Source organism: Triturus cristatus, chromosome 2_2 (genome assembly GCF_964204655.1).
Source record: "Triturus cristatus chromosome 2_2, aTriCri1.1, whole genome shotgun sequence".
NCBI classification, from domain to species: Eukaryota; Metazoa; Chordata; class Amphibia; order Caudata; family Salamandridae; genus Triturus; species Triturus cristatus.
In genome coordinates, this window is record NC_140582.1 from 695887280 (window position 1) to 696031458 (window position 144179).

Sequence of the window (144179 nt, forward strand, 5' to 3'; positions counted from 1 at the left end):
TACATACCGGCAAGTGGTTGGAGACACACCAGTGGCAGCAGGTGAGCAGTGTGGTCTGGGTGCACAGGGGTGGCACTCTCTCTCTCTCTCCCTCTCTTCTTTTCTCTCTCTCTCTCTCTCTCTCTCTCTCTCTCTCTCTCTCTCTCTCCCTCTCTTCTTCTCTCTCTCTCTCTCCCCCTCTCTCTCCCCCTCTCTTATCTCTCTCTCTCTCTCCCCCTCTCTTCTTTTCTCTCTCTCTCTCTCCCCCTCTGTTCTTTTCTCTCTCTCTCCCTCTCTTCCTCTCTCTCTCCTTCGCTCTCTCTCTCTGACCTTTGATGTGCGCAGGACACACCTTCTCATCATGGTTATTGTCTTGCAGGCTGTGACCTACGGATTGTCCCGAGGGGAGCCGCCAAGTGTCTTCATTTCATTTCAGTGTTCATGTTAATAAAGTTTCATTTGTTGCTTCGAAAGTGAATGTGCGATGCTCAGTTTTGAGACGACACATGCATGTCACCATTTGTGATTGTGCGACATCAAGCGGATTATTTTGGATGTGAGTAGGTGTAGCTGATGTGCCATGTCTTTTGTCGGGGAGTGCTGGGGAGGGGGGTCCTGGAGGTGGTGGTGGCGGGTGATGTTGCCCTGTCGGCCCTCCGGGCTGCATGTTCAGTTGCCCGGGTGCATCTGTTTCCCTTCCGATGTGGCTGTGGGCTGTGCTCCCTTTTGTGGTGCAGGCTGTGGCCCGACTTTGCACCAGGCCTGAGCAGGTGTTATTTTCCTGCTGCTAACGCTCCTTATCACCTGTTTTGTGTTCTTATCGCATTTCTGGCTGGTTGTTGTGAATGTTGTGGAGTGGTGTTATCGTGGCTTTTGGCACGATAATGCCAACTCTGCATCTCATTAGCAATAGTTGCCGTGGTCATCGGTGGCGATGTTTTTTGCGGCTGCTATCGCGGGTTAACTGGTGATGTGGGCTGTTTAAACCAGCTTGTGAATGGGGGCGATAAGTTTATCGCTACTTTGGCTGCGAAAAAGTGCTGTTAACACGGCGATAGATCCTTGTGAATATCCCCCTCAATATTTAAAGATGTAAGTCTCCTAAGACAAAATGCTGCAGTTGTTGATTAAATGTGTGTTGTTTTTTGTTGTTGGTGTCAAATGTCCTACTGTTGTGTTCAGTCCTTACTGAAAACGCTGTGCCTGTTAAATACACCTCTTCTCGCCTTTCCATAGGCTTCCACATGTGCATCTGTCAGGTGTGGCCAGGGGTAGCAGCTGCTATCCCGGGCTTGCTTTTTATTCTTTTGACCATTTCCGTAACTCCATAGGTGCCTGGGGTCACCAAGGAAACTGGGGAAACAGAAAAGCAGCAGAGCTCTGCTCCTTACCCTCATCATAGCTTCTCAGTAATAAATAGATGTCTATTAAGAGGCAAGGAGTTAGACAAAGTAATATCATAGCTGTGATTTTTTTGTGGGGGGGGGGGTAGCAATTTCAGTGATGTCCCTTCCGTTGGTATTGAAATTGTGGTGAATCAACATTCTGCTTGTGTGGAACTCGTCGATATATCAGTACAGCAATATTACGTTTTGAAAGCCCATACGATATATCAGGGAAAATGCATATGGAGAGAAGTGAGAACCACGGTGCATTAATACAAACACAACATTGATGCATGCTAACATATATGGGCAGGTTTTGAGCGCTCTTATGTAAACCTCTGGATCGCTTCTTACAGGCATCTCACCGGGGTACAGGGTTCAGGACACGCAAACCCATACACCCCCTTTGCCCCGCCCAGCTGGTGCATTGCTTTACGCCCGTCAGCACTTGATGCCGAGGACCGAGGGTGTCCTCAGAAAACAAGCACTGTTCAGGCACAGACAGCTTGCAGCAGCCAGCCACACCTTGCGTGGGCATAATGGATGCCCGTGGTGTCTTCGCACTACATAAATTAGGCTTCTACGGCTAGTCTGCGCAGGACTCCTCCCACACACGCAGTATAGCGTGTTGTCAGAAATTCATTGCAAAAGTCTGTCAATACAGACTCCCAGAAACAACGAAAGAAAGAATATCTAGAAACAATATTTGAAGAGATAAATCTGTGGAACCATCATAAATTACATTTCAACAATAATTGTTTTAATCCACATGGTTATTGCATTAAGGATCGATCATGTTATGAATATTATTATTTTAAATTTACAAACATAAATGCTATAACATAATAATAGATGTTAACTGTGTATTTGATGCCGATTACACTATGTAGAAGAAGTTCCATAAAATGTATTATTTCTGTTGAGAAAGAAGGTTAAATGAAAGAAATTATTTTCGCGAAAAGGTCCAAAAAAACCTCGTCATTCAATCCCAGTTTTTTGCTGCTAAACATCTTTTTTGTATTATTAAAATTATTTCTGTTATTTTCTTTGTTTTCCAAATGTAATTAAGTCAAATCATGCTATTTATAATATATGAAAAACTTAAAAGTAATTAGTGAAAGATAAACTGTTTAAAGGTATATGTGAGCATGCTTGCTACGTCAGATTTATCAATCGAAAGATGGAGACAGAGGCCCAGATTGACAAACACTTTGCATCAAGTTTGCACACACCTGTGGTGGGATTTACAATCGGATTGTAACCCAAAGTAAATCAAAACTGCGCAATGTTCTGCCTAACGTTACTTTGCTTCAAGGTGGCATCCACAAGTAGTGCATGGGCTTCACCACGAGGCAGCCATGTTTTGAGACAAATCCCTATCTACAGAGAATTGAAGACAGGGATTTACACAAAAATCCTGCACCTCCTTAAGGAAACATTTTAGGGGCATATTATCAAGAAACGGTGTAAAAATTATCGCCGCTTTAGAGGCAGAAAACTGCTGCTAAAGCGGCGATAATGGGCTTGATAATATGCCCTTGAGAATTCCCATAGAAGCCCATGTTCTGGTGTCAACATGGGCTTCTATTGGAATTCTCTGCGGCATATTATCAAGCCCATTATCGCCGCTTTAGCAGCAGTTTTCTGCCGCTAAAGCGGCGATCATTTTAAGGCCCTGCTTGACAATATGCCCCTTAATTTCTCCTTGTGTCTCTCTCTCTTTGTTTGTGTGCTGCATTCAACAGCACACTTATAAACAGCAAAACGCCTTGAAGCATAGTTTTTGTACTGGAAGAGACTCCTTCCAGTGCACAAACTATGAGTCACACAGCACAGACACCTTTGCACTACATAAGGAAATCTGCATTGGCGCATGGAAGACAAAAATGTACTAGCACAGGGAGAGGGCAGAACAGTGCCATATCTTGACAGCTATTGCCCTGTTCAGCTCTCCTCTGTTTGCACAATGCAGTGCGGCAACGCTACTAGCTGCACTGCATGAATTGTATTTAAATCTGGGCCAGAATATCTGATATTAGCCACCACGCTTAGATGCATATTGGCAAGCATTACCTTTCACACCTATTGGAAGTCTATCCTGCACCCCCCTTAAAAGGTGAGAGCACCTCTTCACTTCACATTGATGATGGGACTCTGTTCTGAGACATGTGAACATATAGCCATTACTAAACGTCAGAGGTTATTTAAGAGGTATTAGAGGAGAAATATGCACATTCAGGCCCGATCAGGACTAAATATACAATTATTCCTTCACAGAACATAGATGTTTTGCTATGTCATGTCATGCTATGTATATTTGTAGAGCGTTCTAATCACCCATGAGGGCATCCAGGCACTTGAGCAGGAGAGTGGCTGTGTGGTCCCTGCAGAGTTATTCTAAGTCTTCAGCCTCTTGCGGAACTCAAGAAGTGAGGAAGAGGCCCTGATGTGCGGTTGAATGTATAGTTGGGAGGAAATCTTAGATTGCAAGGGAGGAGTTAGAAGATAGCTGGAAGTTGAACAGACTGATCATAAAAGAGAGTATTTAGCAATCCCTATAATCCTGGAAGGAGGGACATAGTCTCAAACTGAAAGCGAGGCTGTTCTAGAGTCTGGTTTGAGCCTTCTTGCTCTTTAATTTTGAGTTTTCTGGCTCTCATGTCTGGCCTAATGATTCTCCATATGTTTGAGAGTCAGGCCATGGTGGAGCCTTTTTTATGATGATGGTCATAACATGACATTGACAATGTGTGGATGTAGAATGTGAAGCCAAAATCCCAAAATGACAGTTTTGAGTGGATGATACTGAGCACAGAGGATAAACAAGCGGTAGAAAGCCTAAATCATGGCCTTTATAGAGTCGGTTTTGGGTCTAAAAGTGAAGTGAGTCGCCAATGATGTGCACACGCTCTATTTTAGCGTGGTTGAGACTCAGATAATCATTAGATAGCTGTGTCTCAGTGAATTTGAGATGGTCTGTCATACGTTCATTGTCATTATGCTGTCAAATGTGTGCATTTGTACATGAAAATGTTTGATTAGTGTTCAGGAACCCACAGGCTACCTATAGAATTTAAAGAACATTGGCAATTCTATTGAAGATTATAGGGTGCACCAAATTACTGGGACAGAGGGTAGACCAGGGATTATAGATGCACTTTTGTCAGTCAGATAGGAGTACTAAGCAGGAGAATGGTATGGAGAACAACAGCAGTTTCAAACACTGGACTCAAATCTAGATGACAGAAGAGAGTGGTCTCACTCTTCTGGACTTCTAATGCATAATTGCTCACCTGGATTGATTCCGATTACTACAACGGGAGTAGAATCAAGACTGGTATATATGGAGAACTTGGTAAAAATCAATATGGAGTAACAGTTGGATAGACACAGTTCTATCTGGGATTGTGCTAAAAATGGGAAGGAGTTGATTTTGCTCTCAAAACAGTTCTTGAATTCAGTTGAATTGTGTATGCAGTGTGTGATGGGAGACTGGGCTGAAGCAGTGATTTACTAGCTTGAGGAGTTATCATAGTTGGCCTGGGCTTTAAGGTAGTATTGAGGTTTGGTTTGTAGATTTTGTATTTTCATCATGTGGGGCTCTTCCCAGTGTTGTATGCTCTTGGGGAAATGTGCTCTTGAGTGTAACAAGGTGGCGATGTTTTTGATTTGGGATTTTTAGAGGACAAACGAAAATCAACAATAAGTGAAGTGTTATGCTCAGTGGATTTAGAAGGCTATCATTGTCAACTGTGTGAATGTCTGGGTGTGTAATGAGTGCCGAATGTCTAGTGTCAATGGGCAAGTACATAAATACTCTGGTGGTTGTTTGTGGTGGAATAGTTTGACACTTTTACTTGTGCAGATGGTGTAGCATGCTTTTTAATATGACTGCATGTTGTTTAATCCACTCTCTCGTGAGAGGAGAGCCCTAGATAATTGAGTGAGGGTGTGCTGGAAATACTAAGAACTATTGTGTTGTTTTTGGGAGTGCAAGGATGCAGGACTGGTGTTTTGTATAGATGGTGACTTCTGCAAATGCTTCCTTCGTGGTTTTAGTGGATGACACACATTGAAGTTTTAAAACACCATTATAGGTTCTGAGAGTGTTAGGGTGGCAGTAAAAGGGTCAGAATATTTGATTGTGCAGTGGAATATTATGACACAGCGGTATGGTTTGTAGAGTAGGTTTGGTTGATGTTTGATAAAAAGTCACAAATAATATGTAAATAAAACAAATTGTTCTTGATGAATTGGAGAAGAGAGTGATGTGGCCAGAGAAAATATTTAATGAAGAACTTGGTCGTGAGATAAAGGATTTGAGTCCATTTAATTTAATAAATAATGTGGAGTAGAATAACATTTTAGTAGCACAAGTTTGGTGACGGATTGTAAAGCCATCTGGTATGGAATCATGGAAAATCATAGAAGAGATGACTCTGAGTTAGAATTCTCTAAATGGTGCACCTGTCGTGTTTGAGATTATGAGGTCTGCGGTTTCTTATCAGCAAGTGGTCTGGTCATCGATGTGCCTGAGTAGTACAGAAGGGGTTGGAGTGACATGTTGTGGTGTGGTGATAATGGTGTATTCAGTGGTCATATAAATAAGGCTGTGTATGATGGAAAGTTGTGTGTTGCGGAGGAGCTTCTGTTTGTGTATGTGAAGAAGTATGGGAAAGGCAGGGACTTGTGAGCAAAGTGGTGGCCTACCTAGGAGGTGAAGAATAGGGGCATTAGCCCTGGACCTTTGGGTTGTTGCTGGTTGCTTTGTTTGACATGTGACTGAAGGCACTCTGAGTGATCATCCTTAGCTAATAAATATCACCCTCACTGATTAATTCCAAGAATTCCAGAAACAAAAGACCAGAGGGAAGATAGCCAAATGTAGATCATTTTGCAAAATGGGAAGTTGTTCGTTTACACAGGTACACAGTAGGTGTTTTGCTGTGTGAAAGACTTGCTGACTTGAAGAAACTTTGAATGGAATTAATTATCAGCCTAAGGGTAAGTTGGCAATCTTTCAGGTCTTTCTAATTGGCAGACTCAATAATGTTTTCTTCATGTTCAAGTGCTTGGTTCAGCAAATCACTGAGCAGAAGGGCCAACAAGAGTATGGATCTTGCTGTAGATAGTTCCACCAGATAAAAAGTTGTTAATAAGCACATGGCTTCAGTTGACTGCCTCCATTGCTATGGTGTTTCATGATTTTGGTAATGTGAAGTTGTGTCTTCCTCAGCCTCAGTTAATATCACACATTAGGAAATGTAAGTCTTTATAACAATGGAATGTAGTATGAAGTTTGGGGATATTTAATATCATTGCCTTGTTTTTTAAACTAATTTTATTGAGATGTTATTGGTATTACAACTCGGCCTGAAAGACCCGCATATACAAACATATCAAACATAGCACTGGTCTGAGCAATAACAATGTTACAGAGCCTTTAGAAACCCAGGCACAGACCGGATACTTCACCCCGAACCCCACAGAATGTCAGTCCACAGAATGGGAATAATGAAAGCTACAGGCTGTTGTTACATCCATGACATATCATTGCCTTTTTAGAGCTGTAAAGCATTCTTCCCCCTGCCTATTCATAGTTAGTTGATAAAAAAAAGCTGCATGACCATAATCACAATTATAATCCATTGGGTTCCCATGGAAACTGTTTCAAACAGCCTGCTTCAGCTGTAAAGTCGGTCCCCATAATTTCTTTTGTTTCACTCAACAAAGCTCACTGTGTCCTTGGGCATCTCCATTCTGTAAAGCAAAGACCTATTTCCAATAGACATTCTTAAGTTTGGGAAGTGACACTTGTCTCTGCCCGAAAACTTGGATATTCCTTTCAGTTAAACTTTGCAATCTCTTATTAGTTGATTTGCACGTGCTACGCTTGAGCCAATGTGATGCTCTGCAGATTGCTTTCTTCTGTATGATGGCACAGTCAATCTGTAGAATCCATAAAGGTATGCTTTTCCTAGACAGTGTAGTGAGGGGAGGGAAGAAGAAGCAGTCAGTCGCTAAAGGCTGATTAACTGGATCGGGGGAATCTGATTGATCAGAAGCAAGAGCCCTCACACACCCAAATAGGTGACATTCTTTAACATCAGGCAGTTCCTTGGGCCGGTGCTGCAATGCCCAATGGGCTCCTTGAGGGGGCTCTTTACTGGAGAGCTTTCAAATAGGATGCTGTGATGAAGTATGTGAGTGGAGATGCTGTGGGTGTGGATTGATGAATGGGTGTGGGTGAGGGCAGTTTTTTACAAAGTAATGTGCTTTGCTACACCTTTATTGTAGACTGACACTTGATAAAAGTTGCGACTATAGGAACCTTACTTCTTTTTTGTGTGTTGATACTTAATTTGAGGTGGTTGAAGTAAGGTGCTATCCTCCCCCTTCCGTTAGTGTAGAATCTAGCTAAGGTATGCACCCTAGCCAAGCAGAACCCACCACTCTAGTCAGGGTAAGTCGGATACACACCAATATATCTTGTGCTTCTGGTAGCTTGGTGTAGAGCAGGCAGAGAGCACATGCACCTTAGCACTAATTAACAGTGGTTAAGTTACCAGAGTCCTAAAGCCAACAAAAATAATTTCAGAAAAGTAGGTGGAGGAATGAAAAATGTTTGGGGATAGCCCTGCAGAAAGGGCCAGGTCCAACACAAGCCTAATGCCAGGGTAGACAAATCAATACCTTGATGGGCATTCCTGCTCAAGGGTATAGAACATGGACCATGGCCCACAACTGCAGTGGCACATGCCAATTCTATGCCTCTCTGAAGCCATTTGGCTCCCTCTGTCTATACTCTCAGGCCCCAGTAAGCTGACCCACTGGTAATCCTTCTCAATTGTGGACCCCATCTGTGAAGTGTCTAACTTTGAGTTGTTCACAGAGGCAAAAGACCAAAAGTACCTCCATGGCCAACAAAGTGATGTGGCCCATTCCACCCCTTGGGTCTGACATCTGTCCCCAACCCAAGGAAAACTCTGTCCACAAAGACAGCAATCAACAGAGGCCAAAGACAGATGTCGGTATCCAGAGTCAGGCCCCAGACCAGCCAGGGATTTCTGTCCTCTTTGATTTCTCAGAGTGGGAGGATATATCCCCAGGTGCTTCACATCCTTCCTCCACTCCGCCTCCTACCAGTTCAGGGGTGGTAATCTTAAAACTGGTCCTCCAGCCCAGGGTCTGTGCCCGTGGGCTGGACAGGAGTCAGGGGTAAGTCCTTCCTCTCCCTGCCACTCCTTCTGGGGTACCGTACTCTCCAGTTGGGTGTGGTACACCCAGAATCCAGAGCTGTCAGGGCACTTGTAGCAGCAGTCCTACTCAGTTGTCCCACCAGTTCAGAGGGGCGATCCTGCCACTGGTCTTCCAATCCAGGTCTGTACCCTTAGGCTGAACAGGTGTTAGGGGCGAGTCCTTCCTCCCCCAAACCCTCCTTCGCTGCTTTTACACCCTTCTCTGTGGAGTGGTATTGCCAGACATCCAAACTGGTTGGATGCTGGTATCAGTCGCTCCCCCAATTTCTCCTGACACTATGGGGTCCCCCTCAGTGGATGGTCTCCCGGTACAGATTAGATTCCCTTCCTGCTGCCCCCTCAGGGTACTATCCAGGCTCTGGGACTGGACATAGGGCACCCTGGGACTTTGACCACCCCACCATCCTCCTACTCTGTGGAGGGACATGGGGCTCTTTACTCACCCCACCACACTGGGACCTGTCTGGTCTACTGTGAACCTCCCCCGCCCTCCCAAATGTCTTTCCAGACACTGTGGTACTCACCCAGTGGTCTGCCTCCTTTGCAAGTTCCCTGGGGTCAGAGAACTTACACTCCAACAGGTGTTGGCGTAGCCCTGAAAAACAACAACAGAACATGTGCTCTCTGGTAATCAGATTGTACAGCCCTTCAAAATTTCTTACCATGCTACCCTTCAACCAACCATCCAGGGCTCTGCAAAACTCCTCCACAAAACCCTCCCAAGACTGGTTAGACAGTTTCCGGCTGCCCCTGAACCTCAACCTCTACTCTTCAGGGGGGAATCAATACTTCTCTACCAGGGCTTCCTTCATAGGATAAACCTCTGCCTGTTACTCCCTTCTGGGGCCAGTAGAGCATCCCTCCCATTACCAGGAATATAACTCCATATGACAGTTCGCCTATCCTTATTAGGGATCCTGTTCACCTCAAGAGCTGACTCATACTCCTGAAACCACTGATGTATGTCATCCCCCTCCTTGAAGATAAGCACCAAGTCTCTGGGCATGTTAATGGTATATTTAACACTGAACTCACTAACTTTGCTGCCACACTGGACTCTACTTGCTGTGCGTATAAGTCCTGAATCCTCAAACTGTGCTCATGGGCCAATTTCCACTCCTCAAAAGCAAGTTTTCCCTAGTGAAGGCCCTTTCCGCCACCACCAACCTCTCCTCAGCCAGGCTCTGTCAGCCTCAGCCCTTCTCTCTTCTACGGCCAGCAGCAGCTTCAGGTCTCTCTCAGACTGTCTATCCTTATGCTCCTCAGGGGACAGGGTGTGGGAGGCTAATACTTGGCGCCAACAAAGCTGTGATGAAAAGGCCTCAAAGGGCTCAGAAGGCGGCTGCCCGCACGTGTTTTGCACTACCTAAACATTGCCATGCCTCTGACCTCCTTTGACGACTTCACTGGTTACCTATAGAACAGAGAGTTTACTTCCAGACCTTATGCACCACACATAAGATCCTACATGGCCTGGGTCCGCAAATTCTGAGCGAGTTGTGCTCGGTATATACTCTGGCTCGAGCCTTGCGCTCTGCAGACCTGCACCTGGCCTGTGTCCAGCGGGTGCACAGGACCAGAGCAGGAGGGCGCTCTTTCAGGGCATTGGTACCTGCCCTCTGGAATACCATCCCTCTTGACGCCCGCGAATGCAAGACCATTGGGCTTTTAGGAAAATTATCAAGACGTGGCTTTTCTCCAAAATTTAGCCAACCGCCTCTCTGTCTGCCTCTATCTGATTTAGTGCTAGGACGGCCCGTTGCTGGGGCAGCAATGCACTCTATAAGTGCTGATAACATAACATATCAATGCCCCCCTCTCTCCACTGGTGTCTCTGCCCAGTCATTTTCTTCCTCCTCCTCAAACTTCTCAGGGCCACTGCCCTCTTGGGGTGCTAATTTGGATCCTTCCAGGAGGTTGCTTCTAAAGGGATACTCTCATTGATCGCTGGGACCTCACCAGAACCACTACCCTCCTGGTCCTCTCCTAAGGTTGTTTTCCATACTCAAAAGTATAGAGGACTTTCTGAAGGTCCAGTTTTCTGGATTCCCTATCCATAGGTAGTCCCCTCTCCCTGCAGAACCCCTTCAACTCCTCCATACTGTAAAACAACAATTTATTGAGATCAAAGGTTGACTCCATTTTGGCAAGGTACCAAACTACTGGTGCAAACAACAAGAGTTCCGGGCGTAAGAATATAAAGTAGGAGTAAATAAAAAATATGACAAATGTAAGAGAACAGTACAAAAAAAACACGTAATGGTCTTAGTGCAGAGGTGTGTGAAACAATGAGTTACAATGGTATCGCACAAGAGCAAGTCCTATCCTCACTGCTGATCACCAATGTTAGAAATTGGGTTTTTCGTTGCCCCCAGCCAGGCAGAACCCACCACTCCAGTCAGGGTAAGTCTAATACACAAGATATTCTGTGTTCACCCTCTGGTAGCTTGTCACAGAGCAGGCAGGCTTATCTAAAGAGGCAATGTGCAAAGCATTTGTGCAACACGCTCACGCAGCAACACAATGAAAACACCACAAAAAGAGACTCCACAGAGGGTGAATAAAAATAGGTTTGTATTTTATAAACACTTTAGGACCAAACGATAAATATACAAGGTGCGCTGGTTAAGTTATGTACATTTGCAGACAGTCCTCCATCTTCTGAAGAAACCGGTCCTAGGATGCTTGTTTCCAGTCCAGGGAGGACCTGTCTTGACAGTTCTGGCTGGACTGTTTCCATGAGGCACAGGGTCTAGACTGATTTGCATATGGCTGGGTTCAAACTGGAATGGCATGGTGAGCAAAAAAAAGATGGATTTAGGCCCAGATCTCTGTACTGGATTGAATGTATGACATTGTTCTGCATTCTGTCCATCAACTGTTGTCTTTGCCATCTTCTGAAGAAAGCAGGATCAAAATGACATCAAATATATATATACTTTTCAAATGTACTAGACCAAAACGACAGCAAATATATGTATAATTTTACAATTTTGTCATTGTCAAGTATTACAGTGAATGCAAAAAGGTAAGCAAAGTGCTCAGAAATATAGCAGCTGCTTTCAGTTTTGTTGCTGTAGGTTTAAAAGCAGACAGATATAATGTTCCCATGGGGGAGCATCAATGCATCACTCCCAATAGGATCCATTGTTACCACAGCCCTCCGGATCTGTCAGATCCTGGGTCCTAACACAACATTTGATCAACAGGTCCTACGAGACTTCAGGGACCTGCAAAAAGAGGGATTGTCAGTCACCAGCGAGTGCTTAGGTTGGCTGATTGGGTCACACGGGTCAATGGTTCTAAATCTCTTGGCAGTAAATGCCCCTGAATCTGGGGAGTATAGAGTCCTTGGGAGCCACGCAGACTCTGTACTTTTAGCAACGAGGGCAGCCTGCAAAAGAGTGCGAGATGGCTTATCTGTCATGGGCGTGCCTCTCATACAACAGTGCCTTCCTCTAGGCGAGAGGGCCCCGCTTAGCGCTGGGGAGAGCTTCTGACACTGTCTTCAAGAGCAGTGTCCTCTCCTTGGCACTATGTCTCTCGAGCTGGAGGGGCCTCGCTCTGAGGTTTCGCTTGGGGCAGCGGCAATGTTGCATGCAAGGAGAGGATGCCTCAGAATGGCAACTAACTCAAAAATGTTGCACGTCGCAGTCACCTTGCTGGAGGGGCCGCTCTGGAGGGTTTCCCTTGGCGTGGCCGGGATGCGGATCTAGTCGTCATGGGGTTTGGGCAGGGCCATGACCTTAAGGTTTCCCTCAACGCTGCAGCCAGCACGGGCACGGAACAACACTCAACACTCTGTAAAATAGGAAGCTCTCGACAGGCGCTGTCTTGGGATGGAGCGCTCTCCACGCCCTGGTTTGGAGAACTTGGCACAAGTGCCTGCACTTCAGGTTCACCAGAATGAAGCACTCAACATGCAGTGGTTTGTAAAGCATGAAGCAATCAATCCTGGCTACTGGTTAGAACAAACTACTGTCAAACCCACAAGGAACAGAGACCCACGGCAGAGGTACTCAGGTGCAAAACTGGGGGAAAGCTAACAAACTCTTGAAGAACACTTTAACAAGCCCTTGGAGAATACTTTGGGTACAGGCAGATAGTAGGCCAACTCATTCGGATAGTTACAAAGTGACAGTCCCTCCTTCAGCCCAGCAGGCAGCAGGCAGCAGGCCAACACAGGAAAGCAGTAAACTGGAATGACACTTTCTCCTGGCCAATATCAAAACTGGGTTTAGGCTCAAAACAGTAAGGCTAAGCCTTCATTAAAGCAATTAACAACAACAATACCAATACTGCTATTTCTCTTTATACTCGCATTTAATTGCAAGGGAACATATTGAAATTAAACAACATGAACCATAGACCTCTTTTTCGTCGAGTTAATTAATAAATTATTTTATTCATTTTTTACACCTTCAATTTAGTGATTCGTTGAAACTTCAGAAATACAACACAAAATTATGATTACAAATTTTTTTAAAATTCAACCTACATTTTCTGCACACTCCATTCATTCATTTCATACACTTCAATCTCACCTTTTTCAACACCCACGTTCAACTTCCACACTCAAAACATACATCCTCTCATCTCTCAATACCAACATTTGGCAAATTCTAAAACTTCTTCCATACAAGCAATAGAATAATCCTAGACAAAGTTGTGACTATATTCCACAGTTTCTAATTAATTTGTGATTCTTATGGCCAGAATAAAAGTCTACGCGTTTCAAGCCCCCTCCAATCACGGGGCTCTCATCAGGACCTGTAAACTAAAAACAAAAGAACTCTTTCAGTACTGTTCGGTGCCCGATTCCTCTTAATGCATATCAAGCCCTTATTTGCAAGTTGGTTTACCTCAATCAACCGGTAGATAGATCAGCCGATCTATAACATGGGGGAAATCTAAATTTGAAAGACAAAACGACAACAGAGGAGGACCAGAGTCAGGTGGTGATTTCAAGTCAACATATGCCCTCACATTCACTCCAATATAATCATTATTGGCTTACATTGTAAGTTTCTTTTCTATCTCTATATGGGAATGTGTCTTTTATTATTTCAATGCCTGAAACAAAAAGAGAAAGGAATCTTCTGCTTTTTTGTTTTAGCCAAAAGCTTATAAGAAAGGGCTAGATTCAACAGTTTTCCAAAAGGGCCTTGGTTTTAGTGACACACTCAGAGAGGATCAGTTCCGCCTTGTTTGTGAACTTCACAATTTCTTTAGTAAAATTGGACTTTGGGCCTTTTTACCAGAACAAAACCACTCCTGATCCTTGTGACACAGGGTTAATAAATTCCTCCAGGTTCACCCTCTCTCCAGGGATAAACCCCAAGATATACTCACATCTGAGTAGACAGCCCTCAAGGAGGTAGAATAAACTAATTCAAGATCCCCTTTCTATGACATGTCCAATCAGAAATTGGCGGCAATCAAATCTTTGATCAATGACTCCTTGATTAAAATAAAGACAGCGAATGAAGGTGGGGCCATTGTGATCATGTCTACCCTAGACTATAGACTATAACAAAGACTGTCTCCGCCAGTTGGTGGACAATAGATACTACCGCCCAGTCAGCAGTAGTGGCCCGTGGAGGGAGTTCGGTGGGGCAGTGAGGCGGGGGGGGGGGCAGGGTGAGGAAATGTAAACACCGGAATATGGATGAACGGAGGTAAGTACACATTTAAATAAATAAAACGAATTTCATTCAAAGGAATTCTTTGATTTATTTAAATGTGTACTTACCTCCGTTCATCCATATTCCGGTGTTTACATTTCCACACCCCGCCTCGCCTCACTGCCCCACCGAACTCGCTCCACGGGCCGCTACTGCCAGTCAGTAAAGACCCTACTGAGAGATTAACTACCAGCATTCGGTCCTTGGTGATGTCAGCTGATACTCAAGGGTGTATTACCAGGAATGAGGCAGAATTCCTGTTCAATACACTCCTCAAAACAGAATATTTTTTACATCCTTCCCAATATACACAAGGAGGTGAACCCACCCTGCATTGGTTACCTCCTTGAACCGCATTCCAAGTTCTGTGACCATTTCCTCCATCCGACGGTGACCAAAACACCATATTTTCTTAGAGACACTAGGGATGTCTTGAACCTCATAGATGAGGCTAACCATATTAACAACATAGATCTCTTGGTAACACTCGATGTGGAAGCACTATATATGAACATCCCTCAGGATGCAACCCTTGAAGTTGTGGAAAACACTCTCCTTTCTGGAACTTAACCCTCTCCCAAACTGGTTAGCTTCATTACTGAGTGGGCTACCATTGCACTCAAGGAAAACTTTTTCCAATTTGGAGACCAGCTCTACAACCAGACACAAGGTACTTACCTTCACGCCAAGTTTGGCGTGTCTATATATGGCCAATTAAGAGAAAGAACATTTCTTCGGCAGTGGTAACCTCTACACAAACTACATATTGCTGTGGCTTTGTTACATCAACATTATTATCCTGTGGCAGGGAGATACTGAGACATGCCTTAAGTTTGACAAATGGATCAATTCTATCAAACCATACCTACGGTTTACCCAAACCATCTCGAACAAGAAACTTAATTAACAGTGGCAAACTCTCCAACAGAACCTGCAAAAAGACTCCTGATTTCATAGTCTACAACTATATAAAATTTACCACCCAAAATCCTTGTGGGATAACCTTCCATACCGACAGTTTTTGTGACTTTGTCGCAATTGTAGCAAAGTCAATCCGCTAAACTGTCTACCAATCTAAGAGTCCGTAACTATCCCTCACGCATAATTAACCTGCCATGAAAGAGGGCTAGAAATAACCATAGAACCGCAGTCCTAGAACTCAGAACGAGGATACAGGATGACACCATCACCTGTGTTACTACCTTCACACCCAACTCTAACCAAATACAAAAGATTATACTCAAACACTGGTCTATCCTACAGACAGGCTCATTGGATATTACAACTCCCCAGTTTGCAGTCAAGCAGACTCGGAAACTTAGGGACATGCTGGTACATACCAGACCCAGGAGGGCACCAAGGATTGAACAACGTCTCCTCTGCAACCTGCCCTCGGTCACTGGGCACCACCATTCTGGGGTGTGCCAGATAACAGAGGTTACGAAAGAAATTGAGTCAGATTCCACTCACACATGTACACTAATAGCTATACCAACTGCAATACCAACAATTTAGTATATATGATCACATGCCTGTGTGCCTTATGATACATTGGTATGACGACCAGACCAGTGAAAGTGAGGATCACAGAACACCAAAGTAATATTCATTGTAAAAAGACTACTACTAAGATGAGCACTCATTTTTTGATGAACAGCCATACTCCAGATGATGTTATGTGGACTGTCCTAGAAACACGCAGTGACTGGACCAAACCAGCCCATTTCTGGAGGAAACAATACTGGGTTTTTCATCTAGCCCCAGATATAACTGGCCCCAATGGCGACATTTCATGGAGCCAACTAGACAATTGATCCTAATAACTTACACTTTCCATCTATGCCCCCATTATGAAGTCTGACTGACTTCGGACCCTGTAGCCAGTCACACAGGTTTGTCCATCTGTGCTGTCATTTCACCATCCTGGGAATGAGAACCAATATTTGATGGGCAGGACTGGTCCTTCACTTTAACTAAAATAAGACACCATAATATCCCCTGTATGGATTCCTTTATATGTACAATACTGAGGGGCAGATTTACAATAACTGGCGCATCCCTGCATCTTAGCAGAGATGCGCCCGTTATTTTGCGTGGCTCAAAAAAACCCTTGCGCCACCATGGATCCGCCGCATTTACAATGTGGCACATTGTGGTGCAAGGATAGACAGATGTGTGACGCATCTGTCGGCGTATGGGTGACAGAATGCTGGAGTCATGTCGCAAGCGTGACGCAACTCCAGCACTGCTCGGAAGTGCCCTATACCTAACATGCTGTGTCACTCCTTACGCCTGCAGGCGTAAGGATTTGACGCAGCAGGGATCTAAAAGTGACTCCGTGAAATCTTGTATAATGTAGAGCAGGGCTTTACAACGTGACGCATCTCACTAGATGTGTCACATTGTAAATATGGCGCATAGTGGCATATTGTTTATGCCGCCGCTGCATCACAAAAGTGACGCAACGCGGCGTAAAAGTGTTGCAAGGGGATTGTAAATCTGTCCCTGAGTGTTCAACAGTTCAGGCCTCACTCGAGCCATTAACATGTCTTTAAGTACTACATTGCAAGATGACGGCCCTTTCTCTTTTTGTGTTCTCACGATCGGACCTACTTCGAGATTTGGTAGAACATGTACATGTCTCCCGACTCTCTTCACATCTCCCAGCATACGTGCATGCACTCTGCACAACGCGAAGACCAAAAACTTCTCTCCATGTCTCCGATGGACATGCAGACTGCCCGCCTTGCCTCGTCTGACACCTGTGCATCCATATCCAACGCAATATGGTGAATATGTAGGACGCCTTTATGTACAAGTCTAGTCTATATGAGTCAGCTCAACCTGCACTCTGAATGCATGCTCCCCCACACCAGCTCACAATCAGATGTGTCACTACAAGGTATTTAAACTCCCACACCAGTAGTCTCTTTATCTCTATTCCAGGAGTATACAGAAGGAATCCTATTCTCATCCTATGTATATCTTTGACTACCTCCTTTACTACTTGCTAATGCATGTGTTTTCCATAAGATTTTGCCCCGCAGGTAAGCGTGGCCCTCTGCCTACACCTAAGTGGCAAAAGTTGCACTCTAATATGGTGCCCTTATTTGAGAATCTATATATTTACTGTGTTACATGTAGTTTTTTTTAGTTTGTGTTGTGTATTGTCACAAGTTTTTCACCTGCCTGTGTGTTTGTCTTTTCTATGTATGCACTTTTCACTGATAGGTGTTGTGAGAAGCTGGCCTGGTATATGATATCCACTTATGTAAGTGGGCACCCTGCACCAGTCCAGACAACCCTTATGGTGATTTAAGTGGTCTTAGATAAACTTTGAAAGCCCTCTAAGTGGAAGCTGTGGAGAGCAGCCGTCAGGCTTAGTCTACGAAGAGTGCAAAGCAGCTTGTTTTACCAGAATGCAATCTTATAGTATAGATGAAGTGAAAAATAACCACACAAGGTATTTATACCAATATGTATTTATTATATAATACTCTCTAACACATACAAATAAGCACAATGTACACAATACTTAGCAAAGAAACACAGTAAATAGCACAGAATACACAGTGGAACCCATGGGAGACCGAACCATATGCTAAGAAAGTGGTATAAGAACCATGACTCGGGTCAAGACAATTTCGAGAGGATGTAGAAGTGCTGGGGACCCAAGGAACCATCCATGGTGAGAGACTAGGAACCCCAAGGAGAGTGTGGTAACACAACCGCGGGCTCCATGTGTAAGACGCGGCTGGATTTTTCAAGATTAAAGACCTTTCCCCGTGGACCCTGAAGAAACCACGTGGAAGACAAAAGGTTGGAGAGCCACCCCACCCGTGGATACCCTAATACCCATGCTACCTACACAAGGGAAGCTGGGTGCATAGGTGTGAAGTGGTGTTGGAAACCGCTGTCGAACCCAATGGAGAACTTCAGGAAGGTGCTGCTGCTGAAGAAGGAGAAAGTGCCCAATGGAACATGAAGGGTGAATCTAGTTGAGAGGTACCTGCAAGCAGAGGGGACAATGTCTATGTCACTCAGGAGTGACCAGGAGACTTGGAAGACGAATGCCCTCCGATGTCGGGTGTTGTGAGAGAGATAATGATGACCTTGACTCTGCAGCTGTGAGGACTAGGCGACGATGAGGAAGACCAGGAGCCATGCATGAGCTGTCCCACGTCGGATGTCAAGTGCTGAGGAGACCGTGTCCGCGGGAGCACCAACAAGCCTTGGAAAAGGCAACAAATGCAGATGTCAAAGAAGGAAAAATGTCGGGACCAGCAAGGTCCAGGGGACTCACCACAAGCAGGGTAGTCAGGGCGGGCCCTGAGCAATCAGGGGAGCCCTAAAGAAACAAAATAGACCCTCAAAAGGACCCACAGGCTGGGGGCACTGGAGTCGCAAGAGGACCTCGAGCAGCTCACCAAAAGATGCAGGCCACGGTGCACATGATGCGATGTGGACAAAGACTTTGGCCACTGGAGGTGCTTAAGGTTGGGGCTACTGGGATCCAAAAGATCTTGGTGGTAGGAAGCCAACAAGCCTTTGCAACGGCAAGTTGATGCGTTGCAGAGGGGTTCAGTTATTGTAACCCCTACGAGGAAGACTGGCCTCAAACTTGGTGAGAGGGCAGGGCAGGCCTTGGGAGCTGTGGAAAACCACCTTGCAGATCCTTTCAGAGTCCGGAGGAGTTCAGGATCAACAGACCGATCGACTTAGTTATGGTGCCTGCGAATGCAGGGAAGTGACTCCTTCACTTCAAGGGAGATTCCTTCAGGTTTCTTTGATGCTCACAGACCTTGGAAGGTTCCTGTATGATGCATAGGCACAGACAATGCAGCAGACTGGAAGGGAGGCAAAGTCGAGCCCAAACAAAGTCCAGCGAAGTCCAGAGTGCCCAGAGGGTAGAAGAAGAAATTGTGTCTGATCTGAATCTTGTCCCACAACGAATCCAGGGACCCATCCACTGGTAAGCCCTTAAGTACCCTAAGGAAAGGGTGGTGACAATTCAGAGGAGGGTCTGAACAGGGGGGATGTTACTCCCATGTCCTTTGTCCAGTTTCACGCCAGAGCGGGAGCCAACATCTCCCAGGACAGGTTTCAACTGGACTACGCACGGGGACACCAAATGTGCCCCTCATGCAGACTTGGTGGCACTGGCAAGCGCACCCACCCGGTCCCAATACACTAAAACCTGTCTGGGAGGTGGTCATACCTCCCTGTGACAGGGTGCCTATTGTTCTACCTTCCCCTGCTCTAGCTTGGCTCAGCAGCAGGAGGGCAGAATCGTGTCTCTGGTCGGCAGCAACCATTTTGTGCTGTCCGGGTCTAGAAGGCTGGCACCGGGAACACTGAGCGCCTAACGAAGGGCTCTTCCAGTGCTTGGAATCATACCTCTCACACCATTTATGGTGTGGGGGGTATTATTCCAACATGTTTGATACCAAACATGTTTGATACCGAACATGATAGGATTTGTTTCCGCCAATTTTGAGATGGTCATCGCGTAATGACGCGGTGCCCCTCTATATAGTCATTGGCTGCTTCACTTACAACCCGGGAGAATGGACTCCGTAGGCTGTAGGGGTGTCCTGTTCATGCAGGGGCCCCCTCACACTTAGAACCATGCACCCTGCCTTCAGGATTACCAAAGCCTGCTATAGGGGTGACTTATAGGTTTTAAATGCGGACACCTTATATATAGGAAAGCTATATCTTTAGTAAGTGGTGCTCGCACCAGCTTACACAGGCTGCAATGGCAGGCCTTTAGTTCCATTTTGAATGGTCTCCCATGGGTGGCAAAATGCATGCTTCAGCCCATGGGGGACCTCTCGGGTACCTATGCCCTGTGTACCTTAGTACCATATACTAGGGACATATAAGGGTACCCCGGTATCCAGTGTGGGATGTACCTAAGGACTTACCACAAGAATTATTTAAAGGAGAAAGCAGAGAGACTAGGGTCCTGATTAGCAGGATCACAGTCAGACTAGTCCAAAAACAACTTAGCACCAGGCAAAAGGTGGGGGTAACCATGCAGAAGGATCTTACTTTTCTACAGGCAGGATCTCGCCTGCAGCATGATTTCATCAGTATTGTCTAATGCATATACTTACCAATGAGGGGAAATATCACATTATAATAATAATAATACGGAATTTTGTAAAGCGCGAACAGCTACCTCACACGGAGGTGTCCCGGCGCTACAAGAACAAGATAATTTTGACTAAGAGGGCTAAAGGTGTTATCATCTAGCGTGGTTGAGCGAAGAGCCAGGTTTTCAGCATGCACTTGAAGCATGCCTCGGAGGGGGCCTGTTGAAGAGCATGGGGCAGGGTGTTCCAGATTGTTGCCACATTGGCCGAAAAAGTGCGACCTCCCAGCCGTGCTCTTTTTGCTCTAGGGACTGCAATCTGAACACGGCTGTTGGATCGGAGGGAGCGAGCTTGGGTGTATCTAGGCAATCGGGCTTTCAGATAGTTTGGGCAGGTGCCATACAGTGATCTGAAGGCCAATGTAAGTGCCTTGAATTTTATTCTGTTTGCTACTGGTAGCCAATGAAGGGAGAGAAGATGCGGACAGACTGAGTGCTTAAAAGGGATCCGCATTAGTAGTCTCGCAGCCGCATTTTGGACCAGTTGTAGTCGCTGTATAAGGTATTTTGGTAAGCCCAGATACAGGCCGTTGGCGTAGTCCAGCCTCGATGTCACTGTGGCATGGATAACTGTTTTTCGGCAGCTTACAGGTAAGAGTCGCAGAATCTTACGGAGATTCCTCAGCTTACACAGGCAGCAACCAACTATTTGCTGGATGTGTGATGCAAAGGACAGCCTGTCATCCCACCGCACTCCCAGATTTTTTGCCAAGTGGCTGGGCGAGGGGGCTTGTCCCATCTCTGCCGGCCACCAAAGATCAGGTGGAGGAGGGGGACCGTTGCCGAAAAAGATCACTTCCGTCTTGTTGGCGTTAAGTTTTAGTTTATTTGTATTCATCCAGCAAGCCACATCTTGGAGACAACCCTTGAAACTTGAAAAGGACGCCTCCGACACTTCTGAATACGGGAACACCAGTTGGGTGTCATCGGCATATGAAATTGCCTTGACCCCCCAGTTGGCAATCAGCGTGAAGAGATGAGCCAGGTAAATATTGAATAAAAGTGGGCTAAGAGCCGATCCCTGGGGAACACCGCAGCTAAGCGCCTTAGGTGTTGAAGAGACAGTTCCTAGCGCCACCTTCTGTGTTCTCTGGGTCAGGTACGACTGTATCCACCCCAGTGCCTGGTCCTGGATGCCTATCTCCGCTAGTCGTGACAGCAGTTTAGCATGGTCGACCGTATCAAAAGCGGCCGACAGATCCAGGAGCACCAGCATCGCTGAGTCTCCTGAATCCATCGACCACCTCACTGACTCCGCCACCTCAATTAGAGCTGTCTCAGTGCTGAAGCCGGGTCTAAAGTCTGATTGCGTCTCGTGTAGTATATTATTATTTTCAATAAATGTATTCAATTGGCGCTGGATTAGTTTCTCAAGCATTTTGCCTGGGGCTGCCAGCAAAGAGATCGGGCGAAGATTGCTAAGGTCCTTGGGGTCCCCATTTGGTTTTTTCTTTAGCGGGAGGAGAGTGGCGTGCTTCCAGATGTTCGGGAATACCCCGGAGGAGATGGACCTATTCCATATTTGTTGAAAGGTGGGAGCCACAAAATCAGCTATGGTATTCCACAGTTTGGGAGGGCAAGGGTCGTCAGGAGATCCTGACTTACATCGGCTTAGTTCTTGCGTAACCGCGTTTAGAGCTATTGGTTCAAATTGTGTCAAGGTAGCGCATTTCAACATTTTATCAGCCAAGTCCATTTTTACCGTTTTCTTCTCTGGTCCAAAGGACTCATAGACTTGTTTAATTTTTGAGTCGAAGAAGTCAGAGATGTTGTTGCACAGCGTGGTTGTTGGGGGAACCTCCCTCTCAATACACCCAGGTTTAAAGAAAGACTGTACTATTTTAAAGGTTTCTCTGCTCGAATGTTCAGCTTGTTGAATAGAATCAGCGTAGAACTGTTTTTTTGCCTTCCTAATGGCTTTATGTAATTTTTTGGATGCTTCCTTGTATCGGGCTTTGTCTAGGGGTTCATAATTTAGCCTCCAAAGCCGCTCCAGCCTTTTGCAATCAGATTTTTGTATTCTGAGGTCCTGCGAAAACCAGGGAGCGGATGGAGAATCTCACTTGGATATAGCGTGTGATGCTGGTGCAATGGATGACACCATATTTCCGACCCAGTCATTAAGTAGCTGTGCGTCAATGTCGACATTTGAGGTGAGGGTAGGTGTGCTCTGGTCAAGAACTGGTCCCATCGCAGCGGGGACTAGCTTCTTCCATTGTCTCTTCATGAAAGAGCACTTGCTTGTTGCAGGTTTGTCAGCCGCTAACTTTAGTTGAAATGGAATCAGAGAGTGGTCTGACCATACCAGCGGCAGCGGTGTTTCTGCCGTCACGTTGTTAAAATATTAAGTCAAGCGTGTGGCCCGCTCTGTGCGTGGGTCCCTTGTTGATGAGTCTTAAATTGGCTGTATATAATGTGGACCTCAGAACTTCTGCAGGGACACATTCCTCCCTATCCATATGAATATTGAAATCACCAACGACGAGAAATTGAGGGTGAAGGAGGGAACTCTGAATGATAGTATCCATCAAAGTGTTCAGGAGGGGCTCTTCTCCCCCAGGAGGGCGGTAAATAACTAGTCCCGCTAGGGATAGTTGAGGTCCCACCTGAAAACAGAAGTGTAGTCCCTCTAGTCCCTGAATAAGAGTAGGGGTTGAAGATGTAAGTGTGAGCTGTTCTTTAAATATGACAGCCACACCCCCACCCCTTATTTCACCTATCCGGTTGGAGAGGCATATTTTATACCCGGAGGGTACAGCCAGTGCAATGGCGGTCATGTTGTCCTCATTGAGCCACGTTTCTGTTAAAAACAGCACATCCCACTGATGCCCATCCAGTAGCAGCCAGATGTCATCTGCATGTTTAACAAGGGATCTGCAATTCAGAAGGCCCGCTCTGAGGTCTCTGTTGGCTGGTGGCTTGGGTTTAATCAACCCCTCCACCTTCCAACCATCCGGCATTCCTAGTCGTATCCCACACGCCCCACAAGCTCGAGGGAGGGTGGTAGTCCAGAGGTCGGTCCTGTGAGCGCAGGCATCTGCCGTGGTGTTTAATGACCATAGGTTTTCCCGCGACCGCACGATTCTGCCCTTATGTTCAGACTCACCGCCAGCATGTCCGGCCCCAGCCGCGGTTTGGTCGCGGACGGGCGCAGACGGGCTTTCCTTAGGCGCGCCTTCGGCGCGCCATCGTCGCGCCCGCTGCGCTCGTCCGCTGCGCGTCCGGAAGACGCACATGTTAAGTAGGAAGTGAGTGAATAGGAGGGGGCGTGGCCTGGTGTTTGTGGGCGTGGCCTCGGGAATGGCGGCAACACAATCAGGTATCCCGCGGCAGCGTTCTCAACTGCAGCGCGGTAGTGCCCAAGGGAGAGTGAGGGTAGGACTTGTGTTTAAAATCACAAAAATACAATAAATTTTTTAAAAGCAGCAATGCGTCTCTCCCGGCTTCCGCCTCAGGAGGTCAGGTGTTCTAGCCACTTCTGTGAATCCTCTAACCTGATGTCTTCTGTTTTTTTGTTACAGGTTGGATTATATGTTTTAACCATATAAGGATTATCCTATACTATAGAGGTGATGTTGTGATTTCGTACTTACAGTAATATTACATCTACATTCCAATCAGCTGTAGATTAGGTTTAATATTTGGTCCTGATGAATTGCCAGGAATCTTCTTGGACCACTTAAGGAAAGAAACATGTTGACCCCTGTTTACATCAATATTTTAGCTGTCAAGGATCATTGTTTCCAGGACTGGTGCCTCTTGTTTTTATTCATGTCAAGAGGACTGATATATTACATTTCAAAAGGTACCTCTTAGCTATTTTAGTCAGATATTCACCTATCTACACACACAGCACCTTAACTCACATACTTCATCTTGTCATCTTAGTTTAAACATCTCCGTCAAAGAGCCCTCTCGAGAGGCCGTTGGGCACTGCAGCACCGGCCCTGCAAGGATCTGCCCGATGATGAAGCTTGACACCCATCGGGGTGTGCGAGAGCTCTTGCTTCTGATCAACCAGATCCCTCAATCTAGTTGATCATCCTTTACCAACTGACAGCTTCTTCTTTCCTCCCCTCACTTCACTGTCTGGGGACAGCGTTCCTTTGTGGATTCTGATGCACTGATGGAGTATGTGTGCTGGACCTTATAACAGACTCCCTGTCCCGCCTTGTAGTCTTTGACAGTCAATCTGTACACAGGTTTTGCTGATACACCAACAGCAGAATGGCGACACCTTTATGATAGTACACGCTTGCGGCTGAACAGTTAACCATCTTATCTTATCCAAATGTAGGTGGAAGCAAATATGCTTAGAGGCCGCGCCATCTTTGGTCTAAATGGAAAAAATCATATAGTTTCACAATGGGTCCTCATAAGCAAGAGATAACATTTTTCAGAAATGCATCTCCATTTACAAAAAAAAATTAAAACTAACATCATGGTTGGTATGAAAATGTATGATCTGTTCTGTAGCAGACAATTTGGAACATTGTATGTAATAACAGGACGCACCACACATCAATTTCCGTTCAAAGAAGCCTGTGGAAATCATACAAAAAGTAAGTCGCTCAGCAGGCAAGTGCCACCTATTATCTACTGTACAGATGTAATTAGCCTCTGCAATGATTGTGCGAAAGTGAGGATGAATGGACCCAGAGGGTGGGAGCATTGTCATCTCACATAGTTTTAAAATAGGGAAATGTTTCCCGATTAATGCAGCGAAGACAGTTTTCACAGTCACTTTTTAATTCAATGCGGGTGCGAGTGAACCTTTTAGGAGATTGCTACATTTTTCATTAATAAAGGTTCCTCTTAGTTTTATTAACTTCATGTGCTTTACAGTATTACTTCAGGCTTACATTTTCATGTTAAATACGTAAATCGACAACTTTTACTACTAGGACAGAAGGATGTTCCTTACAATAAAGTCATTCCTACTCAACGTTGCAGATCGAATGCCCCCTTTATGGCTGGTATTAAACACATTGTGTAAGTTGGACTATTTGACCCACAATATCAAGGAGCAGGGATCTAACATGAATGTAGCTGAGTTCGCAGACAAATGCAGTTCAGCGATCGGCATGCCAAATGGCATCTGGTGTTCTGGAGCCTCCGGATTTCTCAGAACGGCCAAGAACGCGCTTGTTCAGCATTAATAGGCAGTTGGTAGCAATATTCCATCGCTGTGAAGCTCTTTATCAATCCAGTACATGCAGAAGCCGTTTTGCCTCCTTCCAAATAAATGCAGATAAATAGCAGGTGTCATCATGTTTGGAACAGAGTGAAACCTGTTAAAAGAAAAAAAAGTTATTTACCTGTTGTTCAAATTCTGGCTAGGGCTTGCCTCAATGTGCACCATAGCAAAATGAAATCCACACGTCATTCAAATTAACAAATTAAGAAACATGTGAGAGCAAATAAAAATTGATTATCTATATTTAAAAATTTGAGCCTCTCCAGTTTTACTTTTTTCAACACGTAGATACCCATTTTTGCTGCAGCATCTCTACTAAAATAATTACTGATTTACTCCATTATTGCTAGTTTCAGTTTTCGTTGTCATGGCCATTACTGAGGTGGGCCCAACCTGCCAGACAGGGTCTCCTGTATAAAGGTATGAATGGAAGCTGCACCCAGCCCGACTGCCATAGTGGGGCAGATATTCCCAGCATCCTCTTGAACTTATTAAGACCTCCCCTGATTATTTATTATGACTGTGACGAGAAAGAGTAGGGCTAAAAATAATAATTGTTGCAATAAAACATCTGCCCATTATTGCTGCATCCCTCTTGTTTGTAATAGTAATTTAAGATGAGGTAACAAAGCCGTTCACGGCCTATACCATGGAGCCGGAGAACCAGCAATCAGGAATGGGGCAAGAGACCTCCCCACAAACACATGCATCCATGACCAACACCAGAAATGGTGCTTGAGAGTAACAGTGTATGAAGAGATCCAAGACCTGTAAAGTCCTGCGTCACAGTCCAATGAATACCCCATCCTAGAACTACAACAGCACAGCAGCTCAAGAACATGAATAGGCAAAGAAGGATTGCACTGAATGACCAGCCAATACCCTTGAAGCACTCTGCTGCTCCACACAAGATGCCCAGATTCATTTACAGCATGGCCATGACTGAAGAGCACAAAGACCCAATCTGACATTCATTGTATGCTTATACTTTGCTCCTGTGGTCAAAACGAGCAAAGATATCATGCACTAGTTCCTTACAAAGAAGAAAAAATTGTAAAACAGTTAAAGATTCGAGCAAAGCGTCACCATGACGAGGAGGAGGCCACTGCCACAGAGAGGCATGTGATGTCAAGAAAATAGTCTGCCCAGGGGAGAGGCTGGCAGGGCCCTGAGGACCAGAGGTAGATCATAGGACTCAAAACGGTTGAAACAGAGGGATGGCCAGAAAAGAGAGCAGAACATGAAGACAGCATTCCTTCTAGAGCATCTTAAAAAATGTAGGAACTGCTTGGAAATTAGGGGAAAAGGAGAGTTATTCCCGGATCTACATCACACCCATAATCTGCACAGAATGAAGAAGAAATATCTTGATGAAGGCTGGCCAAGTTGAGAAATATGGGCAACATTCCCTGCAATAGCACCATTCACGCAACTTACATACAAAGCCAGTCACCAGGAAGTCTAAAGGCTTGTGACTGAAGAAGGGAGGTAGAAAAAGCAACTTCCCCACTGGCTGGATAAATGGTGCTTTCAGATAGGACCAGCGACTGTGCAGCAATAAGAGGACCGCCATAAGGAAAAATATAGTTTTCTGACATTAATTGCATTCAAGCCATGAGCCTTTGAAGCAATCATGGCCTTTACATCAGAGCACTGAAGGCTCCTTGAACCAGAGTCAATCTGCTACTAACAAAGCTAATTTCCATCCATGAACAGTTGCCCTCATGCCATTGGTGTCATAGATTGTGCCCAGGCCACATTTGTTACACCTCCTGATATGATACACATATACAAGAACAGGTCAAGCAGAAAACCCAATAATGTGCAGGCAATATTTGATGCAAGTATTATTTCACAAATATTGTTGCCAGGTTTCCAGGAGGTATACATGAATCTTCATTTTCGGACATGTAGTTATAAGTGTAAAGCACAAACCCAGCTATCAAGCATCGGGCTTATGAAAAGAGTGGTTTGAATCCAAATCACTTATATCTAGGTAGGTAATGGGTCAATTCCCATTATGCTTATTGGTAGTGTTCCTCAATGGGAGAAGCCATCAAATTCTTCTTAAACTGGAATCGGGTGCTGTTCCTATTTCTATGGGTGTCTTGTTCTAAATCATCGGCACCTAGTTCGATAAATCCTGCCTTCTGGTCTTTTCCTTCTTGCAATTCTTTGTATTCAGTCTTGCAGTGTCTTGGCTCCTCTTGTGGTGCTGTCCAGCATTGGTCGGTAATTTCTTGATCCAGCATGCAGCCATGTTGCTTTGGACGCCCTTCTAGGTGATGCAGGTAGGCTTGAAAATGTTACCAACCTGGAAGGAGTCCAATGTGGTTCCGCTTTCACAAATCAACAGTTTGAGAGTGAAATCTATGAACAGAGTCCACTGTTAGGCATATATGACATATATGGGCACCTGAACCCACTGAAAGCAAACATATGCACAATAACTCATTGAATGCAGATGTCTGATGACATGCAGCACTTGTAGCACATTTTTGCTCCATGACATAGATTACCAAAGGTATGCAGTAGGACCGTGGCTGATGACCCATATACAACCCTCCTATTACAAAACCGAATGCAATGCATGCAATTGATCTCTTTGAGGGACTCACAGTGTAATGGTGTGATGAATTGTCATTTAAATACCTACTTCTTTCTGCCAATAAGCTGTTATAAAGGTCAAAAATAGTTTTAGATATGATTGTTGCAGGGAAATGGCCAAGCCAGCAGCCAATATGGCCACGCAGAATTGAAGCTCCGGCGGACTGTGCCTGTTAGCTAACTGGGATGGGCCCCTAATGCCAATCTGCACCCATCCTGTGCACAGGTCCATGATCCGCCTTACTGAGGGGCATACCTGTTGAGGAATGTGGGCAACTGAACCTTGGTTTCGGTGCTGGGGCAAAGACGGCGTACACCTCAGAGGCCCCACTGCAAAAGGGGCCCTGGGCAAGCCTGAGGTACAGAGACCATCTGGTCTCACTGGACCGTCTGCTCTGTCCCGATATATGAGGTGTATCAGGGCTACACTGGTGTGCAGTGCCAGTCCGCTGCACCCCTGAGAACATCTGTGACCACCGGAAATCCTCTGGCCTGCTGTGGGCCTGGATTGGTCTGGGTGCACCTCATGCCTTAGGCACGTCACGATGAGCGTCGACTTAAACTGGCAACTGCCCCAGGGCCTGATCTCTGGCTGGAGCTTCCCGTCTATGCTGTGGCTGCATGAGAAGAGCACTGGTCTGACTGTGTTGCCCATGGTTGGATCTCGCCCTTGCTTGCCCCTGCAGCCCTGGAGGGATCACCAACATCATTGTGCGTGCTAAGGTGCCCGTGGGGCTCTACTAATGTGGGCTGCTGTGCCGTACATCCAACGTGGTTCTGCCCGGGCTGCTGCTATGTTATTCACACGAATGGGCTTACATCCTGAGCAGGAAGTGACTGGCCTCTACAGAGCTAATCCACAGAGAAGTGGGTCTAGATTACATCAAAGATCTTGTAGCTCTTCGGCCATTGGCCTTATGGCGATCCATCTGGTCTAAAACTGAAACCATATTCACCCAAAAAGTAATCAGAGACTGTCTAAGGTTGGACCACTGTTTGCATATACCCTGGCTCAGACACATTCATCACTGGTACAAGCTTCTTTTTAATTTGGATCCTTTTTTAATACCGGAGGAAGCTGCCAGTATATCCAAATCAGACCTTAAGGTGTCTTTTTTATGCAACTCAAGACAATTTAGAGAACTTGTCTGTGCCAAACAATGTACCTCTGATTTTATTGTGAAAATAACACGAGTGAAGGTTTCCAGCTATACTTAACGGAAGTCTCAAGAAGATCTCACCGTTTCGTTCTTACTCGTCTAAGGCTTGGTATAGTACACCACCTTGTGTCCTTCCCCATCATTAGGCAGCACAGTAATACTCTATGCCCCTGTGACGACTTATCCAAACAGAGTTGTTGTCATTTTATGCTGTTTTGTAAATGTTATACTTTTTTAAGAAGACACTTTTTAAAACCTATCTTTTTGAAATATAATGTTTGGTCTACCAGGAATGCGATGCAGCTAATGTTTACTCTGGAAAGCGCAGATATATGTTTTCATGTAGCTACTTATATCCTAAAATGTATGACCGCCAGAAAATCTATTGTTATTTAATCTTTCAGGATTTTAGCAAGTTGCACTCGTCACTTTGTTGAGTATTGCAGAGGTTTCCCCCGCGATATTTGTACATGTCCCGACATGGGAACTGCAGTTTATATTGTGTATTTTGCACATTACTCAGCACTTTAGCAACCAGCACATGTAAATTTATTGAGTCCATTAGAGCCTTCTTCTTCTGTATTTATACCGAATATTCTATTATGTATTGGCATTATTTGTGGAGATTGTATCCCAGTTAGTATGTCTTGTACATACCCAATGTAATTGGTCTATATATTTTGCCCTTTTTATAGTTTTATTGTATGATTGCTGTATGTTTTATATTTTATGTCTGCTATATGGTTGTGTATACAAACCGAATAAAGCATTTTGAACTGAACTGACTGGCCTCCTCCCTCCACCGTTCCTTGCTACAACGAGATCCATACTTCTGGTGGGCTGCGCAGTTGGAATAGATTACTACTGGATTCCCAAGCGTGCTGATCTGAATGGCCTCTCTGGCCTTGAACTCCTCAGCATAACCCCCCTGGCCTGTACCTGCTCCTCCACTGGCCTGTCTATGTGCCTCCTGCTATGCCTGTGGGTGACAGGTTTTTTGGCACTTTCTTGGGTGACTGCAGTGCCCCCACTCTGACACGTGCCTCACCTGGTATGTTAATAAGCCTGGAGCTCCCTGCCTATTTCTGCACATCCCCATAACACTGATTGGCCAAAACTGGTCACCAGCGATATTCTTTGCGATGGCTTCACTTGTCACACACATTTCTATCATACTCTGCCCTTCGCACGGGGGGTGGGGAGGCGCTGGTGAACGCACCTACCCGATGCCCTACTGCCGGCCATGGTACGAGGTGACCGTAAGCAGCGGAAGCTCATGTTTGATAAAACAAAACATACTGAAGCCGAGGAGACAGCACCCACGCAAGAACCTAGAGCCGTTGGAGGTAGGGAGCCTTAATGACTGACAGGCACTGATGCCATTATGTTGGAAATTAGGGGGGGGTTCTGTGCTATGGACACCCTGATTGGACGCCTTGATGCTATGGGCTTGAGGCTAGACAAATATGAGATCCAATTGAGTAATGCAATAGAACGGATTTTGACCCACGAAGATGGCGCTGAACAAACTGCAAAATGTCTGGAGTTTCTTGAATCCCTGAGGAGGCAATCAAAAGCGAAGATTTTGAGGCCAGAGTACTTCGCAATAACCTACGCATTTTGGGGATCGTCTAATCCACCAACACAAGGCGCCTAGACCGCTTAGTCAAACGTGTACTGACCGAGTTGCTGGGCAGGTCAAGCTACACCAATACCTTTGTGTTGGAACACTCCCATCACACCTTGGGCCAAGAGCCATACATGGCAGACCACCGTGACCCATAATTGCTACACTACTCAATTTTAGAGACCATGACACTGTTCTCCGATGGAATAGGGCCCTCTACAATGGCAAGGCTCACCCATTTCTTTGTTCCACCACTTCACCATGGCAGTCCAAGAGGCCCACCACAAATTCACAAACATCAAGTCCAGGCTCCACAAATTTGGGTTCCATTACTACATGCTCTATCCTGCCTGTCTCCGGGTGAACCCTAAAGGTAAAACTTTTTTGATAACCCGCTGAAGCTCACGAGTTCTCCAAACATCACAAACGGAGTCACACACCATTACAGCGATCCACCCTGGAGTGTTGTCCTTTGGACTTGCAGTCCAACGCCAGTGCAAATTTATTCCCCACAGGATGTACTCCCGGTCTCCTGTGAGTTCCTGCCATGAGCTCTGCACATTAGCTTGCCTCTCCCGGCTGCGCCATTCGGCAACATCCTCCGATGTCTCTAATGCTTATGAACAGCGACCCATCCCTACCATCCATTTCCTGAATTCGTCCATCGATCAGCCAAACTGCCAAAGTGTTGCCCACCCTCAGTGGTATACACACCACGTTGATTGTATCTTTTTTTGTGTGTCTTTTTGGGTTGCGTGGGAATGTTTTTTGGGATTCGCTGGCCTACAGTTAGCCTGGTGTGTGTGGGGGGATCGAGGCGTCTCGAATCACAACATTTCTTGTATTGATATTTGCTCCTTCTCTACTGAACGCACATGCTAATCCTATTACATAGACTTCCAGCTACATAGCTAACCACCAACGACCTTATGGTGCCAAGAAACAACCCTAGGTCATAATTGGTAGATGCCACACTCCTGTCCTGGAATATTAGGGGACAGAATAACTGACAGTAGGGCAAAAAGGTGTTGCAATATCTATCCTGTCATGATGCGCGGATCCCCTTCTTACAGAAGATGCACCTTCCACCTGGGAATTCCCATACGTTTGCATCCACATGGGGCCCTCATCACTAATATTCCTGCTACAGCACGTGCTCCCAAGGTGTGTTCATTCTGCACATTAATCAGTCCTGTTCCACAAAACAGACTCTATCTTGAATGATAGGGGCAGATACACCCTGGTCACTGGAACATTCCCGGGACATAAGTTACTGCTTGACAATTTGTATGCCCCCAATATTGACTCTCCTGAATTCTTTCATACATTATATGCTCGTATCGGGAGCATGAACTTCGCTCACATCATCATGGAAGGTGATTTCAACCACTTGTTAGATCCCACTCAGCCCTCAACATCGGAATCTCCGACTGGTAAACAGAAATCACTCCACATCTTGTGCGATCTATGCAATACATATGCGCTTCATGATGCTTGCCATGTGCGCAGCACCCTCCCATGGCTTACACACACTATTCAGCTGCCCATAACACCTGGACTCGCATCAATTATTGGTTCTTATCCCAGACCCTGACCCCCTGGTTGAATGCTGTTCAACACTTGGCCTTAACTCTCTTGCTCTATTCCTCGGTAGTGCCAGATTGCACATTCCACACAGCTCTGCCCTGGAGAGGCAATGGAGCTTTCCCAACAGGGCACTCCAGGATGCACTTTTCCACTCCGAACTACACTTGGCAGTCGTGAGGTACTTCCACCTCAATGCCGGCTCAGTAACTACACAGGTCACCTTGTGGGAAGCCGTTAATGCATGTATTAAAAGGCTATGTATTTCCAAACATTCTGGCGCATTGCACGTTATGCACTGTGATCTGACGAGATTAGAACAGAATTTAGCTGATCTGGAAACTGCAGATATTGTCCATCAGGGAACCCCGCAATCATTTAAATGAGCCTCGTTACTAGCAGAATCCTGAAATCTAGCATAACGTGAAACATTGTTTCTCGGAAAATATGACAGGGTGCACAAGTATGGCGAAGGGGAACGTCCGGGACGCACTCTGGCCATACTCATTAGACCACACCCTAAAAATTCCTCCTACCTTTTCGAGCTGCACCTACTGGATGATACAAAGGAGACCACCAATGAAGGGGTCCTAATGTACTCATTTCAATATTGAAAAACTCTTTACACTTTCCGACTCTCCGGAGACAACGGCACACAGACGGCGTGCTTGGAGGAGATGACCATGGTACGGCTCACCACCACTGCTCAACAGCAGTTCCTCAGCTAACCCTTTTACTTGATGGATTTACAGAGAGTTTTATCAGCGCTTTCAGCACTTACTCGAGCGAATTCGGGTCTTATAGGCCCCTCTCCCTCTTGAACTTTGACAACAAGATCCTTCAAGAGGTAGAGGGGCCTATGTGAGCCGAATTGGAGGGGGTCCTTACTGGGTTTGAGAAGCAGAGGTATTACCATTTCGTGCAGGGTTGGGGGGAGAGTGCCACCCTCGAGGGCTTCTTGCCATCATCTTCTTCTTTTGATGAAACAGATCATATTGCCTGCGCACTCTGGGTTTGTGCCCCATCGGTCCACATCTCTGAATCTACGCACCATGTTCTTGGTATTAAACGTCCCTCCCATGTTTGCACTCCTGGATGCTGAAAAGCCATTCGAAGTGGCCTGCCTTCACATGAATCTCCACAATATGGGCTTCCCACATGGCTTCAACTCTCTGAATAAGCTATTGTACACTAACCCCACTGTGCATATCTGAGCCAACGGATCACTCACCCCCCCCCTTTTTCCATCACGAAAGGAAAGTGGCAAGACTGCCCTCTTTCCATGCTACTCCTTATAATTGCTAAGGAGTCTTTGATCTGCCACCTTCAGGAAAATCATAAACATCAGGGACTTCAATTTCTACCGGTCCCTTATTACTTTAATTGTATGCAATGATATTTTGATGTTTGTACGTGACCTAGGGGATAATCTGACAACACTTCTTGCGAGGTGATTTGCTATGGGGTCCTCTCAGGACTTCAGATCCACTAGTCTATATCAGAAATATTCCCCCTTACAGATATTACTAAATCCCGTCACTGTGAATTTCCCATGTCCTGGTATGATGGCCCGGTCGAGTATCTTGGCGTTTTCCTTCACTGGGATAGGGAACATGTAATTGGACTGAACTATGGCCCACCTGTGGATAGAATAGGTACCCAGGTAGATCGGTGGATTTGTCTTCCTCTGTCAATGACCGGCCTCATCGCATTAATCAAAATGGTGGTCCTCCCCCATTTCCTCTATCTTTTCCTGAATATCCCTACCCCCCTCACTAATGCCTTTTTCCACACTGCAGCGCATACTGTTAAAACTTATCTGGGCTGGTGGACACCCAAAAATTGGCTGGGACACACTGATACTTCCTTATGAACGAGGCGGCTTTTGAGTACCTCATCTGCATTTATATTTTCTAGCTGGCCAATGCCAGAATGCCCACCACTGGTTCCCTAGAGATGCACGTCTGCCTTATTCCAAACCTGAAATAGCACAGGCCTTACCCACTCTATTGGCCTCACTCCTGCCCTTGGGTATGCCCCTTGGACCCCAAAAGCATACAGACTTTATCCACCACCTGCTGGGGTTGGAGGAGACTTCTGAACTTCATTGGATGGACCACACTCTACTCACCCCTGTTGGTTCTATCAGATAACCCTTTTCTTCCCTTTACGCATGAAACCATGGTGAAGTGCACAGTGGTCCGCCACAATCTGCATACCTTTGGGGATCTTTTCCCCGACAAGCATGTCCTGAATCACACCACAGATACCCGTTTTGCTACTGCCATCTATATGGACAATTTTGTGATGCATTGCATTCATAGTGTACTTCTATCCACTATCCCCTCTTATCCACTGGTACCGGACGAATTTATCCCACTGACACTAGTGATCGACAGTGACAACGAGGACCGCTTTGTCTCTAAACTGTACCACAAATGCATAGACCTACTGCCCACAAACAACCAGAAACTCAGAGGATATTGGAAAGCAGACCTTGGTCGCCAGATTACAGACAAGGTGTGTTCGACCTTTTGTGCAAAAATGTGCCTGGTCTCACCTAACCAGAGACACAAACTGCTTCACTTTACATTTTTGGGTAAGACCAGATCAGTCCTAGTGACCAACAAAGATTTGACCACACCTGATCCTCGGCCTCCTCCAAGTGCCATCTGGAGGGAGCTGATTTCACCTATATGGCCTGCTCATGTGTGCATATCACTCCTTATTGGCAACAGATATTTTCCCGACTGAATCAGATGATTGATGGGGGTCTGTCCTGGACCCACTACTGGTGCTCCTGGGCTATGTGCAGGATCTACCAAAGAGATCAGACCACTTCACCGCAATGGCCCAGATGCTCGCCAAGCGCAAGTTTGCATTACATTGGGACGCTAAGCACCCACCTACCACTCAGGCCTAGTTTCGTAGCTTAGTATATTTTAACACCATCAGTGAACTCAACGCCATGCCACAGCCCCCCATCTGTAGGCAAAAAGATATATGGCAGCTGCTGCGCGACTACCTTCTTTCAGAAGAGGCTCCCTGCCAGAAAATACACATAATGGGTGATTTTTTACCTTGATACCACACACATTAACGCAGCTACCCTGTTCTTGTCCTGGCTCCCCTCCATAGGGGTCTACCTACTCCTCCACCGTTCCCTCTCCTCCCTTGCCCATTGCATAATTATATGGAAAATGCCCATAACATGATTTCTCTTCCACCCCATAGTTCTACCGATGTGACCGCTATATAGGCATTGCTATTTACTGCCTGGGGATCACTCTAAACATACGACCATCTGTTCATTATGTAGAAAAACTGCTAAGCAATAGGTTTGTAGTATTGTTATGTTATTGGTTTAAACTTTTTATGATTGCCACGGAGGCCGGTCCCCAGCCAGGAAGAAGTCCACTCAGTCAACATTTCGTTTTGTTCATGGAATGTCCATGGCTTCAAAGATATGGGGCAGGACCACGAAACATTAACTTTTCTTACTCATCAAGACATCATCCTGCTTCAGGAAACCTGGAACATGTCACCAATTTCTCTCCCAGGATTCATAGAATTCCACATTCTGGCTGAAAGACTCTCAAGTTTTGGGCACCCAAAAGGGGGCCTCTCAACCTTCATGAACCAAAAATTGGATAGGTCATCGGAAGAACTGGATACGGGGACTGCATGGGTCCAAGTGACCAAATTAAGCAGCAGACATTCGCCCGAAGAATACAAGTGGCAATTATTAGCAATTAATATCTATATCCATCCCGAAAGGAAAGAGCTGAATGAAAAATATACTACACTAACGACTCTAATAAAAGCACTGCAGAAAGGTCATCAGTACTGCCAAATGATCATCTCAGGTGATTTCAATTGTAATTTAATAACTAGTACTTTGCATGAAAGTAAAAGGCAGAACAAACAGGGAACTAGAATGCTAATAAAACAGCTTGAATCTCTTGGCCTGATTATCCTGAATGGAAAAATTCTGGGTGATATTCCAGCGGCAGTCACATTTCTAGGTGGAAATATTGCTTCAACGATTGATTTTGTCACCTTAAGTAATAACCTTCTCTCGCAAGTCGATACCCTTAAAGTTATATCTCGAGTCGAGAGTGATCATCTTCCTCTTATCATAAAAATGAACACCAAAGCTAAGTTCGCCCAAAAAATTAAGTCCATAGTGCATTACCCAGAAAAATTTAATCTTCGAAAACTCAAATGGCTGGGAGCATGCCCACAAATCATTCAAGAGACAGCTAGGGAATTTTTGGGCAATCAGGTTACGCATACAGAAGTCGGCTATGTTAAACCTGGGAACAGCTGGTTGAGTTATTAGTTCAAAGATTCCCAGCTACAAGGGGTCGCAACTCAAGGATAGTCATCAAAAGAGAACCCTGGTTCAATTATGAGCTAAGAGAACAAAAAAGAGGGCTCGCACGAGAGGTGCGATCACAAATACGTGCAGTAAAAGCAGGCAGGAAAATAGAAAAACGGAAGCTGTGCCAACTGAGGAGCAATTACAGGAAGAATCTGAAGAGCGCAAAATTAGCGCATAAGAGGGGCATTTGGATACATCTACTGACCGCTAGTAAAAAGTCCAACAGAAGTGACTTCTGGGGCATTATAAACAAATTGTCATCGGGCCCAAAACTACAGCAAGAAGCGGGAATTGGTCAAGAAACGTGGGTTCACCACATGAAATCCCTGTACAGTAACACAGCAACAGGTGCCATAGAAGAGCAAAGTGGGCACTTCTCTGAACAGGAGGCAAAACAATCAGCTCCTGACCTGGAAAATTTGGAAGATAATGCAGCAAGCCCAGAAGTATTTAGCCACGAGCTAACTAATGCAAAGGAGCTCAGAGCTTTTATATCAAAACTCAAGTCCAAGGGAGCGGCAGGTCCCAACGGACTTCCAAATGCTATTTTCAAGAGCGATCCAGCCTTTTGGTCTGTCCATCTTACCCCTGTCTTCAATGAGATCTATACACGATCTAACGTTCCGGCCTCCTGGAAAGGGAATATTATTCAACCTATATTTAAAAAGGGTGACCACCGCAATCCAGGTAATTATAGATTGATCTCATTGATAGACGTGGAGGCCAAGCTCTATGCTTCTTGCCTGCCGGTCCAGCTTCAAAATTGGATGGAAGAGAAGAATAAAATCCCAAAGTTCCAGACGGGCTTTAGGCAAGGGATGGGCACCCTAACTAACTTGTCTATTTTAGCACTTTTAATTGAAAAAATGCAAAAAAAGAAATCGCGATTATTCGCATGCTTTGTGGATATTAAATCCGCTTTCGATCGAGTCAATAGGGGTCATCTTTGGAAGAAACTTAAGGCTTGGGGATTGCCGAGCATAATGCTTAATGCCATAACCACCTTATATTCGGATACTTGGGCCAGAGTTAAGTTGGGCGACGGATACAGTACAACTTCTAGTATCCACACGCAGCAAGGCTTGAAACAAGGATGCGTTTTTAGCTCCTTGCCTTTTTAATTTGTTTCTTTCAGACATTGCTCCGCACCTTGAAAAAGCCAATTGCCATCCTCCCAAAATTGCCAACGAGTCAGTCGCCATTCTACAATACGCAGACGATATTGTATTGCTGAGCCATACCCCAATTGGTTTACAGAGATCTATAAACAACTTAGCAACTTACCTGGAGCAGGAGCAACTCGAACTAAACAAAGAAAAAACAAAAATTATTTGTTTTGTGGATCATAAAAAAGCTAAATTTAAATGGTCGGCTAACGGGGCAACAGTGGAAGAACAGCATTCCTATAGATATCTCGGCGTAATAATAGGGCAAAACGCCTCCTATAAAGATCATAAATTGGCTCTCAAAGCAAAAGCCCAATCACTAATTTACGGGTATAGGCTTCTACGCAAAAAAATCGATTGCCCGAACTACACTCATTTGCTAAAAATAATGGCTGCACAAATCCAGCCCAGTTTATCGTATGGTTCAGCCACCTGGTGTGGTAAGGAAGCTAACATCCTAAACGAGCTCCTGTTAAAGATTTACAAGGCCGTCTTTGCATTGCCAAAATCTGCATCTCCCGCTCAGGTCCGTCTGGAATTTGGCCGTCAGCACCAAAAATTCAGAGGAATGAGCGGTTTTGTCAAACTGTGTCATAAATTTCGCTCCTCTGCCCCTGACTCTATGAACAGATTATGTTGGGACGAAATTAGGGTCCAGATGAAATTCGAAATACCGATGTCATGGGGCAGCTTCCTGAAAACATCGATGTGCTGGAATTACAAACTGCATGGGAAAATGGGGATGACAATGTAAGTTTCAGCAAAGCTGCAAATGCTTCAGCAAAAAGGAAATCTCTACTGGCAGACAAAAGAGAACTCAGTAAGCGCCGGCATGGGTGGACAGTCATCAACTCGTACAAAACCTTAAGGCCTCAAGTTTATTTATCTGCTCACTTCAGTCAGCAGTTAAAAAAGGTTTTCACAAATTTCAGAATGGGTGTGCACGATTTAAAAGATCTGTATCCAATCTGGAAAAAGCCCTTCTTTTCCGAGAACTGCCGACTATGCGGTTACAAATCAGAATCTTTAATTCACTTATTATGTGCCTGCCCAGCTGTTTTGCCCCAAAGGAGACGGTGCTTAAAACTTATTTTTAATGCCCTGCACATTCGCTCGAGCAGGCAAGCGGTAATAAGATGGCTGGAGGGCACGTCCATCAGCTTGGCCTGCCGGGGCGTCAAATATATGACAATGGTCAGAAAACTTTTATATCAGGCTGATGCCGAGTAATTTGGATTGTAGTCATCTCCTTACAGTCAATCCACTATAATAATCAAGCGGACAGTAAGCCATGCCCCTTTACCAGCTGCAAATAGACAGCTAAGTCCATTAAAGCCTTTAATATTAGGGCAGTATCAAATTATTTCTCTTTTGCAAGAGGTCCTTATATTTTATTTATGCTGTTTAATCCCAATTTGCATCCCCCACCAGAGTGTAATATAGTCGCTACATAGGCACCGATGAGAATATTTTTGTGAGTAGGAATTTCTGTAAATGTATTCAACGTAACGCAATTGCACTTTTTAAATATGTAATGTAATTTTTATCATGTTTTTATGCAAATAGGGATGGGGAATTGTAATGATTTTAACAAATCAAACAATAAATCGAAATTGAATTGCAATTGATTGCCACTCAGCGTTCACCCTTCTGGCAATAAGTGTACTAACATTGCATGGCATTATGGCAAGGTAATTGTCTTTGCAGGAACTCCTATATTGCTACTTACCACTTAATACCGCAGGAACTTAATCTCCGGCTACTTGCCTGATGTACTTCCTTATGACTCTGCTGTATTATCTTTTGGTGCACAATAACAATATTGTTGTCTATGTATACATGTGTTTCAAAATGCTCAATAAATACATTAAAAAATATATACAATTGTTTTGTGTTGCATTTCACACAATTTAGTGATACAAGTTGCAATGCCTCCTTGATGAGTACACAGGTACTGCAAAAAAGCACTTGAATAAGCACAGAACATCAAATACAATAGTGATAGAGGTTCACAGGATGAAGTATGAGGAGACATGATCACACACTTCTTGTGAATTCAAGGACATATTTGTAGAGAATTGTAAAATGGTCAGTTTCTATCTATCCCATTTTCAGTGGTTTAATGGAGAAAGGTGTGATCCCTAACAAAAGATTTGTTAAGCTGTGCAGATGTTGAACATAAATAGTCTAAGTATTTTTCCTGAAGTTTGTAGGTTAATACTAGTGGCCAAACAACACAAGCGCCAAATCAACACTTTTTGTATTTATAGTATTTGCTTTGTAAAGTTCTGACTTGGGACATATTTCTACTGTGTATTATTGACAAACAATAAAAACAGCAGTTTATGTAGATTCCCTATGTCATTTTATCTGCAACAGCAATCATACTGCTGAGGAGCTGTATTGCCAGATACTTCATGTTTGATGCTCGAGGAGGCAAAGCAAACTTCAAAAACACAGGTCCTATCCCTCCAGTGAAGGGGTAAGGGTATGCCTGATGGGTGGGAAGACATCTTTGAAAGGCTTGTTTTCCGATTTTTTTTAATGTTGCCAGACTAAATTGATTCCTCAGGTTTGTACACATTGGGCCTTATTACAATGCCGTCCAACCAACATCGTTTAAGAATTGAAACAACCCGACTGGTTGTCGGCGGGTCCATCTGACAAATTAGGATGCCACTGCCCATCAGGCAGTCGGAAAACTTCAATTTTTCTATTGCGGCTAGTGTTGCGGCCGGAAAACGGCTGCAGCACATGCTGCATTGGAAAAATGGATGTTTTCAAACATCCATAGACCATGTACGAGGTACCATGTGTTGTCTGGCACTCGGGTATGGATGTTTGAGGGGGCACCACAGGTGCCCCCCTGGCCTCATAGCAGAGGCCACGGGGACATGGGCCATGTAATCCCTATGGCGGTGCCTGAGTAGGCACTGTCCCTATTGTAGGATATTATGCTCCGACCGATTCCTCAACGGGCTCTTTGAGCCCATTAGAGGCCTTGGTCAGTCCCTTGGCCCGCAGCCTCTCGCCGCCCGTATCATAATGCACTGGCTGTACCGCAGCACTAGATGTCAGTTGGTTGCGATCCAACAAACATCATATGAGGTCCGCTGTTTTCCAGAGCTGGGTTCCTCCAGTATGATTGACTTCTCACCATCGGATTGTCAACAAAATTTGGCCTGAACAAGTAGTTTGGACTGCTGGATCTCACTATTGATTGGGAGTGTAGCATGGGAACAGCAAATTAAAATTATTCGGTCCAACTCACCTTCATGCTTTGAAGATGGTATAGAGAATTATTAACGTTATCCTTTGTGTTACCAGTTGCTAGTGCAGTTCAATGAGGGCCAGCGTAGATTGAAACAGGGTTTGGTTTTTATGATTTTGCAGTCTCTGGAGTTTAAGTATCTCTTTCTTCAGAGCTTCAGCATAAACAATATTAAGGTGGCATAGACTTAATAATATTATGGCTCTAGTAAGGACAGTGCAATGAGGCAAATGTAGCAGTGGGAGGATCTTTCTCATCATTGCAAGGTTGCAATTGATGCTTTTTAGATTCTGCTTTACTATGTTGCCCAAAGAAAGGCCTGACTTGAATCACAACAAAAGGTTATTCACTTTTTTTTTTAGGGTTGGTGAGGGACCTGGCTAATCTGGATAAGTGAAAAAAAGACTGACACAAGAGGTGCTAAGGAATTTGCTGCCACATGCATCAAGCTAAGCAATTCCTTAATAGTGATTATTAAAGAATCGCTATTAAGGAATCGTAATTGCCTATGCATGTAGGTTTCGCTAAAAAAATTGCGATTCCAACACATTTCCTAATAGTGAATCGTAAATTGCGATTCTCTATTAGGGAATGCTTTACCATTCATTTCTATGGGCCTAGAGGCCCATAGGAATGAATGGGAAACCATTTGCAATTTGCGATTACCAAATAGGTAATTGCAAATTACGAATGCAATTTCAAGGGTGTCAGGAGGCCAAAAAGTCACCCTGATGCACCCCCAAAATTGACATGTGTACACATGTGGCACACACACGTGCCCTTAGGGCACGTGTGTGCACCACATGGCACTTAGAAAAATGCAATATTGTGCATTTTTCTAAGGAATTGCAAATTACCATCAACTTGTAGTTGATGGTAATTTGTGATTCCTTAATGCAAAGTCCCATTCTGAGAATGCTACTTTCATTGCATTTAGGGCTTCGCAAATTGCGATTCTCTAACTGTATTCACAAAATTACCTATTTTGCGAATGGCTTTGGGCTTGATGCATCCCAAAAGGCTAATTACGGGTTGCAAAGGTTTTCATGGTAGATCACAATCTTATTGTTGTTAGCATTTATTTGGAACTATCGATAGTATTGTGAGATTATCACAATCTTATTGAACATTTTGATGAGACTACTTACAAGTTTGCAAATAGATGCTGTAAGCATTTATTTGGAACTATCAATTGTATTGTGAGATTAACTGTGCTAGCCGTCTCATACTGAATGAAAAGGGAGGCCAGGAGTTCCCTATCCACCCTAGTATGAGAATAATTGTACAATCTTCTGTGAAAAAAGAACTCTAATTTTGTGACCACAGTCAGCTAAAAAAGAGCTTTTCCAGAGACTCCTGTCCATGTATTCAAGTGATCCAATAATCTTTTTTGAAACACGGTGTCATTAGATGCAGACAGTTCAAGAAGGATTAAGATTTTTGGGTGGCCATTATTCAAGGATACTAGGAGGTAATTCTTGATGTCAGCAATGGCATTTTCAATGCCTCACCATGCTCTATTAAACAGGCTTTCTCTCATTCAGTATTGAACTAAATTGTATAAATGTATGCTGTTGTTGTGTGGCCTTCCCCTTACAGGATTTTGCTAATAAATTGTAATGAGATAGGTCTATAATTCACTAGTTCTAATTGGTAAGTCAACGCTTTAATCAGTAGTGCAATAAGTGCTGCCTGCACTTGTGACCATTCCTTGTTGAAGAGCAGCATGTATGATGCTTATCTCTGGAACAAATGTAAAGGACATATACAATTATAGATGGGTAACAGTGAATTATGGGGTTGTTTTTCACTGAGGGATTCTGAGTGCCATACAATCATGAATGAGAGTGAAGCTCTCATTGTGTGTGATGTCACCCAGAACCCCAAGGTGGCAAATATTCCTGTAATTGACTTTTTTGCCATCTATGATTTTATGTTATCTATGGACCCCAAAACCCTCTGCCCTAGTTTTCAGCTGCTAAGCAGGGGCAGAGTAGTAATGGGGGAGTCACACATAACATTGCCTCTCCTCCTTGACCCAAATGTGACAAAAATGCCATACCTGCCATCCCTAACCAACCACCACCACCTTTTGTGCGTTGCTCTCCCCTCCTGCAGCTGTACTTTATGCTTTCAGTCAAAGCAGATAAGCAGCGCTGCGCTGACTTGCAGACAGATAGCAAGGTCCGGCTAAGTTGCGAGACCTCTAAGATGTACCAACAGTGGGTGATGAATTTTGTTATCAACTATTGCTACGTTATAGTAAAGAGTAACCAGATTTAGAAGCTGGTGTAAACTATTACTATGGGAGCCATGTATAACATGGCTTTTGTTGGGTTAGCTGTACCTGCCACGGACAGATATATTCAAGACTATCAGCTACCTAGCCGCTTTGTACTCTTGATCTGGGCTTAAAGCTACAAAAGAGGAGAAAGCAGTTTTTCTTTTAGGTGAACAGGCTTTTTACCAGGTAGTCACACAGATGTTTTGTTTTCTTTGCCCAATCTTGATTATTTTATCTTTAAACAAAGCGATCACATTTTCGCAATGCCTAGTAGAAAAAACTACGTCGTTTTTTCTCTGAGACTGGTTTTGTGACGTCCCACTGGTTGTGTGTTTACATGCTTGGTCGAGTTTGGCAGTCAAAATTGTCTGTTTTTTGCTTTCTGGATTAATCTAGGCTATTACCTCATATTAGGTTTTGCAAAGCTCTCTGCCAGGTTCTTCTTGAGTTTTCCAATTTTTTGCTCAGACTTTCATTCTGACAGTTCTAAACCATTTGTCAGTAGCCTTCTCAATTGATCTTGATTTTTGAAGTTGAAGAGGAGCTCCTGAATTAAGGGTTCAGGAAAGGTTTTGAGCAATAGGGGAGTGTAATATATCATGGCAAATTTTAAGTTCTCAAAATGTGCCCTTTTTCCACCGCCTCTAGAGTGATATTAGGACTGTTTTGCTGATCTGTGCATGGAAAAAAAGCCCCAAACTTAACGTTCCCCTTGCATTTAGAAGCTCTGTGAGTGACTAGAAACGTCCTGTCCATTATACTAACTGTAGGGTTGTCTGAGTGCAGCAGCTGTCTGCAACGCCCTTCTGGTGTTCTAGCAGGCAAGCCCCATAAACAAGGTGCCCTGCTGGGAGAATTGCTATGAAGAGCATTATAAGGGGCTTGCTAGTGAACTTAATTAATGTGAATATTATTAAGGACGGCGCAAGAATTCCTTGTTCTGTGCATTTTCCACTGCACGGAATGCAGAATTCTCTGCAGGGTATTCCGACCTGCGTTCCACCTTCTTTCTAAACCTTGGACAGACGGATGTGTTACCATGAAAAATGGAGAAATTGCCCACCGTTTGCATTTTCCTACCGTAAATAGTATTAGAGAAACTTTTCTTCTTTATTTGTGAAGGGAGGAGAAGGTATGACTTGTGGCGTTCACTCTTGTGTGAACTCATTGTGCGTTTGTGTTAAATGTGATAGGGAGGTGATCTGCCAATAATAAGGTGTGACCCTTGTGTTTGATGTGAAGATAACACAAATGAAAGATAGGTTTAATATATGTGCGTCCAAGCGGTTGGGTAAGGCATCTATTGGTAAAAGCACAAGGATTCTAGATAGTCAGTGACTCCTGAAACATATTTATTACTGGGGATCTGCACCTGGAGATTGAATCCCCCTCAGCAGAATGTTCTGCAAGAGGGCTTTTGTTGGCAGCATCAGACCCGCGAGGTCTTTAATGACATGAGAGTTATGTGTAGATCCGGGGACCAATGTAAGAAGAGTTGGGGCATGGGAAAGTTGCACATTCAACTGCTGAACATTCAAGTGCTGAAAAGAATTTTAATCTGAGTTGTAAACACAATAGTGTTTCAAGTTGAATTATCACCAGACCTCTGCCTCTACAGTGTGGCCCGTGTTCATTTTACTACTGCTTCCACCTTGAGGTCTGTTGTCTTTTCTCAAACTTAAGGATATCACAGAGCAAAGGAAAACATGCATATGCTTGTTCTGCCCACACTCAGGGGCTGCAGGAAAATTGTCAGTCAATATTTTCATCCGGGTTGATGTTGAAGGCCTTCTAAAGCCATTGAAAACATACATGTGACAGGTACCCTCCCCCCCCCCCCCCCCGAGACAGGTAAAGGAGGAGAACAGATTCCAGGGAGCATTGCCTGTGACATGCTGCTCTGTGCAATGGTCTGAATGTCAATGTCATCGGTTGGCAAAATACACAGAAGCTCTGACAACCTTCAGTTTCTGCAGGATGCAACCAGCAATTCAGGACAGGGTACGCCTAGCACCCACCAATAAATGACCTATATTTGGAAGATAGTCAAAACAAACCACTTTCATTTTTGAACCTCTTACCTATGTCCATAAGACAACAGTCCTAAACCAGCATTTTGGTATGAATTCCCCCTGAAGCTGGACACATGCCCTCATCCAGGCAGCACCTGTCGCCATCCCACATCAGTTCAAGTGCCTGGTCTGACTACACAAGGGTGATCCAAGGAGTTCAAGGTGTGAGACTACCTTCCCCACTGGTAAGTTTTTCTGTGAGTGATGCATAGGAAACCTGTCACCTACTTTCAAGTTCTTGAATAATATCCAGGCTATCTGGTGAGTATGACGGAAAGGTGCTTTCTCAACAAAGAGGTTTCGGACATTTCACATAGTTATATTGGCTAGTTCATTGAGCGCCTCTAAGGTTCTGCCACCAGTTAACAATGGCCCATAACCAGTGATTCTAACAAAATTAACTAATTTTAAATTTTCTTTGCTAATGGCCGCAACTCGATCAAATGCTGCACTCATTTCATACTGCTAGACACAAGATGACGTAGACAACATTGCTTTGGTTATTTTTTTGTTAATCTTTTGAAGAAAAACATGAGAAGACTGATACATTTTGGAAGCTACCTAAAAAAAATATGCATTATGAGTTCACTGAGCAAACAGATATACGTGGCAGGGTGGCACCAGTAAATAGCACTTAACATACAAAGAACCATCATTTTTCACAGGTTCACAAAAAGTCAAATGAGGTACAATGTTTGAAAGGTCTATTAGAATGAGTTGCAAAAAAATAATTTACAGAGGTTCGGAAACAACGTGGAAGAGTAATCATTAATTGTATCTCTTCCATAGTCATCTGATGGAAAGTGTGCAGTGATCAAAAAACTCTTTATCAAAACCCTCTTTAAATGAATTCAATTTCTTATAGTTATTTAGATATGTTGAACCATTTTTTAAATCCAAGTTGTGAACTCGAAGTTATGAAAGATTAGTTAGATTTCTTTAGCAGGGTATAAAAGTGCAATGGCTTGTGGGTAATCGTGTTCCTTGCACAGGGTGTCACAGCAAAGAGGTAGAAAAGAGCGAGAACTGATTTCAAGAATTCCCAATGTCCACTTTAAAATCAGTACATAGACCAGCAATATCAGTTACACAACTACCCATTTAGCAACGCTTGTGTTCACAGTGAGGGACCACCTGACACTACTAGTGATTGGCAACGCACAATAGATGTAATGTGCAAGGGCCCATCAATTGGTAAAGATATAGCGATATCTGAGTCTGTTTTATGTAGATTGTAATGATTAATGACCTTTTGGAAGGACAATTTCTGCCTTCACAAAACAATGTTGGTATTCTTTGAGTGCCACTGAGGGAGCATGTTGTGGGTTCTTGGCAGTCTTTGAGTGCCACTGAGGGAGCATGTTGTGGGTCCTTGGCAGTCTTTGAGTGCCACTGAGGGAGCATGTTGTGGGTCCTTGGCAGTCTTTGAGTGCCACTGAGGGAGCATGTTGTGGGTCCTTGGCATTCTTTGAGTGCCACTGAGGGAGCATGTTGTGGGTCCTTGGCAGTCTTTGAGTGCCACTGAGGGAGCATGTTGTGGGTCCTTGGCAGTCTTTGAGTGCCACTGAGGGAGCATGTTGTGGGTCCTTGGCTGTCTTTGAGTGCCACTGAGGGAGCATGTTGTGGGTCCTTGGCAGTCTTTGAGTGCCACTGAGGGAGCATGTTGTGGGTCCTTGGCAGTCTTTGAGTGCCACTGAGGGAGCATGTTGTGGGTCCTTGGCATTCTTTGAGTGCCACTGAGGGAGCATGTTTTGGGTCCTTGGCAGTCTTTGAGTGCCACTGAGGGAGCATGTTGTGGGTCCTTGGCAGCCTTTGAGTGCCACTGAGGGAGCATGTTGTGGGTCCTTGGCAGTCTTTGAGTGCCACTGAGGGAGCATGTTGTGGGTCCTTGGCAGTCTTTGAGTGCCACTGAGGGAGCATGTTGTGGGTTCTTGGGCAGTCTTTGAGTGCCACTGAGGGAGCATGTTGTGGGTCCTTGGCATTCTTTGAGTGCCACTGAGGGAGCATGTTGTGGGTCCTTGGCAGTCTTTGAGTGCCACTGAGGGAGCATGTTGTGGGTTCTTGGGCAGTTGTCTGCTTCTCCATTGCAATAGCCAGTATTCATAAGGTGGAGCTGTCATCGAAACAGCTTCCACTTTCTAACTGCTAACATCCCATTGAAGGACTCTGTTTCCGATCAATTGTTTGTACCCCAATTGTAGTTGACACATTACATAGCAAATCACAAACTGGGGGAGGGGGTGAGGGGCTTTCATGTACCTTTACATTGCAGTGCGTTGCAGGTCACAAATTGCATTTGGCAAGTGCGACTTGCAATGCACCTTTGGTATATTGTAATTTCTCTTTTTGCAGTCACGAAGCCTGGGATCCTTCAACTTCCAGGGGGCTTTAAGGCTGCAAAAAAGGCTTGATACAGCAAGCCCTAAGACAATTTAGTAGGCCCAGGCGAAATTGAAATTACACAGGCGTAATGAGCATAATTTCTGCAATTTTGTTGAAGCTTATTTCATGAAATTCCCAAAATGACTTCATTATGCCGCATTGCTTAATTACACCACCCTTCAATGCAAAACTTTAGTACAGGAGCACAGGAACAATGCAAACATTATAAAGAGTATGTTGGTCATGGCACTTGTGTTTTTCACACTTTCTTAGCACAAAATGCACCCTTGTGTGTTAAAATTTTATGCTAAATGACAGATTTGCATTTATCTTAATAATATATAATTTCACTTAATTTAATCATAATTTCATGTAATTATACTAAAGCAAATTACTCATATTTTGCACACCCCTACAAGTTAAGATGGCCTTCACAAAATGTATGCATTTTTCTGAATATTACAGCTGTGCACGCTACACTTAAGGCATCACTGTGGTTTTGCTGGAGAAGTACAAGGTAAGGGGCATATTTTCGGCAGAAAAGCGGCGATAATTTTATCGCCTAATTAGCAAGGCCACGCTAACGCGTGAAACCTTGCTTTAGCGTGGGAATTCTTTACGCCCAGCTTTGCATCTCTAATGAGATGCAAAGTGGGCATTCCTGACCTAACATGACAGGAGAAATGTCGCTACGCGACATTTCTCCTATCATCAAGCCCCACGCTATGAAGCATAGCGTCAGGAAATGTAGCGATAACCCCTGTTATCGCTATTTCCTTACGCCTGCTTCAGGACTGACTTAGCCATGATATCCTATGGAGGGTGGATATCATGGCTAAGTTTGTGAGTCCCTATCAGCAAGCTAACACCACATTGCGTGAGATTATCACTGGGTTTCCAGCGATAATCTCACGTTAGGCAGTTAACGTGAGGATTTTTATCGCTGAGGAGATATGCGTTGCTGATAGCACGCTATCTCAGCGATAAAAATCCTCGTTACCCGGCGGTAATTATCCTCACGCTAAGAGCGCTGAGCGATAATTATCGCCGGGTGTTGCTGATATGCCCCTAAATTTGCCTCAAACCCCTTTCCCGGTGAAGCCGATACCATGGGCATTGGTAACTTGTGGCATTGGGGGAGGTATTCGGTATTAGATGTCGGGTCCTGAGGGTCCCCTTATTATTATTTAGGAATTACCAGGAAAATCGAGTATCTGCAGACCAGAATCCCCTGAGTGAAACAAAACAGTTCTATTACTGCTGAATCTGTAATTCGCATGGGGACAATAACCCCAATTACTGGCATCATCATAATTAAAAGGCCACTCATAATGCGTGTCAAAAAGAGGACACAGCTTGCTCCTGATGTAATTAGCAAAATGTTACTACAAGTATCTTGCAGAGGATAGCTACAGGGACCATTGACCTGGTCTCTTGGGACCACTGGCATTCACATTTTAAAACTCCTTCAGCAAAGTGTAGGCTATTGTAATAGGACTCCAGTAAAGTCGTTTTTATGTTCTTCTCAGTTTGACTATTGTTACTCAACTAATGTGGTTACAAATGTGGTTAAAGTCCACTATTTGCCACTATTTTCTAAGGAGAACCCAAAAAAAACCTATAAATTACGTTTCCCATTCATGGAAGGCAGTGCTTGATTTGCCGCTGTGTTTGCTGGTGCTCGGCATCAGCGCTTATTTCATGACACTAGCACATATTTATGACAGTCCACATGTCAGTCTATTTAAAAAAAAAAAAAAGCACATGATCAGAGTGTTTAAAAATTCAATATACGCAAAAAAAATTTAATACTAGTGTACTGATGCCATTCTTACAGCTTTGGTTCCCTTTCTATAATGCAAATTGTCACATTTGTTGGGCTCTAATGGTAACAGCGCTTAACCCGAGCCGGTGGTTCCCGGTAGGGGCCACGGGCACTTAGTTCTGGGGACCAGCACTTATTTTTGGGGACCTGCACTCATTTTTCCTCATCAGACATTTCTCGAGAGCAAGAAAGAGAAAAACAGGAAAAGGGGAAAGAGAGAGGAGGAGAGAGAGACAGATGTAAAAACCTTTACAAAGGGAGAATGGAGGGAAAGCCAAGAGTGAAATAAAGAGGAAGGGAGTGTCTGGTTGTGGATTAAAAAAGCCTGAGGTGGCTGGAAGTCTATGCAGGCTTTGTATGCAGCACGCTGACATTTGATAGCGCTGGTCGAGGGCTTCTGAGCACAGCTATGGGCACCGGCACGCGTTCTTTTACACATTAAGCGCTGAATGGCAAGTGGGGGTCATTGGAATTGGTGTTTGCCAGCTCTGGCGTGGCGGGGACCGCAGGTGGTGCAAGCTACAGTGGCCTCCTGAGAAATCTCCTGGTCCAGGCCCTCATTATTTTTCAAAGTGGGCACTGCTGCCAGGTGCCTGTCCCACATCTCTCCGAAGACCACACGGTCATTTCACATATTTGCCCTTCACCACCACCTTGTTTGCTTTTCCCTTGTTAAAGGAGTTGCACTGAATTTCCTCTTCAACATCACTGACATTCCCCTTACATATGCTTCCCTGCAAAAATATGGGCTGCGCTGTGCAAGTGCCGCAACTGCTCAAAGATGACTTTCAATTTTGTTAACTATAGCACCCGCTACTGCTTCCTGCTGCTTTGATTTTTGACTCTTTCTTTTGTTTTTCCCTTTCAAACTTTGCTTGTGTGGGTAAAAAGTTGCCGAGCCTTTGTTATCGTCTGGCGCTTTGAACATGTGCTCGTGCATTATATCGCGAGCCATTGTTCTTAAAAGTGTCTCCTTCCTGCATTACCAATTATTTTAAAACTATGTGACAGATCACGGGGCTCCTGTGAAGGGGACGCTGCCTCGCAGGGAGGCTGGCTTTTAAATGTCGAGAAAAGCATTGAAGAAGGCTGGAGACAAACACCTCCGAAGAAACAAATAGATGCATTATGATCCATTAGGCATTAAAACATTTCGAGCTATTGCCTAAAGTGTAGGTTGTATTGTTAGTGCGAGAGGTGCCGCTGTGCACCGCTGCTCATGGTGCATTCTGCCACCGCAGCGAAAGAAATATGAAGGGATTATTATGAATTAGATTCCGCGATGACCTAAGTGCTTACTTCAGGTGCATGTGGGGCTTAGTAGTTATTTAACCAGTTCTATAAAATGTATTGCAACCTACTTATCCGTACTCCAAAAAAGCCTATAGATTAGCATTTGCCATACTCTAATATGCTGATCCAGATATGTTGCCATGCAACGGATCAAACAATGGCTTCCTATAAATTGGAGGGGTTTGCCTTTATCCTGACCCTTTTTTTGGGCAGAAGAGCTATGCCAATGCCCCACGTGGTCCCGCCTTTTCACCCATGCGGGTGCATTTTGACCACAATCTCTAGATGAAGAAGCATATTCCAAAGTTAGTCCAGTGTTGCAATGTTCAGCCTCTCGAAAATATCAACTCATAGTCATTGATGTCTAGCACCAGATTCATCAACCCAATGTAATTGTAATTGGATTTATGTAGCGCCAACTACCCTGGACGAGGCATCGATGCACTTTACGCATGCTACTCTGGAACCCAAGGTTAGTGGTTAGTCCAGTGGTTATTGTTGGTTACTGTGATTAGTTATGTGCTCTCAAGAAAACTTGCATCCATTTACTCCAGTTACTTTGTGATATATTAATACCAGTTAGTATAACACAATCATTAGTGGGGGCTATGTGGTTTCAGGTGAATTGTTGGTGGGATAGACAGGCTAACTGAGATGAGTTAATGCTAGATTACTGGGATAGGGTTTTAAAGCAGTAGAGGTTGTGATCTATGAAATGAGGTATCAGCCAGTTTCAGAAATTCAAAAAGAGCAATTGAGGCAGACAGGCATGAGAAAAGTTGGCAGAATGATGACCTAGCAAGATGAAACCCTCTAGATGATCACCCCAGAGGGCTACATGAAACTGAAAAAAATATTGGTTCAGAAGTGTGTCTAAAGCTGGTCTAGAGACAGTGAGTCGATGATCAATCCTGCAAGACAGAACTTCATATGAGGTGATTTCAGATGGTACTGCTAATTCAGCCAAGAAACATTATGAAGGCCACAATAAATTAGCATGCAGTGAGGAAGAAGAATATGAAGCAGGGCCTTTGGCAGAGTGCACATACACATATAAGGTGAAACAACACATGAATGATTGGAATTAAATCAATCTGTTGTATATCAAAATATGACTACACAGTTATCACTCACAATCTAGTATGTGTTTTGGTCACATTATTGTACTATTCTACAATATAATTTCAGAAATTAAAAGACTAAAAATATCAAATTAAGTATCAGTAATGTGATGATCTTGTAATAGGCACCACGATGATTTAAGAGTGCACATTTTTCTAAGGGCCAATGCAAGATGTTTTAAGGGATTTTGATCATGCTTGGGTTAAACTTATTTCTTGCATTTGTTGATCTACCTGACAAATGACCAGATTTTGGTTCTTTCAAGCAATGTTCAAAGAGCAAACAATATTGTTGAAAAGACCATTGAGGCCTTTATTGTCATATTGTAGAATTACTCAGCATTAGCGTTACAGCGGAGTGTTTTTTCTCTCAACTTCCTTTAATTATCTAGTTCATGTTTTACCTTCAAATGTAATTATTCTTAGTTGTAGTTAACTGATTTGCCATGGATTTGAACCAACTTTTTGTATATTCATAGAAAGTAGTACTTCTCTATTTGTCTTGTACAAAGTGATTTTCTCACTCTGTCAGATCGCCCTATGGTAAAGAATAGGGAAAAGTAAATAAGTTATTTAAACTTGAAAAAAAGAAGTACAAATATTTTTATTTTAAATATTATTGTAAATTATTGTTATATATCTAGTTTAATTATAGAACTAAATAAAAAAATATTAAATATTTTACTAATTCAAATATATCAAATCAAATTAGTATATGGGGCCTAATACGCAAAAGTAAAATTACACTTTTGAATAAATTTACACATGCTGTAGTAACTTTACTTCTATTTTGGTATTTACAAACTACGAAAGCAATTTCACTACAAGTAATTTTATAAGTGTAAAATTACACTCGAACTTTGTGAGAAAACAAAAAGTAGTACAGGTACTACAATAAATGCAAACTTACACTACGTGTAAGTTCACCTTTTTGAATGAGGCCCTATTTGTTAAAGATTTATTTAAAAAAAATCCCACCGAAGTTAAAATATGTATATGTATTTATTATGCATTATTATTAGAAAAGTTATGTATAGAATTAATTGAAAATTGTTTAATTTGAGATGAGCCGGGGGAGAGACGCCCGGACACCTCCTTCACCTTTCACCTGACGGGCTGGAGTTATAGGGTAAGCCCCGGTGTGGCGGGTCGCCTGCTTCGCTCTGTGGCCCGCGCCGTGGAAGGCTGCGGACCCCCTTCTTCTATTGCCTAGTCGGCTGCAAGGAGAGCCCGAGGGAGGGGAAGCGACTGTTGGCTTTCACCTGTTGCGGCGCAGACCTGCGTGGAATTGCCTCCTTGATACGACCCCCCCCCCTGGCCGCTGTACCGTTCGGCGGTAAAACATGGTGTTGATTGCCTGCTCGCTGCTGGGGGGCGATGCTCCGGTCTCGCCCGCTGCCCGCTTCGCCCTCCCTCTATCAGACTCCAGCTCCACAGTGCCGTCCCGGATTGCTGCCGATGTGGGGGCGCAGCTTCCGCTGACATGCGGCTCCGTTCTGGCTGCCCTGCGGGACCTTCGTCTGCAATTGTGTGTTGGCTTGCAAACGCTGAGTGAGCGGTTCGACTCCATTCTGTCGGCTGCGGGTCGTGAGCGCCCCGTTTGTTCTCAACAAGACGTGGGTCTGCCATCGCTTCTGTCCTCTTGCGGGGACGCAACGACTGTGTATAACCGTGCTACACTGGTGTCTGCATCTGGCTTTCCCGGCACCCAGGATCCATCGATCTCCTGCTCAATGGTGGACACTTTGTTGCACCGTTCATTGCTGCCTGCTTTGTTGTTGCCTGCCTCACCGCGTCCGCAAGAGTATCCAGCTGAGCGACACCTGACGTCCTCGAGGAACCGTTCACGGTGGCCTACGGCTTCTTTTATGTGGAACTCCTGTACTTTACAGGCCAGGTCTGGATTTTATATGGTGCACAAGGGGACCTCAATAGATGATCGGCGGCCATTTTGTGACTCTACTTCTCCATCTTCTCCCAAGCGGCCATATTGTCTTTGTCTGCACGGGCTGCGGGGCCTACATGTGGGGGCTAGTCTAATCTTACGCCCGCGATCGGGCCAGGGCTAGATTGATTTCTATCACCATGGTGTCACGGATGGGCTGGACTGGGACTGGAACTGTCTGCATACGTTGTGCGCACTCGTCGCGATTTGTCTGCCTTCATTTATATGGTTGTCACACGTTATTTTCACACGACCGCCTTTGGGTGTAGTGGGTTCTTAGTGTGTGGAGACGTAGTTGGCCGGTGGTTTCGGGCGCTCCGAGGTTACGTGGGCTCCTCCCCGCTTTCTTCTTTGTTTTCTTATTTTCTTTACTCTATTCCTACTTTCTCTCTTGTCTATATTTCGGGTTCATTGGGCGACAGGCACTATGCCGGGGGGGGGCAGGCCGTAGCCTCCGCATTGGTGTAGGGTGGGGGGGTAAATTACCTTTTCTTTTTGGTTCTATGGGCCTCTTTCTTCTATGTCTCTGCGCTATACTTGTTTCCGATTCGGGGTCCGGGTGTGGGGTGGATTGAGTGAGGGCGGCTTTGGAGGGGTGCGTATTTACTCATGTGACTATCCTGTTCTATAACTGCATCACCTCACTGTCTGAGATTTTCTATGGCCGTTTTAATGATACTGCTGCTCTCCCGTGTGATGAAGCCATCTCGCGGACTCGAATCTCCTTGGTTCTATCCTCTACTGACTTTTTCCTCGATAAAATTATTTTGAAAACCTTAAAATTAACCTTTACTTATCCTTCCCCTGGTGTCAAGGATCTCTCCAGTGTATAACTCCTGAATCGTTGTTAAGCTTGACCAATGACGCACAGGGGTTGTAATGTGTGTCTCAGTGCTTAACCGTTTTGTGGCCGGCCTGATGGTTGTAGGCCCGTATTTGTCCTTTTCATATGCACAAATAAAGGTTTTTAAAAAAAAAAAAATAAATAAAAAAAAAAAATTGTTTAATTTAAAAAAAAAATAAAGTTACACATATTTGTAAATAAAAAGGTTATTATATAAGTTACCATACTAATATATTGTTTTGTCTGGCTGGTGCTCAGTTATCACAAGACCGCTAGTTTTTCCCCTTGTTGGTGTCGCACACTAGATCGGCCATTTTAATTCTACTAACTCCAGTTTTCCTCTTTTCTCCTGACACCATGTGCAGGCCAGGCTACTTTTGGACATCTGATTCGCATTTGCGCAGTTAAGCACTCTCTGCTTTCTAAGTCACTCGTATAAATTAATGGCTAAATATTTTAAAGAACTTTTAAACCCTTTAGATTTTTGGTCCACATTGTTTTAACTGTATGAATTTGTATCTGTTCAGGTTATAGTAGCATTTTTGCTCATTAGCGTTTTTGCACATTCTGGGCTTGTAGCTTGCCTATCGGTTTTACGGGGCCTTTTAGATTAGCCTGCTGAAGGTGGGGGTTAGTGTTAAATTGTAACTCTGTGTGGGAGTATTGTTTTTTGGTTGGTTCTGTTCCTCTGTTGGTGTCCCACCAGGCTGGCTCCTCCGTTTGAGTGGAGGAGCACCACCCACATGGAAAAGCCCCAGGCCAGAGCTGAAAAATAAAATGGTAATAAAGTTTATTCATTACCATTTTATTTTTAGGCAACTGACCCTTCCCAAACTGAGTGAAAGGACGGGGAGTGGCAAATGCTGCAGAGTGGCAGCAGGGAGCTGTGCACTTTAAAATGTGCATGTCTCTTTGGTCGGCAGTCCTGCGACAGCTAGCCAGACATGCACATTTTAAACTTTTCTAACCCAGCTGTCGTTGACAGCTGGGTTAGAGAAAGCGCAGGCCTTCAAAGCTCTTGAGAGCACTGAGTGAGGCCATTCCAACCAATCCTGGTGCTGCTCTCGTGCTGGTGAGAGCAGCACCAGGATTGGTTTGGGGAGATGGCTAGGTCCCATAGAAGAGAGACATCGCGTCTCAAGGTAAGTGTGTTTTATTACTTTTGGCACCCCGACACCCTCAGTGCAGCCAACACTGCGTCCCACTTTAGAACAATCCTTTTGGTTTTTCACACTCTAGTGTTTTGTTTTTCTCCATTAGAATGACCCATTTGCTTCCGCACAGCGGATGCAGTCCAGTGGGTGCACCGCTTGCACACCAAAGGCAAGTCCATCTGCGCCCGATCGCACCCTCTACAGAACCCAGCAGGCTGCCAAATTTCCCTCAGAGGACAATCGAGAAAATATCACACATGAGCTCCTCCTATCTGTAAGGTTCTCTCCACCAAGTACTGTTTGTCCTGCGGTCATTCGAAACCTGACCCCACCTTACAATGCTTCCAATGCTTTCAGTACTTTGTAGTTGGTGAAATTGTGAGTAACAGTAAAAGAAGTTTTTTCCCTTGGAGTGACTTACCAACTATCATCAGCTTTCAACCGACTACCATACAGCCTCTTCTCTCAATAGCATACTATCGGTAACCCCACATATAATTCTAAACATACTTGTTAAAAAAGTTATCACAATTTGTATTCAATTCACATCGATATTGGTCAATAGTTCAAAAGCACAACATTATTTATATTTAAAAAAACAGATAAACTGTTCACAATTCATAAAATTATTTCCTATCATACATCACAAAGAGACAATAGTAAGTGACATATTAAAAATCATCAAGATCTCGTTAATTCAATAGAATCTATGTTTTAGTCATATCACATGGAATATCTTTTAAACTTAATAGTTCCTCGAATTTAACACCCCAGAAGCGTTGACGCGTTTCGGTGTGCAAACAGCTTACGCACCACCTTCATCAGGACGTTACAGTATTTGTCTCTTTATCAGAAGCAGCATTAAAATCATGTATGCCTTCTAAAAATTGTTAACCTCAGAGCTTTTTGTCTGGTTGTTTGTTATTTTTGGCTCTTGCGGTGGACCTTGAATTATCTGGAGCAATAGTCATCACCATACCGTGCGTAATAGGATAGGCCAAACTGGACCATACAAGGACCTCTATTCTTCATATATACCTTGTAATAGTCCTCCTTAGGCCTGATGTATTTTAGTTCCTTAGGCCCAATATGTTTTATTCAGGCATTCAATTCCTACCAACTCGGAATGTGTTTTCTTGAGCTTTATTATAAAATCTTCATATAGAAGTCATACACACGAGGGAAAGCGTCCTCTAATCACAATTGGTTATACGTCTTTCACCCTTCTTTGGGACTCCTAGTTGAGCAGGTATCTTATGAGTGTCCTCTTACGTCCGACGCTGCTTCACGACCGGCTGCAGAAATGTCAGCATACCCCACGTTGCCCAATAGATGCCATTAGCGTTTCAAGTACTATCACTGCTCTTGTTCACTGGCTGAATGCACGAAGAAAGCAAGCTAATTTGGAACAATTGCTTTATTCAATAACGGGTGCCACCCCAATGGACGTGTACAAACTTGGCCATATAATCTTGGTAGTCCAATAAACATTGCAGTACCTCCTCCCAAGTGGGTGCCGCTGCCACCGTGATTATTAAAAGTCAAAAATCCTGTTGAATAGAAAACGTTGTAGGCACTGCTGTATGTCCGCCAATACATACCTGTGAAAAAGGCCCCCTCCGTTCTCAATAGTGCTCTTAGTTGCAAGCACTGTAGAGCCGCTTGATAAGCGGCGGGGCATATTCACGGCTGGACTAGCCGTATTTTATTCAAACACACAGGTTGCCCCGTTGAAGATGCCACCCACGGAGGGTTAACACACTAACACCACCGGCAGCAGAAATGTCAGCATACCCCACGTTGCCCAATAGATGCCATGCGCGTTTTGAGCACTATCACTGCTCTTGTTCACTGACTGAATGCATGAAGGCAGCTAGCTAATTTGGAACAGTTGCTTTATTCAATAACATGTCTGGCCCCAATGGGCGTTTACAAACTGGGCCTTATGGACTTGATAGTCCGTGAGTATATCACTAATAAACCTTGTAGTTCCTCCTCCCAAGTGAGTGCCACTGCCAACGTGATTATTAAAAGTCTCAAATCCTGTTGGATGGAAAACTTTGTAGGCACTACGTACATCCGCCAATATATACCTGTGAAAAAGGCCCCCTCCGTTCTCAATAGTGTTCTTAGTTGCAAGCACTATAGAGCCGCTTGGTAAGTGGCGGGGCATCTTCGCGGCTTGACTAGCCGCATTTTATTCAAACACTCAGGTTGCCCCTTTGAAGATGCCACTCACAGAGGGTTAACACACTAACGCCACCAGCAGCAGAAATGTCAGCTTACCCCATGTTGCCCAATAGATGCCGTACGCGTTTCGAGCACTATCACTGCTCTTGTTCACTGGCTGAATGCACAAAGGAAGCGCGCTAATTTGGAACAGTTGCTTTATTCAATAACAGGTCCCGCCCCAATGGGCGTGTACAAACTTGGCCTTATGGTCTTGGGAGTCCGTTAGTATATTGCCAATAAACCTTGTATTTCCTCCTCCCAAGTGGGTGCCGCTGCCACCGTGATTATTAAAAGTCTCAAATCCTCTTGGATGGAAAAGGTTGTAGGCACTGCTGTACGTCCGCCAATATATACCTGTGAAAAAGGCCCCCTCCGTTATCAATAGTGCTCTTAGTTGCAAGCGCTATAGAGCCGCTTGATAAGCGGCGGTGCATCTTCGCAGCTGGACTAGCCTCATTTTATTCAAACACCCAGGTTGCCCCTTTGAAACTGCCACTCACGGAGTGGTAACACACTAATGCCACCATGAGCAGAAATGTCAGCATACCCCACATTGTCCAATAGATGCCATACGCGTTTCAAGTACTATCACTGCTCTTGTTTACTGGCTTAATGCACGAAGGAAGCGAGCTAATTTGGAACAGTTGCTTTATTCAATAACAGGTCCCACCCCAATGGGCATGTACAAACTTGGCCTTATGGTCTTTGTACTCCGTTAGTATATCACCAATAAACCTTGTAGTTCCTACTCCAAAGCGGGTACAGACCAGCCCTAAATCGGGTGGGCAGACTATGAATTTGGAAGAGGGAGAACTTGTTACCGGCATAAGTAGGCTGAAACATGTAGACCACATTTTTCACTACCACTTTGGGATGTGACTGTCCAATCTAACCAGTTTTATACATCCACCTCACCACTTTTTAATCTTGCCTTACTTCTCCACCAATAAATCTCTTACTGGACAAGTAAAGGCAATTTTATCCTTTGCACCATCACTTTTTGTACCCCCACAAATTTTTTTAAAAAAACTCTTCGCTGTAATCAGGCATCGTAACACACCAGAGGGGCATCCCGCCTCTCTGGTGGGAACCCAATGATGAAGCATGTCACCAACTAGGTTGGTGAGTGAGGGTTCTTCTAAAAAACAGGAGTGACTCCTCCTGCTAGCTCTTCTTCCGTTTAGTATTCACTCTTTTGTTGTTTATTTGTCTAGTCGATACTCAGGGGACCAAGAGTGGCTCAATTTATATTCCCTTGCTCTCTTGTTGTTTGACTATATTTTAAATAAAGCAATATTTTTTTTTTTATGCGCCCCATATTCTTTAAGGAAAACAGTTTGCATTTCTAAAAGAAAAATGAAAAGTTTGCTTTGAATTTTTTAAAGGTAGGCTGCTCTTTAAAAACCTTTGTACATTACCTTAAGGACCCCTTCTCCTTTATGAATGGGTTACAACCTACTTGAAGAAGGCGGTAAAATGCGTATGTTTATCAAGCACATTTCGGTCGCTACACATTCTTACATACCACTGCGATTCAATATTAGTAAGGGATAAATCCCTTCTTAATATCGAGTTGGTATGTATTCGCAATTCCAAACTGCGATTTGGAAACATGTTACTGAATCGCAATTTGGGAATGATACATACCAAATAGCATTTTGGCCGTTTGCGACCGGAAAAATGCTTAATAGATCTGGACCTAAATTCTCTGCTTCTACTGAATAGGTTCATGGGGAATCGACGCACATTTAAAATGGGGAGGGTAATGCCTAGCTATGCTTAGTAATGGAGATAACCTAATATAGTCTAGGCTTTACCATTCCATTTCCTCTTCCTCATTCCATTTGTTACATTTTAGGATCTCCGCAAGCTTCAAAACTGATGGAAGGCATGGGCTGTTTCTCCTCTGCGTAGCGGACGTCAAACCTGAACCGTACCTGAGGAGAAAACAGCACTGTCCACACGAAAAAGAGGAGGGGCTAGTGTAGGGTGTCCCTTGTAACTGGCCCCCTATGTTGGGGTGGGAGACTGGTCTAGGAAAGCCATCCAGATAGTAAAAGTTTGAATAAAACTAAATCCGAAAGTCCTAATCAATTTGTCTGTCGGGGGGTAGAGTGCCTCAGGTGTAATGATTGGAGGGAGGAGAAGAGTTAAGGGTGAGTGTGGAGAGTACCGAGCACAGGGCCTTGAAGACGAAACCAGTCAATCTGTTGCAGTCTGCATTTTTAGAAATAACCCTGTCAAACTCCAATTTCATCCCACAACCGCTGTTTTCTTCATGTCCCCAAGAACATCAAAAGTAACAGGGAGCCTTTTTTTCCAGCACAATTAACAGTTTGTTGTTAAATGCTTTTAGCTGTAAGTGGGGAAAATGCAGAGAGCCCCTCTGACAGATGTCAGTGTGATAATCTGTTTTAGGAAGATTTAAGTAATTTCCTTTCCTCATGTCCATGCTATAAGGCTATTAGAAATAGCTGGTTGAAAGCTTTGTACGTTGCTTCTGGCAAAATAACTGCACTGGGAGCACTTAGATTTCTTTTTGATCTTCCTAGCATAGATCTTCATATTCAGCAGGTTATTATGTGATACATGCCTGGGCCAGAACATGGAAGTGTTATGTATGGGGGCGCAGCGCTGCTCCTAATGACGGCTCTCATTCGCATTATTCCCCGGCGCTGCCGAGCTGATTTGTATGTCCTAAAGTTAAGGACGTCTGATTTCATTTCAGTTATTTAATACATCACTGATGTATGCTTTTGGGAATGGAGTATATTGAGAATTTTATGTGCGCCATGAAGCCCCTGCACAACGCGTGAGAGCACGACACAAAATCAAATGTCTAGGGTGTTATTTGAATTGATGAATATTGTGCGATGTTCTGTGATGTGAAAGGTTGTGTTGTGATGTTATGTGGCACAATGTGATCCTACGTTGTAGTATGCTATGGTATGCTACGGTATGGGAGAGTAGGACATGATATGGTATGGTATGGTACGATGCAGGACAGTAGGGTACGGCATGGTATTGTATGGTACGGTATGGGAGGGTAGGGTACGGTATAGTATGGTATGTATGCTACGGTATGGGAGAGTAGGACATGATATGGTATGGTATGGTATGATGCAGGACAGTAGGGTACGGCATGGTATTGTATGGTACGGTATGGGAGGGTAGGGTACGGTATAGTATGGTATGTATGCTACGGTATGGGAGAGTAGGACATGATATGGTATGGTATGGTACGATGCAGGACAGTAGGGTACGGCATGGTATTGTATGGTACGGTATGGGAGGGTAGGGTACGGTATAGTATGGTATGTATGCTACGGTATGGGAGAGTAGGACATGATATGGTATGGTATGGTATGATGCAGGACAGTAGGGTCCGGTATGGTATTGTATGGTACGGTATGGGAGGGTAGGGTACGGTATAGTATGGTATGTATGCTATGGTAGGGGAGAGTAGGACATGATATGGTATGGTATGGTACGATGCAGGACAGTAGGGTACGGTATGGCATTGTATGGTACGGTATGGGAGGGTAGGGTAAGGTATAGTATGGTATGGTAGGGTAGGCTATAGTAAGGTATGGTACGGTATGGTAAAGTATGGGAGGGTAGGATATGGTATGGTGCAGTACAGTATGGTATGGTACACTATGGTATGGTCTGGTATGGGATTTGGTAAAAAGGGGACCCCTACTGGAAACGATGGATCTTGCTAGCTGTAGGGCAAAATATCAAAGGGGTAGAAAGAAGAGCTAAACGCAAGATCTATAATATATTGGTTACTACAAAAACATCAGCCCTAATTCTGTGCAAAAACAGTGCTTATCGACCGCCAACCTTTGAAATTATTTGCATACATGAACTCCCTCTCCCATTTTTAAAACCGTGATCTTTCTGTATAGCACAGTCTTGTATTGTTTGTGACAAACATCTTTAGTGTGTTTTATGTACATATATGTTTGTGAAATGTAAATATTACATTATTTGTGTGTAAAAATAATCATCTAAAATATCAAAGACAATTGGAAAATATCAACATATAAAAATATTAATAAAAATATGATTTTGTACCAAAAGGAATTGATTCCAGTCATATGTGGAGAGGTGTGGCTCACTGGTTAGAGGCGGCAGACCCGTAAGCAGAGAATCGGCCAGGGACCAGGGTTCAATTCCCGACGCGGCCTCGGTACCTACTCTAACCAGGAACACACTTGGCAACTCTGGGCATTAAGCTTGCCTAATCTCTACAACGGCCCCCCACAGATGCCGGGGATGCCTGGTTTCACCTTGGAGATACCCAGAAAGGGACCATCTCACAGGGATAGCCAGGACGGGTTCCCCAGCGGTCTACAGCGCCGGGACACCCCGTTGCTGGGGCAGCTGTGCGCTTTACAAGTTTACAACATTTACATGTACATTTGTATCAGCTAAGCACTGTTTTTGCACAGAATTAGGGCTGATGTTTTTGTAGTAACCAAATGTTATAGTCTTGTGTTTAGCTCTTCTTTTTACCCCATTGATGGTCTGGTATGGTACGGTAAGGTATGGTGCACAACGGTTTTGGTACGATACGTTATAGAATGCTATGGTATGCAATGGCACAGTATGGTATGGTATAGTATGGTACTATACGGTATGGGAAGGTTGGGTATGGTATGTTATGAGTCCGGTATTGTATGGTACGGTACAATACAGTAGGGTACGGTATGGTCTGATATGGTATAGTATAGGATGGAATGGTATGGTACGGTACTGTACGGTATGGTATGGTATGGAATGGTACGTTACGGTATGGTATGGTATTGTATGGTATGGAATGGAATGGTACGTTACGGTATAGTATGGTATGGTATGGTACGGTACAATTTGGTATGGTACGGTTTGGTATGGTATGGAATGGTACAATATGGTATGGTATCGGCAGTCGCAGCCCGTGCATGAAAGAGCAGTGGGGCGGTGGGGTGAGGTGGGGGATTTCGACAGACGGCAACAAGTGGAAATTAATTATTTATTTAATTTTTCCTCATTGTTGTCTGGTGAAATATGCAAGCGAGGTAATGCGTATCACCCCACAGGAAGTTCTGCAGTGATATCAGACATCTCCTAGACTACCCTTCTGAGAGTGACATCATACATCACTTCACCTGTAGTTCGGAGTGACATCATACATCACTTCACCTGTAGCTCTGGGAGTGACATCATAGATCACGTAACCTACAGTTCTGAGTGACATCATACATCTCCTCACCTGCATTTCTGAGAGTGACATCATACATCACTTCACCTGCAGTTCTGGACGTGACAGCATACATCACTTTACCTATAGTTCTGAGTGACATCATACATCTCCTCGCCTCCAGTTTGCAGAGTAACATCATATATCTCCTCACCTGCAGTTCTGAGAATGACGTCATACATCATTGCACCTGCAGTTCTAAAGAATGACATCATACTCTTCCTCACCTGCAGTTCTGAGAGTGACATCATACATCACCTTACTTGCACTTCTGAGAGTGACATCATACATCACCTCACTTGCAGTTCTAAGAGAGACATCATACTTTTCCTTACCTGCAGTTCGGCGGACTGACATAATACATCTCTTCACCTGCAATTCTGAGACTAACATCATACATCACCTCACCTGCAGTTCTGAGAGTGACATCATACATCACCTCACAGTTCTTTCTAAGATATCATACATCACCTCACAGTTCGGTGAGAGACATCATACATCCCTTCACTTGCAGATCTGAGAGTGAGATCACCTCACCTCACCTGCAGTTGTGAGAATCACCTCGCCTGCAATTTTGTAAATGTTATATATCAATGTGCTAACTGAATTTAGTGAACCTAACTTTCTAGCTCCTAGGTGGCATGAATAGTGATAGTTTTCAAGCCCCATCTACAAACATTTATTTTGTCCGCCTGTGATGGGAAAAGCTACAGCTCTTAATGCCCCTGGTTTCAACAGTGCCATTATTAGAACAATGCTATGAATAAAAAGAGTTTTCAGGCCCCAGGAGTGAACAGCGGCGTACACCAGGTCTATGACGTGGACCGGGATAATGCCCAGTCCCCAGTAGTGAACAGCGATACTTATCAAGGCCACAGCATGAAAAGTGAAGGGACATTCCTTATGCTCACACGTTAACAATGATATTTATCCTATGCTATGGCGAGGGATCGTTTATAGTTACTCTCACCATTTAAGGGGATAAAAGTGATATCAGCAGAACAGTTGGCTGATTTTTCTCGAGTTGACGTCACAATACGACAACAGTCTACGGAGCGCCTCCAGATTGTTTGAATCAAGAAACTGTACCAAATTGTAAAATGTCTGATTTGGGGAAGTATTGTTGTCTTGTGCGTGTCAATAAAAACATTTTTTTTTTAAATGATAGTGTTAGACCTGGCACCTTGGCGTGAGTTTCCCTTCCACTTTTTGATGGTGTGCCTCGATTGTTTTGCTGGTGTTGTCCGCTCAGGGCACTGCGCCACGGCTAATCCGTGCCGCAGTGCAAGTGCTCCCTAGGTAAAGTGTACCTGTAATTGATGTCCATGATTGGTTTATTGGATTCACTGTCAGTCCCCAGTAAAGTGCACCAGGGGTGCCAGGGCTTGTGAATGCCAATGCTGCTGGTGGGCTTGCAGCGCTGGTTGCGCCACCCACGGAAGCGGCCTTGTAAAGTGTGTCTAGGGTCTGCCACCGCAGACCCTGTGCGCGGTCCGGGACCGTCGCGCTGACTGCGCAAGTGCCCCCACTTGCCAGTCCCTAAACCTTCCCTTACCTACATATTAGCCACCCCTCTGGTAGGCCCAAGGGCAGGGTGCATTGTAGGCATAAGGTAAGACATGCCCTGGTGTGTGTGGCATGTCTTAGTAGTGAATTACAGCCCTTTCCGTTCTTCACTATTGAGGGCTACCTGCTCTCCATAGGCCAGAATGGGCTGCTGGGATCACGCCAACGCTGTGACCCCAGTGGACTCAGAGAGCATGGTAGAGTGTCAAGTTTGGTATGCCTGAACTCAGAATAATAAAATACTTCTTGTAGTCAAGTTTATTTTAATATCCTGGGTTTGTAAATACTACTTTTAGAAAGTTAGTATTTACTGACCTGACCATCTCAGTCCGCCTCTGCTGTGTGTGTGTGTGTTCTGCCTAGCAACAGTAAGGAGCAGGGTGGGGGAATCCCCAGAGACAGGTTGGCTGCCAGGTGGTGGGTAGAGAGGTGACACCTGGATGGGTGGGAGGAGTACACCTTGACTCTTGAATAGACCTGTGCTCTGCCACCACAAAGCCGGCGCCACCCCCTGTGGGGCGGCTGATGTCTCTGCCCTGCTGCTGAAAGGAAAGAGCAGAGTCACCATAACAAAGTGCTCCAGAACTGGACTGAGCCAGGCCTAGGCCCCCTGGCGCTAAAGAACAAAAGAATCATGGTATAAAAATAGGAGCCTGGCTCCTAAGAAATCAGAATCCTGTTTTACCACAAAGAACCTCTGCCCGACTAGAAGGAGAAGAAGACGCTGGAGGAGCTGGCCTGCTGCTTGCCTTGCTGAGAAAGGAGAGGAAGAGACTTACTGAAAAGACTTTGCTACTTTGTGCTTGAACATTCTCCAAGGGCTTGATCTGAGCTTGCCCCCTGAACTGAACCCCAGGAACAGTGGGTTCTCTGTGCTTCTTGCTCGTCCTCCAATTCGAGCCGTGTGTGCATCCCGCTGGAAAAGAGACTGCGCCCCTCATCGCCCCTCCTAGGGCCGTGACACTCAGGAGCTCGCCTGCCGCAATCCCGTGAGAGCCCCGCTCCGTCCGGAGCCGCTCTCTGTCCCCGGGCCAGGCCGCCTGCACCCCTGTCACCGCCTGCCATTGGAGTGCGCTGAACGCGCTATCACCCCTCCTGCCGGAAGCCGTCCGACGACTGTGATCTACGCCGGGTCATCCAGCTGCACTGACTGTGCCCTGTGACCCCGCTTCGCTATCCCCGGACATCTCAGGCCGCGCCGCCCCCGCTGTGGAGACCCTCCTGCACTGCCGTGCTAAAGGGTCGCTGGCCGCGCCTGCCTACGTGCCCACACCTGCTGATTGAGGACCCAAGAACACTTCCCAAGCTGAGAGTCGCACCGACCTGTGCCGACTCTCCTAATCACGAAAGAAGTCCAGTATCGGGCTCGGGGCCCGCAACGCCTTATTTCCCCGTTCGCAGGAACCGATCTCTGTGAGTACTGGAACTACGAGTAAAGAGACTACGAAGTATCCATTTGAAACTACGAACCAAGAACATTTGCCTGCTGTATAACCTGGTGGCCTAGCGACAACGTTATTGGTCTTGTGATAAGTCTGCTGAGATATATATACCTTATTTTTACATAAAGAATCGTATTTTTATATATATCCAGGTCTGGTGTCCGTTTCTGGGGGGATTGATGTATTTACTGTGTGTACGATTGTAAGTGCTTAACCAACAACGCCTGAGGAATCGCCTTGGCTGCTCACGCCACGCACCTAGAGGGTGAGCAAGGGTCATTCGCGAGGGGTTATCCTGCGCCCTGACGTGGAGGAGAGGGTTCCTGCTTGACACAAGGGCAACCTTGCGCCAACCAGAGATCCCCGACTCTAACATTGTTGGCAGCGGTGGGGATTTCGGATTTGCACTTGTAATTTGCATACAGTGAATTATTAATCACCAGATAGTGAGAGCAGACCAAATAACGCAGCCACAGGTTTGTAATTGTTGAACTTTGTTGAGACATCTGCCATTACTGCAACCATGCCTGGCTCACACTCCGCTGGGAGAGCACTCTCTGTGATTTCTGGAATCGATGAGGTGGATTGGGAGAGACTGGAAGGCTACACGATGGAGCAATTGAAAGGCTACAGTGTACAATTCAGAGTCCCCCATGCTGGATGCAAGAGGAAGCCCCAGTACACCAAGGCGTTGAGAGCCTGGAAGGAGTCACGAGACCTACGGAATGCGGGGGACATCGTTCCACCCGACAACCTTGAGGAGCCCAGCAGAGTCCGGTCGCCAGAGGAGCTGGCAGACAGGGCGGCAGACAGGGCGCATGCAATGGAGATGGCAAAGTTGGCAGGACAGATGGAAATGGAGAAGCAGAAGTTGGCCCTGGAGGCACAACAACGCCAAATGGATCATGATATCAGATTGAAGGAGTTGGAGCTGAAGGCGAAAAGTTTGGACACCGCTCCTTCTGGTGGCAGCACTCCACCAGCGCAGGTAGAGTCCAAGGTGTACATCCCCAAAGATGTAGTAAAGGAGTATTTCAGAAAGGATGACATAGGGCAGTGGTTTAGGGCCTACGAGGTGGCCATGTCCTCACACCGGGTCCCTGAGAAAGACTGGGGAGCGGGGTTGTGGGGAAGGTTCCTTGCTGAAGGGCGTGACACACTGTTAGATTTACCCTTAGATCTCCAAACCTCATACCCCCATATGAAGGAAGCTTTAATGACCAGGTATGGGTTAACTCCTGAGCTATATAGACAGAGGTTCAGGGAGACCAAGAAGATCCCTGAGAGTACGTATGTGGAATATGTGACCTTTTTCTGCAGAGCGCTGGATGGTTGGGTGAAGGGTAGCAAAGTGAGTGATTATCAAGGGCTGCTTGATTTAATTGCATGGGAGCACTTGTCCAGTCAATGTTTTCCTGAGCTACGCCAGCACCTGATAGATAGCAAGCTGTCCAACCCGCGGAAGCTTGCTGAGGAGGCGGACCGCTGGCTCAGCACCAGGGTCCACAAGGGTCAAGTGGGAGACTCCGCCAAAGGTGGGCAGGGTCCCCAGCAGAAGAGTGGGGGGGACAAGGGTAAACAGAAGGGGTTCCAAAAAGGCCCCCAAAGTAATTCCCAAGGGAACCAGCAGAAGGGTTCTCAGCCTCCCCCAACCCCGCAGCAGAACGGGGCCCCGACAGGTAGACCTGTTCCAAAGGGGCCCTTCAATTGTTATAGGTGTGGTGACCCGGGTCACATTGCCTCTGATCCTAAGTGTCGCCTGTTTGGTAAGACCGCACCCACTGGTGCTCCACCCCGGCAAGTAGCTAGTGTTAACTTTGGGGAGGAAGTAGCAGTCCAGGAGGGTGGGGGTCCCGGGCAGATGACCCTAGTCTCGCTAGGAGACAGTGAGATGGTCCCTGTAACTTACCTGCCCTCTAACACTAAGAAATATGGGCAGGTGGTGACCATCAATGGAAAGAAGGTTGAGGCTCTTAGAGATACAGGAGCCAGCGTGACCTCGGTGAGGCAACACCTGGTGTCTCAAGAGCAGATTGTACCCAATGCCTACTGTAGGGTTGTCAATGCTGACAACGTAGAGAGTCGTTGTCCAATGGCTCAAGTTCCCTTTGAGTGGGGGGAGGTCTCTGGTACTCTACAAGTCGCTGTGAGAACTGACATGCCTGTAGACTGTCTGCTAGGGAACGACCTGGAGAGTTCCCCTTGGGAGAAGGTGGAGAAGACCACGCATCTGAGGATGGTGGGTCTACCCGACTGGGCGTGCGTGACCACCCGGTCCATGGCAGCCAGTAGGGGTGTTGAGAGGGTCCTGGAGCCTGAGGGAGAGGTCCAGGAACCGGCCTTAGGGAGAAGGCGCAGGAGGCGCGGGAAACCGGCCCCCGAAGTTCCCACGGCCCAGGAGGAAGTAGACCCTGAGGGGGATGCTCTGGAGCCTACCGGGGAACAGATTGCCGAACTGGGAGATCTGCCTGAGCTGACCCATTGGCAGCAAGAAGGAGGTCCCTCCAGGGAGGAATTCTGCAGGGAGCAGAAAGAATGCCCTTCTCTCGTGGGTATGCGGCAACAGGCTGCAGACCAGGCCAATGGTGTTCAGGCCAAAACACACTACGTGTACTGGGAGAGTGACCTCCTGTATTCCGAGCCTAAGGCTGCTGAACCTGGGTCAGCCCGTGTGCTGGTGGTACCCCAGAAGTTCAGAACCTTCCTACTGGGGCTGGCTCACGATGTGCCGTTAGCAGGACATTTGGGGATGGACAAGACCTATGACAGGCTTGTCACCCACTTTTACTGGCCCCAAATGCATAAGAATTCAGATTCCTACTGCAGAACCTGTCAGACTTGCCAGGCAAGTGGTAAGAGCGGAGGGAAGCACAAGGCTCCTCTGCAACCTTTCCCTGTGGTCGGTACGCCATTCCAACGAGTGGGTATTGATATTGTGGGGCCTCTGGACCCCAAGACAGCCCTGGGCAACAGGTTCATCCTGGTCTTGGTGGACCATGCCACCCGGTACCCTGAAGCCATCCCTCTGAGGACAGTGACGGCCCCCGTGGTGGGACGGGCACTGATGGGAATTTTCTCCCGAGTGGGATTCCCTCTAGAGGTGGTGAGCGACAGGGGGACCAATTTCATATCCACATATATGAAATCCCTGTGGAAGGAGTGTGGGGTAACTTACAAGTTCACCACTCCTTACCATCCCCAAGGAAATGGGTTGGTTGAGAGATTCAACCGAACCCTCAAAGGCATGATCATGGGCCTGGACGGTCCAATGAGGCGTAAGTGGGACGTCCTCTTGCCATGCCTGCTCTTCGCTTACCGAGAGGTGCCACAGAAGTCTCTAGGGTTCAGCCCCTTTGAGCTTCTGTATGGTCACCCGGTAAGAGGACCTCTGAGTTTGGTAAAGGAAGGCTGGGAGCAATCTCCCAGGAAACCTCCCCAGAATGTATATAGTTACATGCTGGCCTTCCGAAACCAGACTCGGCGTCTCAGGCAACTTGCTGAGGCAAATCTGGAAGCCAGCCAGGAGGAGATGAAGCGGTGGTACGACCGGAATGCCACTCTGGTCGAGCTTCAACCTGGACAAAAGGTGTGGGTCTTGGCCCCAGTGGAGCCGTGTGCACTTCAGGATAAGTGGACCGGTCCATTTGAGGTTGTGGAGCGCAAAAGTCCTATCACCTACTTGGTGGACATGCAGACTCCCAGGAACCCTTTGAGGGTCCTACATGTTAACCGCCTTAAGCCCCACTTAGAGAGGACCGAAGTGGGCATGCTGCTGGCCACTGATGATGGAATGGAAGAGGAGACCGAGCCTCTTCCTGACCTCTTAGTGGCCTCTGAGAAAGATGGGTCAGTGGATGGAGTTAACCTCTCACCCACCCTGACGCCCGAACAACAGGAAGACTGCCGCCACTTGCTGGGACAGTTTTCCGACCGATTCTCCCTGGTTCCTGGTGTCACAGATTGGTGCGTCCATGATGTGGACACAGGAGACAGCTTACCTGTAAAGCACAAGGCTTACAGGGTAACTGACAGGGTCAGAGCTTGCATTAGGGAGGAGGTCTCCAAAATGCTTGCGCTAGGGGTGGTTGAGTCCTCCAGCAGTCCTTGGTCCAGCCCCGTGGTCTTGGTCCCAAAGGCTGCTGCGCCGGGAGCCACACCTGAACTCCGGTTCTGTGTGGACTACAGAGGACTCAATTCAGTCACGAAGACTGACGCGCACCCCATCCCCAGAGCTGATGAGCTCATTGATCGGCTGGGGGCTGCCCGGTTCCTCAGTACGTTTGATTTAACGTCTGGGTACTGGCAGATCGCCTTGACCGATGGGGCCAAAGAGAGGTCCGCATTCTCTACACCAGATGGGCACTTCCAGTTCCGAGTCATGCCATTTGGGATGAAGAATGCCCCTGCCACCTTTCAGAGGTTGGTCAACCAGGTACTGGTTGGGCTGGATGCGTTCAGTGCCGCCTACCTGGATGACATCGCAGTGTTCAGTGCCACCTGGCCTGAACACCTGCGCCACCTCTGGGAAGTGTTGATGGCGCTGCGCCGAGCAGGCCTCACGATCAAAGCAAGCAAGTGCCAGATCGGGCAGGGTTCCGTGGTGTACTTGGGACACCAAGTGGGGAGTGGCAAGGTGGCACCCTTGCAACCCAAAATTGAGACCATCCTGGCTTGGGAACCCCCCAAGACGCAGACCGCAGTGAGGGCCTTCCTGGGGCTCACTGGGTACTACAGGAGGTTTGTCAAGGGCTATGGAACGATCGTTGCCCCCTTGACAGAGCTGACTTCGAAGAAGCAGCCCAGGAACGTGATTTGGACTGACACCTGTCAGAAAGCTTTCGACACCCTGAAGACTGCCATGTGCACGGCGCCCGTGCTCTTGGCCCCTGACTTCTCCAAGGAATTCCTAGTACAGACAGACGCTTCAGAGCATGGTGTAGGGGCTGTTCTCTCACAGATGACTGAGGAGGGCTAAGACCAACCCGTAGCCTTCATCAGTAGGAGGTTACTTCCACGGGAAAGTAGGTGGAGTGCAATTGAGCGAGAAGCATTCGCTGTGGTCTGGGCGCTGAAGAAGCTAAGACCCTACTTGTTTGGGTCTCACTTCCGGGTTCAGACGGACCACAGGCCCCTCAGATGGTTGATGCAAATGAGGGGTGAAAACCCGAAGCTGTTGAGGTGGTCCATCTCCCTACAGGGTATGGACTTCACGGTGGAACACCGTCCTGGTACAGATCACGCCAACGCTGACGGTCTGTCCAGGTATTTCCGCCTTAGTGACGAGGAACCCCCTGGGCAAGGGTAGTTCTCCCCACATTTCAGCTGGAGGGGACACGTGTTAGACCTGGCACCTTGGCGTGAGTTTCCCTTCCACTTTTTGATGGTGTGCCTCGATTGTTTTGCTGGTGTTGTCCGCTCAGGGCACTGCGCCACGGCTAATCCGTGCCGCAGTGCAAGTGCTCCCTAGGTAAAGTGTACCTGTAATTGATGTCCATGATTGGTTTATTGGATTCACTGTCAGTCCCCAGTAAAGTGCACCAGGGGTGCCAGGGCTTGTGAATGCCAATGCTGCTGGTGGGCTTGCAGCGCTGGTTGCGCCACCCACGGAAGCGGCCTTGTAAAGTGTGTCTAGGGTCTGCCACCGCAGACCCTGTGCGCGGTCCGGGACCGTCGCGCTGACTGCGCAAGTGCCCCCACTTGCCAGTCCCTAAACCTTCCCTTACCTACATATTAGCCACCCCTCTGGTAGGCCCAAGGGCAGGGTGCATTGTAGGCATAAGGTAAGACATGCCCTGGTGTGTGTGGCATGTCTTAGTAGTGAATTACAGCCCTTTCCGTTCTTCACTATTGAGGGCTACCTGCTCTCCATAGGCCAGAATGGGCTGCTGGGATCACGCCAACGCTGTGACCCCAGTGGACTCAGAGAGCATGGTAGAGTGTCAAGTTTGGTATGCCTGAACTCAGAATAATAAAATACTTCTTGTAGTCAAGTTTATTTTAATATCCTGGGTTTGTAAATACTACTTTTAGAAAGTTAGTATTTACTGACCTGACCATCTCAGTCCGCCTCTGCTGTGTGTGTGTGTGTTCTGCCTAGCAACAGTAAGGAGCAGGGTGGGGGAATCCCCAGAGACAGGTTGGCTGCCAGGTGGTGGGTAGAGAGGTGACACCTGGATGGGTGGGAGGAGTACACCTTGACTCTTGAATAGACCTGTGCTCTGCCACCACAAAGCCGGCGCCACCCCCTGTGGGGCGGCTGATGTCTCTGCCCTGCTGCTGAAAGGAAAGAGCAGAGTCACCATAACAAAGTGCTCCAGAACTGGACTGAGCCAGGCCTAGGCCCCCTGGCGCTAAAGAACAAAAGAATCATGGTATAAAAATAGGAGCCTGGCTCCTAAGAAATCAGAATCCTGTTTTACCACAAAGAACCTCTGCCCGACTAGAAGGAGAAGAAGACGCTGGAGGAGCTGGCCTGCTGCTTGCCTTGCTGAGAAAGGAGAGGAAGAGACTTACTGAAAAGACTTTGCTACTTTGTGCTTGAACATTCTCCAAGGGCTTGATCTGAGCTTGCCCCCTGAACTGAACCCCAGGAACAGTGGGTTCTCTGTGCTTCTTGCTCGTCCTCCAATTCGAGCCGTGTGTGCATCCCGCTGGAAAAGAGACTGCGCCCCTCATCGCCCCTCCTAGGGCCGTGACACTCAGGAGCTCGCCTGCCGCAATCCCGTGAGAGCCCCGCTCCGTCCGGAGCCGCTCTCTGTCCCCGGGCCAGGCCGCCTGCACCCCTGTCACCGCCTGCCATTGGAGTGCGCTGAACGCGCTATCACCCCTCCTGCCGGAAGCCGTCCGACGACTGTGATCTACGCCGGGTCATCCAGCTGCACTGACTGTGCCCTGTGACCCCGCTTCGCTATCCCCGGACATCTCAGGCCGCGCCGCCCCCGCTGTGGAGACCCTCCTGCACTGCCGTGCTAAAGGGTCGCTGGCCGCGCCTGCCTACGTGCCCACACCTGCTGATTGAGGACCCAAGAACACTTCCCAAGCTGAGAGTCGCACCGACCTGTGCCGACTCTCCTAATCACGAAAGAAGTCCAGTATCGGGCTCGGGGCCCGCAACGCCTTATTTCCCCGTTCGCAGGAACCGATCTCTGTGAGTACTGGAACTACGAGTAAAGAGACTACGAAGTATCCATTTGAAACTACGAACCAAGAACATTTGCCTGCTGTATAACCTGGTGGCCTAGCGACAACGTTATTGGTCTTGTGATAAGTCTGCTGAGATATATATACCTTATTTTTACATAAAGAATCGTATTTTTATATATATCCAGGTCTGGTGTCCGTTTCTGGGGGGATTGATGTATTTACTGTGTGTACGATTGTAAGTGCTTAACCAACAACGCCTGAGGAATCGCCTTGGCTGCTCACGCCACGCACCTAGAGGGTGAGCAAGGGTCATTCGCGAGGGGTTATCCTGCGCCCTGACGTGGAGGAGAGGGTTCCTGCTTGACACAAGGGCAACCTTGCGCCAACCAGAGATCCCCGACTCTAACAGATAGGATATGACGAGGGATAGTGCTCAGACACACAGTGATACTTATCTGACCTTGAATATGAATAGGGACATTTCCCAGTAAAATTATTCATTATAATTCAGCACGGGATGTAAAACAGGAAGATTTGTGAGGCTCCACTCATGCCAAAATTTCATATACAAAATTTAAACTTTAGTGTTTATAGGTCTAATGCCCATTATCTTGTTCCAAATCAGAGTGATTGAAACATAGAGGCAGTCAGAGCTTCCATGAGTGCTGTAGTTCTCCCAGACGTGTTACCGGGTGGCTAATACAATACTTGGGACAGACTTATCAGAAACTAACAGAGAGCAGCAAGACAACTTGCTGCGCTGCATGGCAGGGAGAGGGTAGAAATGAGCCCTATCTACTTAGATTTGACGCATTCCTTGTGCTAGCTCATTGAGTGCTGCCTAGCGCCAAAGCAGGCACCCCCGCACCATGGCAGGATTGTTTTTGTGCAGGAAGGAACACCTTCCTGCACAAAAACAATCCTTTGCAGCATTACTCTCTTTCTATGTGTGCTGCAATACATATATTTCTCCTCTTTACACCTTTGTACAAAATGCATTCCATTTTGACACAATTCCAGGTTACTAACCTTAGTAAATCTGGGATTGCATCAAAATCCATGGGTGGATGCATGGGAACACCCATGGAACAGCTTCCCAATGCCAAGTAACACAAGGCAGTGATTTGTGCTAACCTGCATTACTTTGGATTTCCCATGCCACGCAGCCATGCAAGGTGGCTTTGCCTTGCTTAGAAAATCCCACTAAAGGGCTTGTGTTGACTTGTGTCACCTTGTGTGATGCAAGGGCAACACAAGCCCTTCATAAATCTGACCCCAGGTGTCTCCATGCAAAAGACACAGAGAGGGGTCAAAGCTCAAGAGGTATTTATCTGCTGCTGAAACTAATGGCAAACATGGAAAGAACATCTTGCCTCTGGTACTGATAACTGTGTGATATCCACTTGTGCAACATCTCTAGCTTTAATAAACCAAATTCTTGTCTTCCCCAGAGGCAGAAGACTAGGATTGCCCTGTCTTGTAGCAATGTTGGCTACCGCCTTTTTAGGTCTCGCCTGAGCCAGCGCATGCTCCGCTCGGAGAGACATTTAGTAGGGGCTTTAAAAAGTGCTACCACAAGCTGCTTTGGCTGGCCTAGCGCTTGCGTTCATGCGCGCGTGCAAGCGCGCAACCGACAGCTTTATCTGTCTTTCCTCTCACTTGATTGCTTCCTCAACGCTCCTCCGCCAATCCCCTGCTGCGTCGCGCTGCTCTCACTTTCACGCGCTGCCAATGCTTGTCTAATGTACCATTTAGAAACAGCAGTCAGTCCCCTCAGAACGGCAAATGAAACGTTAAAAAACATTGACCATTTCCAAAACCATTTCAAGTCTGTCACTTATACATGCACATGCATCATGATGCACTAGCAGGCCATATCGATTTTTTATATAAACTTTTAGGCAAATTCAGCAGTTAAGCTCCTGCACTTTGAATGTGGGCCCTGCCGGCTTTGCAATGGTTTGTATTTTAGTGTGTCTGAAAACGGTTTGCATTCCCTACAAGGATGGACGTCAGGAAGTGGTCATAATTTGTAGGATATAAGATACTGCCTATAAATGATGTAGCCAGTGTACATAGAAGAGTTTAATAAAGCTTTCCTAACCAATTATAAACTGTTTTTGAAGGCAAAAAGATGCTTCTGTCTTACATACGCACATTGTTAAATGAAGTAACAATGGTTTCCTAACTTACAAGCAGTACCCGTGAAAAAATATCTTTCAGCTCCAAGGAACGTTTTCGATTTTGAAAGAAATTAATCAATCATTAACACTGTTCAACATGGCTGAAAGCCAAAATATAACGGCTCACAAACAAGCAATCAGGTACTGGTGTCCTATGTCTATGCTATGTTTGGAGGCACTGATGACCAAAGGGACTTACCAGACGTTTAAACTTTTCTTCTAAGTCACAATTAAATTGACTGTGGCATGCTTGTTATTAGAGGGAATGAGAGAAAGACTTAGAGAGCCCAGCCCAGGAGTATTCTTCAAATAGTCCCCTACTCCTCAACAAAATGTGCCAGTCAAAATAAATAGAAATAACCAAACTGGTAAACAAAAAACAACAGTAAACAAACGAACCACCCCCCCCCTTTCAAGACAATTATTACCAGTATCCTTCTCAATAAGGGTGATATGAGTCAACTGTATCAGTAACTAAGAGGTAGATCAGCAAATCAAAAGCTCAAATTAGCTTATCTTGCACTTCACAACCAATTTCCATTGCCAGTAGGGCAAATGCTGCCTTTCTTCCTTCGGAGGTCGAAGAATTTGGTACCATAACACTGGGATGGCGGAAACAAAAGATTCTTGTGCTAACGTGGACTCCAGACGTGGGAATTTACTTTTCTAAAAATACCCACAAAAAGAACAAGCATTGGCATAGCCAATAGGTCTCGCCTTTGGGACTTTCTAAGTATTTAGCCATGCAACACTTGATGTTGTTGCACCAAGGATATTGTGCTGGATAACTAAACACTTATCAGGCCCCAAAGGCGTGACCTATTGGCTATGACAATGCTTGTTATACTATTGCATTTGTCTCTTGTATACCCTATATCTATGCCCTTTATTTCATCCCTAGTAGAACGCCTTCATTGTTTAAGAGTTTCGCTATGTCAGTACTCCACTGACCTTTCACACCCTTCTGCTTTAATTAGAACCTTCTTCTTTGTTCCCTTGGTCATATACATCACTGATGACCAGACTTTGCATCCTCCTGAGGGCAAAACTGGTAATTACATAAAAAATATCTGAATGTTAGTGTTAGTCAAGTCTGTCAAGGTGCTGATTTTCTTTGTGATAACAGATGACATGTGTTTCTGCCTCGTCACCCCATATTTTAGACTTCCTTTGCTGAACTCCTTATTGTTGGTTTTTAGGACTGCACTTATTCCCTGCTAATTAATGGTAAAGTGCAGGTGCTCTCCATTTAAAACATGGTAAAATTTGCCTTCACCTATTTAGCATATTTAATTGACTTGTACTTCCCTAGTAAATGGTAATACATATACGCAGGGCCTGTGAATTAAATGCTACTAATGGACAGAGGCATCTATTCTGTGACCCACTAAAGTAGCCCTGGAAAACATGCCTCAAGCTTGCCCCTGCATCCTGTAACACAGTTTTAAACTGCGATTTCAACCTCTTAACCTTCCTTTTTATTACCTGTCGGTCACCCCTAAAGTATGCCCTAAAAGTTAATCGGGCAAGATGCGTAGTATTTGAAAAGTAGGACATGTGGGTTTAAGTTTTTCATGTCCTCAAAGTGAAACCCCCCCACAGTAATTTTTCACTGTTGTATGGCCTATCTTTCCCATAGACTAACACAGGGTTAAATTATTACCTTTAATAAGTAATAACTTCAGATTGGAGAGCAGATAGAGAAATGATGTTTATATTCAAATGAATTGCAATTTAAAATCCTCTTTAATGGTGAAGTCAGACTTTAATTTACAACTTTAAAAGTGCCACTTTTAGAATGTTAAAACACACAAGATGATGGACGGAATGGTGCACAATGGCAAAATATTCACCCCCAGTCACAGATCTGGGTTTAATCCATCGTTATTTTGCTCACCACGCCACCCCAGTTCAGACATGGCCATATGCAAATCAGTCTTGACCCTGTGCCTCATGGGAACAGTCCAGCCCGAACTGTCAAGCCATGTCTTCCCTGGACCGGAATCAAGCATCCTAGGACCGGTTTCGGGTTTCACCCCTCTTCAGCCAGGATAGCTTGACTCCAGTGGCGTAGTGAGCACGGGACCCACGTCTGGGCATACCCTTCCCACATAGGGCAAACAGCAAAACACACAAGATGATGGACGGAATGTTTCACAATGGCAAAATATTCACCCCAGTCACAAAAAATAAGTTTGAGCAAGTTTATCATGGTATGCATGTACGGAGAGAAATGCAATAATAAATGTTCCCTAAATTCTTTGTATACATGACAATATGCACATATAGAATTTATAAATGTAATACTGTTCCATTTCATTTTTCTTGCAACAAGGTAAAGTAATCTTCTACATAGAAAAAACTAATGATTTTGCCTTTAATTACGTTACAATGAATGAACAACGGTGTCAGAGGACCTTACCAAATCTTTTGGAACTGGGAGTAAGTGTTGTAGTAACTGTAGCTCCCTTCGAGTAGAACTATCATTCATTGGTCCTTCAAAATATTTCTGGACCCAGAGGGAAATATAGTTTGCACTTGTCTTTGTGACAATAATTTCTGCACAATCACTATTGCATTTTATGTTTTTCTGCAATTTGCACAGCCATGCACGTAAGCTCTTTTTAACACCTTTGTTACAGCTCTCCTTTATTTACCTGAAGTTGTTTTCGGTGTCTGTGCCTTTTTGAAAGCAGGCATTACGGCTAGAAAAACCATGTTGTGTTAATTCGCTAGAGTTATGGTTTAATACATGAAGCTAGGCTGAGATGTTTTGGCTTAACTTAGGGGGATAGTAGGAGCGCAAAGTGGACCCAAAAAGAGGTTTTTGTTCTCTCGCCTTCCCCATTATTCTTTTTAAGTCTCAGCCATCGATGTATGAGTGTAATGGTGTTTTAAAAATTTGACTGCGACTTGTACTTGAGGAATTTTAAAGCTGTGCATGTACATATATATTTTTACCTGTTATTAATGCAAGATCATTTTTTTTAATTTTATGTGTGAATATGGCTATGTGAAATATTTCAATGTTCTTTTATGGTCTATTTCCATTCAGACCGAATAAAGTTATATTGATTGATTAATTGATTGAGTAGAACTATCAAATGAATATGTGTGTATGTATTCAAATTTACACTTTCAGGACCTACACAGTTTAGATAATTTACATACGTTTAAAAGAATGTAAGAATAAAGAATCCTAGAGTACCTTTATATCTTTTAATGCCCTTCTATACTGAAGAAGTTATTTTGTACCTAAAATTGTAAGCCAAAAGAATATTTTTCACAGCCATATTTCACACCTGACGTCTTGTACCTTCAGCTTCAAATTAAGAAGACTTGCCACAGTGTTATAATGGTTGCTTGATAAACATGTTTCTCAAGCACCTTTAGCTAAGTAGTTTGTTAAGGTCAAAACGTTTTCAAACTATTTTAGACTGCTGTACAAGCTGAAGCCCTGAAACCTCCAAGGGTTGACATTGTTGTCTATACAACAAATTGCTTCAAGAAGTGTCAGTGGACTCCTCAGTCGGAGGATCACATCACTGCTTGTTGGGCCATTGTTTACAGAGATAAAAAAGAAAGACCCTGGTAGTTAAAACGGCCCATCATATGTAATTGCACATATTCTACCATAAAAAAACAAGGATTACAAGGATCTTGCTGTTACCCGGTGTGACTTAGTCTTGTAAAACACCTGGCTACTGAATTACACGAGTAAGCCAGAAATAGGCCAATGATATGTCATAACAAAATCCTGGTGACTCATGCGCAAGTTTAAATACGTTTTGTGTTTTGAAAGTCTTACATTGGAGTTTTTCATATTTGACTCTAAAGGTAATTTCATCACAAAACCTATCAAAGTGAAAGATAACCTTCTATATCCCTATGGGTTTCCTTGAGAAAATATACCTAACAACTCATTTTATCATGCATAAATAACAAGATTAGTATCCAAAAACAACAGAATTTTCCACCATTGGCATCAACAGGACCCAACTCATTGTCACATCATTTATATTAAGTGAGAGCGACATGCTCCCATGGCAACTCCTTCATTCACAAAGCACGTATCCATACTATCAGCTCATCTTCCATTGAACTGTGGCATAGCTTCCCTCAGACAAAAACGTGCAACAACTTCCATAGATTATGTCTGAGAACATGATTGAAAGCAGGTTTTATGCCATCAAGGCTGACTTATGCAATGTATTGCATAATTTATTTTATTTCGATTTCTGTTTTTGGAGGATTTTCTAAAGTGCCACCCTACAGTGGTCTCAGAATGCTTATACTTCAAATTGACAATTACAAACAAAAGGATTGATTCTTTGTATTGACCCCTAAGGAAATCATGCCAGCAAGTCTGTCAGCACATTATTTCTTTCACCTCTGTCCTTTGTCCTTTACTCTGGTAAACATCATTTAGTCATAGACCTTGTCAATAATAGCTGCAAGATAATGACTGACGTGCTGGTAATTCAGAGGAAGTTGCCATTCTCGCATTCATACACACATCCAGTGCACAGCCAGATTTTCAGAACTCTGCCTATTTTTTTTTTTTTTAAATGATTAATAGAAATATTGTAACAAAACTATCTGTGTTGGTTTAAAACAAACTCAGTTGGTGTTTAAATTAACTAACTGCTATGTTTAAATTACGATTAGGGCCTCGTCTAAGGTAAACAAGTATTAGCAAACCAATAAGTTTGGCCTTTGCGTAGCCTGCAATTGGCTTTGCCAATGGTTGTTTGTAGAATCTGAAAAACGGATGATGCTTTTCTCAGCGCTAGCTCCCCAGTGTTAGCATGTCACTCAGTGACTATAAGATAGTTCTTTGTGAAGTAAGTGGAGGTGGAAGGACACACCCAAACAGTCAAGACAAAAGTGTTTAGACTGAAATGATCCGATAGGCTTAGCTAATGAGTAAATTACAATATATCAAGTCAATCAGCAAGGGTTTCACAGCTAAATAAGGCAATGGCTAAAGGACTTCTTGTTTCTGATATATAAATATTTGCTCTCATATTGTTATCTTAAATTGTAGTCAGTTAAAATTCAAGTATTAGCATCTCCTCATGAATTTCCAAAAACGTCATAGTTAGGGCTCCGGCTGCAGAGCTTACTGGAATTTCCTACAGGTAATTTTGACATTTCTTTCTGTGACTTCGTTCGATTGTAGCTGTTAAGAAGTCCAGCTTTCTACTTGTTAATGCTTAGTTATTTTATATAAATAAATTATTTTCAAAAAGTATATATTTTTTTACATCCTGATCAATGTTTTCTCTTGGTTATCTGAAACTCCTAAACATTTTGCACTTTTGAGCTGGTTCATCTCTTTCAGGTTGTAACAAAACAAATACAACGTCAGTGGGGCACTGCAATTTTCAGTTCCAGTAATGATCACCAATTCATGGAGCAAGTACCAGTGTTCAACATCTATTAATATAAAATCAGCAAAATATATTTGCAAAGTTTACCAGCATCAGTTTAGCCACCAGTTCCAGGCACACAGATTACCCATTGCGGCAAATGTTGCTAAATTCTGTGCCGTCTTCATATACGATCTTGGTCACGGTGTATACAAAGTCTGAATACTGCAGTCTTTCATTAGAGATCATGTACTTGAATTCATCAGGGTGTTTAATACTACCAATAAAGTTGCATATAGCTGTTACGACTGGATTACAAGAGCCATGTGAAGCACCATACTTGTGTCCAACACAATATTTTGCAGTGCCGTGAGAAAAGCCTTTGACAGTTTCCACTGGAACAGCTGTTTGAGTGTACGGAGAGGCTATGGTGTACCACAGCAGATAATTCTCCTGATCAAGAACTTCTATGATAACTTTATCTGCATGGTGGGAGATAGTGAGTATAGCTTCGAAGTCAATACAGATTTGAGACAGAGATGCGTGATGTCAGCGTTGCTCTGCAACCTAGCCATCGGCTGGGTGACATAGCACACAACTGAAGACTAAGCCAGGATCTCTTGCAGGATTCTCCTCTTTCCTTAATTTTCTCCACAGCTCACTCTTTCCCTGATACATTCCCTTAATGTGTCCCTGAGCTGCTACTCCTCCATGTCACCTTTTCTCCATTCCATGCTCGCTCATTCTAGGCAGGTGAGCAAATGGCATCTTAACTTAGATAACTTTCCAACTGTAGTGAGTTTATGGTGATATTGTCGACAGAAATGGTACAAGTGGGGCAGTTTTCAAAACTCAAAGGTCCTGATTGTAAGTTGAATAAAGATGTTGACCCCTGTACAAGCACATATTTGCAAAGAGATCAGAATTCTGAGTTGAAGGGCAATTATTGACCCATCACTGTATTCCCCTTCTTCGTTTCACCAAGTAAAATCTGCCAAAATTCATCACGGTGAAATAGTATTAAATAAGCATTTGCAATGCAATAGGTCTTGCGAGAGTTTAAGCTAATGGCACTGTAAATGACAATGCCTTTAGTTATGTGGTTTCAAAACCTGCAAGCGGTACGTAAACATGCACTTTGTATGTGTAGTTGTTGCTTATGAGAAGCCAGGCTGGCAGTAACTGTGACTCTTTTACTACCAGCCTTGCTTCTTGTAAGCCCGGACTTTTAGTACAAAGTGCGTGTTTAGGTACAATCTTTCAGGTTTTCAAAGCACAAACATAAAAGGCATTGTCATTGACAATGCCAAAAGCTCAGATTCTCGCAAATACAATACCTATTGCATTGTAAAGGCTTGTGGTTTACTGCCAGCATCCTTACTCGCTAATCAAACTATTGGCCTTTATTTGGAACATTAAAGTCTAGTTTTCAAAAATAGCATGTCTTCTCAAAGTTTATGGCATCCTGCCTGCTTCTTCTGTTCTCCAAGCTATCCTGTCATCACCTGCCCTTGTCCTAACTCGTCACAATGGATAAAGGTAAACAAAGTAATTTAAAATTGAAGAGAGAATTAGATCTATCTACCTACGCGTGTGTGTGTGTGTGTGCGCATGTGTGTAATGTGTGTATGTGAGCAACAGCTTGTGGTACACATACACATATTTATCAATGAAAAGCAACCAACCAATTAAAATTTTAACTCTTTTCAGTGCGAAAGGTTTCTGTGGATATGTTAAAATAATTCAGCCATCCGTCTTCGGTGATCTTGGGGTTTTTGAACTTGGTAGCTTGTAATAAGAAGATGAACAAGGGTGATGAAGACGGGCTTTTGGCAGCATTTGCGTTTTATGGCACCTATTTTTATTTCATACTGAGCTATTCTACATAGAGAAGAGATGGTCTTTGAGGCGCCTCTGCTGTATTTGCATTTTAAAAAACAGCCTTAATGATGTGTTGAGAGGCGCTCCCCTGCCATTGTTGAAGCCGCAGTGTGGGGAGCCTGCTAAGTGTTTTGGTGTGTCTAAAGCAATCCTTACGAAATGGGATGAGTAGCACAGATGTCCACTAACAGGCCTGTAAGTGACTTCAAGGGACACATGTTTAGACACCGCCTGTAAACCATGGTAGGTCAAGTGTAAATAAACTCAACTGGGTGGGGGGGGGGTTAAGCGTCATCTTGTAACCTTCAGAATATAGTGTTTGCAAGCTTGTAATGCATCAATTGAGCTAGTTATTTTCCATAATATCAGTAGTCATTCATATATGATGGGAATAGACAGGAAACGAAGAAGACGTCTGCATCTCAGGAAGCTACTTCTCATCTCTGACCTCTTTCAAGGGGAGCTATTTAACAATGGATGGGCACGCACTCCCGCCAAGCTGTACCCAAGCCTTTCCAGCTCAAGGATGGACAGAGGCGCAGCCCTCTCCTACGATGCACTCATCTCCTGTGGTGCAGGACGGCTCCAATTTGGTGCCCATGTCATTCTACTACCCAGAGGGAGGCAGCGCTGCAGGTGTTGTGACAGCCCAGCCCCCCTCCGTCTCACCACGAGGTATGAGGCCTGCACGTCAAGCCACAGTAAAGCCACTGGAACAGCTTTACCAGAGGTTTGCACGGAGCAACGAAAAATAGTTCAGTTTGAACAGAGGGAGCAACCTGCGCAAAAGGCACTGGAAAAGAGCAGTGACCGTTTCAGAGACATGAAAGCACAGCACCTCCATAGGCAGTGGCGTAGTTCTTCATCAGAACTAGGCCTGGGCAAAATTTCCGTTCCGCTCGCGGCAATTGCGATAATTTGACATTTTCGCGTTCCGCGGAGAGCGCGAAAATGTCAAAATTTCCGCATTCCGCAGCTTAGCGATAATTTGGTTCTTGCTCGCGCTGTAAAATAAAACATTCTCGCGCGCGCGCGATCGCCTTACCTGAATCCCCGCGTTCACCGACAAGTTTTCCCAATCCGGTCGCGTTCTCCACAAGATGTTGGATTGTTGGTAGCCATTTGCGCTGTCTCGCGACAGTTCGCGCCCGCAGTAATGTCATAGGTCGCGCGATCACGTCTTTCTTCTCGTGATCATGCACCGCGAGAAGAGTGAAAACAAGATGGCCGCGCCCGCAAGCAACCGCATGGGTAAGTTGGCGAGCCGCGACCATGCAGAAAATACCGCGAACGGGCGGGAAAAAAACTTCCGCATCTTCGCGATATTTCCGTGTGTTTGCGGAGATTTGTAACATTTTCGCGATAATTTGCGAAAGTCACTTTCGCAAATTACACCCACCCCTAATCAGAACACAGTAGGTACGCACTAGGTTCATCAGCTAACCCTCCCAACTGCACTCACCCTCCTACTTGAGCATGATAGGAGGCTGCAGAGGGGCAGCATCCTTCTTGTCGGACAGAGCATGCCACTCTTGCAAAAACAAAACAAGAAATCGCTTGAAAATACCCCCCTAAACACCTGATGCTCCCACAAATGCAATTTAAAACTCAGACTTTCATTCCGAACTGAGTAATAGATTCCTATTTTTACACAGTCCGATTTAACTGGGTCGGGGAATACTCAGTGTGATTCTATATGGATGTGGCCACAAGGTAAACAAGCTCCTATTGCAAATGCGTGTGACATATCAGTACTTATTTAGTGGGCAACAAGAGAATGGAACAAGCATTTGCAAAAAAAAGCACGGAGCGTTGTGTTTAATTAGTAACCTGATCCAGGACGAGAACTGCAGCTACCACCCTGCGCAGCGCTGCTCCCTCCCCAGTTCAAAACCCTGTGGGAGTGAATATTAAAAAAGAGGTGGGACATGCGCCCACCTTTAGCCATTTGCATGCTTTCATTATTGAAAGACACACGCAAAAGCCAATCCTATGTGTGGGTCTGAGTCAGACCAACACGGAGTAAACACAAGAAGCCTCGCAGAGCAGCACATGCACGCTGGCTCAGGCTCGACCTAAAAAGGGACAACATGATAAATGAATATGCTGCATGTTATGCCTCATTTCCTGGTCCAAACCTTGAACTAGGTGATATGTAGTGCACCGAGTAGGTACCTAATTCGTGTTACTGAAAAGAGATATGTTGTACAGAAACCTAGCACAAATAGTCTGTGTGGGTTTGTGTATGCTTCTGTTTACATGCAATTGCACTTTAAAGTGAGATTGATTAGCTTTTTAATGTGTGTTTCTTAAGGGCGCTAACCCGTAGATGTTTTGGAAACTTGTTTTTGCGTGCTCCCTTTTTTTTTTATATTACACCAGGAACAATGTTTTTCTTGAGAAAATAAATCACTTCTTCCTGTTGCGACAAGAAAAACCCTATAAGCTCACCCTCCCCAGGGACAGTCAGTTTGTGTATTGCTGCTGCTATTCTATCTCTCTCAGAAGGCTTCATTTCCTGGCTCTCTCTTTCATTTGTCCTCGTATTCTACCTGGTTACTTTGAATCTATAAAGTAAACTCACAGACAGACATGACACACAGCACTTTCATACTGATGCTGCACACGCCCAACTAGTTCCCACGCCAAGGTTAGGGAAGCCAGAGAACAGCCGCGGCCCATGCAGGTAAGAGCCGTGGGGCCTGGCTAAGGGGGGGGGGGGGGGGGATTCAACAGACGACCTTGAGGGAAATGTAAATAAATAATACATTTTCCCTAGTTGTCGTCTGTCAAAATCACCCCCGCCGCTCTTACCTGACCGGGCAGCGGCTGCCTGAGAACTTCTACAAAAATCTTGGACAAACAATTTGCACTAAGCATTATTTCCCCCTTATTATTATATTGTGGGTTTTTGTTCCGTTTTATCCCAAGAACAAAAAAGAGGATCCAAATATTGCCTACTTATTCCATCACCCATTGATGTCTTACTGTCACTGATAAGCCATCCCACCTTACTGTTGAGCATATAATTAAAAAATCTCCATCTGTAAACCTGTTCTTTCATGAAATTGCATTAGTTCTATGCCATTTCCTATAAATTACACTTTGACATAAACATAGGTATACAGTTTATGTAAACATAGTTGTACACAGTTTATTTTTTAAAAGCACTGAATACTCAAAATTACACCCCCATTATTGAGTATGTTTTATTGTGTCTTCTTTTGTCATTTACCTGCACTTTCAAATACTGTGTGCAGCACTGAACACATCTACAGCACTCTACTCAAAACCATGTCTCTTCTTTTACCAGCAGGCGTTGCAGAAATCATCGGAAATTTAGCAGCACACCTCAAGTGTCTACAAGGTAAGTCTTTTTACGTTTTTTTCTCACTAAACACATCCTTTCATAATAGCGGTTAATGGCATTTTGTTGTAGGATACATGGAATTGAATTTCACGCTAATGATCAAACAACAAACACAGAACACAGTCTAATCCATCAAACATATATTTGATTAAAAATAGAATTATATGGTTTCACAGTGCGAGTTTTTGTGCAATGATGTGTTTAATGTAAAAAACAAAAAGGGATGGATGTAATGCTTGAATTAAACATCACCGGCAGGGTCCAACTTTATGCCAAGATGTCTTTGCCCTGCCTCAGCAAGGACAGTTCAGACAGATGTATGACAGACTATATGTTCATCAAAATATTGTGGCTCGAAATTATCGCGGTCAAAACACAGACAACCAAAATATTGACTGTACATACTTCTAATGTAGAGTACAAGAATGTTTACTACCAAAATATCATGCTTAGACATAGTGACATTACAATGGTAATTATATGTATGTAGTTGTAATTAACAAAATTATGATTTAAAATTAAAGGTTAAAAGAAAAATATTTAACACATACATAATGTACAAAATAACATATACACATGATTTTAGTGACTTTCAAAAATATAATATGTATCTTTAAATAATGATTTAATTTATATAAAACAATATTAAATTGCCGATTAGAATGCATTTAGTGTACAAATAAAAACAGCTAATTTGAATTATCATATAGCCTGATTACTTTTGGTTGAATAATTAATCACAATGTAAAAATGATTACTCATTAATACATTAAAAATAACCATATTCTTGGTCACATCTCTTGGACCTGATAATCACTTCGGCTTCTTCTCCCGACATCTCTCTATTTGCCTTCAACCCTTCCGCATTGGTCTCCTTCCCTTTTCTCCCCTCTTCTCCTATTCAACCTTTCCTGTCGTCTAACCTTTCTCTATCTATTTCTTCATTTTCACCGCTTTTTTCCTATTCACGTTGATTTTTGGTTTTCTTGTTCTTCCTGACTAAAGGCTCCTCACAACTGAGCTTCTAAGCTGTGCCTATTTTACTATGCGGGCGGCCCGTCATGGGTTGTAGGCGACTTCCTGTGTATCATCCACACCGATAACACCTACCTGCACTTTTCATGCCTATCTAAAACTATGCAGCCGGCCCTTCACAGGGTTGTAGGCGACACGCTGTGTACACGAGGTAAAACCCTCTGGTTCTCTTTTGAAAATAAAAAAAGATTTCAATCAAAAATAACCATATTTTATAGATCACATACCATTCTATTATTTTTTTAAATGATGTAGGTAAATTGAATTAAAAAAAAAAGAAATACAAAAACACATGACAAAAAATAGAAAATAATTTAAACATCCATTAGGGAAAAAAAGAGGAGTAATCAAAAGAAATACAATGAATAAAAAATATATTAGTTTAAAATAAATATGCTCTTCGGAGCATATTTTTTCAAATTAATGCAGTGTAGCAAGTCACTTTGCTGCAATATCTGACAGGGAAAGGGCAGGAATGTGCCCTAGTAAAAAGAATACGATGCATTACTGTCCTTGTCCCTGTGCTGGTGCCCTTTTGTCTGCCTAGCGCCAACGTAGATACCCTTGTACTATGGTGCAAGGGTGCCTGCATTGCAGACAGGATTGTTTTTTTAAAGAAGGAGCACCTTCCTGCATAAAAACAATCCCGGTAGGCAAATTCCTCTTTTTATGTATGCTGCAGAAAACATTTAGCAAAATTATTATATTATATCAATAATTATTAAATACTACATACTTCAAACATTACTAAACCAATTTTCTAATCAGTCCCACAACCCTAAAGGTATTCATAATTTTAAAAAACTATCTACCCATTCTCTAAAAAGGTTAACAACCCACAAAAATTAGATATGACAACAATCTTTTTTTTAAATGATTACAAATAAAACTCACAAAACATAATGAAATAAAAAACAGAATATATTCAATAGAACAACGTAACAACAAGAAATATTATCACAAACAGAATGTTAAACTTAAATGCTATTGTAAAACAATTTGGAAAGTAATACTTATCATCATTATTTTTTTTGTTGAGGACATTTGTGTTGTCACAATATTTTGAACATGAAATTATGATATTTTTGAGTCGATATTTAGGTGGAATGCCATTCTAACAGACAACACACCCTCCAAAGAGAAAAAAATGAGCAATCACAGATATATTTTGTACTTTATAATCCCCATCAATAAGGTTCCTTTTAAGTCCCTGTAACTTAGTCAATTACAGGATCCAAGTTTTGTCATGCACTTGCCATTCACAGGAACTCATTAAGAATGGGTTGGGCCAGATCACCAGTGCTTTCACTTGAATGCAGATTTCCAGCCATCACTTTTGTGCTGTAATGTTTTGAAGATTTTCAATGTCTTTTCTTCAATTTGATAGCAATCAGCTGATTCTGTTGCTAGATGCTTGTGTAAGTTAATATTAAATGTGTTGTGACTCTAAAATTGAGGTTCTTCAATCCAACAGTAACCAACGTTCTAGCTGTGTATATTATTATTTATTTTTTAAATCTTTTTATTAACATCGCTCATATCAGTCAAGATTACAGTACAATGTTCAAATAGCATGAGATAGGTCAACGGTGCATAACACAAAGCAGGGCCAGCATGAACCACCAGCAGGACAGTCAAGTTAAAAAAAACCTTCTGGTCCACCCCCCATCTCCCTGTATTTTCTCCAAGAGCCCCAGATTCTTCTCCATTTTTTATTACATCCCCTACTTTTGTAGATGGTTTCCTCCGCCCTCGCTGCGTATATTATTAAGCATATATTGTATGTGCCCCCTGCATAAAAGAACCATTTTGTTTCCAAGCGGAAGGCTCTTTATCCTTAGCAGTGGGTGTGTGCATTCTAAATTCTGAAACCGCTGTGTTTAATGATTTGCTTAATTTTCTTAGTCCTTGAAGATGGCAACAGCCCCAATGAGAGAGAATGGTCTAAAGGCTAAAAGGCAATGCAGGGAAAAGGGAGCCCTTTTGAATTGAGTTGACATTGAATCTTTATAGCTCTTACTACCCCGGATGAGGCATTGACCACCTTTATGGTGAGTAGCATGCTACCCTGGGACCCAAAATTAGTGGTTAGTCGAGCTTTGAATATATAGTATAGAAAGAAGGTGATTGAAATAACTCAGAATGTTAGAACCTCTGTGGCATGGATGGTGGGAGTCGAAATGGTTTCAATGATAGTTTGTAAAAGAGTGCAAAAACAAAACATAAAATGTGGATTTGTTCAGAATAGATTCTCTTGGCACTAATAACAAATAATGGATGTTTATTGTTATCAGTATAGTGGTATTCTTAATCAAAGGCTTGGTCGACCTGCCTGGATTCTAACCTTTGACTACGGGATCACGCATAGATCCCGGAAAATGAAGTGGTGATCATTTACGAAACATTCACGCACATGTGCTATGGTTATGAACTTTGTCTCGGTGTGTTCCCGAATAGTGGCAAACCATGGGCCAAATGTTTCCCTATAACTGCATTATGGTCATCTGTGGCTCGCTCTCAACATGCTTAACTGTCAATAAGGATTGGATGGAAAACCTCAGCAGCTCACAAATACATCTGAAACCAGCACTTCAAGGGACTCCAGACACAGCCGTGGCTCATGCAGTTAAGAGCGGTGGGGTGGTGGAGCCGGGTGGGGTGAACTTTGATGGACGATGACGAGGGAAAATTAAATAAAGAATTAATATTCCTCATCATCATCAGTTGAAATCCCCATCCCCGCCCCCCCCCCCCCGGCCCCACCACTCTTACCTACCCAGGCACCTTGAACACTTGCAGCATTTTCTGAGATCTCTCTGGATCTCCATATTTACGAGGTCAGAAGTCAGAGAGGGCAAAGATTAATCATAGACAACACTGTTGAACATATTTAAATGACATAAACTCATTGAAAGAGAGAACTGGTTCAGTTTGATTGGTCATTGCATATAGCCTCCTTTTGTGGATTCACCAAAATGCAAAAAAAAAATCTCTGCTTCACTTAGTGTTCATGCGACAGTACTAACTGCCAGAGTGGCGCATTTATCCCAAAACTGTAGTGTACATTTTATTGGGAAAACAAAAACAGTGGTTGGTGGGTTGTCTGAACTAATCTCAGTCACTGGTAACTACTCTTTCAGCATTTCTGTCCATCATTTTGTTTGCTGAATTTGCCACTTTAGACAAAGAGGAATGTGACATAAATCTGCAACGGTCCTCATCCAGTAGAAATAGTCCACCACAAACCATCAGATCATATCCTCTATGAAGGGCAACACAAGCAACACCAGACCGGTGTCAGCCTTGCTGTGCTCATGCATGGGTTGCAATTCAAGTTCAAGGAATATGTTTATGTTTATGTTTATATATTTCTAAAGCGCTCAAATGCCGAGGCGTCTTGGCGCTGAAAGGTGCTGTGGCAGGGGAAGGCGGAGTATGACGGCCTATGTCGTTGCGAAGAGCCTGGTATTTAAATGCTTTCTGAAAATCTGAAGGTTGGGTTGGAGCCTCATAGATTGGGGCAGCTTATTCCAGAGTCTGGCTGCACAGTATGTGATTGTGCGGCCACCCCAGCCTTCTCTTTTAATCTTTGGTACTCTGACCAAGCCTTGAAGTTGTGTGCACTCAGAGAAGGGGAACAGGGTTGGGGTATGAGTGCTCTATTGGCCATTGCGTCAAACCTCCTTCTGTGGATGCACCCCAATAAAAATAAACAAAGGGGCATATATACAAGCCCCTATCGCCATCACAGCGTCACTTCCAGTGATGTTGTGGTGGCAATAGGGGCCCGCCTTATTTACAAGGCAGCGTTATGCCACTTAAAGTGGCTTGACGCTGCCTTGTAAATAAGGCCCCCCTTTCACGTTATGCTTAGCGTGAAAGGTGTGGGCAGTGGGTGTTGTGGTGGGCGTTCCACAACAGCACTAATTGATTTTGACGGTGCCCCCTATTTACAAGGGCAGCGTAAATAGGAGGCAGTGCCAAAATTAAGACCAGGGAAAACCTGGTCTTAAGTTGGCGAAATGAGGAGAAATGTTTTATTTCAGTTTTTTCCATGTATGTTACCTTGTGCAGCACACATGGAAAAAGCAAAATGCCTTGAATTGTTCATGTGCAGGAAGGTCACAATCCTGTACATAAACAATCTTTAAATGCCATTGTGTCACTTTTATGTGTGCGGCAGCACACATAAAAATGACACAATGGCATTTAAAGATTGTTTATGTACAGGAATGGGGACCTTCCTGGACATAAACAATCTTTTCCCTGCACGCAGACACCCTTGCACTATTGTGCAAGGGTGTCTGCATTGGCACTGCACTCTTAAGTGTAGCGCCAGAGCACGGGGAAACGAAAGGCTGCACCATATCATTGTAAATATGGTGCAGCCTTGCATTTCTGAAGTGGCAGAGAGAGGCGTTAAGCCATGACGGCTAACGCGTCACTCCGCCACTTCCTTGAACATGCCCCAAAATGTCATTCGCCCAATGTATATTCAACAGTACTTACATCCAAGGTTGCAACGGAATGTGCCTCACTATATTTGATTGGAAAATAGACACATAACTGCAATATTTTCATGCAGTATTTAATGCATATAGACAATAAAAAAGATCACCGACTGCATAATCACTATAAAATACACAGTTTAATTGCTAATTCTTAAACTACATCAAACAAACTAGGAAAGACTGTTTGAATAGCCATCAGAGGAATTGTTGAGTTCTGAACACTAGTTACCGGGGTCATCGTAGGTAACTGTTTCTTCGGCTGTCTCCTTTGAGCCTCTCTGCTTCCCAGAGGCTTTCAATTCTCTTCCTTGGCAGGGAAGACGCTTGCTTTTTAGCCAACATAAAGAAGACAGTATTCACAAGCTTCAAAAGTGGCTTTCTTCCACGCACAACCACATGCCTCCTGTCGAGTGATGGAGACGGTTGAAAACTGATCAACCATCCTCAAGCCTAGCAACAGTACAATCAAATAGCAAATGCATTTTACTGTAGCTTTTGATAAAGCAGAGTCGCATTTCCTCTGTGACCCACATTGTACTCTGTGGTACGCAGCATTGCACTGAACTGCAGAACTGGGTCCAGGGAATATTTTCATGTGTGACATTCCCACTGTCAAGCAACTCAGAGATGCTATCAGCTCTTCTTGGACTAAACCAACAGCCCTGCTGTATTCAAGAAACTGGTTAGCAATGCCTTTAAGGGGAAGATTTACAAATATTTTGCGCTGGTTTGGCATTACAAAAGTGACGCTAACCGGCACAAAATCATTTTTTGCTAGTTAACTTTCCAGTGCAAAACTTGTTTTGTGCTGTAAAGTACCTTGGAGGTAATGAAAAGCACCACAAAGCACTACTTTGTGTTAGTTAGCGCTGAAGGGGCCTTATATGGGTGGTACATGGGCGTTCCCATGCAACCACCCATGCATTTTGACACAAAACCCTATCTACAAACAATAGTAGACTTGGTGCAAAAAACTCCATTTCAAAGGAGGCGTTAAAAGGAGAAATGTTTTAATTTCTCCTTTCTTTTCTTCATTGCAAAGCACACATTCAAAGTAGAAAATGTTTTAAAGGTTGTCTAAGCATGGTATTTTGTACTGGATGTGTATCCTTCCAGTCCAAAATCTATGGTAGACTCAGGCACACATCCTTGCACAGTGGTGCAAAGGTAGGTGCCTGGCGCACAGCAGCTAACATCATCACCGGCGCTACGGAGAGGGGAGGACAGTGCCACATCTCTATAGATATGAGAGGGTGTGAAAATTATCACATAGCTTACTGATCCATCTGCAAACACATGTTTGCACTGGAATTGGAATTTAGTCCTGCACTTGTAATCAGGACCTTAGAGTTTTATTGTGCGGAAAACAATGTGTTACTTGCTCCAAACTCATTATATTGCCTCCAAAAGTTTAAAGACTGAGTGTGTCCTGCCAGAATCCAACCCTGCAATCCTGAGGCCACAGACAATTAGAGCAGAAGCACTTTTCACTAAATTATCTAGTTATAAATATGTTGCTGTATGATTGTCGGGACCTTCCTTGGCATGCTATGCAGAATCCCCTAATGTTCTTTTGCTGTTATTGGGGCTGTGGTCTGAGTAGCAAGATAATCCCCAATGTATGAGATTTTTAGCAAACAACATAGTTAAAGAAATAAAAGTGCTGAAGTCCCACAATCAGTTTAAACAAACATCTAATAAACATAGTTGGGGATGAGCATGGGGTTCAAAGGTTACGAATGAAAAATAAAACTCATCATAAGCAACAAAATGGCTACTCCTCCTTTCCATTGAAAACTTGGATAAGGATATGCATCAGCCTGTGTATGCCAACAGCTGTTTCATCATGCATGCCTGGAGCTTAGAACATCTTGTTGACAATGGGATCAAGGGTAAGCAGGTAACAGAAAGTTATATACCTTTTCAGCTCCTGTAAAAGGTCAATCATTACCTACTAGGCTTCTATCAATATTTATGGCCTCGAGAAACCTACTCTCCAAATTGATTCTATTAACTGCCTCTCTCTTCCAGTGAATTACTTAAAATCATCTGTCTTTCTCCATACTTCTGTCTCTTAAAGCTGATGAACCCTGAAAGCTAATCTGGAAGTGCCTCAATTTATTCAAAACAGCCTATTTTTTTCCTGATCCTACTGATCTCTGACATCCTGTTGAACGTGTTCAATATTAAGCTGTAAGAATCCATTTTCGTTTGCATTCTAAATTCACACACTTCAAAACACAGCCCAAACCATTTAACTTCTCCTGAGGTACCCCAATGGGGGTCAAAGTGTTTTTTGTTACCGCGTTGCCGCAGACATGCTGTACTCTTTTGGTACTCAGTTTAGAAATTTGCAGAAGCATTGCAAAATTACTGCAGGATTACTGTGGGACAAAAAAACTCAAAAAAAGTTTGGTGGATGTCCATGGGTTGTTGTGCAAGTGTGGGGGATTAATCAGTAAATAAAAGACTAGGTACAGTGCAGGGTAGGCCTACTTACTTATGGAAATGTTTACTTTACTTTGAAAACAATCTTGAAATTCACTGAAAAAAACCGATGGTTAAAGTGACATCATAGTTTGGTGAAAATGTAAGTTAAAACATTACATTTAAACTCAAAAAACCACTGCAGTTCAGCAGTTATGGTTAACTTAAGGGACCATACCTTGTATAACTCGTGCCCGTGCCATGCACTGCTTATGACTTCACATGTTACATTACTCATGACATGCTCTATGAAATCATTGATTACATCACTGATAACATCTGAAATTAAATGATTGATGACAACACTGTAAAATGTAACATTTTACCTAAAATTTATATATATTCACTCAAAAAACAATGGTTAAAGTGACGTTATAGTTAGATGGTGGAAGGAGACACAAGGTAATGTTTAATAACCCAAAACACTAAAATACATCAGTTCTACTTTAGAGAACTAACTATCATGCACTGCTTTTGACTTCAGATATATACATTGTTTTTCTCTGTTTTAGCTATTTGTAACCCCTTTAAAAACATATTATGCCACAAATTACTAAAAACCCACACCTCACGTCACATTTTTAATTCTCTGGTTTTGTGCCAGCATTGACATTTCGATGCTCATGTACTACAGCCTAACTTTCTAGGGGTCATATTATCAAGAACGGCGTTAAAATTATCGAAGCTTTAACGGCAGGAAACGGCCGCTAAAGTGGCAATAATGGGCTTGATAATATGGCCTTGAGAATTCCAATAGAAGCCCATGTTCACCAGAACATGGGCTTCTATTGGATTTCTCAAGGCCATATTATCAAGCCCATTATCGCCACTTTAGCGGCAGTTTCCTGCCACTAAGGCGGCGATAATTTTAATGCCATTCTTGATAATATGCCCCCAGGAAAGGCTTAACATTCAACAGCTCCTAGTCCCACAAAATGGTGTTCAGGGGTGCCTTGATTTTGTCTTGATTAACAAATGTTAGCGCTCTAGTTTTTTATTAGAACTCTGTGGTTATGCTGTGGTTCATTACTAAATGTTGACCGACAGACTATATATATATAGGGTATGCACTGCAGTGATTTTTTAAACATGGCTGGAAGAGCTAGCAGTCCCTCTATGTTTACAAATCACAGCAGATTCAACTTTAATCTGCTGTGGGTTTTAAACATAAAGGAGACTGCTCCATCTTCCCATCCTGTTTAAAAATCACTGCAAAGCACAGGACAACAGTGCATACCCTTCAGTGCCCTTACCCACTGTGCAGTGATCCATATTCAATTTAATTCTTCAGAGTTCAATAGAATAAATTTCCATTAATTCCGCCCACTACCAATAGTTAAATCCTTAGAAATGGAGGTGCAAAGGGAATTAGAGACCCCTAATATGTTCTTGGGTGCTTCGTTGGGGGTAGTCAGTGTTGTTATTTCACAACTAATATCCTTAATTTTCCTATGTGAAAATGTCTCCGTATCTATCTTATCTCATTTGATCCAAATTCCTTTATTGCATTTGATCCACGCCCTACACCATCATACAAGTATAGGTCAGGAGTAATAACCAGTGAGTTGTGGTTGCTTAGACAAGAGGATACTACCTCATAAACCCCCAGCAAAGCAGTAAAATCCAAGCACAACATCACACAGTCATTGTCACTGCTGTTCCCATTTCCTTTAAATGTTTGAAGGGGGGGGGGGTGACTCTGTAAGTCTATACCCTTTGGCAAAATACAAGATATTAGTAACTATAATCCTGTTTAATACCTCCCTAAAAGGGACATGTTGGAAATGTGACATATCTAACCATTCCTGAGTATTTATTTCCACAAAAAGGAGTAATGCTATGTTTGCACAATCAGAGATTAAAGTCACTCTCCCAAGTAAATAAATCCTCCTTTATATGCCTGTCTTGGAACCCCTATCCTATAATTAAACTATGGCCCTAGGGGATGGGGGCCACATATCCCATCCCCTAATATTAATGTATTTGGACCTAGGAGTCCCTGGAGCATGATAACACACGGGGAGGAGAGCCATGCACCCGCATCCCCTGTAATTAAAGTATGGCCCGGGGCCCATTTGGGCTCAAGGAAGGGGGCCATGTCCCCCCTCCCATAATAATATATTTTATGGCCCCGGGGATGGGGGAAAGTTGTTTTGGGAGGAGGCCACATGCCTTTCTCCCTTTAATTAAAAAAGAAGGTCCTGGGGGTCGGGCTCCCGGGGGATACTGGGGGCTGCATGCACCCCTTTCCCTTTTTAAAAATGAAACCCTTTGGGATGGGGCTCTCAGGGCCAATAGTGACTTGGGAAGGGAGTTATACCTATAGTTATACTTATCTGAAGAAACTATAACTCATGCAGTTAAGTAACTTTAGGCCACAAGTTTTAGTTTCTTAACATAAGTATAGCTAAAATTATAACTATAACTGCAGAATGTCTATGGTTGTGTGTAGGTAAAATGTGAACGTAACACTAACCTTTGGTCTTTCCAGTGAATATATATATATATATATATATATATATATATATATATATATATATATATATACATATATACACACACACAACGCACTCCACCACTGCTGTCAAACTCATGGTGGGTGCTACTGCAAGCGTGATGGTAGAAATTACAAAATTATATTACAGCTCATAAAGTTCAGCAGAGCATTCACAGGGTTGTCAGCCATATGTTTATTAGATGCGGATGTGTTTCTCTGAAAAATCGCCTTCCTTAATGCTTACAATTTACATTAACAGACAGCATGCTGGATGTTAAATATTTGGGACCTCATCCCCATAGATGGATTCAAATGATTTTAACATAAATGAAGGACTGCAATAATTACATACACATTTTGGCCACCATGTTGGTGATAGTGATCATATATTTCATACTTTTCTTGCTGGCTCCAATGTCTTACATTATCTCACCTCAATAGGTAAGTCAGAAATATAATCCTCACATTAAAGGCTTGCCAAAATACTAATTACATATGCAATGTTTTTACTCATTCAACCTCCATTCACGCTGCATGTCTCCATCCAGCTTGCCTGCCACTGGATCTCATTCAGAGATATATTCTGCAGGAGTCAGTCCATTACAGGAATGTTATAGTTAGGCTCAGATTTCACTTGTACAAAACCAGTGAAATTCAGCAACGATAGTTTCCTGAGCTAGCTAAAACTTACACCCCGCAATGCACTGCTTATGACCCCACATATTTCATCGCTCATGACAAGGATCAGTGGCATCACTGATTACATCACTAATGACATGTCAAATGACATCACTGATGACATCATTCACAGAACCACTTTCACACCCTCTCATACCCCCATGACCTCTCAAACACCCACTCGCATACCCATTCACAGGCCCATATAAGTACTCACACAACCACTCACTCATCCATAAGGTCACTCACACAGCCACTCACTCACCCATACAGCTACTTATACAACCAGTCACTCAGTTCACTTAGTGATCTTTTAAGTTTTTTATATTCTATTGTCCATTGCATATTCTACATTATATCTGCGTAATGGACCATGAGCCAATGTCTCCTGTGACCTTGTGTGCATTTTGGAAATGTAACTATTCTGTCCACCAAACAAGGATACTTTCTCTTACCAATCTGAAGCAAGTGCTGCTTTGTTTTGTTAAGATATCCTCATATACCACGGCATCAAGAATGCACATCACCAGCAGCCTGTTGGTTTTCACTTGCCATCTTGTGAGGACACCCATCTCCTCTCTCATCGACCTCCCCCATGCCTCCTGTGAGTGAGTGACTCTCTCAGGTCACTTGCAGACCTGTACTATTGTGAGGACAGAGGGTATTATGGAGGGGGCATGAGGAATGTTTCCAAATATCTCAACAGGGTATGGGACATGGGGTACACTTGGTCTGCACCATTTCTTATCCCGCCTCTCCTGGAACAGCCTCCCAAGGGAAGGAACGGGGTCAATAAATTGAGGTGACCCTGTGATGAACTGGCAGATGTGGAATCCCTTTATGGCATCCATGGTCCACCTTGCTTGGGTACCCGCTGACTGTCCTCCACTGAGCATCCCAGAACAGAAGGGTACCTAGAATCAACTGTGGTGTAAACAAATATCAGAGAAATTGGAATATCTGCTGCTAAATCTGACATTTTCCATTATTGGCGCTTAGATTTGTGGTCTCCTCTTCTGATTGACAGTGGATAGAAAATGCGCTTTTAGCACTGGTGTGATGACCCTACCCTCTTGGGCTCCGTCCTGCAATCGTATCTCCTGGAATGTATCTTGGTGGGAAATGGGGTCCCGAGGCACAGTTGAGGTCAAAAGGGGCTAGTGACCCCAAGTTCAGGTAGTGTATTGTCCTGCACGGCGGGATTGCAGAGGCGTTTTAGTGCTGGAGTGATGGCCTGACCCCTTCGGCTCTGTTCTCCAGTTCCACCTCCTGGCACATAGCCTGGTAGGAAATGGGGTCCCCAGCCACAGCTGAGATGAAAAGCGGCTAGTGATAACCCTCTTTAATGTTAACTGTAGCCCCAGGGATGTGGTGGTCCCCGGGGGTCCATGTGGGCCCCCTATTTAATGTTAATTGTAGCCCAAGGGAGGTTCATGTGGCCCCCTATTTGTTTTAGTTTTATCCCCGGGAAGGTGGTGATCCTCAAGACCCAAGGGTTCCACGCAGCCCCCACCATAATTTTATTATAAGCCGGGGAGGTGGTGGCTAATTGAGGGGGACCATGTGCACCCACCTCCTTTAATTTAATTAAAGAGACATGGCCCTGGATCTGGCACACCCAGGGGCTTTATTAAAAACAAGTGCAGGAGACCATGCTTGTTTTTTTAAATTTTGCCATGAATTTGCACATCCACCCACGATTTTGTGGCAAAATTCAAAAAGAATATTTTTTTAAGCCCCAGCATCACATCTAGGCATTCAGGCAATGCCTATCCTGCCCCCTTTTCTATATGTTTAACATTTTTTGTGGGACTTGGCTGAAGCTGAGTCCCGAGAGGGCTGCCAACACTTCTTGGTTGAAGTGTTGGCAGCCAATTAGATTTCAGCATGGGGACTGTCGGATCCAATGAGGATCTGCTCCCCAGAGATACAAATTTGGGTTTTAGTTAATATTGCTACAACTACAGAACAGATTCACACCCAACTACCCAGGGGCACAACTCTGGAGCAAGATCTATCTTTTTGTCAAATTTGGTGTAATTCTGTTCAGTGGACTGGTCAGTAGTCCTCTTCAAAAACCCTATGGGAATTAACATGGGGAAAACACATTTTGGGGCCACCCTTTTTCTCAGCCGCTGCGTCACAGATCACCCCAAACCTTTTCAGACATCAGCTGAAGTGATCGTCAATTTGTGGGGGAAAGTTTTCTGAAGATTCTTCAACTGGTGCCAGTCAAAAAACACTTGTTTTATGGAAACTAGGTCATAACTATAACTAGCTACTGGCCAGTAGATAATATATATCACTGATTACTTCATCTACAGCATCTCTGACAGACCCACTCATACCCCTATAGAATATTTTATACACCCACTGCCACTCCCAGACAACTATTCACAAACACATTCACAGAGCCATACCAGTACTTACACACCCATTCACTGATTCATAGATCTGCACACACATCCACTCGCTAACCCATGCAGCCACTCATACACTCACTCACTCACTCACTCACTCATTAATACAGCCACTGACATATCCACTCATACACCCATACAAATAGTCACACTCTGAGTGAGTCACCTATAGAACTACTCACACACCTAGACATTCACCCATACAGTCATTTACACAGCCACTTACTCACTGGAACAGTTACACATACACCCTCTTACTCATACAAATAGTAAGATGCAGTCAACCACCTATACAGTGACTGACAGAAGCATACACTCATCCATATAGCTGCTCTAACATTCACTCATGCATACAGTGACTCATATACCCAGTCACTCACCTATACTGCTCTCACATACCCAGTTACTCACCCATACTGACACAAGCACTCAATCACCGACACAGCCATACAGATACTCACTCACCCATACCAATTGTCACACATGCACACACTACCCCTTACAGCCACTGACTCACCCACACACTCATTCATACAGGCAGTCACACGCCTCCTCACCCACACACAAGGACACCCAGACAACTATAGAGATAGAGAGACAACCAATCACCCATATATCCATTCACATACCCACTAACACACTCATCCACCCACTTAGACATCAACTGACAGACAGATACACACATTCACACAACCACTCACCCATACATTCACTAAGACACCAAATCACTTACTTATACAGTCACATACCCACTCAGTCATCCATACAGTCACTCATGCACCCACTGATTCACCAATACACGTAGGTATATATATTTAACACTCATTAACTTTAAAAAAACACTCACAGTCAGAGGATGATGACATCACTGATGTTATCAGTAAAGTCAATTGAGATGTCATGAGTGATGTCACTGACCATGTCATGAGTGATGTAATATGTGAGGTCATTAGTAGTGCACTGCGGGGGCGTGAGTTATAGTTTACTCAGGTAACTATTACGGCTGAATTTCTATGGTTTTGTACGAGTGAAGACTGACCCTAACTATAATGTCCCTGTAATCTTTGTTTTTGTTTGTGAATTTCTAAGGTTTTTTAAATTCTATTTGCAAACTATAACGTCCTTGTAACCTTTGTTTTTTTAAAGGAATTTCTGAGGTTTTTTAAATGCTAATTCTTCACTATAACGTCCTTTTAACCTTTGGGTTTTTTAGTGAATTTCTAAGGTTTGTTAACTAGCAGTCACATTTGCAGAGTGGTGTAGAATGGGGGCTGGGATTCCAACCAGCTCCCAGGAATTCTGCTGCATATGAATTACAGGAGGTACCAGGAGGGCTTGTTGGCACCCCAGGTCCCTCTGGAGCCAAGGGGACTTTATCACCAACTAGTAGTGCGACAGGAGGCACGTTGCAGAGTGGTGGAGAAAGGGGGCGTGGCTTCTGACTTCTCGGCAATCCTGCTGTATGGGACTTACTGGAGGTAACAGGAGGGGTAGTTGGCCCCCAAGGACATCTTTGAGGGTCAACTACCTCTCCTATTACCTCCAGTAAATCCCATACAGCAGGATTGCTGAGATCTGATAGCAGCCCACACCTCTTTTCTCCACCACTCTGCAAACGCTCCTTCTGACACACTACTAGTAGGGGGATCAAGTCCCCTTGGCTATTGAGGGTCCTTGAGGGCCAACTACCCCTCCCGTTACCTCCAGCAAGTCCCACACAGTGGGTTTGCTGAGAGGTTTTTGGTGGCCATGCCCGCTTACTCCTCCGCTCTGCAAACGTGCCTCCTGGCACACTACTATTTGGGTAATCAAGTCCCCTTGGCTCTTGAGGGTCCTTGGGGGCCAACTAGCCCTCATGTTACCTTTAGTAAGTCCGACACAGCCGGATTGGTGAGAGGTGGTCAAAGGCCACCTGCTGATTTGCTGCCTGGGGGATGAAGTCCACTTTAGTCCTGAGGCGCTCAGGAGGCAAGATGATCTCATCGACCCACCAGCAGTGTGCCGAGAGGCACGTTTGCAGAGTGGTAGAGAAAGGGGTGTGGCCTGCAACCACCTTTCAGGCATTCCCACTGCGTGGGATTACTGGAGGCAACAGGTGGGCTAGTTGGCCCCCAAGGATCCTCAGCAGCAAAGGGGACTTCATCCCAAAACCAAGAGCACACCAGGAGGCGCATTTGCAGAGTAGTAGAGAAAGGGGGCGGAGCCTCCGTCAAGTTGCAGGCTTCCGTTTTTTATTTATTTGAGGAAGGAGGCTGAGTGGCCTCCCTCCTGAGGGCAATTTTGGCCCTGGGGACCCCATCCCTCGGCGCTAGGCCTTTGTTTGTATTTTAGGAGGGCTGTGCGGCCCCTTTCCCCAGGCCGATTTCGTCCCAGGGACCCCAACCCCTGGGGCCCGGGCATTTAAAAAATAAATGTAAGCAGCCCCCCTCCAGGGCCATGTCTTTTTTTTTTTCTTTGAAGGGAAGGGGACCACTCAGCCCCCATTCCCAGGTTGATTTCAGGTCCAAGGACCCCATTCCCCGGGGCCCAACCATTTCTTTTTTTGAAGAAAAAAAGGAAGGGGGGCTGAGTGGCTCCCCTCCCGGGCCTTTTCCAGCCCTGTGGACCCCATCCCCCAGGGCATGGCCATCACATTGGGGATGGCGTGGGATGCCTGAAGCCCCGACATTCCTGGCCATCTCCCTGCTCCTCCTTTGCCTTTTACACCGAGGGAGCTGCTGACCTGCAGAATGCTCTCACTTGTTTAAACTGGAGCACTTGTTTGCTATGGGATGCCGGGAGTAGTGCTCAGGGGTGTGTGTGTGGCCACAGTTGTATATCTGAGAAATCTTTACATTTCTCAAGAACTACTGAATGGATTTACACCATTTAACAAAAAAAGTTCTTTCTGGACCAGGAGCTAACTTTCTTCCAAATGTAGTGTAATTCAGTTCAGCAGTATTTCGAGTTGTAGCCGAGTCTAAACTTTTCTAGTAAAATTAACATGGAGAAAAAGCATTTTGGGACCCCCTCTTTTTCTTTGGCCCCGCTTGATGGATCACCCCGAAACTTTCAACACAGCATCTGAAGAGAGTGGCATATTAGTTTTTAACATTTTGTGAAGATTTGTCAAACGGCACCAAAGATATTGGCAAATGAAATTTTTTTCTTCCTATGGAAACTAGGTCCTAACTGTAACTACATACTGACGACCTCCAGTAGGTAATATATGCCTATATGCGTGTATATATATATATATCACAAAACTAATCCAGCACCGCCACTAACAGCCTACAGGCGGAAAGAACGCTGGCAGGGACCTCTTCGGTGTGCTCACGCTGGTAGAGATAGACAGGAATCCGGAATAGGTGCAGGCATCAATTTATTTGGCAAAGGCAGATATAAGTCCATTACAATCGTCGGACATAGTGTCCACCATGATGCGTTTCGCTCACATCCGCGAGCTTGATCACATGACGCGCTCGGGAACGTCCATATATATATATATATATCTCTACGCAATTGTCCTGCCACAGTGGGAGCACTTTCCAGTCGGTGCCCGCATCGAGACCAGGGCAAAGTCTCGCAAATTAATTCCTTCACAAAAATAATAGCGCGCCACTCTTCTTGGTGACTAGATGTTATTTTATTTCAAGTCGTGTCTTTCTCCCGCGTTTCGAACCGTAGTTCCTGATCACGGCAGTATGTTACATTGGTCCTTTTACAATTTCTACCTTATATACTCATGCACATTGATACTTTTCTAGTGCATTCTGGGCATGGTAGTATATCTTTCACCATTTTCAACAAACTTTATTTAACAATTAGCTGTATTAATTTCTGGCATGTACTGCAGCTGAGATGTTAGATCGCAAAGGCTGGTGATTATTACGTCCATGTTGCGCTTATCTTTTAGTAAAAATCACAGCGCTTTTGATTCCTGGCTAAGCCATGAATCCCACAACCAGTACTGTATGTTTTAAGCAGTTGATTGTGTATGGATTGTAATTCAGGACTAAGTGTCTTTATTCAAGTACAGGGCTGAGTTCCCTAAGTCTTTGCTATAACATCTCTGTCTACAGGACATCCAGATTGATATCATACATCATCTCGACATTTCGATTGTTTTCAATTGGTGCGCTTATTCTGTTGTATATTTCTACACAATTCAAAATATCTTTTGGTTGATGCATCATTTGAATGATTTTTCATTTTGAGCATGATATTTATAACATATGATTTTTTAAAAACATTTTAATGAGTTTTTTGAGAGTTTTTGACCAACAGTGGCGAGTCGTTCGACTTCTGGTTGATCCAATTATTTTACGATTACTGCTTCACCTGTTATCAGCATGTACACCCGATTTGTACAGTTCTAACCAATTACAATGTCACTCATTTATATTATTCCCTCATTATCACAGATGAACATACATCTCCTCATCCCCGTTCAAACCCAAGGGATGCTTGGTTTTAAATCTCATTATCATTCGTGATTCCAGTCTTCGTAATTTTTGTATTCGGTTTCCTCCTCGGTCATTTGGAGGAACTGTCATCAGTCCTAAATATTTAATATCCTGCCAAGTCTTTCCTCTATGAGTGGTCATATGTTTTGCAATGGCATATGTATTATCCATATTTTGAATTGCGCACGTGTGTTCCAATATGCACTTTTTTAGGGGACCTATCGTGCTTCCTATATTTTGTTTTCCGCAGAAGCATTGGAGCATATAAACCACAAATGTTGAATCGCATGTTATGGTTTCCTTTATTTCAAACACCTATCCATCAGTGTCTTTTAGATTCTTCAGATTTTTACCAATTTTGCAGGCTTTACATGTCATGCACATTGAAAAGCCTTTGGATCTTGACTGTAGCCATGATTCTGTTTTTTTGGCTTCAAAGTGACTCCTCACCAGATGTTCTGAAAGATTTGGTGCTCTTCTATAGGATTCCAATGGCCGGTCTCCTATAATATTGCCTATATCCGGATCTTTTTTCAACACATTCCAATATTTAGTTAGTGTCTTCTGGATTTTGTAACTCTCTTTGCTATAGGTAGGTATCAATCGTGGCTGATTATCATCAGACTGTGTTGTTTCATTCCTGTTTCCTGTGTTGTGATCTTTTCCTTTCTTTCTTTGTCTTCATTTTTATTTACTAATGTCTCTGCTCTAGTTTTCTGTCTTGCTTTGAGTTCTCCTCGTTTGATGTCTGTATGTTTGTATCCACGTTGTAGGAAACGTACTTTAGTGTCTTCAAATTTTTTCTCCATTTCCTAATTTTCCGAGCAGTTTCTTTTCATCCGTAATAGTTCTCCATACAGTATGCTTTTCTTTAATGTTTGAGGATGAAAGCTTAGCCCATGTAGCAAACTATTTGTTGCTGTCTTTTTTCTATGCACTGTAGTGTGCATGCGATTGTCCTTGATATAGACCTTGGTGTCAAGGAATTCAAACTCTTTGGGACTTAGATTGTATGTGAATTTCAGACCCACATCATTTTCATTCAACTCCGCAAAGAAAGCCTGAAATGCTATTTCAGTTCCCTTCCACAGTAAAAACAGATCATCTATGAAACTCAGCCAGAGGGCTACGTTCACCATGGGATGATCGTTTTCTTCTCTCCAAGCTATGTTCCTCTCCCACCACACCATCATGAGATTCGCATAGCTTGCAGAGAAGGAAACTCCCATCGCAGTACCACAGCATTGTACATACATCTTCTTATTGAATAAGAAGACATTATTGTGTAAGCACATAGTTATCATGTCGATCAGCATTTCGGAATGCTCCAATTCACTGATTGGTCTCTGTTTAAAAAAATACTGAATAGCATGCAGCCCCCTGTTATGGTCGATTGAGGTGTACAAAGACACCACATCAATCGTCACCAGCAGGTAGGTTGGTTGCCATTGAGTGTCCATTATTATGCACAAAAAATCTCCAGTGTCCTTTATATAGGAGCTGAGCGTTGGGACAATTGGTGCTAAAAAATGGTCCACATCGATTGACACATTCTCATACAGGATTACACAGCTTGAAATAATTGGGCGTCCTGGTGGTTTGTTTAGTGTCTTATGCACTTTCGCAAGAAAGTAGATTGTTGGCATTATTGGGTTGGCTACCATCAAAAAATTCTTCTCATCCTCTGTTATTAATCCCTTCTCTTGCCATGTGTTCAATTTCTTACTCAGATCTGACATTAATAGGATTCTTTGTTAGACTCTTATAATTTTTACCTTCTTGCCGCATTGCTTCTTCTATGTAGTGTTGTTTGTCTAACACCACAATATTCCCGCCTTTGTCGGCCGGTTTTATTTCGATTTCATTGTTATTTTTTAAAGTTTGCATGGCCATGCGTTTTATTTTGGTTAGATTATCTCGGTTACTATTATTATTAGAGATGTTTTGCATTGTTTCTAGATCTCCCAAGACTAGATCATAAAAGATATAAATTTTATTTCCAGGATGGAGGGCAGGGCAAATCTTTGATTTCTTTTTTAAATGAGTTGGTATCCGTTTATCCGTTTGTACCCCCATTTCCTCCAGGATTTGACTGTCTGTTAGTTGGGATGCATTTGTTTCATTTGCCAGTTCATATGCAACACGAAGATGTGGTACCTCTGTAATTTTATAGGTTTCAGAGTCTTCCATGTCCATTGTTTGATTTGATTCGTTTATTGCTTTAGATGGCTGTTTGAAAAATAATTTTTCAAGATTTAATTTTCTTACATATTTGTATAGATCCATTTTCGTTTCAATCGGATCCTGATGTTTATCGGGACAGAATGAGAGTCCTTTATTGAGAAGATCTCTTTCAGCTTTTGTTAAGGTATATCTTGATAAATTGATGACTAAATTCGGGATCTTGAGACTTGTTGATTTTATTTCCTCATCACTGTGCACTTCCTAAAGTTGTACTTTCTGCTTTTGTCGCTTACTTCTTCTTGTTTTCCTTCTTGGTCTTTTGAGGGAAAGGATCCCCTTCCCCTCGCTCTGGTTCTCCCTGAGCCTCGGCCTCTTGTCTTGCCTCTGGGTGTTTGCTGCTCCTGGTAGAGCAGCTTCATCTCTTCTAAAAAAGAGAATTTTCGTAGACCTGTTGATCTTTGTTCACCTTCGCTTAGATCAGATTCAGACTCACTTGTTAGTTGACCAGTAAGAGGATTAATATTTACTTTCTTTGTTTCCCATTTTTGTTTAAAAATTTCAAACCTTTTTGCAAAAGTGAAGATGGTTCCGAATTCGTAGTCATCTTCATCCCTACGAAATTTTCGCTGTTTACGTTCCTGTACTTCATCCTCGTTTTTGTCTAAATTGCATTCCATATCAGCTCATAATTTCTTTATAACCTCACTGTTCTCATTAGTTTCCAAGATCTGAGATTCAATTTCCATTATCTTTTGGTGCAACTCTTCTACATTCTTCCTTGCATATTTTATGATGGGATGTATAACGTTACAACGCATGCTGTTACAACGCATGCTGTTACAACGAAAGTTTTACAACGCGAGTGCATTGACAACGCAGGACATTACAACGCAAGTCTTTACATCGACTTGCACTAGATGGCGTGCTAACATTAAAAAAGTGTAATTTACTATTCCAACTCCAGTCCACGTAACAGTAGGGAAGGTGTTGGGATAGTAAACTACACTATTTTTAATGTTAGCACGCCATCTAGTGCAAGTCGAAGTAAAGACTTGTGTTGTAATGTCCTGCGTTATCAATGCACTCGCGTTGTAACAGTTTCGTTGTAATGGTAGTGCGTTGTAAAAGTTGCGTTGTAAAGTTTGTTCCCCTTTATGATGATAAGCACCATATTTTTGGAGCAAATGGGTGCACGATTCAATTTTCTGGACACTACAAGACCCATAATGCACAGTCCTTATCTCAGCGGCATAAACAGGTGTGTGCAATAAAAGAAGGGGAGGGACCAGATTCAGCACTCTTGCCAGTCAGCAGCCTCTGAGGAAGAAGTCCTGTACTTTGAAACGCGTCAGGCATTTAAAGACTGACGAGCTGTTTACGGATTCGGCAGACTGTTATGCACTCATACCTAATAAAAGGCTGAAAAGCTTGTTGCTGCGGAGTGCTTCTCGTCTGTTTGGGCACTTTTGGAGTTACTAATTTAACGCGGCAGCCCCGCCGCGGAGAAGCACCATCCCGTGATCCTTGGGGGCCACGCGGTTTCATGATCTACTTGACTGCACTGTGGAGCAGTAACAGAGGATTTAGAACACACCGGTATGCTGAGGCCCATGGGAGGGCTTGTGAGTTCTTTCCAACAGTATTGAATCGTGCACCCAGTTGTGAACGACATTTTCTGGACACTACAAGACCCATAATGCACAGTCCTTATCTAAGCGGCATATACAGGTGCGTTAATAAAAGAAGGGAAGGGACCAGATACAGCACTCTTGCCAGTCAGCAGCCTCTGAGGAAGAAGTCTTGTACTTTGAAACGCATCAGGCATTTAAAGACTTACAAGCTGTTTACGGATTCGGCAGACTGTTATGTGCTCATACCTAATAAAAGGCTGAAACGCTTGTTGCTGCGGAGTGCTTCTCATCTGTTTGGGCACTTTTGGAGCTTCTAATTTAACGCGGCAGCCCAGCCGCGGAGAAGCACCATCCCGTGATCCTTGGGGGCCACACGGTTTCGTGATCTACTTGACTGCACTGTGGAGCAGTAACAGAGGATTAAGAGCGCACCGGTATGCTGAGGCCCATTGGAGGGCTTGTGAGTTCTTTCCAACAGTATTGAATCGTGCACCCATTTGGGAATGACATTTTCTGGACATTACAAGACCCATAATGCACAGTCCGTATCTAAGCGGCATTTACAGGTGCGTGCAATAAAAGAAGGGGCGGGACCAGATACAGCACTCTTGCCAGTCAGCAGCCTCTGAGGAAGAAGTCTTGTTCTTTGAAACGCGTCAGGCATTTAAAGACTGACAAGCTGTTTACGGATTTGGCAGACTATTATGCGTTCATACCTAATAAAAGGCTGAAAAGCTTGTTGCTGCGGAGTGCTTCTCATCTGTTTGGGCACTCTTGGAGCATATATATATATATATATATATATATATATATATATATATATATATATATATATATATATATGAACAGCACTCCTCTCAAAGCAAAAGGACACGACGCTGTGTCTTTGACAAATCCAGCCAGGGTTTATTCAGTGGCTCTGAGCCACTGAATAAACCCTGGCTGGATTTGTCAAAGACACAGCGTCGTGTCCTTTTGTTTTGAGAGGTGTGCTGTTCATAATTAGCGGACCGAGCTTGGAGGTTCGCCTGACGACGCACCCGCTGATCTGGAGTTTGCGGTGGCTGTTCTAAGCAACGTGGCAAAGGATATATATATATATATATATATATATTCCCAAAAGATGCCCTGCAGCAGAGACGCACTCCTCCAGCTGATGGGTTTCACAACTATTTATTTGCATGGAACAGATTAACATCTCTGCCTTTTTAAATCCATTTTGCCTTACGCGTTTCAGAACGTTCGCGCTCTTTCTTCAGAGGCAGATTCAAACACACAGCAGTTCTTCGATTTCCCACAGTTCCCTTCATGTCTTAATTGAGGCTTCCGGTGTGCCCCTGTTAATAGAGTTAATTACAGTGCATGACGGAACTTGTAGTTAATGTTTCAATGATTTTTTACCTCCAGTGGTCGTGCGTGTTTAAAGTTTATTTCCTGGACCAATTCTTACCCTCCAGTGGGTCACAGAAATGGGAGCCTGTTCCGTAATTTATATATATATATATATACACCCCAAACTAATATGAGCTGTGTAAACATCAGATTTGACACCTACAAAGCTGTACGCAAACTTAAACTCCGTAAATTCCATGAAATGAAAAATAAAGATCCACGAGCTCCATTGAAAATTGGACGATCGGATATGATCCCCGATTCGGACTCACTCATACCTAGTGGCATTATTGATCTATGGCTCAACAATGGTATGGATTCCCCAGCTGAAACGCAGACAAAGATTGGCAGTACGAGCAATGAAGAAATCAGGAAGCAAAGATCACCTATGACAACCTTTAAACCTGTTTCAACATTTGTTCCATTAATGTTACGGGACTCCATTGACATCTTTAATGAAAATGTGACGTCCCAGATCAAGGAGCTTTATAGAAAAAACAGTAACAATAAACAAAACTACGATCTGAGAAACATCAAATATCACTCTCTCATCCAAAAACTCAGTAAAGACAAAAATACCATCATTAGAGGCAGCGACAAAGGAGGCAATATTGTATTAATGACCAGATCATCATATGACAAAGAAGCCTACTTCCAACTTAACAACAGGCAGCATTATGAACGGAGCAATATGGCAATGTTGAAAAATATGCAAGCCGAATACCACAAGAAACTCTCAAGATGGAAAAACAAATCTATGTTGACTGATGATGAATTTACATTTTTAAAAGTTGATTATCCCAAAGTTCCATTCATTTATTTTATTCCCAAAGTTCATAAAGATATAATGAACCCCCCTGGCAGACCTATCATTTCAGCCAGAGGTGGTCTCCTGGAAAAAACATCAGTATATATTGATTATTTCTTACAGGGCGCTGTAAAGGCATTGGAATCATATATCCAGGACACTGGGGATTTTTTGTTAAAGTTACAAAGAATTGAATGGAAAGATGGATATTGGATGTTAGCATTAGATGTATCATCATTATACACCAGTATACTACATAAGGATGGCATGGCAGCTGTTGAACTTTATTTATCCAGAAGAGAAGAACAGTTTACAGAACACACAACCATGCTCATGGAAATGTTAAAAATATGCCTACAGAACAATGTCTTTATGTATAACAATCTGGTGTATCGTCAGTTACAAGGAGTAGCTATGGGGGCCAGTTTTTCTCCAAGCTACGCATGTTTACACATGGGAGCTTGGGAAGAACTGGTCCTCAGAACCGAACATATCCACACAATGAAGTCACATGTAATCGCGTAGTATCGCTACATTGATGATTTGTTTGTCGTTTGGGAGGGTAGCAAGGAGGAAGCGGAAGACTTTGTCAGGGCCATCAATGTCAATGATTTAAATTTGAGGTTTACAGTTACTATGAGCCAGTCTCATGTCAGTTTTTTAGACACGGAGGTTTATATTTCCAATGGCTCCATTGAAACGAGATTATTTAGAAAAGAAACGGCCGGCAATACCATCTTACATGCGGCCAGTGCCCATCCACAACATCTAATTACTAGTATCCCATATGGAGAGATGTTGCGGCTACGCCGAGTATGTAGTAATGAGGCTGAATTAACGGTGGCCCAAATCTCTAGCAAGCGTAGATTTTTACTAAGGGGATACTCGGAAGCAACTATTGATGGAGCCATTAATAAATCCAGGTCTAAAACCAGACAGGAATTATTGAAAAAATATGAAAATGTGATCAGCTGTAATCCAGGAACCCAAGAAATTCCCAAATCACAAAAAGAATTTCGCATCATCACTGGGTATAATAGACAACATCGAGAATTGTATCGCATTTTTTATCGTAATTAGCCCATTTTAACCAGTGACAGTATATTAGGCCCTACCTTACCACGTAGAGCAACCCTAACCTTTAGTCGAGCGCCCTCTATGAGAGACTGCCTAGTGAATACCAATCCTGAAATAATGGAAAAAACCAGTTGGCTACAAACCAATGGTGGCTTCTATAAATGCAAAATATGTAAGGCTTGCACGCATGGCATTAACACCAAATTTTTCAAGGATGGTTTTAGTGACAGGAAACACAAAATTGAGAAACTTTTAACTTGCAAAACAGAGTATGCGGTGTATGTGCTCCAGTGCCCATGTGCACTCAGATACATAGGAAGCACCAAATTAGAGGTGCATAAACGAATCCTACAACACCTAAGAGCAATCACCAATCAGGACAATACTTATCCTGTCGCCCGTCATTTTAAGGAGATACATCATAGCAATAACAAGGAAATGACTTTCTTTGTTATTGATTCAATACCAGCTAGCAGACGTGGAGGAAACAGGGAAGCCAGGTTGAGACAGATGGAGACGAAATATATACTCTTACTTGATTCCAAATTCCCTGGCGGACTTAATGTCACTGAGGATCTGCATACCATTTTAGGATAGGAGCACATACCATATTTCCTTGCATATTATTAGTGGGGTGGAACTGGATACAACACTCGAATATATCTCACTTTGGACATACTTACCTATCTGAATTTTATATTACTTGTTTTATACAATTGATTTTATCAATGAGTTCTTATTATTGTGGAAGACAATTTTAACCAATTGATATACTATTTATTGTTTTAGATATATCACATCTGATGAAATGTTAAAGATGATGTTTTTGATTGGTATGTAGTGTTCACATTATCTAATGGTATCAGTACCAGTTGATAATATATGACCAGATGGTATCCAATATCTCACACCCCAGATAACTTTAGCACTGTGTTCTGTCTAAATTCCTGTCTGTTGGATTGGTCACACCAGGTCTATCTTAGTATCCGGTCATCCATTTTTGGATACTTGGGTTTCAAAAAATGATAGATGTAAATCAAAATTCTCCTATATGATTGGCCTCAGTCAGCTTTTTTTACCTGCACTTTGTACCTTTTCGCACTTTTTTGCATTTTCAAAAAATTACAAATGTTGTTTACATGTTTTTTAACGCAATTGTTTTTATCAATATCGTATGTTTATTGAAACGTTTTACAAAATGACTATTTATTGGCACTTTTGCACTGTAATTTATTCACTCGCGTATTTTGCACAGCTACAGGGATCTGTAGCATAGAAAAATCGGGCATTGATGACAAGGCATAGGACCTTATGGGGATTTATCCCGAGATGCGTAAATAGAATAGATGGCTGATGGACTTATATATATCAAGATGGGTTCTAAAATTATCAGTATACAACTGATATCCTTGTAAGCATTTGAATATTTGAATAATCAGGGGTATTATTTGCCAAGATATACGTAATGAAATTTTAAGAATATCTGGCTCCCCGTATTAATATAACAACACCTACATGCTTATTCATAAGCATTTCTTGGGCCCAACTAGCAATAATAAAGTTCAATATTATAACTTTAAGGGCGCCTGCCTTACGAGGTTAATAGCATTAAGATCCATCATATGTAGTCTGTCAACTATGTCCATGTCTCTGTCTCCGGTATCACGTGCTGAGTATCAAGATATCCTATTTAAGGAAGTAATGTGAAAGGTCATGTTGTCATGTGAACAAGGCTCAATTGGAGCCGAAACGTTATGGCGACTAACCAGCGAAAAAGCTAATAAACATTTGCACTCAAGGAACTGGTCCGTGTCTGTACTTTCAGGAGCAGGAGCCACGAGAAGGCAGTTCCTACTGAAAAACGGAATCGAAGGATATATATATATATATATATATATATATATATATATATATATATATATATATATATTACCTACTGGCGGTCGCCAGTAGGTAGTTATAGTTAGGACCACGTTTCCATAGGAAATCCGCAACATTCTATTTTGAATAACTTTGGCGCCGGTCGACGAATGTTCGCGAATTTCTCAAAATAGGTGGGGCGCTACGCTCCGCTCCTACCCTGAAAGTCTCGGGGGGATTCGTCAAGCGGGGACTGAGATAAAAGGGGGGTCCCAAAACGCGTTTTTCCCATGTATTTTTCCATAGGACTTTTAGACAGAGCTACAGCCCGAACGGCTGAACAGAATTACTAGAAATTTGGCAGAGAGGTAGTCCCCAGGTCAAGGAAGTGCCTTTTGTAGGTCTGGTGTAAATCTGTTCAGTAGATTCTGAGAAAATAGCCTTTAAATCAATATATATATATATATAAGCGCAGAGTGCGCGCTGGGTGCGCGCACCTCGCCGTGCGCGAGCGCAATTCTGATTGGTTGTTAGATCTTAGTAAACATTCGAATCGGTGGAAATCAGGAAGCGGCGGCCGCCATTTTGTCAATCGCATAAAGAGGGGGTGAAAAACAAAGGGGGAGAACTTGAAAAGGGGGCAGAGTGGGTAGAAATAGACCCAGTAGGCATTGTAAGGGGGTTAAAGTAGGACCTTGTAGGGCAAAAAAAAAGGTTAATATTTTGTAAAAAAATATCGCCGAGTGCGCGCACCCAGCGCGCACCCGAAAAAAAACTTAATAAAACAAAATTAAAAAAAAACGCATTTAAGCGAGTGGGGTTTTGAGGTTTGTACTTCTGTACAATCACATTTTCAATTTTTAATTGTAGTCTCTCAAAAAAAAAAAAATTTAAAAAAACATGGGTGCGCGCACCTCAAAAAAATTTCAAAAAAAAATTCTAAAAACAAAATTTGTTTGATTAAGTTTATAAGTGGCTCTTAAAAGAGCCCTTGAGTTAATGGAGGGAAACAGGAAGAGAAAAACGCAAAAAAAGAAAAAACATCTATGGCCTAGTGCACGTATGCGCATCAAATTTTCTCTGAAGGAGATCAAGACTGGTCTCCCCCACAGAAATAAGAGAACCGCAATCAGTGCACCGTGTAGACAACCTCGCCAAACAAGGTGGACCAACAAGAGGTAAAGAAACAGGTGAAGGCACCATCGCAGCTGAAGTGCTCCCCTGAGCTGCCGAAGATGTGCTCGGCTGAGCTGCTGCTGATGTCGTCGGCTGAGCAGGTGGAGGGTTTTCTCCAGAAGCTCGACGATAAGATACTGGATGCATTTTGTAAACATGTCTCAACATAGTGTGAATGCTAAAAGAATATTTCTTGTTAGGATTCCCACGAGATAAGACTTTTTTACAAAGTACACATGTAACTTTCGGTGCATTTACCTTTTTCTCATTCTCTGGAAAAGTGAAAAACTGCCATATAAAGCTGTCTTTCTGCTTCCTGTTCCTCTGCCTCTCAAGAGTGTCCTGCTCACTGTCTGAAGTAGGTTGCTGTTCAGCCATTGTCTCTCAACAACAGAATAGCTCCTTCTCCAAAGGAATCAGAACTAATAATGAGGGGAGTAGGTGTGGTTTGGGAAGAATCTGGAACAGAAAGTACTTCAAACCAATCAAAAGTGAAGATTCTTGATCACATGACTTGCCATGAGGGGATTGGGTGTGGTATTGATACAATTAGAAACTGAAAGTAATGATAACCAATAAGAAATATTGTTTTATTAAGTATAAACCCGAGGTGCGCGCACTGCGCAAGCTCCGTGCGCGCACTCCGCGATGACGTATGCACGAACGCGTAAACGCGAAGGTGCATACGTCATATACGCGTACCTAGCGCGCATACGTTGAACACGCGTATACGCGACCGTTATTGCGCATAATTTTAGCGTATGCGGAAGTAAACCGCGTCGAGGGCGTAGGACGCATGCGTACGTACGTACGCATACGTACTGGGTGCGCGCTCCCAGCGCGCACCATTAAGTATATTTGCGTACGTAAATAACGTACGCCGGAATTCATAAAATAGTACTAGGTGCGCGCACAGAGCGCGCACCCCAAGAATTTATTAAAAAAAAAAAAGTGGACATAAAATAATTTAAAAAATTAAATAAAAAAAATATCCAAATTGAATTTTAAAAAAAAATAATTTATAAAAAAAAAAAGATAATATATAAATGAATATAAAGTAATTTTATTTAAATAAAAAAAAATATCTTTAATTAAAAATACATAACTTAGCATATAAAAAACCATACAAATTCTCTGAAAAAACCAAAGGTTTCAAAAACGATATAGTTACAGATTAGCATTTAAAAAACCTTGCAAATTCACTGAAAAAACCATAGGTTTCACACACGTTATAGTTAGGAATTAGCATTTAAAAAACCTTGCAAATTCACTGAAAAAACCATAGGTTTCACACATGTTATAGTTAGCGGAAATTTTACTGATAAAAAACCAGTGAAATTGCCCCGTTATAGTTAGTGCTGGCAACTATAACTCACGCGACCGCAATCTTCTGCTGATGACATATGTGTCTTTATGAAAAAAAAATATTTGTAATATATGTATAGCTAAAAATGTATGGAAGAAGACATGGGCAAATAAGTGTCTAAATACAGTATTAGCATCAGCAGAGGATTGCGGTCGCGTGAGTTATAGTTGCCAGCACTAACTATAACGGGGCAATTTCACTGGTTTTTTATCAGTAAAATTTCCGCTAACTATAACATGTGTGAAACCTATGGTTTTTTCAGTGAATATATATATATATATATATATATATATATATATATAAATATATATCCACGAATCCAGTTTTTAGATAATCATCGATTTATTCAGTAGGGCAAAAAAAGACGCGTTTCGAGCAAACAAGCTCTTGGTCACATGACCATAAGTTCAGAGTTCAGTCTCTTAAGGGAAATCAAAAGACATAAACAAAAGACTTGTAAGACAATGTGGTCCCTCAATCCTGTAAAAGTAAACAATATTTAAATAAATTCATGCACAACAGCGTATTTATGCGATAGTGAAGATCTTCGTAATTACAAATATTCTTTAAGGAATTACATACGCATCTCATGGTCACAGTGTCTAAATAAAATTCGGAATATATAGTCAATAAACACATCTCGTTTAGACTGTATTTTAAACCTCATATAAACATAAATAGGTCGCTGACTTTGATTGAGTAATCGCCTATTTATCAAAAAATGTTGTTTTCCTCTCTTTCAAAAGGAAAGCACTTATTAATGACAAGAAATCAGAAAATTAGGGGTATAGTACCCCAATTCGTAATGAGAATACTCCGTGTGGAGGGAGATTTAGCAAAGAACCTTTGTCTCTATGAACAATCCCAACTATATATTAACACAAGATATATATATATATTTATATAAGGTGCACATATCTTTAATCAAAAAGGTGTAACACATAAGTGTGGCCCATGTTCCTAAGAGTACAAAAAGAAAAGGAGAAGGTGATTGTAAGACAACCACCTAAGACTCCATGCTCGTATCACTTAGCGGTAACTGTAGTGCTTGTGGGCTTCACAGGTCCAGTCTAGAGGGGAAAGACAAAAGAGGGGACAAAAGTTTAATCATAATGCAGGTATAAAATCCAATAATGATAATTCATACTCCAATTTCAGATTATGAGACAAGAGAGCATAGCAAAGGCGATTAATAGACTTAAGGTGGTAGAAAACAAAGTCAGATTAGGCAGAAATACATCTCAGTATTTGCATTCAGTATATTCCAAAACACATGTGCCATGATAACAACCAACGAGAATGTGCATGAAATCAAAGTGTAAAAAATCACAAAAAATTACAGGTAACAGGGGATTAAATGCTCAATGTTGTTACAAGTACACATATAAGACTAAAGTAAACTGATTCAAAAAGTAAAAAACAGAAACTAAACTCCTATGAAAAGGAACCGGAGTTTCCAAAGGGTAGAAAGCGAAGGCTACATTGATCTAAGTTAATTGATTTAAAGATGTACGTGCATCTCTTCGTCATTGTTCATCCCAATAGGAGCTACACTTCCAGCTTGCAGGATGAATCTCGATTCTGATCTGCGTAAGGCTTGGATTCTATTCCCTCCTCTGGGGTTCTTTGTAAAGGTATCAAGGGCAAAGAATTTAGCCTTTGTCCAGTCTCCATTATGTTCATTGTGAAAGTGTTGTGCTGTACTATAGCTAAAGTCCTTATTGGTGATGGCACGCCAATGTTCCAATATTCTCTTTTTCACTGGAAATAGAGGTTCCCTTTCTGTAAGTTATTGCAGGGTATGGGCCTAGCTTTTCTTTCAGTACCCTGTCTTGGAACAAGATGTCCCATCTCTTTTTGATTATCTGATTAAATTGATTAGTTTGGGAGTTGAAGGTAGTGATCAGTCTAATAGGTGAATCTGTCTCAGATTGTTTTTTCTTAGGTGCTTTGTAGAGTGCCTCACTTCTTTTGATTTCATCTGCTCTTTTCTCACCTTTTTTGAGCATTGCATAGGGGTACCCTCTAGCTAGAAATCTCTCTGACATTTCCCTTTTGTTTCTTTTGTATGATTCCTCCGTGCTGCAGTTTCTCTTGGCACGGAGGAACTCACCGAACGGTATGATCCACCTAAATTCTGAGGATGACAGCTAGTTGCATAAAGTACTGAGTTTCCCGCAGTACTTTTTCTAAATAGATCTGTCTCTAGTTTATTGTCTTTTACTGTCAATCTGATGTCCAGGAAATCAACGGTTTCTTGGCTGTGTTGCATGGTAAATTTTAAGTTAAGAGCATTTTCATTAAGTTCATTCAGGAATTCAAAGGGTTCTTGTTCTCCACCCTCCCACACAAAGAAGATGTCGTCAATAAATCTCAGCCAGATACTGATCTTACTTGTCCAGTGTTCCATCAATTCACTCCTGAGCACCTGCTTCTCCCACCAGCCGACCAAAAGATTGGCATAACTCAAAGCGAAGCAGGTGCCCATCGAAGTTCCTTGTACTTGTTTATAAAGTACTCCATTGAATGTGAATACATTTTCTACAAGGCACAACTCAATCATTTGCAATAACATCAGTGTGTGTGTTGACAAATGTATACTCCTAGAGCTGAGAAAGTGTTCACATGCTTTAAGTCCATCTCAGTGCCTGATACTGGTATACAGACTTTCCACGTCTAAACATACAAGCCAAAAGTTTCTGTCCCAATGTATATTTTCAATCTTCTGTAAGAAATCTTTCGTATCTCTAATATACGATGTTAGGTCTTTCACATAGTCTGATAGGAAAAAATCTACATACATAGAGACATTCTCAAACAGACTATTTTTGGAGGAAACTATTGGTCTGCCTGGTGGTTGTGTGGGGTTTTTGTGCACTTTAGGGAGGAGATAGAAAGTTGGTATGGTAGGTGTCTCATTTTTTAGGAATTTCAATTCATCCCAATTCAAAAGTTTCTCATCTGCCCATTTATCAAGGAGAGTGAAAAAGGTGTCCTGTAATCTACTAATGTATGATTTATCAACCTTAGTGTAGCATGTTACATTGTTCAGCTGTCTCATGGCTTCCTGGATATAGTTCTTTTTGTCCCATAGGACAATATTCCCACCCTTATCGGATGGCTTAGTAACTATACTGTTATCATTTTGCAGATCCCTTAGTGTATCTCTCTGTGTTTAACTGAGATTGGTATCAGGGGTAGGTTTGTTTAAGAGATGTACAATATCTTGGTTGACTATTGCATGAAAGTTGTCAGTATTATCTTTAGGAGTCTGTGGTCTATATTTTGATTTACCCTTAAAGGGTGTAATGACAGATCTCTCAATATCTGGTCCTAAGGTAGAGTCAATGTTGGCACTATCAGGATTATGTGTTATAGATCCCTGAGTGTCAATGGTTGCACCACTGACATTTGGACTAGTGAGTATTTCTAAAGTCCTCGTGTCAGAGTTAGTAATACTCTCTTCCAATGAACTTAAGGTTTGTGGATCAAATGCAGTTTGTTCATCACTGGGGCTGATCAATGTTCTTAAAATCTCAGTATCATCAATAGAGGGAGACGGAGTAGGTAAAGTTCTACCTATTGTATTGGTGTTATTATCTCTCAGTTGGTGAATCTTAAACAGCTTCAGCTTACGTACAAAACAATACATGTCAATGCGTGTCTGTGAATAGTCAAGGGGAAAATCAGGACAGAAACTTAATCCCAATTTAAGAACCTGTTCTTCTATTGGAGTCAAGGATCTGTTGGATAGATATATATATGAATTTCGTGAGGATTCATCTAACGACGCCAAAGTTATTGAAAATGATAAAATGATAAAAACGCTCTTCCTTTAGAAACTACATCCTAACTATAGCTACCTACTGGTGAACACCAGTAGGTAATATATATATATATACATACACACACACACATATCTATCTATCTATCTATCTATCTATCTATCTATCTATCTATCTATCTATCTATCTATCTATCTATCTATCTATCTATCTATCTATCTATCTATCTATCTATCTATCTATCTATCTATCTATCTATCTATCTATCTATCTATCTATCTATCTATCTATCTATCTATCTATCTATCTTTCTATCTATCTATCTATCTATCTATCTATCTATCTATCTATCTATCTATCTATCTGTCTATCTGTCTATCTGTCTGTCTGTCTGTCTGTCTGTCTGTCTGTCTGTCTGTCTGTCTGTCTGTCTGTCTGTCTCTCTGTCTGTCTGTCTGTCTGTCTGTCTCTCTATCTATCTATCTATCTATCTATCTATCTATCTATCTATCTATCTATCTATCTATCTATCTATCTATCTATCTATCTATATATATATTCACTGAAAAAACCATAGGTTTCACACATGTTATAGTTAGCGGAAATTTTACTGATAAAAAACCAGTGAAATTCCCCCGTTATAGTTAGCGCAGGCAACTATAACTCACGCGACTGCAATCCTCTGCTGATGCTAATACTGTATTTAGACACTTATTTGCCCATGTCTTCTTCCATACATTTTTAGCTATACATATATTACAAATATTTTTTTTTCATAAAGACACATATGTCATCAGCAGAAGATTGCAGTCGCGTGAGTTATAGTTGCCTGCGCTAACTATAACGGGGGAATTTCACTGGTTTTTTATCAGTAAAATTTCCGCTAACTATAACATGTGTGAAACCTATGGTTTTTTCAGTGAATTTGCAAGGTTTTTTAAATGCTAATTCCTAACTATAACGTGTGTGAAACCTATGTTTTTTTCAGTGAATTAGTACGGTTTTTTAAATGCTAAGTTTTTTTCCCTTATAATAAGCCCTGTACATTTGGTGGCCTTCGGCCACCAAAAGCACAGGGGGTGGGGTAAGTGTGGATAGTGTTTTTTGCCCTTAACATAAGCCCTGTGCTTTTGGTGGCCTTCGGCCACCAAAAGCACAGGGGGTGGGGTAAGTGTGGATAGTGTTTTTTTTATTTTTATTTTTTTACCGTACGCTTACGGTAAGCGTACGGTAAGCGTACCCCGCGAAATTGCCGAAAAAAAAATAAAACCGTTTTTGCACTTGGGGGATGTTTGGGGACTCCCTCAACATGACTATGTGGGAGGGAGTTGTCAAAACAGCCCCTTTACATGTTTTTGGGCTTGATATTTTAAAAATCACTCTCAGTGCGAGAGACAAAATGGCGGCCGCCGCTTCCTGGTTTCGGCCGATTCGAATGTTTACTAAGATCTAAGAGCCAATCAGAATCGCGCTCGCGCACGCTACCGTACGCTTACCGTAAGCGTACGGTAAGCGTACCGTAAGCTGGCTCAGATATATATATTGATTTAAAGGCTATTTTCTCAGAATCTACTGAACAGATTTACACCAAACCTACAAAAGGCACTTCCTTGACCTAGGGACTACCTCTCTGCCAAATTTTGAGTAATTCTGTTCAGCCGTTCGGGCTGTAGCTCGTTCTAAAGGTCCTATGGAAAAATGCATGGGAAAAACGCGTTTTGGGACCCCCCTTTTATCTCAGCCCCCGCTTGACGGATCCCCCCGAGACTTTCAGGGTAGGAGCGGAGCGTAGCGCCCCACCTATTTTGAAAAATTTGCGAGGATTCGTCGACCGGCGCCAAAGTTATTCAAAATAGAATGTTGAGGTTTTCCTATGGAAACGTGGTCCTAACTATAACTACCTACTGGCTATCGCCAGTAGGTAATATAGATATATAGATATATATATATATATATATGGATCAATATGGATTGAATTAAGATGATTTATAGGTGTATAATGTTGCCAATCCTGATGCCAAAATGTATTATTGGTTCTTTTGATTCATGCATTTGAAATGAAATGATTTCATTCTCTGTCTTTATATACCTTTATAATATCACTGTAAATAGAAGGGACTACAACTCCCAGAATTCTGAGGGGTAAATCCCATCACGAACAGGAAATGAGGTAGTAGCTTTTCCTGCTAATGACTATTTAAAAATAAGGTAGATTGTGCAAAACAAACAACCGTGAACAAGGTATTTTGCAATACCGAAACGCGTTGGTTGGGATCTGTGTCTTTGGCTGACTAATAATGATTTAAGAATAAATTGATCACACGAGCTGGAGTGTGACCCTATTTTCCTCTTCATTGAAGAAATTGCTTCATATATATATATGTAAACATACTAATTAAACACTTTAACATATTTTTCAAATTATGAAAAAGTTCTTTGACATAAAGACATAATTTGTAACCAGTTTTACTACAAAATAAAAAAAAGAAAAATCTGAGAAAGGTTACTATATTTTAAGATTATTGTTTAAAAAATTGGAAATTATGTTAGAATATATAAAATAATTTATTTGAGTAGTTACTGTAACTTTGTATCTATTAGTGAGAATTTAATAGAAATTATTTTAAATTATTCTATATTTATATTCTATGTTAATATATATCTGAAATATATTTGTATATAAACAAAGTGTATTAGTTTCCCCTGTGTGGTATAACATCACCAGCAGGCCAAAAGATACTTGTTGTAGCTTTGCACTTGTAAATTCACTCATGGGAGGCTCCAACTACCCCCCCACCCACCCCACCCCCGTTGAAGGCTGTGGAGTCATGTTGGTTCACACCTACGTCTAAATCTCTACTAGTAAATGGTGAATTGAAAAAAGTGGAGAATTACATCTATGTATAGGTGTCGTTCTACACATGAGTAGATCTACATGTGTAAATGTCTCTTTGTAAATCAGGCTCTTAGTGCACAACATCCTCAAGTCCAGTACTATTAAATCAAATTGGGTAGAGAGGATCTAGTGAGGTGGTGCTAGCAAATCATTGTGCAAAACCAAACGTAATGTTCATTACTTGGTGCAGTCCATAAAATGCTCAGTAAATACTGGAAACCTTTTTTGCACATTTCATGTTTATCGGCAATCATCAGAGAAGAATATTCATAGTGCCTGGCTCACAAAGAACCACCGGATTCGTGGCGGAGGCCCTGCGGTCATGGGGAAGTCTTCGCACTTGGTGCGGAGTCTCCGCAATGAGAATTCTTATTCTGGAGATTCTGGCCCAAGTGCGGAGACTTCCCCACAACTGCACTGCCTCCGCCACGAATGTGGCGGCCCTTTGTGAGTCAGGCACACAGGGGCAGATTTACAAGCCCCATGCGCCACCTGTGCATCACGTTGCGTGACGCACCAGTGATGCAGCCTGCTAAGTGATATTTACAAGAACAGGTAAAGTCACCCTGCGTGACTTAACCTGTGCTTGTAAATATCGCCCCTGTTCACACAACACTTTGCGTGTTAGGGGCGTGACATGGGAGTTGCTGTGGGTATTCCCACGCAACACCCATGTCCACTGATGCATTTCCAGATTTACAAGAAATCATAAATCTGGAAATGCGTCAGAATGAAACGCCACCCTGGGGGTGGCGTAGCAAGGTGGAACGAGGAGAAATGTTATCATTTCTCCTCGTTTTTTTCCTCTTTCAATGCATACTGCATTCTACAGCACGCATTGGAAGAGGAAATCACCTCAATTAATTGTTTTTGTCCAGGAAGGTGCCCCTTCCTGTACAAAACAATCTCCCCACGACACAGGCATCCTTGCACCATGGTGCAAGGGTGCCTGCGCCGGCACACGGCAGCAGTTTGTGCACCTGCGCGGGGGGAAGCACAGAGATGTGAAATATTGTTGTAAATATGTCGCATCTCTGTGCTTCGAAACTAACGCAGCGCGGCACAGCAAAATGACCTGCTGCATCGCGCTGCGTTTGTTTCTTGTAGAACTGCCCCACAGTTTTTAGTGTGAAGGTGTCCGTGTTGTCTATTTTGGTTTAATATAAACCAGAAAACAACCCGGATATAAACCTTCTTGTGCTCTGTGAAGTGTTCTAATGCGGTTTAAGTGCTGCAGTACTACAGATACATTTTAAAGCAATGAATGCATTTGAAAAAACAATAATTTACTTATGATGCATCTACCCGTTCCAAAATACACTTCTATGAACATTGCTCATCACTGATATTGCAGCTTCATCAAACAAGGTGACTGGGTAATCCATGCCGAATCACATTCTTGATACAAATGTCTTTTGTAAGATGATGGCACATGCCATCATAGACAGAAGGGCCATCTAGAGAACAAATGTTGAAAATGCAGTTAGACAAGGCTTAGCAATAATGCTACATAGACATTTCTGTATAAGCTCTGTGTACTCTCAATATCTGAGACATAAATCAGCGCTATTAGTGTCTAATACTTATGTCCTAATGTCCATCAATAAAGGGTCTCAATTTGCTCAGCCTTAAGGGTGCACATTATAGACATAGTAAAAACCAGTTCCTGGGGTTCACTATATACTGAGGCCGAACTTGTGCCTGAATCCACTTACACACCTCAGAAGGGAATTGTCAAGTTTATAATGCGAGTTATTCTCCATTCCAAGGTGCACAAGCAGTGTAGGTGCGGTTTTCCCAGGCAAAAAACAGCCAGGCAAATATCCACAGGATGCATCATTTGCACCCTACTTGAAATACAAATGTGAGCACAAGTAAGAGTTTGTGCTCAGCTTGGTATGTTTGTCTGTGTGTAAGAGTATGTTATTTCAGTAGCATGAACCTAGTCAAAAACTGGAAAGCGCTGTAGATTATCAAAATGGATCATAGTATGGAGATGACACAAAGGTAACACTCAGGGGCATATTCACAAGGATCTATCGCCGAGTTAATGGCACTTTATCGCAGCCAAAGTTGCGATAAACTTATCGCCCCAATCACAAGCTGGGGTTAACAGCCCACAGCACCAGTTTACCCGCGATAGCAGCCGCAAAAAACATCACCACAGATGACCCACGCAACTATCGCTAATGAGATGCAGAGTAGGCGCTCTCAACATTCTCAATGACCAGCCAGATCGGCGATAAGAACACAAAACAGGTGATAAGGTGCGTTAGCACCCAGAAACTAACACCTGCTCCGACCTGGTGCAAAGTCGGAAGACAGCCTGCACCACAAAAGGGAGCCCAGCCCAGAGCTACGTGGGAAGGGCAACAAATGCCATGGAGCCACTGGTCATGCGGCCGGGACACACAAGAGGGCCACAACACCCCCCGCCGCCACATCAGGACCCTAACCCCCACCCGGAACCCCCCCGGACTACCACAGAGGCAGCGCAGACAAAGATAGCGGACCCTCAGGAAAGGCATCAGCCTCACAGACCCAACACCTGACAATGTCATTGCCTACTACAGGCACAAAAGGACAACCATCCTACGCATCCTGACCATCATTGCCCAACAGGCAGATGGCACCAACACAGCGGACAACCAACATCCCACCCCACACAAAGCTGCTGGCTGTGCTGCACCTGTTGGTCCCTGGCGCCCTCCAACAAACACCCGCCAGAGTCAGAGGAGTCTCACAGCCAGCCACATCCAAGTCCCTCACACCTGTCCGGTGAACACCCTAAATATCGATTCAGAAATATCAACTGCCCAGAATATCGAATTCAAAATATAGAGTGGACAGAATATCGAATTATCAAAATATAGATAGGTCAGAATATCGAAATTGGGGTCCGAAATATCGATTGCCATAATATACAATTTTAAAATATAGAATTCCATAATATCGAATTTTAAAATACAGATTACCATAATATCGAATTTTAAAATATAGATATCTATAATATCGAGAAAAAAAATAGTGTTATGTATGGTAGTATATGTGTTAAAATTATGTATTCTTTTTGTATACATAATTTATTTAAACTAATGAATGTTATGTAATTTAATTTTTGCATAATTTAATTCCGTAGCGGGTTGTGGGTTTATAGGGCAATAGGGTGGGAAGTAATTTAATTATGGTTAATTAAATATTAATTAAATTTATATGTTTTGATAATTAATTGATTGATAATTAATTATTAATTGGTAATTAATTTTTATTAATTGGTAAATAATTTATATTAATTGATTAATTGATAATTATGTTAATTGTATTTTTGATTATTAGGAGCGGGTTGTGGGTTTGTAGGGGAATTGGGTGGGAAGTAATTTAATTGTAATAAAGTAAATAATTATTTTTTTATGTATGTGTATTGATAATTAATTGATAATTATTAATTGGTAATTAATTTGTATTAATGGGTAAATAGTTTGTATGAATTGCTAATTAATTTTTATTCATTGCAACATTAATTTTATTAATTGATTAATTGATAATAATGTTAATTGTATTTTTTATTATTGGGAGTGGGTTGTGGGTTTATAGGGGAATTGGGTGGAAAGTAAATTAATTGTAATAAAGTAAATATTATTGTTTTATTTATGTGTATTGATAATTGATAATTAATTATTAATTGGTAATTAATTTTTATTAATTGCTAATTATTTTTTTTCAATGGTAATTAATTGTTATTAATTGGTAAATATTTTAATTAACTTTTTATTGGTATTGATAATTAATGTAATCTTATTTTAAAATTAAATCATTACTTTCCCTACTTTTGCACTCTCAGGAGTGGAAATAGTATTTTGTACCCTCCCGCTATCTAACTCTTTCCCTACTGTTGCACTCACTGGAGTGGGAATAGTAATTTTTACCCTCCTGCTATCCAACGCTTTCCCTACTGTTACACTCTTTGGAGTGGGAATAGTAATTTTTACCCCTACACAATCCCGCATTTTCCCTACTGTTGCATTCACTGGAGTGGGAATAGTAATTTGTACCCCTATGCTATCCAACGCTTTCTCTACTGTTGCACTCACTGGAGTGGGAATAGTAATTTTTCCCTTCCCGCTATCCAGTGCTTTCCCTACTGTTGCATTCTCTGGAGTGGTAATAGTAAATTTTATCCTCCCGCTATCCAACGCTTTCCCTACTGTTGCACTCTTTGGAGTGGGAATAGTAATTTTTACCCCTACGCTATCCAACGTTTTCCCTACTGTTGCACTCACTGGAGTGGGAATAGTAATTTTTACCCCTACGCTATCCAACGCTTTCCCTACTGTTGCACTCATTTGAGTGAGAATAGTAATTTTTCTCTTCCTGCTATCCAATGTTTTCTGTACTGTTGCACTCTCTGGAGTGGGAATAGTAATTTTTACCCCTACGCTATACAATGCTTTCCCTACTGTTGCACTCTTTGGAGTGGGAATAGCAATTTTTACCCCTACGCTATCCAACGTTTTCCCTACTGTTGCACTCACTGGAGTGGGAATAGTAATTGTTACCCCTACGCTATCCAACGCTTTCCCTACTGTTGCACTCACTGGAGTGGGAATAGTAATTTTTCCATTCCCGCTATCCAACGCTTTCCCTACTGTTGCACTCTCTGGAGTGGGAATAGTAATTTTTACCCTCCCGCTATCCAACGCTTTCCCTACTGTTGCACTCACTGGAGTGGGAATAGTAATTTTTACCCCTACGCTATCCAATGTTTTCCCTACTGTTGCACTCACTGGAGTGGGAATAGTAATTTTTACGCTCTCACTATCCAACAAAAGCTCTACTTTTTTTACATTACTTTTATTATGTTTACATTTTAAGCTTTTTTATATTATATTATGTATGTTTTATTTAATATTTAATTACTTTTATAATATTTTTAATACATTTAAAAAATTTGATATTTTAGCTAACTATATTTTAACCTTCTATATTTTTGAATCGATATTTTAGTACTTACCTGTTTGTAGATGAACACCCCACTCACCTCAACTCCACCCTCCAACAGTCCATCATCAACCAGCGTTCCAAGGATGGCACCAAGGGAAATGCACAGCCCCTTGGCAAGTTCCAATTGAACATCTCACTCACCTCAGTTCCACAGCCATGCAACTCACAACTCTGGCAATGCACACTTCACAAAATCACAACCGACATGCAAAACAACATGCCCACCCACCAGACACGACCAAACAACTCACAATGGTAACCTGGGCAAGCCGTGAACATGAGCTATTAAAAGCATGGCACCTCAGCCACACACTAGCCAAATGTGGGGAGAGGTGGCAACCTGGCATGTGTGAAGGATGCAGGAGAACCATGATTGGGAAAGTACACAATGCCAAGAGTGGTTGAGATGTGCTGGACAGACCGCATCATGCAGAACACACCCATATTCATAGCGACATACACCTCTGGTGTATGGAGTGTAGTGGACAGTAGACGCAACCATGTCACCCCAGCCAGTGGGGGAGTTTGCGGAAATGTTGCCTGTTACGTCCCCCCGTAAGCGAGAGCGGAGTGGGATGGCCCGGCGTACACCAGGCCAGCATAGGGGTGTGAATAAAAAGCACCGAGCCATGGGCGTGGTCCTCTTCTGGAAAGCCCTACATCTCTACCAGGGCGGCGCCTCTCACCCCGCCACGAGGCCGACGCCCTCCTCTTGAGTGGAGTTGCCTGCGATTCTGTGCGCCTGCCATACCCCGGCCCACTGTACCCCGAACCCGTCAGGCCCGCCCCTGAGCAGCCAGGCCACACTGATCACCTGCCGACACCGGCGTGTGTCACGGAGGGCCCACCACGTGCCGGCGCAAGCTCCAAGCCCAAGGCCCGCGACCTTGGCAGCCTCCTCAGACCATCACGGCCTCCACGACACAGGCCCACTTTAGTCCTTTCTCATTGATGTACTCTACTGCCACCTCCGGCCTACAATGCAGTCAAGTAGGTTACACATTTGGAACTGAGTCTTGATTACACAATGGCAGAGTACATATGTGTATTGCAGATGTTATATCAGTGTACTCCCTTCAATGTGGTGCCACCAACTCTGTGCATGGCATTCTTACGACACATGTCTGTTGTCCCCTGCTGACCACTGCCTTCGGCCTACACTACAGACAAGTAGGTCACACATTTGGAACTGAGTCTTGAGCACACATTGTCCGTGTACGCACAATAATGAAGATTCTACTTCACTGTACTCCCTTCGATCAGGTGGAGGAACCATGTGCATAGCATCCCAACGACACGTGGCTGAGTGCCCATGCGGACTACTGCTCCCGGCCTATGCTGCGCTCGAGTAGGCCACAGAATTGGAACTGAACATCGATCATACAAGGGCAGAGAAACAATCATTGCACGCAAGGAGAGGCGTAAGGGGAAGACGAGGTTCAGGCAGGAGGAAAAAAAGGATCATCGTTACGGAGGTGATCGAACACTACCGACAACTGCCCCGGTGTCTCTAACTCTGTGCAGCGCAAGACAACGACATGTGGCTGTGGGCCCTTGCTGACCACTTCCCCCGGCCTACACTGTGGTTGAATAGGTCACACATAATATTGAATTCAGCCTTAATTTATTTATGGCTGACTTGATGTCATTGTACAGGCCTCAACGCAGACTGCCTCCCCTTTCAGCCCCGGTGCCACTATGACTATTCCCCGAGACCCATGAACACTTTCTGGTTGGACTTTGGTGGCGACTGAGTCCATGGACTTGGGGTTTTCATCACCATCATGGCGGTTATACTGACTTTGTGGTCAAAACGAGGCCGGCATTCCACTCCTCCATTTGCTGCATCCGGACAGCTTCCACCCTCTGCATCATGCCCTGGAGGACACCTTCCACTGTCCCCCGCAAACCTCCGCAACCCTCCGTAACATACACCTCGGACATTGATGAGGACCCGCTCAGGTCGCATTGCCCATCTGACTGCACTGCAATTCACAGTCCCGTGGCTGGGTGACTGTGCCGGCCGCATGCATCGGGGGCCACTAACTCTGTGCTGGTCAGGTCTGGGACTTCTTCTGAGATATTGGATGGCCTCTGAAGCGATGGCTTGGGGTCATCAACGCACATGTGTCTGTGGCCCTGTGCTGTCCGCAGCCTCTGGCCTCAACTGGGAACCACCAGGGCTCACAGATCAAATCGAGTCCTGACCGACCTGGACATCGCATGACCGCAGGAGGCACACGCCACCACCGACAGGACCGACTCCAACCGCAAAATGCCTGTGTCAAAATGGTCCTACTGGCAGACTGACGGAGTTGCTGCCACATGTCGTGGATGCCATCTTCTGCCTGATCCCCTGCTCAGCACTCCAGGTGCCACTGACTCAGTGCACCACGAATGATTGTCCATTACTGTCTTGGTTATGTACTGTGGTGAGTCCACCCAGCAATGTCCCCTCAGGCGGTCTGGGAGACCTGGGATGATGATGAGGAAGATGATGCAGGTGCAACACTCCCCACTGCAGCTGCATCATGTAGGTCCCGAAGGGAAAGAATCCTAGACATTTTCTTCACATGAGCGTGCTCAGCTCTGGTGCCCCAGACTCAGCACACTGCAATTCACGGACACTTCTGATTGCTCATTGTGTGCCCTCTGGACTTGCTCAGGCTACCTCCATGATGCTCAGCAGTTGTCCCTGTAATGTTTCCATATTCATTGTGTTCACTGTTGTATTTGTTGCCAGCACCAACAAATTCCTGAGGGCTGGCTTGCACCCACCCCACAAAAATCCAGCATAGGCGTCACTGTACATGTGGCCCTGCCAATGCAGGGGCCGGGCGCACGTGCCCATAGCCAGTTCGACATAATATCTGCGTGTGTCCCTGTGGTCTTGTTGTATGCAAGAGGGCCCTGGGCCCTACGACATTACATTGTGCTGTGTACAGCGGACACATACGTCACCGCAGGCAGCGGGTTGGAGCTTGGACATGTACCTTTGTCGTAACCCACTCAATTCATAAGGGAAGTGGACTGTGACGTCGTACGCAGAGCCAACGTGGGTGAGTGACTGATATGTGCGTGCCTCTGGGCGTGGTTCTGTACTGGGAATGTGCATCTGCATGTCGCTCTATGGCAGTGTGGGTGTCCTTTGTGGGGTGTAGGTGGTCCCTGAAGGGTAATGAACACCCACGTATGTGTTCTGTTTCGCCTTCCATGGGTTCGGACCACACCTGCACCTGTTGGGCCACCTCCTTTTGGCGTTCTGACACCAGGCATTGGTGTGCCTTATGTGGGTCGGTGAAGTGTTGTGTGCCAGCTGTGCTTGCGGGTTCTTCATACTGTGTGGTCTGTTGCAGGGGATGGGTTCTCCTCTAAGTAGCTTGTCTGCCCTGGTCCTGGTGGAGAGTTGCGTGGGATGTCCATGGGCTGTTGTAGGGCATCGGTGTCGAAGGTGTGGTGGTCGTCTCCGGTTGTCTGGAGTGACCTGCTGGAGGTATTGTTTGGCCCTCTGCAATGTGACATTTATGTTGGAGCATTGTTCTTGTAGACATGCAGACTGTGTGATCATGTACATCATGACTATTTGGGCATTGCTGGCAATTTGAGTTGGGACAGTGGATATTTGGACTGCATGACTGATGTGAAATTGTACCCGTACATATGCATCCCACAGTTCCCTGCTCTGTCTAATGTGATTGGCCTTTTTCTGCGCATTGGCAGACCCAGCTGTGTCCCCTGTTCTGCAGTGTTGGTGTTGCACTTTGTGCCACATTGTCATGGGATGTGCTGTGATTGCTATGTGTGTGTGCTGCAGTGTGCCACGGGGATGGAGGACATGTCCCTGGGTATTTGTGGTTGTGCAATGTGCTACTAATTGTTGCGCATTTGTACCATTGTGCCCATCTCCCCCCGTCCCCCCAGTCCCTTTTGGACCCTCACCCTCTTGTTGTTGTGTCAGGTCCTATCGAGCTATGTCCGGACTAACCACTCCTTGCACCTTCTCCACACTGATGGCTGGCCTCCATTTCCTCCAGCTCCTCCTGTGGCGCAGGACTCCCACCTCCTGTCGCCGTTGCTGCCTTCCTGTTGGAAGCAACTTTGGGCCTGGTTTAGGTTTCCACGTCATTCCAGCGCCTCTTGGCCTCCTCCATTGACCTCCTCGACACTCCGTCTGCATTCAAGATAGTCTGATTGTGGGTCAGTTGCTGGTAGTGTTTTGTCACCTCTATGACGCTGGTCTTGTTTTCCTGCGGTCTGCACCCCGTCTTCCTCTCCCTCTTCTCCTTGCCCATCCCCGACCCTGTTGTTCCTTGCAGGTGGTCTGTGGGGCTTGTGGGGTTCGCGTTGGCCTCTGCGCTGGGTCAGGGTGCATCCATGTTGCTACGCACTTTGGATTCTTTCTATTGTGTTGTTTTTGTTGCTTATATAGTGCATTTTCCCACCAGACGTGTGGGATTTGCTGGCCTTCCGCTGGTTTTCGTCGCTTTTTGGATCGCGCTTGGCCTCATTGCAGCTTTTTTGGCTTTCGTGTTTTGCATTTTTGCAGCGTGGCGTTGATTTTTGCGCGACCATTTGATGCGTTATCTGGTGACTATCGCATGGTACCGCCGCATTGTGAATACTTGGTTGACACGGCGTAATTTTCCTGCGATAGGCTGCGATGTTGAGAGTTGCGTTAAGCTAATCTTGCAGTAGTTATCACATGTTATTGAGAATATACCCCTCAGTTTTGCCTACTTTTTAGATACCTACCTAATCTGACACACATTTTCATGTATTGTTGCTAAGAAAAATTCAGCGTTGCTGCTCAAAACCTAAACCACATAACCCACTTGGCTAATATATTTATTGATCTGTTGGATCACTTTAATATTAAACGTTTTTAATTAATTAAAACAAGAAGAAAAGATAAACAGTAGACCTATGGCTCTTTTTAACAAGTTAAAGTTCTTACACAGTTACCCACACAAAGAGGACAAACGGCATCAAGACTAATAAGAGTCAGACAGCTCGGTTAAGTGCTCACTGGTGATATCCGTTGGTGACCTGCACTTTACAGACTTGGATCGTCTCGTTCAAGGTTTCAAAAGAACAAAATAATCTCAGTATAATTAACACCTTTTATGTAAATGACCAAGAAATAGTAAAAACGTGGAAGCAAGTGCTGTGCATACTTTAAGGCATTGTAATTATCATTACCATTGAGAAGTATAGAAGAGAAAAACCTGCAGCCTAAATATTAAACAAGCATTTGCAATGCAATAGGTCTCGCATTATTAAAGTTTGAGCTATTGGTGTTGCATTATTTAGCAATGCCAATAGCTCAAACTTTAATAATGCAAGACCTATTGCATTGCAAATGCTTGTTAATCCAAGCGCCCTTAATTACATTGACCACGCCTCTTTGAGAGACCCCCCAGTTTTTTCATCCCATTTAAAGCCCTGGCAGTGGACTTAAACAAGAAGCAGTGTCACTCGAAAACAAACGAAGAAAATTCAGCAAGAAAATAAATGGAAAGAACGATCGAAAGCAATGTTATCTCAACCACCCAGAAATAAGTGAAAGAATGTTAATTGCTCTTTAGTGCTGTTCCTTAGTCGCCAGGCGGTGCGCACGATGTAAACACAGATCCGACCACAACAATCATGTGATGATCAGGAGTCTTCCCACCCACCCAGCCAAGTAAAAACAAAACCGAAAGTGCTAAATAAAGACAAGATTTATGAGCCCATGTGCCGGGATCTGACTGGGCGGTTAAGCCCTGGAGAAAAACAAGCCCGGCGTGGCGCGCGCGCTTGGGGGCGGGGGAGCGGGCCCTTTGAAGTGCTCCCAAAAGGCGGATTTCATAGCGGCACGATGCACGTGATTGTGCGCGTGCTAGCAATGCAATCCGCTTGGGAGCACTTTTCAAACCCGCTTTCTATAGTCTCGCTTCGCTATCGCTTACGCGATAGCATGGTCGAGACCTAAAAACGGAATACAAATATGCTACTGTTGAATCAAATAACGAAAATTAGCATCAGAGAACACAATTGTAGAGGGCAAACATCCGATGACAACTGATGTCCTTGAAATGGATATGCGTTGGGCCTATTTTAGAGAGAATAGTAATGTTTATGGACCCTAAATATAAATGAGATAAAACACCAAAGAAGAACAGTGTTTGCTATGTTTATCAACAAATTAATCAAATGTAGATCAACGTTAAATTAATATAATAGTCCCTTTGGTTCAAAAGTAGTACCAGAAGAATAATGCCAGTCTATTAAAAAGTCTCTATTAGGTTTTGCCACCCTATTTCCACCCTACATGGAAAACTCTATCATTATTCTGTTTTCTAGCGAGATAAGAGGAGATGGAAGAAGAAGTGGAAATGCAAGTTGATAGGACGACGCTCTTATAAAAAGCAGCATCTCAAACAGTCTTCAAAGAAATGCAGGAGGACTGGCGTGCATCTTTGCGTGCTCTGATATCCCAATGCTGATGGACCACAACCTGTTGAGGTCTTTCCCAATGAGGCTGTGGGCCTCCTCAGTCTCCTGAAGGCTCACTTAAGAGTTGGATGTTCTTCTCCACGACTCTTTGCTTTTAGTAAGTGTTTCTCACAGCATTTACCTCCAGGGTAGCCCCCTCCAGGCACACGGGGCTGCCAATTTCCTCCTCACAATTGTGACAACCCTTTCTTCACGTCCCTCTCACATGGCATACAAGGGCCATGGACTGGCTCTGAAAAATGGCAACACCCTTCACAGTGGCCCCCACCTGGCATATGGGGCTGCTACTGGCTCTGCACAGGAGGGATTGCCCTTAAATTATAACTCCTCCTCCAGACACAGGAGGTCACTGACTTGGTCAGCGCAGCAATTCTAATGGATCGCTCATCTTACATTGTGCTCATTGGGATCCATTCAACAGGATCCATGCTGGGCTTGAATTCTCCAGGCACTCTCATTCTCCTCACAGAGACCATTGGTTTTGGCAGGCAGAAGGCTGTTGCTCCAGGCTTGTGGCAAGTGGTCTTGATTTCCTGGCTGATAGTCCCTCACCCAGCAGGGAGACTATCATGCCTTGGTCCCTAGTCCTGGTTCCAGCAGCTAGAAGCCTGGGTGAACTGCTCACACCTTTATATGATTTAGTATCATTCCTTTGAAATTTGGGTTATTGGTGTCAGCATTTTTTAAGTGTTCTCTCCTCTACCCGGTCATTTTACAAAGAGTCAGTCTGCCACAACAGGAGTGACTCTATTTCTGAATGACCCACATTACAGGCCAAGAGAGTGACCGGGGATCACACCTGGCTGTCAACCTCCACTGAACTAAGCCTCATAAAGGTTCAAAAGCCTACGTCTTCCCTGTTTCATGATTTCCTGGTGTTACAGCGCTAACCTTATCAGACCTACCATCTCCATGGCAATGGCCCAGACGCCACTGACCAGTAACTCTTCCTGGAATCAAAGAGACCTTTTGTGTGCACAGAGGATGCTGTGTACTGGGACCCCCAGTGTGCGTGTTACCTCTCCATCCTTCAAGGATCTGAGACATTTCCATCTCCTGTTAGGGGGTTGCAGTCCTCCCCTCCACTAGCTTTTCTAGGCCATACATCCCAGCATGCACTGGCAATTATCAGCTGCAGTGTTGCGCTACACACATTTTTCATACAGGACAGGTGGGGAGCCCACAACTTTTGCTGTTAGCTACCACGCACTGCAACACATACATCCCAGCAACCCCACACAAGCATCATGCGATCTCCTGCATGTAGGCCAAGGGTGAGCTAAATACACAGCGGTGGCACTTTACATGAGTGGCCAGTAGGCACCACTCCAGTGACACAGGTAAAATGTCTTGTTTACACGACTGATCATTATTAAACATAAATTGGATATGCTGCCACCACCAAGGTCATCTCACTTGACTCCAGGGAACGGCACTAGCCCTCTTTCACTATGAGGGTATTGCTTGTGTGTCCTTCCCGCTCTAACACGACCGAAATACCATAAGACAGGCCCAGGTCATGGCACTCACACATGATCCGTGTTCACCCATGACCAAAAATATTTAACATGGATCCCAATATCCATGCAACTGGGTTGCTCGGGGCAGAGTCGCACGTCTGTCACACTCAGGGGCATTTTCTGTACCAACAATAACATTTTGGTTTTCACAGCAGCTCGGAAGGTAGATTGTAGTGATACGTGTCTGCGTGAGTTTAAGTCTAGCGTTGCGTCAGAGATTACAAAGGCAGATGCGCAGTAGACGGGCTTGGCATCCATTAAGCTCCTGGATGGCACGTGCAGTTTGAATAACTGCCTTGTTGGCAGGATGACAGCGCGAGCCGTCCGCCCGCGGAGCTCGCGCCAAGTCCATCTGCAGCAGCGTTTTTGCAGAGATCGATCAGGAGCCTAGCTTTGAAAACGCCGAGAGCTGATAATGGTCAGCTTTTGAAGAGCCCTTAACATTAAGCGAGTGCAAATCCGGGGAGCAGTCAAAATAGGAATATTCTCCCTGGGGCCGCGCGATAGCTTGAGATGCTCACAATACTTGTGCTGCTAAAGTGCTTGTTAAATACATTAGCAATCTGGGACATGTCTGCGCGCCGGACCAGGCCCGGATCGATTCGGTTGTAATAGGCAGTTAGTTAAGATAGACGAACTGTACCCCCAAACAAACACAGCGAAGGCTGCAATTTTGTATGTGCTGGGCACACAAGGAAACATAACAGATAGCCAGCTTCTTGAAGACATTTTTATTCCCTCCAGAAGCTCACGCTCAGACTGAAGATGTTTTATCACAGAGGAAGAATGGAGTTTTTTTGGGAAGTTATCATTTTAATCAATAGGACTTGTAAAGTTCTTGTGTATTTTTCTCTTTCTTCATTGTATTCGAATGTGACTGTGCCCTCGCCGTGGACCTTGGATTAATTAACAATAAAACAATTATTTTTGTAGATGCTGCAACAAAGATTTCTAAAATTAGAATGGTGAATGCAAATGTGTGAAAAGGAATTCCAACGACGCGTCCATGTATAAAAAAAAACTAAATTGTAGAATAATAATCATTTTAATTGAGCGCTTCTATAGTGCTGTAACAGAAAAGCACTGCAATTTTATCATGAAATTTCCCACGCAGAAAGCTTCACAAACAAACAATTGCTGTATATGCCAGAAGGAACTTAAATTTGCTGGTGAAAAACTTCAGAACTGAGCACACCCCTTATTAAAAAGCAGAGTTTACGATTGCAGCACGTTGGTCCCAATGCACAAAGGTATTTTCACACATTCACAGACAAAAATAACTTAATGTAGTCTTTCAGGAATACACAAAATGATTTCTGGCAAGTTCAATTGAATTTACTTCTGAAGATTTCTCCATGACAAGGGCAGAGAAATCCTCAGTAGAAAATCAGATTCAAGAGGTTGTAAGAGGGCAGAAAAGTTGGGGTTTACATGGGCGGATCCTCCGTTGTGGCGGAGGACCACCGCCCCACTGCTGAAAGGCAGCAGATGAAAAATAAAATGACAATAAAAAATGTTCTTATATTTTTATTTTTCACTGACGAGTTAGCCAAGTCTAGGGTGGGGTGGGGCAATCTAATGTCAGCAGCAACCAGGGAGGAGGAGTGATGGGCATTTTAAGTGCGCATGTCTGTTTAGCTGGCCGTTTTAGGATGGCCAAACCGACATGCGCACTTACATGTTGTCAACCCAAGCTCTGGTGCACAGCCGTGTGGAAGCAGGCACAGACTCGCAGGCCCTAACTGAGGGCTACACCAACCTGCCCAGACCAATCCCGTTGCTTCTGTCATGCTGGACAATAGCATGAGAGCAGCATCAGGATTAGGTAGTGAGTCTGGAGCCTGTGCCCATGGGGAATGCAGTGCCAGGAGCAGGGGAGCAACAAGGCATGACACGGGATCAGAAGATAACCGAGGCGGCAACCGGCAGCAAGAGGTAAGTGCACATTTATTTATTTTTGACTATTTTTCCGATCACACCGCCCAACCATGTCGTATTGGCAGCACTGGTGTTTTGCTTTGAAGGTGTGAGCACGCACAAACATATATTTATGGACATTCACAAACTGAAATCCGACCCTTGCCGACCCTAGAAAATGTTGGAAAATTACTCCAAGCCAAGCTGACTAGCTGTGCAGGGGAAGGGGTAACCCCCCCTTCTAGATTTTCTGTGACTGTAGTGAAAGGACTTTCTCCACAAGAAGAATGTTTAGCCGTCCAAAGAGAAAAGAAAAAAGAATACATTTGCACTTTTAAGTGCCCTTCCCACAGCATGGAAGTGTATAGTAAGTACAATTCCGCAAAGAAGGAATAGGCATCCATAATAAAGTCAGATGGCATGTAACATTACACCTGGAAACCGGTACTTGGACTGGGCTACCAGGTGCACTCTAATGCCTCCTTTGTGAATAGCAAAAAGTGGAAAAGTTCAGACATAGTCTTACAACCCCCCATACTGATACACTATTTTGGTGAATCAGACCCTTTGCTTTTATCTTCAGTGAAGCAAGCAAGTATATTCATGAGGATGATGGAAGTCAGAACACAAGTTGTTACAGGACGTTTTGAAGAGCGCGGGCAAATACTGCACTAAAATTGGTAGCCATGTTTAATTTGAGAGGGTATTTATCGAATGCAAACCTGGTACCAGAGAGTGGGGGTGACACATACAAAGCAGCTGATATACATAACCCATTGGCAAGTACATGCTATGTTGCTTGCGTAGTATTCGGGGGCTGAATTTCGTTGTTGCGAGAGAAGAAAGGAGGTAAATGCTGCCATATTTCCATTGCAAGGTAGATGGAGAACAGTTGGACCTTGAAATATTTTCTGAAACTGAAGTATTTAGGAGTAGAGTGACATCATGCCAAAGTCTTGTTGTGCGTATTAATAACACATAGGTGTGTTCAAAATGATACAGTATCAAAAAAGAGAGGCAACCTCCTTAACCCCTTCAGCGCTGCGCGGATTTCCGCGCAGTGCTGAAGGTTCTGAGCACGGGCGGGGCCATGACGGAACGGTTCCGTCATAAGCACAGCCCAACCGACGTGCATGACGGAACCGTTCCGTCATAAGCATCGAAGGGGTTAATTGAGTCCAGTGATTTCCTGGACTAGACTAGTTGTCTCTAATACACATCTGGGGTGGGTTACAACTGGACTTTGTGCATTCCCTCTAGACAGCTACACACAGCTTAGGTGTGACCGAGTGGCCTTCCACAACCTGATCGGTCATCCTGGCTGGATGGGAGGGAGGAGCTGACACTTACACCTGCATAGGCTGTGTACTGCCCAATACAAAGGGCTGCCTGCCCCTCTGTTGTGAATCTGGAGCCAGGGAGTGATAGAGGTTCTCTGTCCACTTTAAACCCCTCTTTCGAGTCTCCTGCACTGCAAAGAGACCACTAGGTATAATAATCAATCAATCAATCAATCAATCAGAGGGATAGTAAGTGCGCTACTCACCCGTGAGGATCTCAAGGCGCTGGGGGTCGGGGGTAGCAGCTCTGTTCAGTCAAAGAACCAGGTCTAGAGTGTTTTCTTGAAGATCTTCAGGGAGGGGCATATCTGATGTCAATCGGGAGCTCGTTCCAGGTCTTGGCCGCGATGTAGAGGAAAGCTCTTCCACCTGTTCTGGAATTGCGGATGCGCGGGGTTTCGGCGAGGGCAAGGTCGGCGGATCGAATGTTTCGCTTGGGTACGTGGAAGGAGATCCTTTTGTTGAGGTACTGGGATCCGGTGTTGTGGAGTCATTTGTAGGCATGGGTGAGTATCTTGAAAGTGACTCTCTTCTCTATGGGGAGCCAGTGGTGGGTGTGCAGGTTTTGGGTGATGTGTTAGTGTCGCGGGATGCCGAGGATGAGTCTGCCTGCGGTGTTCTGTATGGTCTGGAGTTTGTGGAGCAGAGACTTGTTGATCCTGGCGTAGAAGCCGTTTCTGTAGTCCAGTGTGCTGGTTATGAGTGTGTGGGTGATGGTCTTCCTAGATTCGGGGGGCTCCATTTGAAGGTCTTTCAGAGGATGCGTAGGGTGTTGAAGCAGCTGCATGCGCCGACGTTGACTTGTCGGGTCATGGAGAGGGAAGAATTCTGACTTTACCCCTTCAGTACACTACTGGACCTATGAAGAACTCTGCCAGGAGGAAGGACTGCTGTGCTGCTAAAAGGACAGTCACTCTGCTGAACTGCTGCTCTTGAAGAACTGCTTTTCTACTATGCTGCCCTGCTGCCTGCTACCCTCTGTCCTGACAACGGAAGGACTGGGCCCTTCTTACTTGAACCTAGAGTGTCTCCAATGGCTTGCTGGTTTGCCCCATGTTCTAAGTCTCAGGGACATCAAAGACTTGAAATCATACCGTAAAAGCACCTGGACTTTACTTGCTGCAATTCTTGCCCTGCCAAGTGGTGGCAATCCATTCCTGGGCCACTGGAAGTGGGTATAACGTGCTGCTACAACTAGAGCCCATGCACCAATGCATTGTGCCAAAAGGGACCGGTGCATCTCCTAGGGGTGGGCGGAATTTGCGAAATCGCGTTACGCAAATCTCCGCGAAACGGTAAAAAATCTCCGCGAACACGCAGAAATTCCGCGAACACGCGGAATTGCTTGTTCGCGATTCTTTTTTCCTGTTCGCGATCGCTGTTTGCGTGCTCGGGGTGAAATATCTCGCGAACACGCATATTGAGAACGCGAACAAGCAAAAAATTTCGCGAAGTCGCGGAAAGCAGATCTTTGGGCAATTTTGCGTTCTCCGCGGAACGCGAAATTACGCAAATTCCGCGAGCGGAACGGAATTTACCGCCCAGGCCTAGCATCTCCCTCGATGTCAAAGCATCACAGTTGCTGTGAGAACTGCATCACCGACTGCATGGCGTATCATCTCCAGTTTCCAATGCATCCCCAACTTTCCACGGTTCAGTGCCAGGCGCATCACCTTTAATCCTGTGCTTCGACAAGAACGCATCGCCTATTTCTTCCATCATCACTGATCCATCAATAATGCATCTAAGGTACTGTTCAGTGGGTCAAGACTGGTCCCAGTATCTGACCTTTGCTTCATCGTGGTCGACCTGAACCTTTGGATTTACCTAGGTCTAGCACGACCGGATAGCACCGGTTGACGCTTTAAGCTTTTAAGCACTACAATTTAATTTAATCTTTAAAAAAATCATAACTCTGTTTATGCTTATTGGAGTTTTGTCATTTTTGTCTTGTTTTGTTCATAACAATATAATCTATTTTTCTCACATGGTGTGGAGTCTTTTTGTGGTGTTTTCACTGTGTAGCACAAATACTTCACACATTGCCTCTTAAGTAAAGCCTGACTGCTCTGTGCCAAACTACCAGAGGGAGAGCACAGGTTAATTTAGGGTGTGTATCTGACTTATCCTGACTAGGATTGTGGTTCCTGCTTGGATGGGGTGCATACCTCGGCCAACCAGAATCCCAATTTAAAACTATAAGGTAGAGGAATCCCCCCAGAAATATTTGTGGATTGCTGCTTTCCTGTGAGCTGGGTGGGACACAGTGGGAACGGTAAATGGTGGGAACGGTAAATGGAATTGGACCTTGGCACAGCTCAGGAAGGGGATGGGGTGAATAAGAGAATCATAAACAGCAGGTCTGAGGCCCTGTGGTGACATTTTGATACACATATCATTGTGGCTGACATCCTGCTGTGAACCTCTAGTCACTCTTATGAGGCTAGCAGATTTGGAGTCGCTCCTGCTGTGATAGACTGCTTTCTGGAGGAAAGGTAAGGCTGAGGAGAGGGCACTTCAGAATAAAGCAGACTCCCAACATAATCTTTAAAGACTCAAACCCTAAATCACATTATGGGTCTGGGAATGAGCTATAAGAAGGGGAGCTCGAGGATTCCAAAATTTTCAACTGTCAAGCAGCCATTTGAGCTCTGTGAGGAGGAGAAGATATGCAACACTTCTGCCTGACCAGGAATGGAGGCTAAGGCCTGCCAGTCTCCTAGCTGGGTGATGGGACATCACCCAGAAGTCTAAGACCACCTGCCATAGGAGCCTAGTGCACCAGTGTCTGCTGGCTTGCCAAGACCAGTGAGCCCTGTGAGGAACAGAAGAGCGCTGGAGGGAACGAGGTCCAGTGGGAGGTCTTGGCGATTGTATCTCTGAAGCGTGGGGTGAGGAGACAGCTTCTGCACCCATCAGGCCATAGTCCATGTGCATAGGAGGGTCAGTGACCCTGTATGCCAGGTGGGGCCACCTTGAAGATTACTGCCATGCCAATCGGGCCGTAGTCCATGTGTGGAGTGAAGTCAGCAACTCTGTATGCCAGGTGGGGCTGCTGTGAAGATTACTGAAGTGCTCATCGGGCTGCAGACCGTGTGCAGAGTGAAGTTGGTGATCCCATTTGCCTGGTGGGGCCACAATGAAGATTTCTGCCAAGCAGAGCAGGCCATAGCCATGTGTAGAGTGAGGATGGTGACCCTGTATGCCAGGTGGGGCCACCAAAAGCCAAGAAGTGTGGGAGTATCGAGACTGTTATTGAGAGGAAGAGGCCACTATGGTAACCCCTCTGGGCCCAAGCCCCGACTGAGGATCTGCAACCAGAGCGTCAAATTGCTACCACCCCCTCCTGTGGAAAGGATCCGGGGAATCCACCTACATCAGAGGAGCATCAAGGACACCCGGCCACTGTCCACACAAGGCCAGTTTGATGAACTCTAGGACACCCAACTGCTGCCCCTGCAGGGCTGCATGTGTGATGCTCACTGGAAACAGCTACTGCAGCCTTTGAACCAGTAAGGTGGTGCTGTCAGAGACTCCAGTCACAGAGGTACTGCAAGTGCTGGTAAGACTGATTGAGAGGTTGGAAGACCTTGGGGTAACTTGCCTGCTAAATAGCACTTTGGCACAGGATCACTTTTGACTTTATTATAGTCTGAATGGGACTCCTGAGACTTGGTCTAGTAGTGGAGCGTAACCTGAATGTCGCCTAAAGTGAATGGGGAATAATCACTACCATGGTGGTTGAAACACTAGAGCCCTGACCTCGGAGGACTGTGTGTATTGCTTGTGAATGCCATATTTTACTCTGTGTTGGACTATAAATACTCCCTTTTTCATAAAAGCAAGTATTTTACTAGAGAATCATTTACTGCTGCTAATGACCCTGTTCACCCCCCCCCCTATATCTACCTCTCCTCCTCAAGACTCCTTGGACTGCTCGACCCATTACCACTAAGAGTCAAGTGCTGAAGGGTAATTGGCCCAGTTGCCCAGGATCCATTGTAGCTGGGGCCCTGGGACATCGGGAGCAAAATGCCTCAACTCCCATGGTTCAAAGGTTCAAAAACACTTTATTCAGATAACATTGTATCCATAAAAGCAAAGCACAACAGCAAACAGATTTAAAAGGAAATACAAAGAGAGTCATGATAAAAACCATTAAAACCATTGGCGACAAACAATATACAATAGACTTTAAATTCATAGAGACCATTAGACGATAAAGCTCAAGGATTAGACATCATACGGGGTGCACGAACTGCAATTCTCAAGAAGGTGCCTGTGCGAAAGACCAGCTCTTCATCATCCAGGGTAAGTAGCCTCAAATAGGTGTTTTCCAGACTAATGGGCATATACTTTTTAAAATACGGAGTTAAAAGCCACTTGATATACTTTAAATAATAATTGCAAAAGAGCAAAAAATTTAAAATACATTGGCCACTCTGACCGTCACACGGACAGGGTATATGATCAAGGTCAGAGTGGTGGCCAAGAGGAAAACATAACACAAATTTAATAGTGCCTGCCCTTAAACAAAACAAAAGGCTCCTCTCCCAATGGCTCATAGGCAGAGTAATGTAGTTAGCCAGCAGGTGTACAGAAGTTTCAATATTTTCAATAGCCACGTAGCTGTGAACAAGTGATTTTTTAGGTTCCCTTTCTATCCTTTCTGCTCTATATAATAAATAACGCACACTTCTAAGCTCATTTTTGTTCGTGGTGATTGCTGTGCTGGGATCCAAAAAGATTCTTCCCTGATTAACGCTACATAGGCTCTGATACACCCCTGACAGCCATGGTATGTCCTTCCCTTTCACACATCCAATACAATCGCTAATATTCTC